General features: G+C 43.3%; 1 protein-coding gene across 1 annotated transcript; it reads left to right on the forward strand.

Annotated features, from left to right (window-relative positions):
- Positions 1-54,460: 54,460 nt before the first annotated feature.
- On the forward strand, positions 54,461-108,354 carry SF3A3 (splicing factor 3a subunit 3). Its single transcript, XM_082245360.1, has 17 exons — positions 54,461-54,616; positions 59,421-59,468; positions 59,563-59,615; positions 59,691-59,796; positions 63,722-63,794; positions 66,012-66,103; positions 74,306-74,388; positions 78,842-78,980; positions 79,706-79,774; positions 80,822-80,889; positions 82,628-82,735; positions 90,670-90,739; positions 99,447-99,608; positions 101,787-101,897; positions 102,028-102,118; positions 103,638-103,693; positions 108,116-108,354. Exons 1-17 carry the CDS (start codon positions 54,521-54,523, stop codon positions 108,191-108,193), a joined length of 1,503 nt encoding a protein of 500 aa, XP_082101486.1. The 5' UTR covers positions 54,461-54,520; the 3' UTR covers positions 108,194-108,354.
- Positions 108,355-144,179: the final 35,825 nt, after the last annotated feature.

Raw genomic sequence — 144,179 nt, forward strand, 5'->3', positions numbered from 1 at the left:
TAATAAATTGCACTTTCACAACTGATTTATTGCAAGCGTTATATTACCGCATTTTATTAGCTGTTAATTTACTTTTAATAAATTGACCCCTTTGTTCCTTTTGTTCACCTTGTGATCCAGCCTGTAAGTCTATTAACCTATGCTGCAGAGTTGAGACAAACCATTTTACACTGTGAGGAGTGCCTAAAATGGGTCAGCTTTTTATCCTTTACCTATATTCCAAAGTGAGAAGTTGTTGCTGTAAGTGTTGACATGAGGTCTGACTTTAATTGCTTAGTCAAACTAACAATGCTGTTGAGTGGAGACACCCCAAATATGTTACTGACCAGATGACAGGGTGCTTGGTGCATACTTTCTGGTGTTCAAAGTGATATGCAATTTCCCTTCTGAAAGGTTGTGTGTGTGTGGGGGGGGGGGGGGGGTTGCATGTATCTGCAATGGTTTTTCTCAGAGCAGCCCCAATCCTCTTCTTGTGGCTCCTTGCCCCATAGCAATTGGGGGGGGGGGGGGGGTGCTTGAGCATGCTCGCGACCAACCTTTGGTGTGTTGTTTCAGTCTACCTTGCCCCGCCCCTCGCTCCCTTGTCACTGGCTCTGACAGCATCAGGAGCCAATGGTTCCTACTGCTGTATCTGAATCAATAAGAAGTGAGAGAGCGTGGGATCTTGTGCACATCACTGGATCAAGATCGGGCTTGGGTATGTATTGAGTGGGGGGGGGGGGGGGGTGCAGTGGAAGCTGTATGCAGGAGGTGTTTTTTTGGTTTTTTTAACCTTGCTGCGTAGAATGCTGTAGCGTAAAAAAAATCTGCCTTTGCAACCACTTAAGTAAACATTCAATGTTTACAAAAAAGTGTAGCGCTACCCCTGCAAAAGCTGCTGATACTTTGGGTCTCCTGATCTTTGTTTAGCCCTATGTGAGGCCTCACCCTCACTGATAAAACCAGTATGCCTTTTTGTTACTTCAGCAGGCACACAAGAATTTGACTCACAACTTTTTTATAAAAGATAAACAGGCTCTATTGGCAGGTTATAGTCATAGAAATATAGCAGGATGTATTTGCACTTGGAAGTCAAAACCAAGGTTAGGGTTATAACTGATCCTTAAAATCCATTAGTAAAAGATCTGGGCTCCTGTCTTTAGGATAAAATGGTTGGAATATGTCTTTCTTTTTGTACATCACAGGACAGAGCCATAAATCATAATGTATGGGTTATATAGCCACCTTTGTAGGTGAAGGACACCCAATCAGAATTGATGCCCCCCCCCCATATAACTCCTCCCACACAGGCAATACCTCGGTAGTTTTTTTTTTTTTTTTTCTATTGTCTAAAGATGATAACTGGAGAGTTTCTCCACTTTTTTTTTTTTTTCTTTTCATCCTAAAGCCCCGTACACACGTATCGATTGTCGGCCACTTGTAGGCTTGTTAGTATGATGCTTCCGACAGCGCATTTTCGGCCGAACAGAATCTGTCGTGCAGGCATTAAAATTTTTGTTGGCCAACACCAAAACGGCCGATTGTTCGCCAGTCAGTACAGATTTCGGCCGACAGACAGCCGATTAGCAAGACTGGGCATGCTCAGAAAAGAAAAGACAAGGAAAGTTAACCATCACTTCTGCAGTCGGCTGTTGTTGGCCGACAAAATTCGTGTGCAGTCTTTTGCAGTTTTCAACAGACACGACAGCCCTGGACAGAAGATGGCCGATCGGTATGTGTGTACGGGGCTTAACATTCAATGAACTAAAAAATGGTACCTGAGCCTCGGGAAGCAGATACAAGGTTTTGCCTACAATGCTGTCCTTTTTTTTGCTGGACCCTTGAAATGCCAAACCCCGAAGGTGCTCCGTGCAGGGTGCTCTACAGGTCCAAGGTCGTGCCCCCTCTTATATAGGGGACCCAGTCCTTGAAGCTCGCCTTGATGGGTAAAGATTGGAATCCTGCGGCAGGACTAGTAAGTCCATTTTAAAATATTTATTTATTCAGCAAACTTTAAAGGTAAAAATTGCTTGCCTAATTGCAAATTGTAAATATCTTTTAAAAGTAACTGTGCATAAAATAACAGACCACAGAGACCATGTGCCATATGTATTCCTCCGAGACTATGGATGTTATGCTTACAGGTTACATCTTGTTGAGGCTGTCATGGGATTGTTGCAAAGCTTGATTTAAATCATTGTTTCTTTGCCTAATTGTTTCACATTGTGTTTTTACCCTGAGCTGATCACCTCAAAAGTATCAGCTGTGGCAAACAAGATTCAGCCAAAGCTGCTCTCACCCCATATGTTTGTTGTGTTCACCTTGGCGCACAAGCGTCCACATATTCGTCTCTGCCTTGATTGCGTGTCTGTGGCGTAGGCCTATTTGCGCGTGGGAAACTTCACCTTTTAGTACAGGCATACGCCGCGTGGAGAGCGTGTTCTAACGCAATTGGTGTGCATGTGGATGCCACGTACCACGCCGCACATGCATAAATGGGCGCGTCTGTCATAGGCTAAAAGGGACACAGAGCAGCAGCTGGGTTGCGTGAGTCACTGTGGGTTTATATTACTGGCCCAAACAGGTTCTGTGTGCATTAGGCTGTATAAGCTTGGCACTAGCCTTGAGTACACTTCAAGATGGTACCTCCTAGTTTGTCTTACTTTAAATCGATGTCTGCCTGAAAAGGCGGTGGGGGGGGGGCACAGTTGGAAAAGACACTATGCCATCGTCAGGCCTTGATGGTCCTTGCTGTGTTTCCACTGTATCTACTCCTCCTGAAGAGCCAGAGGCATCTTGCCAATGTGAGCCATTACGGCTGTCAGGCATAGTAGCTTCTCCAAGTACTTCTGCCACAACCTACGTCGCTAAGGACGACTTGGCTGTGGCATTGGCCAGCCTTGAGGGTAGGATTGCTGGTATCATTGCAGTATCTCAAGAGAAGAAACGTGATCTATCTTCCTCACCCGAGCCACCCCCTGAGTCAGTTCAGGATTGGGCAGAGGAGGTGGAAGAAGTAGCTGATGGTGACCCTATGGAAGGTGAAGTTGAGGTTTCCACTTCTGGGAAGTCGGGGTCAGAGGAGTCTCTATCTACCCCTCAGACCCAGAGATTGTTTGTTTGTTTATTCAGTCTATTACTGAAATGGTCCGGTCTGGATACAAACTTCCTCCCTTGGAGACAGCTGAAGTCTTTTCCTCTCTAGGCTCATTGCGCCATACTCATAGTCTGCAGACAGTTTCCAATATATCTGCTCTTGGAGCAAGAAATGACTAAAGATTGGGACCATCCTGGTAGGATTTTTGTTCCTCCCAAAAGGTTTTCATTATTGTATCCTATGGAAGAAAAGTTTACTAAGAAATGGAATACACCCTCTGTGGATGCTTCCATTTCTGCGGTTAACAAGAGTTTAATCTGTTCTGTGGATAATGCCCAGGTTTTTAAAGATCCAGCAGATAAGAAGTTGGAATCTATATTGAAAGCCTCCTTTGCAGTTGCAGGTTCTGCGATATAACCAGCAATAGCAGCCATAGGAGTTTGTCAGTCTTTGAAAGACCGTAATGAAGTGAGTGGCCAAGACAGTTCAGACTCCTCTGATCTCGAGTCTGTGGAAGATCTGTCAGATCTACCTCACACTTTGTTTTGCAGTGGATGCTCTTACGGACTCCATAAGGCAAATGTCATGATTTGCTCTGATATCAGTGCATATGCGCAGAATCCTTTGGTTAAAAAAATTGATCTGCCGGATTACCATGCAAAAAAATTACTGCCTGGCTTCCCTTTTCAGGGAGAATGCCTTTTTTGGTGATGATCTGGATAAGTAAATCCAAAAGATCATTTTTTTTTTTTTTTTTTTTTTGCTACCCATAAAAGAAGAGCAAGCGTCCTTCTTTCAAAATCCCCAGCACTCAAAATACCAGTGCTTCTACTTCCAAACAGTGGTGATGGCCTCAACCATCTGGAACCAAGCTTTTTAGGGCAGGGTCAGAAAAAGCCCTAAACCCAGAAATCAGCCAAGTCTTCTGCTAAGCCCTCTATGTGAAGAGGCACCCCCACTCATGTGGGTGGGGGGAAGCCTGTGGCATTTCTGAAGGTTTGGGTGGAATCGATCCAAGACAACTGGGTATCTCCACCACTTCACAGGGGTATGAACTGGAATTTTGGGTGTTCCCGTATCCCCGGTTTATAAGGTCAAGTTTACCAACTAAAAAGGTCTTTCTTTCTGGCATTGGACCAGGTGAAGGCTCAAAAAGTGATAATGGAGGTTCTGAAAGATATAAGGTTCAAGGGCTTTACTCAAACCAAATGGGAATGTGAGACCTATTCTGGATCTCAAAGCTTTAAACCAGTTTATGAACAGTCGTTTTTTTCCTGATGGAGTCCATTCATTTAGTCGTAGACTTCCTGCAGCGGGAGGAATTTCTAGCATCCATAGACCTCAAGGATGCATATCTTCACGTGCCTATATTCAGGCTCATCATACTCTTTGCAATAGAGAACCATCCCTTTTTAGTTTGTGGCCCTGCCCTTTGGGTTGGCCAGAGCTCCAAGAGTTTTCACAGAGATCCTAGCTCCAGTATTGGCTGTTCTAAGGTCCAGAGGGATATCTATAATAGGATATCTGGATGATCTATTACTAATTGATCGATTGGCTTTGGCTCTAAGCCAAAATGTCCATCAGACAGTACAGTTCTTAGAATGTCTGGGTTGGATACTAAACTTAGTAAAGTCAGCATTACAGCTGGTCCAGCATCTGGAATATCTAGGTCTTCTTGTGAACACAGCACAGGCAAAGATATTCTGGTCAGCAAGAAAGGTCGCAGACCTGAAGGATCAGGTTCGGTCCGTAGTAAGGCTGAGAATATCCTTCTATACGCCTTTGCATGAGGTTACTAGGGAAGATGGTGTCCGCATTCAAGGCAATTCGCTATGCTCAATTCCATGCCAGGCCGTTACAGAGCAACACTCTGTCTGAACCAGAAAGGTTCAGTCTCTGGACCGATTCATGTCTCTGGTACCAAGAGTACGTCAGTCTAAATTGGTGGTTGTTGATCAGAAATCTAGAGAATGGGAAATCCTTCCTTCCAGTGACTTGGAATTTGGTCACTACAGATGCCAGTCTCTAAATCTATGATTTATTTTTTGGATTCGCCAGGTTATTACCCAGGCATATGATTTAGTAGGGAAAGTTCCACCTTTTCCTGTAAATGCACATTCTACCAGAGGAGTAGGTGACTCTTGGACACATCGCCATCAAGCCTCTATGGCTCAGATTTGCAAGGCCGTGACTTGGTCGTCATTGCATACGTTTACTCGCTTCCATCGAGCAGATGTTGGGACCCAGGATGAATCTGCATTTGTCCGCAGTGTTCTGCAGGCAGCGGTGTAATCCTTTATTTTTCTAGTGCCCCCCTCAGATGCATTGCTTTGGGACATTCTATCCGTTTATGATTTATGGCTCTGTGTCCCGTGATGTACGAAAAGAAAAATGGATTTTTAATACAGACTTACCTGTAAAATCCATTTCTTGAAGTACATCATGGGACAAAGAGGTCCCTCTCCTCTTTTACGGGGTCTTTATTGCATGCTACAAAACTGAGTTACTTCCTGTGTGAGAGGGGTTATATAGGGGGTTATCAATTCTGATTGGTTGCCAGTGTCCTTCACCAAAAGGTGGCTATATAGCCCATACGTTATGATTTATGGCTCTGTGTCCCGTGATGTACTCCAAGAAATGGATTTTACCGGTAAGTCTGTATTAAAAAAATCAATTTTTATGGTAAATCTTCTGTCAGCTATGTTAGTTTTACGTAGCTGGTAAGACACTGAATTCATAAGGTTGGCCTCTCTTGTATGTCCAGCCCTGGTCCCACTGCGGGTGTAACAGATGGTGCCATGGGACAGGAGGAACACAAGCGCTGTCAGCTGGTGCTAGCAGAACTTGCACCATCAGGCCTGGAACAGAAGTGATGCATGGTGGACCAGACAAAGTTTAAAGTGGCATATTGCAGGTATTGGATGTGTGGCTTGTTGAAGTTCTTAGCAGGCTTTTGGCAGGAACATGCTCCAATGACTGGAGCTGATATGATGGACATCTGAAGTAAGCACTCGGAAGTAATATGAAACCATGTCAGGGGCAGTAGAAAGGCCACAGAAGAAGCCAAGGTCAGGAACGGGGGCAAAAAGGTAAAGAAGCGAAGACAGGAGCAGGTCGCAGAAGAACAAACCGAATCCAGGATCAGGTTCGTAACAAGCCAGGTCATCTATGGTAATCAGATACAGGATAAACTCAGGATTCAGGAAAACTAAAGACCAGCCAGCACTGATAATATGCAAGAGCATCCCTTAAATGGCCCGTCTGGTGCCAACAGGATCTGTGGACACACGCCCATGTGCCCCTTTGCCCAGTTCTGTGAGCAATGTCATGTGCATTTCTATGCTCCAGCCACCTTACTGGAATTTCCTTACAGTTGGTGTGCAGTATATTGGGAAAATGTAAATTAACCACTTCAGCTCTGGCAGGTTTTAAACACCCCCCCCCCCATGACCAGGCCGTTTTTTGCAATTCGGCACTGCGTTACTTTAACGAAAAGTTGCGTGGTCGTGCAATGCTGTACCCAAATACAATTGATGTCCTTTTTCTTACCACAAATAGAGCCTTCTTTTGGTGGTATTTGATTACCTCTGCGGCTTTTAGATTTTGTGCTATAAACAAAGAGCGACCATTTTGAATAAAACACCATATTTTTTACTTTCTGCTATAAAACATTCCCAATAAAAATGATTAGTTTAGGCCAGTTTGTATTCTGCTACATTATTTTTTGGTACAAAAAAATCCAAAAAAGCGTGTTTTAATTGGTTTGTGCAAAAGTCATAGTGTTTACAAACTACAGCATAGATTTGTGGACTTTAATTATTTTTTTTATTAGTAATGGCAGTGATCAGCCTTTTTTTTTTGCGGGACTGTGACATTGCGGCGGCCAGATCGGACCCCTAACTGACATTTTTGAAACCTTTTGGGGACCAGTGACATTAATACAGTAATCAGTGCTAAATAATATGCACTGTTACTGTATAAATGACACTAGCAGGGAAGGGGTTAACACTGGTGGTGATCAGAGGTGTTAATGTATGCCTAACAATGCTTACTGACTGTGTGGGGGACGGGCTCTGTGACAGGCACAGAGAGATCGGGGTTTCAGCTTAGCTGAAACTCCTGGTCTCTCTCTGCCTGTGTGACAGGAGAGCCACCTGCTTTGTTTACATAAGCAGACAAGGTCTTCTGTCAGTTTCTCTGAGAATTGTGGGAGGCCGGCGGCAAGCGCCGCTGCTCCTCCCGCTGTGTTTAAACACAGCGGGAGCGCGGCATCGAGATTGCGTGCACAAAATCTCATAGATATACGTGATTTTGCACAGCTGAGCCACCCTGCTGCAGTATATTTGCGGTGGGTGGTCGGCAACTGGTTAACTAAGTATTGCAGCAATATGTCTATGAGATGGAATTCAAGGAAAGAGTTGTGGAAATGTGCAAAGTTGCAATAGTGGACACAGTTACACCGGTTTAACGTAATAGCCAAGACACCTCTGGCATGCAGGGGCTGCTCAGAACAGTTGGGATACGTTTAGAACCCCATCAGCGATTCCTAGGGTGACATGTATGAGTTCTGTATCTGTAATTTGTTTGCGAATAGATGCAGCTCAAGGGTGGGTCTGTGACCCTCTCGCCAGTTCTTTCCTCAGTAAAGCTTCATTGTTTGGTGGTGGGTTGGATGAATGGTTATTGACCGACTGTAGAAGCAGGTGCGTCCTCCTCAGCAACTCTTGGTGGTGACGGCCTGGATTGCAGCAGGTGTCCTGTGTGAGTATCTGAACAGGTAGCCTCCTGGCTCTTGTAAACAGCATAAACAGCAGCATCTAGCAGACTTTGCTCAAGAACAGTTAGGCAAGCTCAACACTTTATTTTCCGGTTGGCGCAGTCTGCAACAGCTTTGCTCTTTTCCTTATGTATGACCCATCTTGCTCCCAAGTATATGTGGGTATTGGAGTTGCTCACCTGTAATGGTTATGGCTTGGATCCTTCTTTTAACTAAAGACTCGTACCCACTATAAGAAAATTGGGTGAACTTTTTTGTCCAAGGAAGGATTGTATGATTTTCTAAAATTGTGTGTACACCACTTTCAACAGCCGATTCTGAACGAAAATTTCCAAAGGGACAAACTCCACAATTTTTCTCATATAAGAACAGAACAAACAACTTTTGTTTAATGTTTACCGTTTTTGTACGATTTTTTTTATATGAGAAAAATCAGAAATGAAAGACTGTGCATGATCAGAAACGACAAATGAAAAAAACTTTTGTTGTACGAGAATTTTCATACATTATTTCTTTCCTCGGTTCTGACTTGCTGTGAAACAATGAGTAAAATCAGACGATAGTTTGCCCAATTTTCTTATAGTGTGTACCCCACTTAAATCTATCGAAGCGTTCCTGCATAAAGTCAGGCGCTAGCTAAATAAAGTCCTGTGGTACTGCCATCTTGTGGAAGGAAAAGAGTTCTGCAATTATTAACATTAGTAAACAGTTTCTATTATTCCATGACCACTTTGTTGCTGAGCATTGACCTAGACAATCAACTTCTGCCTTGACACATATCGAAGTGATTGGATTAAAGTGCCTGAGTTACCTTTTGTGATTTTAAAATGTTATTGCACGCTCTGACATTCGTTTGAACTGAAGTTTTTTAAGTGGTGAAACATCTTCAACATAACAGAATGAGTCCAGCTGAGAGTGATTAAATACCACTAGCTTTAACCAAACCTGTTATGATGAAATAGACTGCTTGCCTTATTTCCATCACCATAAAGGTCCAGTGGACAAAGACCTGAAAATCCCTCTTCCCCTTTTTTTTTTTTTTTAATCCTAGGCAAGCTCTGCATACTGATTGGCATGCCCAGAAGCTGTTTAGAAGGGGATGACGCGCGCGACCCGGAACTGACGTCGGGGCCGGTGCAGGCGCAATGATTCCTGGGAGCTATGACGTTCAGCTCCCAGGAATCATTGCAGAGCCAGGAAGTGACGACGGGCCGCGGCCGAGGAAGGAGGAAGAAGGAAGTAAGGTAAGTATTTTTTCTTCGCTACGAGGTAAGTAAAAGGAAAAAAAAAATGCGATTATCCATTTCTTTTTCAGGTGACCAGGAGCGAGAAGATGGAGGTAAGTATAAAAATAGGGTGGAACTCCACTTTAAATACATTTCTCATGATCCCTTTAAACCTAATATAGCAGGTTTTTTTTCCAAAGTATTGCTAGATGAAATTGCAGCTTTTTGGGTTCATTGTTGCACAATATCTTTCTTTATAAAATCATTACCTGTAGTCTGCACTGGGGTGAGAGCTGGGTCACTATAATAAGACTGTGGAGAGAATGGTCAGAATTGGGAATTTTTGGCCTGCCTTTCTAGGGTAATCTATAGATGATCATAGAAAACCATGTCATTGGCAATATTTTACACAGCAGGTTGATCTAGTTTTCTCAAGCAAAGCAGATATTTTTTGTATGGTTATTACCAAGCTGATTCCCAGGTTAAACGTATAGCTATCAAATGCCAAAGGTGACATAGTCAACGAAATCTTTCAATTACAGGCTCAGCCCTTTGTTAACCATATGATGAGATCATGCTACCCTAATGAATGCCCTAATGTAGATAACAGAATTTAGCAAGAAAAAACTTTGTGAGAATAGATGCAAAAGCTACTGCAGAGAAGTGTATAGCTGAAGTTATTATTTTTTGCCTCCCCTGATCTTCCCCCACACTTTTCATTGCATGCCTTATTTTTAGACTCAATGACATAATCAGAGTCTCTTTGCTTCTCTATGCAACAGTCACCATAGTTTCCCAAAAAAAATATCACATCGCCCTGCATCAGTACTACTTTTTAGGAACCCTTAGCCCTAATGCAACTGGCCCTTGGGAGAAGCTATGCAAATATCATTAAAATGCCTTGATAAGTGAATGCCTGTAACACCCACACTGGGTGTTACAATGTAGCATGCAGGGGGGGGGGCAGTCGCTGAAGTTGCCCGAGGTGCACATGTAACTCTCCTGTCCCTGGTGCTGTAGGACCGGTGAGATATGGAAGGATTGTGTGTGTGATGGGTGTATCTGTGTGATCACAATGGAGGGATAGCAAGGGGCATATGTGGGTGTGATTAGAGTGGAGGAATCTGGTGTGTTGGTGGGGGTATCTAAAAGTCCACAGGTTGGGGACACAAATAATCCATGCTATGCCACTGCACCCACATGTGATGTTGAGCCTCCATAATTGAAAGAACTAAAATCCAATGAATGGAAGTGTTCAGGTACTATCTGCCTGGGGATAAAAGGGCTAGATAATACTGAATGTCCTCCAGCCTGGAAAGAAGGGGGGCTCTATCTGAAATGTTGCAGCTTCTAATGCACTATGTAAGAAACTTTGAGATCAGTGAAATATGAAGAATTTTAAGTACAGAAGAGGAGCCTGTAGAACTGTGTGAGACTGCAGATAAGACTAGAAGTTACCCTTAGGCCCCTTTCACACAGGCGGACCGTTCAGATCAGCCTGTCAGGTTTTTGGCGGATCTGAACGGTCATCCCATGCATCTCTATGGGGCATCGGATGTCAGCGGAGACCAGTGGCGGTTCTACATTAAATTGCTCCCCGGGCGAGACTCCCTCCCGGCGCCCCCCCCCCCCCCTCCCCCAAAAAAAAAATAACATGACAAAGCTTCACATTTTGTACACACCACACTTTTTATTGTAGTAATATTATGTCATTCCGTAACAGACCAATTTTTGCAAAAAAAATAAATAAATAAACTGCTCATAACTTAAATATACTCTGTACAAACCAATATTATTTAAGAAAAAATATTTTAAATTATTAAGAATAATATACAAATAAAATATAGAATAAATCACACTAAAGATACTTAAATTATTTCACTGCAGAACAGAAAACACAAACTGAAACTAAAATCTGACATTTCTGGCCTTTCTAGATGCAAAGTCATCAATAATGGCATCATATGAGATATGCTCCCCTACTGAATGATTAATGCTTATGACAGCAAGGCCAGTGAGCCGTTCCTGAGACATGGTTGACCTCAGGTATGTTTTGATTAACTTCAGTTTGGAAAAGCTCCTCTCTGCTTGAGCCACAGTCACTGGCAGGGTAAGTGCAATCCTGAGAGCAGTCCAAAAGTTGGGGTAGATCTCAGATAGATCCTTATCGTGCATGAAAGTGATAAGCTCAAGGAGGCTCATGGTTTTTGATGGCAGGTGAGGGAAGTTCTTGATTTCCTGCAAAAGCTCTCTACTGTCCAAATCAGAATGCCCTTCGAAGTGCAGTGTGGTACCTAGTGCATTGCACTGCTCTGCCAGCTCCTCATCTGCAAGACTAGGGAAATTTGTCAAAACCCCAAATTTGTTTTCCACATTTTCCAATGTGGTAAATCTCTCCGCGATGCCTGACAGGGCTGCATCAAGAACAACATTGAAGAATCCAATCTCCAACTTCCTAAGGGCATCACTGAAAGGCTCATCATGTGATTCATATGAGAAGTGGCGCTTTGTGGACCTCAGCCTTTTTTGTTTAAAAACAGCTTCCACATTCATTTCTTCACAAATGTCTTTGGCCACCATCTGTGCAGTCACAAAGCCACTTGCCCTGTAGCTCTGGAGACCTTGCTCAGTCTTCTTCAAAAGATTCACAGCTAGGTCGACATGCATATTTGGAGACTGAATGAGTTTGCTGACATGCTGTATTGCAGATAGCATGTTCAGGGGCGGCGCCACCTGTAAGGCGACTCAGGCTGTCGCCTAGGGCGCAACTCAGCAGGGGGTGGCAGCATCCTGCTTGCTGCACTGTACTCAATGAGTATGCCGGCTGGGTGGCGCCCCTCTTGCTATGCTAACCTGTATGTGACTGTTGGCTTGGCAGCGCCCTTGGCTCGGCTGTGTCATCATCATGTCTGTCACAGTCTGTGTCTGTGTGTGACAGACAGTGTGAGTCTCTCTCCTGCCTTCTCTCATTCTCTCTGCCGGCGCATGCGCACTAGGTTTCCCCTGCCGATGACGTCGTCACCCGGTGGAGGAGATGGAGTGGGCAGGCGCATCGCATCCAGCAGGACAGCGGGAAGGAACATTTTGAATCAGCACAAGAAGGACCCCAGTACCCAGGTCCAGGAAGAAGGAAGATCCAGCTGTGCAGGTGACAAGTGCTGAGGTATCTCTATACTCTAAATGGCAGATTGCCTGTGTCCTCTCCTCTCCTGTGTGACTCCTCCTTCCCCCGCCGCCAATTTCATCCTTACACAGCATGTAGAAGACAGAATGTCCGAGCAGAAGGCGGGAGCTGTCCAACTTTTTAAGTTAAAAAGCTTGTGATTTGTTAATATGGGCGGTCCTAGCAACCAATCATCTGCCTGTTAAATGGAAAGTTGGACAGCTTCTGCCATCTGCTCGGACATGCTGCATCCTCTGTCTTCTACCTGCAATGTAAGGTAAGGGACTCAGAAAACCCATTCACCTGCTCCTCTCCTCCCCCCCTCCCTCCTTCCATGGCCTCTCCATTCTCTGCTCTGTGTCACTGTGCTCAGGTGACAGCTCGGGAAGTGAAACTGTCCTAGGTGGAGAGGATCCATTCCCCACTGTTCTGTCCTCTCCACCTTCAGCATGCCTGCAGCTTCAATAACATCTCTTCTCCACCCCTTCTCATGTTCTCTCTCATTGTCTCTGTCCTCACCTGGCTGCATCCCCCCCACCTTCTGTAGCTGCAACCTTCCCCTTTCCTGTCCACCTGGCTCTGTTCCCCCCCCACCTTCTGTAGCTGCAACCTCCCCCTCTCCTGTCCACCTGGCTCTGTCCCCCCCCCACCACCTTCTGTAGCTGCAACCTCCCCCTCTCCTGTCCACCTGGCTCTTTCCTTCCCCCCCCCATCTGGGTGTACCCTCCCCCTCTCCTGTCCACCTGGCTGCATCTCCCCCTCCACCTGGCTGCACCCCCCTCTCTTTTCCACCTGGCTGCATCCCCCCTCCACCTGGCTGCCCCCCCCCCCACCTCTCCTGTCCATCTGGCTCTGACCCCCCCCCCCCCACCAGGCTACATCCCCTCCCTCTCCTGCCCACCTGGTGGCACCCCCTCTCCTGTCCATCTGGCTCTGTCCTCCCCCGACCTGGCTGCACCCTCCTCTCCTGTCCACCTGGCTGCATCCCCAACCCCCCACCTGGCTGCAACCCCTCTCTCCAGTCCACCGGACTCTGTCCTCCCCCCCAACCTGGCTGCACCCCCTCTCTCCTGTCCACCGGACTCTGTCCTCCCCCCCCAACCTGGCTGCACCCCCTCTCTCCTGTCCACTGGACTCTGTCCTCCCCCCCAACCTGGCTGCACCCCCTCTCTCCTGTCCACCGGACTCTGTCCCCCCCCCAACCTGGCTGCACCGCTCTCTCCTGTCCACCGGACTCTGTCCTCCCCCCAACCTGGCTGCACCCCTCTCTCCTGTCCACCGGACTCTGTCCTCCCCCCAACCTGGCCTGTCTGTTACTAGACCAGCCCTTTCATTCTACAGGAGCTGTGCTCAGGAAGCAGCTGATGGAACACCGTCTGTATTCCATCAGCTGTAGAGGAGTACAGAAGAGACATCCAGAGACTAATAGACCCCGAATGTCTAATCAAGAGTACCTGTCACCTATATGCTACCACATAGGGGGTATTGGTCCTCTCTCTAATGGCAATAAAAATTATGTAAAAAAAAAAAACTTTTTAAAGAGCCACATAAAAAAGCAAAACATTTTAGAGCCCCCCCCAGACCCCCCCCCCCCAAGACACACACAAAAAAAATGCATGCGATCGCCCTGCACATGTTATGCATCACCGCGCACGCCAGAGTGAAAGCAATATTTCTAGCATCAGAACTACTGCATAACACCTGATGTCCTGTAGGATTAGGGTACTGAAGTTTTTTGCTGTTTCATGGGTGCACACATGAAAAGACCCTATAGGTCATCAGTTTAATGTTATGCAGGAGTTCTGGTGCTAGAATTAGTGAATTTATTTTGATAATTTCTTTTTTCTTTTTTTTTCTTTTTTTTTTGGGGGGGGGGGGGCGCCAGTAGCTGGTCTTGCCTAGGGCACAAAATAGTCTTGCACCGGCCCTGAGCATGTCATACCAAACAACCGTGCAGATGCTGAAGCGGTACGACCCCACCTCCTCAGACAAAGACTGGGCCTTAGCCTTTATAGCAGGGTCTTTGGTGTTGTCTCTCACCTCAATTAAAGCCTCTCTCACGGCAGCTCTGTGGTACCTCACGGGCTCAACGCTCTTGACCTTGCTCTCCCACGGTAGACCACTAATTAACACAATGACATGAATACCTTAATCATACAGAGAGAATATTGTTGCATACCTTTATCTTTTGCCCGTTTCTCCTCATCTTCTTTTCTTTTTTTCCTAAATTGGGCACCTGACAGCTTTGGCCTTTTTCTCTCCATCGCTGTGTTTACTAAGTAATCGGCAATCAACAGATTTCCCAACGCTGTCACTCACGACCAGAAGTCAAGACTAAACCAATTCACCTCCACATCATAATCGTTTTTTAATACCTATTTTTATTAGCCATTTCACACAATTAAATAAATAAAAAAAATGTGCAAATTATTGGTCTGTGTTTAAAATATTTTGAATGAAATGTGCGTTATTTGTAAGAAAGTCAGGTGTGTCACTGACATAGTTTAGCCTCCCTCCTTGTCCGCTTCATTTGGAAGAGGTGAACTGTACTCTGCGCCTCCCCCCCCCCGCCCCTCATCCCCTCCCTCCCCTCTCCGTTCACTCAGCTTCTGTGCGGTTCCTTCAGCAGCAGGGGCGGCGCAGGTATCATAGATAATAGAAAACCGCTTAGCGGCACAGATGATTTTTTTTCCCTCCAAGTTCGTGTGCCGCCCCCCACGTGTCATGAAAAAATGCCGCCCCGGGCGGCTTCCCCCGTTCGCCTATGCCTAAAACCACCACTGGCGGAGACATGTCCACTGACATCCGATCCGATCCATCAAATCTTTACGGATGGAAAGTTGGAAACCCTATTTTCCATCCGTCCAGCGGATCAGATAGGATCGGATGAGAACGGACAGACGGTCCGTTCCCATCCAATTCCCCCATAGAGATGCATGGGGACCTGACAGCTGTGTCTCCACACACAGCGCGGAGACACAGCTGTCATCCTCCTGCTCAGCGGGGGATCGGCGGATCAATCCCCACTGAGAAAAATGGAGTCCGCCTGATGGACTCCAAGTGTGAAAGGGCCCTTAGACTCCATGCACACTAGTTAAAAAAACGCCAGTGCTCTTGGCAAAAAAACACAATTTTTTTGTACTAGGATTTAAGAGCATTTATCGTTTTTTCTGCCAGAAAAATGCAAAACAGAAGAAGAGTAATTTTTTTTCTGCCTCTAACCTCTGAGCTTAAAAAACACCTCTAGACTAACTAATGTGCATGGACACATATAATAACATTAGCTACTTCTACATGCAAAACGCTAAACTCCTCTAGGAGCAGTGTTTTTTTTTAAACTAGTGTGCATGGAGTCTCAATTATTGGAGCCAACAAATAGGTGACAGGTGATTCAACCCCCAAGTGTTTACACAAAAGATTAACATCTGTCTTAGATTACATTTATATATTATCATAAATAATAAAATGCAATCAAATCAAAACTGAAAGAAGGTGAACTTGGTGTTCTAAGATGGTTAAGAGTGCTTTAAAGTCCATACCTGGGATCAACCCCCACAGGTCACAAAACATATAATATTTCCATTGCACACATTCCTGGAATTGGGAGAAGATTAGGCGGGTGCTGTAGCAACTACCAACTGGAGATGGGTAATGATGACATGAGTATACAGGTGCATCTAAAAAAAATTGAATATTTTTAAAAAGTTAATGTTTTTCAGTAATTCAATTAAAAAAGTGAAACTCGTATATATATATATTTTATATAGATGCGTTACACACACAGTGATATATTTCAAGCATTTCTTTCTTTTAATTTTAATGATTATGGCTTACAGCTAGTGAAATTTAGTATAAAAAAAAATTCATATATTGTGAAAAAGTTCAAAATTGTAGACTTATTCTGTCCACCATGTTCCACCAAATGGCAATAACTCAACTGTCAGTGAGGAGCGGAACCAGGAGTGCATACCCCCCTCAACACAGTGCCCCGGGCAGGCACTTGCTTGGCCCCGCCCTCGTAACGGACCTGCATGCTACACCTGTATTTAGGGTGTAACATGTAACATGTTGCTAAGCACCGCAACCCTCATCCCCAATCAGTGCACTCCTAGTGCAATAACACTTCTCCAGCTTTCTACCTGAGAGCCCTATGGAAGTAAAGGCTTAAAGCTGTAGAAAGTGTCTGCAGGACAGGCTAGAGTAGTATATGAACAAGCAAAAAGTTGGGGGAGCAAACCCTGAACATGTATTTCTAAAGCTGGTGCAGCTATGAACCAAGCGACATGCATATTAAAAAAGAATAGCGCACACATGCAAAAGAAATGACTATCAAATATGAAGACAATCCATAAATAAAAATGGGGATTTGGTCCCACCATATGGCCATACCGTGCTCAAGCCCACCACTACATCAAAATACCCCATTGTCAGTGGGTCCTCTACTCTATCAGTGTCCACTATCAAGTATATATAGGAAGAGTCCCTTGTAGTGCATTAGCACATCTCTCCCAGCAAGGAGTGTTGTCTCCAAGGGTTAGAGAGGCTGGATTCATCCTTTTTTATGGATAGTGTAGGACCCACTGACAATGGGGTACTTTGACGTAGTGGTGGGCTTGAGCACGATATGGCCATATGGTGGGACTAAATCCCCATTTTTATTTATGGATTGTCTTCATAATTGATAGTCATTTCTTTTGCATGTGTGCGCTATTCTTTTTTAATAGGGTAGTATATGGACAGGCTAGGGTGGTATATGGACACACTAGGGTGGTATATGGACAGGCTAGAGTGGTATATGGACAGACTAGGGTGGTATATGGACAGGCTAGGGTAATATATGGACAGGCTAGGGTAGTATATGGACAAGCTAGGGTAGTAAATGGGTAGGCTATGACGCAGGGTACAACTCCAGTGGGCAGGCAGCAATGAGGGATAGGCTTCTAACAAGTAGACTGAACAGTGTAACCAAAAAAAAATTGTAAAATACTTCCTAAAAAGAGTTACATGTAAAAATTGCATATTATTAAAAGTATTTAAAATGTACACAATATATATATATATATATATATATATATATATATATATATATATAATTACATATCAAATTATTACATATAACAGTAAGACTAAAAACAATGCACAAGAACAAAGTTAAAAAGTATTTTTTATAATTAATTTTTTAAGTTATAATCATAAAAAGCAAAACTAACACAATAAAGTACACTAAGTTTTTATATAGCAGTGACAGCTAATAAAAAAAAATCTAAATAGTAAATAAATTGTGGGGTAGGTGAGGCTCTAACATTGCTAGTTTTTATCATAAACTTGAAAAACCCCAAATGCCAGTCCATTCCAAAGACATTCCCATGTTGGACAATACAATATCGCCATTATATGTTAACTAATAACTACATAAAATCTAGAAATAATAATTATAATATATATTTTTAAAATAAACAGAATAAGTAAAAAAAATCACAAATAAAATGTGCAAATATTAAAATAAATAAAAAAAATAAAAGACACTGCTCAAAAAAATGAAAGGAACACTTTTTAATCAGAGTATAGCATCAAGGCAATGAAACTCCTGGGATATTGATCTGGTCGGTTAAGAAGCATAGGGGGTTGTTAATCAGTTTCAGCTGCTTTGGTGTTAATTAAATTAACAACAGGTGAACTAGATGGGCAACAATGAGACAACCTCCAAAATAGGAATGGGTTTACAGGTGGAGGCCACTGAAATTCTTTTTCTCTACTCCTCTTTTCTGACTGTTTTGTACTAGTTTTGTATTTGCCTAGGGTCAGTGTAACTACTGGTAGCATGAGGCGATATCTGGACCCTATAGAGGTTGCACAGGCAGTCCAACTCCTCCAGGATGGCACATCAATGTGTACCAATGCCAGAAGGTGTGCTGTGTCCCCCAGCATAGTCTCAAGAGCATAAAGGAGGTTCCAGGAGACAGGCAGTTACTCCAGGAGAGCTGGACAGAGCAGTAGAAGGTCCCTAATCTATCAGCAGGACCAGTATCTGCTCCATCGTCCGATCAGGGCAGAGAGTAAAAAAAGCTCCAAATAGTGCAATACTGTTAGAATATTATTTAATAAAGTTTGCGGGTTCACAGTACATAAAAATCATAAAAAATCAGGAGAAACGTCAGCCAAAATGGTGCCTACGAGTGGGGAGCGGTGAGTACCGGCTTGCGTTCCACCCAGGCTCCCGTGACGTGTGCAGCGTGCGTTCCACCTTACGCACGTTTCGTCAGTGCGTATGACGTCTTCAGACGTCAAATCTGGCCTTTATGGAAGAGTGGCAAGAAGAAAGCCATTTCTTAAAGATATCCATAAAAAGTGTCGTTTAAAGTTTGCCACAAGCCACCTGGGAGACACACCAAACATGTGGAAGAAGGTGCTCTGGTCAGATGAAACCAAAATTGAACTTTTTGGCAACAATGCAAAACGTTATGTTTGGCGTAAAAGCAACACAGCTCATCACCCTGAACACACCATCCCCACTGTCAAACATGGTGGTGGCAGCATCATGGTTTGGGCCTGCTTTTCTTCAGCAGGGAAAGGGAGGATGGTTAAAATTGATGGGAAGATGGATGGAGCCAAATACAGGACTATTCTGGAAGAAAACCTGATGGAGTCTGCAAAAGACCTGAGACTGGGACACAGATTTGTCTTCCAACAAGACAATGATCCAAAACATAAAGCAAAATCTACAATGGAATGGTTCACAAATAAACATATCCAGGTGTTAGAATGGCCAAGTCAAAGTCCAGACCTGAATCCAATCGAGAATCTGTGCAAAGAACTGAAAACTGCTGTTCACAAACGCTCTCCATCCAACCTCACTGAGCTTGAGCTGTTTTGCAAGGAGGAATGGGCAAAAATGTCAGTCTCTCGATGTGCAAAACTGATAGAGACATACCCCAAGCGACTTACAGCTGTAATCGCAGCAAAAGGTGGCGCTACAAAGTATTAACTTAAGGGGGCTGAATAATTTTGCACACCCAATTTTTCAGTTTTCCATTTGTTAAAAAAGTTTGAAATATCCAATAAATTTCATTCCACTTCATGATTGTGTCCCACTTGTTGTTGATTCTTCACAAAAAATACAGTTTTATATCTTTATGTTTGAAGCCTGAAATGTGACAAAAGGTCGCAAAGTTCAAGGGGGCCGAATACTTTCGCAAAGCACTGTGTATATATATATATATATATAGGTTAGTGTAAGATTGTGTATGTCTGTAGATGCAGGAATTTTAGTTTTAGGGTGGACTTACACTTTAAGGAATGCTTCATCAGGAAGGGGATTTGTGGGAAAGTTCTATGTGAAGGCTTGTTGTGGCCTCACCAGCTTTATCGGTGCACCTGGCAAAGAAAGATACATGAAGTCTTGACCATGGGAAGCATACATTTCTGTTACAGATAATTTTATTGTGTTGTGACAGTTGGAGCAGGACTAGTAGTGCAATGTTGTAGTATAAAGAAACTTTGGCAGCAGCTTGTGTCCAGATTTTACTAAGCTGGTATAGCAGTAATATTGTTGAATAGGAATTGGCATCACTGTCCATCAAACAGTGTATGGACTGCAATGAGCAAGGAGTCCATATTTGTTTACAGACTGTTTAAAAGACCAGCCCTTTGAAAGGTGCCAGATGATGACTGAACACACACATGATAAAGATTCAACTAGCTGGATCCTTCATAGTTTTGGACAGCCTCTACATATATATATACATATATATATATGAAACTATCAAACTAGGCAGCTAGTTTTTTGCAAACTTCTTCTAATGGGAACATATTTCTGTTTAATATAAGAATTTGCTGCGCTATAAAACATATATAAAACACCAATAAAACATAAAATTGATTACATAAGCTGCTACACAAACGATTCTGAAAAGATATTTCTGGTGGCGGATCTATTGCACCTCTTTTTGCATCATTAATCCTGTTGGTGTGGTCTGTCATTGTCACGCGTTTATTTATTATCTCATATGGACTTTCTAATCCTTTGATCAGCGCTACACCCCCAACTACATTGATATTTCTGTTTAAGACCACCGTAGAGCAATCAGTTCAATAGACTCTAAAATGCTCTAGAGAGAGTAGCCTAACCCCATAAGGCAGTGGCGATGTGACTAGAAATAATATTTCACATACTTTCAGCTTGATTATACAAGAATTGTAGGAAACACAGCAATCTGTCAGTGAAGAGGGGGCTGCCAGTGATCACGCATACATCTCAGGAATGCATTGGCATTTCTCCCTGCTAGCATTGACAGATTAGTTTTCTAGTCCTCTATTCATATTCCCAAGAAGATTCTGCAGCAATGAATAACTTGCCAGATTGTATCCAGCAGTCAAGCGGTGATTTTTAATCACAGGTCTTCTTGCCAAGCAACCACCTCAGGATTGTGCTGAGGCAGTCACTGTAGAAGCCTGTACCTCTAACTAGTGAAATAAACTATTCCAGGAGATATGTGGGAGGACAAAACTTCTCAAAATCAAACAGAAATATTGCCTTTAACTTGTAGCAATAAAAGGAACATTTGAACAATAAAATGGGGCCCACATATACAAGTAATGTTCATTGCAGGCAAGTAAGGGTTTATACAGAGTGGCATTTATTTCGCAGTTATCGGAAGCATTTGAATAAGCGCCACAAACAAAACTACAATGCGTTATTTAAAGTGTTACTAAACCCAGGACCCTGCATTCACTATATCTTGTCTCCTCCATTACACTGAACATGGATATGCAATTATTTTAGTAAATATAAACTGCTAAATACCTTTTCTCATCAGTAGTATATAGCAGTCTTGTGACTTTTATCAAACAACAAAAGATTCCTATTGATCCAGCACTGGTGGGTGATAGATACAAACCACTTGAGGCATGTGTCAGAAAAGTCATCAAAGTGTCTTGCCACAGTTTGTAAGTAAGATTTATTGTATTAAGTTAAAGTAAAAAAAAAATTCCAAGGATAGAAAGGATTAAAATATAGCTGACAGACACCATCGCATAGTTGTTAATTTCCATCTAACCTATACATCAGCAGGCTCACTCCTGCATGTCGGGGTTGGTGCTGGGGGCGGCCAAAAGGTGTAAAGAAGCCCAGTGTCACACAGGCATCATAGGGAGATGGGCAAAGCTTTTTCGCCCCATAACACAAAAGGCCCAAACAAGTATCACCAGTACAAAAGTATTTTCATGAAAGCTAGTGTTAAAGGCCCCTTTCACACTTGTGCGACTTGTCCTGTACCATTCATATCTGAGCAACTTCAAAGAAGTCCCTGCACTACTTTGATCCTACTTGATGCGTTTTAAAGTTCCATGGCCCGCAAGATAACACGGTCATTGCTTCAAGTCTAGTCTAAATCGCATCAAAATTGCGTGACTTATAGGTTGCACAAGTGTGAAAGAGATTTAAAGAAAACGAAATTTTCCTGGGGAAAAAAAATAGCAAATAATATAGCATATACAAATGTGACACAAGTCATATTGTAATTGAATGTTACTAAATAATACCTTTCCTTTTCAATCTGCAGCTCTGTAATTTTCTGCAAAGTGCAATCAATATGGTTACCTGGAGGCGTTCTGTACACAGAATGTGTACAGAACGCCTCCAGAAGCATCATTTCCTGCTTGTGTGATTGTCTTACTGATTTTCCCAGAAGTCTACACTAAGATAAAAGTCAGATTTTTGGCATCCCCCTGCATTTTTGCTAAGAAACTCCCAATAGGAAATAACATCTAAAAGGATGCAGACCTTGCAACTTTCCTCATTAGAACTCTGATTCTGCAGCAGCTGGTTGATAAATATGAAACCACTCCCATAAGTCTCACTTAGCACAGGGACATAGCAGAACTTTCTTCAAAATAACAGAAGGTAGGGATCTGAAATAAAGTTTGCTAAAATCCTTGCATTGTACATAGATCTTTCAGAGGGGACGCTTTAAATTAAAAATAAGCTTTCCAAATAATTTTATTATGTTAAAGTTTATATGAGATTTTCATGTTTGAGTTTACAATTACCTAAACAAACTATGCTTGGGTTCTTTATTTTAAAGTGCTGAGGTAATGTTTTGTAAGTGCACACAAGCAAGGTACAGATCTCAACACCCCAAAATCCCTTTTAAGAGGAGCTCCAGGCTCCCCCCAAAAAATTAAAAGTCAGCAGCTACAAAAACAGTAGCTGCTGACTTTGACTATTAGGGGACTTACTTATCCAAGCATCCAGCGCTGTCCTCACCCGAGCTGTTTCTTCAATCGGCTATTGGGTGCTGGCGCCACTATCCTGACTAAGGGAAACCGTGCGTGAAGCGCGCTGTACTTTGTGAATAGGTCGCAGTTTTCTGGGACCTGTGAAGTGTCGGGGAAAGGAGGGGACGGCTGAACTGACGGAGGAGGGGGGTGGCCTGACAAAACCAGATACCCACTTCCCCCCAAAAGCTACCAACTTTTAGCTTGAAATGATGAGAGCTTCAGGCAGTTGTTGCTGACAGTAAGTTCAAGAGCCACTTATTGTATCCTTTTGAAAAAAAGAAAATACAGTGCACACAAAACAGTGCTTACTCCATGTGCATCGCAGACTGCCATATCATCATTTACCTCAAATGTTTGGTCTTTTCTTAAGCTCCATGTACACGGGACGTTGTAAATGGCCGTTTAGGAGCAGTTGGGTGTTTTTTTCAGAAGCCCCTGAACCCACCTACATGTTATCTTATCCGTCCATGTACACTGGGTTGTTTACAGTCATTTGCAGTTGAGTTCAGGGACGTTTTTTGGAAAGCGGCGTTTCAAACGCAAAAACGCGACCGAACGTGGCCGAACATGACCGAACGCGATGACCCGCGTTTAGTGCTCGCGTTTTTCCATTTTAAAGGGGAATCATTTTTTTGACCTCTAGGAACGGTTCTAAATGCAAACGCCCGCAAACGCCCGCAAACGCCCGCTAAACGCGGGTGCAAGTGCGACCTAACGGACGTTTCAAACGTCCTAAAAATTCCAGCATTCAAAGGGACTTTTAACAACGTCCCGTGTACATGGAGCCTTAGTTAAACGTATATAAAATAAATGTATTAATTTTATCAGTAACATCTGCATTAGGTGTTTAGTAGTTCTCCTAGTTATCCAGGTCTATTTGTTTTATTAAAATTCAGCTTCTCTGTCACAAATTCCCCCACTGTGCTGAAGGTCCTTTCTGGCATGACACATGCAGTAGGCCAAGCTAGTACCTCAAGCACATATTGGGCCACGTCTAGCCAGTGGTTTATCCTTGGCACCCAATAGCTCATATGTAAACAGTTGAAGTGTTAAGCTGGAATAAAGTGACTGGGCGTGTGGGGATGTAGGGACCTTTTTTTTTTCACTCCAGCAAGAATCTGCCATGGGAAGGTTGTTACTGGAAACAGTGGACTAAGTGTTGGCAAGTGCTGCTTTGAGTTTCAGGGAAACTTTCTGGGGAAAGACAGACAGCCTTTGGCCATAAAATTGTACACCAAAAGTGGCTGTAAAGCCTTCAAAGGATAGGTTTACCTTTCATAACATGTTACATGGCACACCCATATTTGGGGTGTAGCATGTTATGAATGCACTGGCTCCCACACCTTCCGCTCCCCTGCTGTGCCACCTAGCGAGGATCTTCTCTACCCGCTAGCTGTAAAAATTTGAAAAGAAAAAAAAAGTGGCCATGCGGGGCTCCGCTCACCCATCTACGTCACTCATTCACAGCACTCTGTGAATAGAAAACTACAAGGTCCTGCAGCCTTTGCAGTTGACGGCTTGTAGTTTTCAATGAACTACCATGGAGCTGTAAGTTCATTCATTCTTCCTGTCGGCATGTATCAGCTTCCTCATATGGGCTACAAGCAAGCCTATATACTGACAGGTCTGCAGGAGACCTACATGGCATTTGCTGATCACTGGTGCATTCCTTTGCAAGCTCCTGCAACAAAAAATAATAAATGCCCATTTTTTTTACCTGCAAAAAAATGTGCATTTATTATTTTTCTGAAAAGATGAACTTATCCTTTAAGGTTTTTCACTGTAATGCATTCTATGCATTAAGGTGAAAAACCTTCTGTGCTGCACCTTTCCCCAAGACCCCACCCCCCCCCCCCTCCCTTTTTCATACTTGAGCCCAGAGCAGGTAAGTATAGGCATGTTTGGTATTTTTATTTTAAAAAAATCAAAGGTTTACAATCACTTTAACTTTTGCTGCTACCTGCCCTTCTCCATTTGTTCATGGAAAAAGACTCACAGCAAAAGGACAACATGGACCAAGGGGGATTAAAATGATTTTCCCACAAAATGGGGTGGTCCCACACATTTCAAATTGATCCCCCTTCCCAGCTGCTTTTATTTTTACGCCATTTTCATTGCTATCCCTGCCCATGTTTTTTTGACCAGGTCAAGAACCCCCATACGGTGGGAAAATGTAAAATAATACAAGTTAAAAAAAAAAAATTAACATGCATGAAAAAAGTTTTGATAACAGGTAGAAATCTGTTTTTGAGGGACCCAGGATATTAACTGGAATAATGGGGCTGTTTTCAACAGTTCTTCACCAAATATTATTATGCTGGCAATGATCCATATATAACCCTAGCTTTCCAGAATCTCGCCTCATGCCCTAATGAAGTTGGAAGAGGAGGAGGAATGGGGGGCGGGGGGGGGGGGGGTAGGGAGACATGAGTGTACATCTTACCCGATCTTGGCAAAAAGTGTTATTACGTTTTGAATAGAGTTTGGAAGTATTAGAACCTTTCAGGTTTTTACGCCTATATCATCCTTTGAAAGATTTGCTTCTAATAAACTCCATGATACTATGGTTCTTACCAGAAAAGGAAGTGAGGGGAAATCTTCTTGGGGTGGGGGGGCACTTGTTCTGGTGACAACTTTCTCATTTTAGAGAGATTTCCTCTCATCTTCTGTTTTCTATTTAAGGAGTAGTAAGTAAAGGGGAATCACTTGCTAGAAATCACTTAAGGACAACCAGAAAAAAAAAAAAAAAAATCATTACTAATCTGTCCAAAACCAAAGTTTTGGCTATAGATATAGTTTTACTAATTCTCCTTGCATAATTTTTCAGTACTTAGTAATAGTACTTTATTCCACTTGTAGTACCCTCCTAGGTAGGTGCTAGAGAGAGAGAATAGTTTTGGATCTTTTCTGCTTACAAGAGAGTTTAAAATCAAATAAAAAGAAATATTCAGCGCTGGACTCTTGTACACACCACTAATAAATGGACCAGCAGCTAAGCACTCAAGGGCAATATCTCCAAAACACCTTCTGAATACATAATAATCCGTGAAAATAAGCGGGACTTCTTCAGCAAGGGTGTCCCGCTTATTTTCACAGACGTAACGCGTACGAGGGATGTCACGTGACCCGCGGCCGCCTCTCACTCTTCCGGGTTGGTGGACCTGATGCACGCCTGCTTGCAAACTCTGCAGATATGCGCTGTTATTTTTTACAAAAATGTGAGTTGTTTTCTTATATGGATTAAAGAGTGCTTGATTGCATACAGAGAGCATTAGATCGTTTTTTCTTGTCTCCTACACATATTGGTAACATTGTTTGAGGAGCTGACAGTGCATCGGAGGTGTAATCATTTACTACGCTTAAGGAAGAAAGTGTGAGGATGCTTTGATTTTGAGATGAAATGCTGGTTGACCCTGTAGGGTCTCTTTGTTAAGGTGAGCGGCAGTGTGAACAGGTGGTGGGATTGCATGAGCACTCGTGGAGACAAGCACCTTATGGAATTGCCCTAGGACCACTTTACACCGGAGACTTTTATCTGTTTATATGGACACCTATTAACACTGGGACTCTGCATGATTTTATAATTTTACCACTAGGATTGCGCTGCACTATTTTTCTATTACAAGAGAGTTTGCCAGGTAAATCTATATTGTTCTCCTCCTACCAGAGAGCAGGATCTGCTCATGGTGGTCAGGTGCAGCTTAGTTTGTCTGAAGTGTTTCACACTGGTCCAATTGGAAGGCATATTTGACAGTGGGAGGAGACCTGACAAATGAGTTCACAGGCATGTAGTACAGCCAGGGTGATTGGTAGAGGAAAGTGCCTCAGTGCATGCTGGGATACTGTATAAATGCAGGAAGCCCATGGGCTCGAGGTCTTTAAGCTAGAGGGTCCCAGAGGGAGGTGCCGGCTGCCCCTCCATAGAAGTTGCCCTGTGGCCTCAGGTGGTCGACTTGAGGGACTGAGAGTCAGAGAGGAGCTGAACCCGGATGTCCTGCAGAGCTGACTAGAGGGGAGACACTGTAAAGGATTCGAGTCTGCATACAGTGAGTACAGATCTGTGTCATGGGGCCTGTTCTGAGAGAGCCATCCCTTCTGCTAGTAGAGTCAGTGGACGGGTGTCAGTCAAGGGGATGCCAGAGAGTGTCCTGAAGATAATGTAGATGCATCAAGTCTGCTTAACCCTTCCATACAAGTGGCAGTATGGTTAAAGCAGTGTGACTGCTTCCACAAGTAATCTGGTGAGGCCAAGTAAGAGTTGTCCTTATCTACTGTAAATAGTTCAAGTTGGAGTATCCCACTATTCCCTTCTCCCATCCAAGTTCCACAATAAATACCAAAAACCAACACCCCTGGACTGTTTATTGAGTAACGAGCAACTGGGAGTAAGGATGGATGAGTGAACTGCCCCTAAGTGACTGTCTGCAGGTAATCAGAGGAGGCCCAACAACTCATCACACAGCAAGAGCTACACACAACACAAGCTTTCTTTGGGCATATCGCATAATTTAAGTATAGCTTTTTAACATGTCCCTTCAAACTTTTCCACCATTAGGGACCAGTCACACCATATGCATTGGGCTGAGCTGCCCAACACATTCCCAATGCATAGACAAGGAAGTTTGGTATGTGCTGAAAAAGTGTAACAGGATGCATTTTGTCACAGAGCAGTGTGTTGCGGCACACTACACTGCAAATCGGTGTGCTGTGGTGCATAAAGGTCATTGAAACGGTGACATTTGAATAAAGTTTTTAAAAAATGAAAGAAAGAAAAAAGGTGGACAGTGGGATGTGTTGTAACGATGCATCACATCACCCCTTCACAGCCCATACCAGTTACAAATTGTTGCACGTTCCTCCTGAGAAAACAGTAAAGACCCATTTACAGTAGTGGGAGCAGAATGTGCAGCAATTTTATACTGTAACCAACTCTTAAGTCTTTTGTTTAGCATATGCAATGTATGTGACGGTGACTACATCAAACTCTATATAACAGCCAACATTTCACCATCACAAGGCTGTACCTAGGGTGGGTTGTGCTTCCTATATGATCTTTTAAACATCCCATCTAATGGTATACTAGGTACATAATGAAACACACTCCAGCAACATTAAAATATTTGAAGGACACATATTTTTCACAAGAGCCTGCAAAATCAAGGTGTATCACAGGTATATACAAGTTGGCATATTGAGTGCACATGCTTATGCTAAGCAACTGACTTTGGATTTGATTACAGTATAAAATGATTACACATTTCTCCCATTAACCTTACACATGAATCATCAGCGCAGGAAGGTGTGCGGTATGTGTATAGCATTTGTTACAGCATTAGAAAAGTGGACTGGATGACTGCCATCCTGCACAAAGGCGTTCAGCTAATAGTAAACCATCATCTATGGTGGTGATTAGTCACACTACTATAAGAGGTGTGACACAGCATTCTCCAGTGTGACTATATAGGCAGATTATATGGTGACATAGAACTGTGGAATGTGCTGTACCACTACCCCCGCAAGGACTGCTGATGACGTGTTTCCCCACTCTTGCGCAGCCAGGCAACACACATTTTTCACTTTCATCCAGACACAAGAAAAAGTATTTGAGCTTGGTTTTTTTTTGTTGTTTTATTATGGGTAATAACCTGGATGGGAAATAGGAATTGTGGGATGCCCAGCTTGATTTCAACAATAAACAGGGACAACTTCCTCCCAATGTACAGGATCTTGAGCTGTTCTCTTTCCTGGACACTGGCAACTTCCTCTCTAAGTACAGGATCCTGAACTGTTCACTTTCCTGGACAATGACAACTTCCTCTCTATGTATAGGATTTTGAACTGTCCTCTTTCCTGGACACTGACAGTATCTAAGAATCAAAATGCAAAAGCCCCTTAAGGACTGGGAACTCTCAGTCACTCTAGAAAGTAGCACAATGTGTTGTACGCTGCTAACAGGAGTATCTCCAACTCCACTGTAGAACTGCTCCGAGCTCTACTTCCTGCAGGAACTACCAGCTCAGCTGGCTGCTCCGAAGATATCCCAGGGCAAGAGATAGGAAGGGTTAAGCACAACGCTGTACTCCTGAAAAGCTTGTTTCTCTCGTACTCACTCTGTCCTATTTGCTCCCTGCTGCTCCTCAGGCAAGATTCCTTTCAAACCATGATGCTGTCAGGATCTTCCCAAGCCAGCCCAAGTCCAGCCTGGAGACAAATCCCCCCAGACTGAGGGGTCCCTCCTAGGCTACTGACAGACTCCTCAGCACTCCATCTTTTACCCGACTCCCCTTCTTGCATGGCTCCTCCATATGTAAGGGCTGACCTAACCACTCTTTCCCTCAAGTTCCCTCAAGTATGCAGATCAGTCCTCCTCGCCTCCGCCCACTAACTTCTAGAAGTTTATCCAAACTTCCAGATCTGTAAGTCATCCAGCCTGACCTGCAGTAAACCCTGACCAAATTTCAGACTCCCATTCTAACCATGAGTCATACATAAATTTGCCCGTACTAATCTAGTAGCATACTAGAGGGTGCTACGGTGCACAAAGAAATTATATGGAGAAGTTCAAATAAACTAAAAACTCTGAGGAAAGCAAAGATTTTTCATTGACGTGGGGCTGCCATTGCATAGTTGCCAACATTTAAAAAAAGTTTTTAGGGACACCTTTTTTTTATGTGTGTCCAAAAAGCCCCTGTAGGCAAAGCATGTAATATAAGGGTTAACCATGTCACTAGCCACCAGGGATCTTACCAGCCAAAAGGCTTGCACACACTATAAGAAAATCAGGTGAGAACTTTTGTACGATTTTCGTAGAGTGTGTACACAACTTTCGACAGCCGTTTCCGACTTTTCGCACGAAAATTACTGAAGGGACAAACTCCAAAATTTTTCTTGTATGTGAACAGAACAAACGATTGATTTTCATTTAATGTGTAGCGTTTCCGTACAATTTTTGAAAAGAAAGACTGTGCATGATCAGAAACAATAATAAACAAAAAAAAGCCTTTGACGGACGAGAATTTTCGTACAAATTTTTGTTTCGATTTGCTGTGAAATAAGGAAAATCATACGATCGTTTGCCCAATTTTCTTATAGTGTGTATGACGGCGCAGTGAAGCGGCTCTCATTCTGGGATGATGTCATATGATGGCGCCCCAGAACGGCCACTCTCGCATGCCCGCGGGGGCTTGCAGCACGGCGATCGCGGCTGCGCCGTGTTCCTAGGACACGGCGCGACCCCGATCTTGATAAAGAGCCAATGATTTGGCTCTTTACCCATGTGATCGGCTGTGTCCAATCACAGCCGTCAGCCGATCACATGTAAATGAGGAAGTGCGGTTAGTCGCCTCAGAGTGTCAGAGTGTGTGGTGAGGAGAGCCGATCAGCAGCTCCTCCTCGAAGGAGAGTACAAGACAAGTAATCAGGGCACTGATGATCAGCTAACATTGTGACTAGGCAGTGGGAACAGCAAATAGAATTCTAGGATACACCACTAGAGGGATCACCAGCAGCAGGAAGGAGGTTCTGATTCTTCTGTATAGATCTTTATATCACTAGAGGGATCACCAGCAGGAGGAAGGAGGTTCTGATTCCCGTATATAGATCTTTATATCACTAGAGGGATCAACAGCAGAGAAAGGAGGTTCTGATTCCTCTATATAGATCTTTATATCACTAGAGGGATCACCAGCAGGAGGTTCTGATTGCCCTGTATAGATCTTTAGATCACTAGAGGGTTCACCAGCAGGAGGAAGAAGGTCCTGATTCCCCTTTATAGATTTTTATATCATTGAGGGATCACCAGCGGAGGAAGGAGCTTCTGATTTCTCTATATAGATCTTTATATCACTAGGGGGATCACCAGTGGAGGAAGGAGCTTCTGATTTCTCTATATAGATCTTTATATCACTAGGGGGATCACCAGTGGAGGAAGGAGGTCCTGATTCCCCTCTATAGATGTTTATAACAGTAGAGGAATCACCAACGTAGGAAGGAGGTTCTGAATCTCGTATATAGTTCTTTAGTTAGACCTTATTTATACTGTGTCCAGTTCTGGCGACCTCACTTAAAGAAAGTAATTAATAAGATAGAACGAGTCCAGAAACGGGGAACAAAAATGGTGAAAGATCTGACAACATCAAGAGAGACTTCAGCAATCTAATATGTACAGTCTGGAGGAAAGAAAGAAAGGGGAGACATGATTGAATAATAATAAGGTTCAGGAGAGCATTTTTTTAATATGAAACCAAAATCAAGAACACAGGGATATGACCTCAAACTAACTGGAGGAAAGTTAAAAACTAATCTTAGAAGGTATTATTTTACTAAAAGGGTAGTTGATGCTTGGAATAAACTTCTAGCAGAGGCAGTGAGACAGTCAACAGTAAATAGCTTTAAACATGCTTGGGACAAATATAGGTCAATACTAAGACAAAAAAAGTTAACGAAAAAAAAAGCAAAAACATGTATATAAACGGGCAGACTCGATGGACTACTCTTTTTTCTGCCTTCACCTTTCTATGTATTTAAGGGAGGATTTTTCCTTTTCCCAAAGATAGGCTTTTTATCACCCACAATGCCAGCAGAAATGTTTCAGTTATTTTGGATAGCACAAAGAGAAGCATAGCATCCAGGAATGCAGGAACTAACCTGGTGATGGAGGCAAAGTACCCAAAGAGAAGGTAAGGGTAGAGAAAAACAAAGAGGGGAGAGCAGCTAGTCACACACTATACAGGCTGATTTACCCCAGTTATCTATGTACACCCCAAAAAATCCACAGAACATGCCCCCACGCTTATCAGCATTGTTATTAGTCCAAGGACTGGGAATGCAACCAGGCAAGGCTGAACCTGGTCCGATGCCTCTGAACAACAGTGGGTTAGCAAGAGCTTAGTTCCTCATGTTCCATATAAAATCACTTACCTTAAATGGCACAGGAGTGAATTCTCACAAGATCTGGGATCCTTAGATTTCCTAGGAGGCCACAATGAGGCTAAGTGACATCACTGGCGCCTAGGAGGCAAGCCCAGAATCTGGGGTCTAAGGTAAGTAAATCATGCTTGTTTCTGCTAATGATAGGGGTTGGATGGGCATTAGGGGATGGTCATCACACCCTATCCTTTGAATATATGGTATATGCATTTTTTCATTAAATTTTTACCTTCAACTTTTCAGAGGTGCAAAATATCAAGGGCTCAGGCCCATTGACAGGAACAATTTTCCATTCTTAATACTAAGCAGAAAGGATTTTTTATTTTTTTTATTATTTACTCGTCGCAACTTATGACTAAGTAAAGAGAGGATTTTTTTTTTTTTTTTTTAGGGATGGGGAGTTGGAGTTTGTCAAAGAAACACATTGATAAATTTGCTGTAAACCCAACAATGAAGCATTGGTTTATTTTTCTGCATAGAGTCTAGTTGAGTGCAGACCTCCTAAATATGCCAAACTTTGTTCTGTTCATTTAAAAAAAAAAAAAAAAGCACAGTAGGAAAGAACGTGTGACAGTCATGTTACTGATGCAGCTCTAGAAAGTTTATATAGCGCAGCACATTGTGTATCTCCTCCCTTGATTTATTCACTTATGTTTAGAGCAGAAGTTAAAAATATTTTTTTCTAGTCAGAAAGAAACATTTCTGCAGCCTGTGCAATCATTCAACTTAGTTACTGTGGGAATAAAAATAAACACTGAGCCGGAAGGATAAGTTAATATGTAAACTAGAAATGTTTAAAGTGTAACTAAAGGCAAAACTTTCTTTTAGTTTTATATGGAGTGAGGAGGAATTAGAACCCCTGACAGGTTTTTACTGCTTATGAAAATTTAATTATACACACTACCGTGGGGTGGTACCATGAGTGTATATATCATAGAGCTACGTGCCACAAGAAATGAAAAAACTAGGACAAAATGGACTTTATAGGCACTGGTAAAATAATTACATAAACTTTATTATTAACATATACCAAAATTTACAATAAATACACAAATGTATATAATCAATGTTAAAATCATAACCAGGATAAGGAAATTACCCTAACCATACCTAATTGTGTCCAACCCTCTAAAAAAAGGGCGTGCAAGCCAACCCCAAAAGTGTGTGAAAAGGTAACGTGTCGCACAGGACACACCATATAGATACTGTATATATATATATATATATATATATATATATATATATATATATATATATAATAAAAATAAAGATGAGAATAACAAATACTGTATATATAATGAAAAATAGGTAAAAATATAAAAGCAAAAACTAGGAGACATGGATAAACACGTATCCCCCAAAAAAATTGTCCATGCTGGAATGATGGGAAAGGTGGGAAGCACAATTCCCTGGTTGGTTTCTTGAGTGTGTGAACACCAATATATAAGAGATGGACCAGTACTGGTTCCAAGAACTACTCTATATATAAAATAACAACCATTTAGGCTACGTTCACATGTTGGCGTAGCGGATCCGGAAATCATTGCAAATCGCGGGACGCCTGTGCGTTGCCGTTGATTTGCAATGGCACCCCAAACGCTGTGCGATGTTGCCGCGATTTCCGCCTGCTGAATCGCGGTAACATCACGCAAACAAAATCGCGGGTCACATGACGCCCAAAAAAGGTAAAAGAGCTTCTTTGGGGCATCATGCGACCCGCGATTTTGTTTGCGCGATGTTACCGTGATTCGGCAGGCGGAAATCGTGGCAACATCGCACAGCGTTTGGGGTGCCATTGCAAATCAACGGCAACGCACAGGCGTCCCGCGATTTGCAATAATTTCCGGATCGCGGGCAGAATCGCGGTGATTCTGCCCGCGATCCACTACGCCAACATGTGAACGTAGCCTTAAGGAAGCCAATAATAAAAAAATAGCCTGTAAAAACAGGTCAATTATATACTAGGAATTTGAATGCATTTGGGATATAAAAAGGGGAACAAAAAATAGGAAAAAATAGGTTTTTACTGCTGTCTGCACCCTTGTTAGGCTGGCCATACATTATACAATTTTCTTGTGCAATTTTGCTTTAGGCCCCTTTTACACAGACGGACTGTTCAGATCCGCCTGTCCATTTTTCAGGCGGATCTGAACGGATGCCCCATGCATCTCTATGGGGCATTGGATGTCAGTGGAGATATGATCCGTCAAACCTGGATGGAAGGAAACCCTATTTTCCATCCGTCCAGGGGATCGGATGGGATCGGATGAGAATGGACAGACGGTCTGTTCTCGTCCGATTCCCCCATAGAGAACAGCGGGGACCTGACGGCTGTGTCTCCCCACACAGAGTGGAGACAGAGCTGCCATCCGCCTGGTCAGCGGGGGATCGGCGGATCGATCCCCCGCTGAGAAAAACGGAGTCCGCCGACGGACTCCTATGTGTGAAAGGGGCCTTAGATTTACCAAAACCTTATAATTTGAGGTCAAACCTTTGCACTTTTATTTTGTATGCAATCAGGCAGACCCTTGCACTACATAGTTGAAAGTAAATCTAAAGGAAATTGAATGAAAAAATTATATAATGTATGATCAGATTAAGGGAGATTCATTCTCCCTATCTGTACTGTTTACTGTTATCACCAAAAGTGGAAGAAAATTTCAAATTTTCAAAATGCACTCACACCTGCCTGCTGCCATTCCTGAAAAAACTCTGCACTGGTGGTGCCCCTATCCCGCAGCTGAATCAACTGTAGGAGACGGTCCTGGCACTTGCTGGACTTTCTTAGGCGCCCTGAAGACTTCTTCACAAATGCTGTGGAATTGTTTTTTTTTTATGGGATTAAGTTAATTTTCATGGCAAAGGGGGGACAATGCAATTGATTGCAATTCATTTGATCACTCTTCATAACATTCTAGAGTATTTGTGAATTGCCATAACAAAATCTGAGGCAGCAGACCTTGTGAAAATGTATATTTATATATGTCATTCTCAAAACTTTTGGCCACAGCTGTAGTTGTGATGATATGTACAGTTTTACTAACATATGTTAAATGTGCAAAATTGTGCTTAGGCATTAATATTCATTTCACCCTTAGGTGTGAAGGGGTTAAAGGAGCAGTACACATGGCAGTTCAGAAGTTTTACATTGTAGCTGCCTTGTATTTCTTTAGATACAGCATGTTCTACTGAGGTGAGCTTAAACCAACCTTTTTCAACCAGGGTGCCCGGGCACCCTGGGATGCCTTGAGGTTTCTTCAGGAGTGCCTTGGTAAAATGTCTAAAAATTGAACTCCAAAATTGTATACAAGGCGGCTTGTGGATAAAGCTGCCTTTTAGTTACACAAAGCCACAGGTTTTCATTGTACACCATTACAAACGTCTTGATGGCACCTTAGATGAGTGATGGAGAACAAGTCAGGGAGAGGAGAAACATTGGAATACTAGTCAGAACCAGTTTTTACAAGTGTATTTGCTATGGAAGAATAAACACTGGGTGTCCTACTTTTCTGTGTTATACAAAAGTAATCTAATAGTTTTTACATTTTAGAGTAGGGTGCCTCAAGTCTGTCCATAATTTTTAAAGGGTGCCTCGAGACTGTCCATAATTTTTAAAGGGTGCCTCAAGACTGTCCATAATTTTTTAAGGGTGCCTCAAGACTGTCCATAATTTTTATAGGGTGCCTCAAGACTGTCCATAATGTTTATAGGGTGCCTCAAGACTGTCCATAGTTTTTAAAGGGTGCCTCAAGACTGTCCATAATTTTTAAAGGGTGTCTCAAGACTGTCCATAATTTTTATAGGGTGCCTCAAGATTCTCCATAATTTTTATAGGGTATCTCAAGACTGTCCATAGTTTTTAAAGGGTGCCTCAAGACTGTCCATAATTTTAATAGGGTGCCTCAAGACTGTCCATAATTTTTATAGGGTGCCTCAAGATTCTCCATAATTTTTATAGGGTGCCTCAAGACTGTCCATAATTTTTAAAGGGTGCCTTGACTGAAAAAAGGTTGAGAAACACTGGCTTAAACCACAGGCAAAGAAGGTCAATAGCAACCTTTTCTTGTCAAACTCTGTGATTTTCTCTTGGAATGCATCTGCAAGTGTCCAAATGGAAAAAGGAAGTGCTTAACAATAAGACTCACTAACATAAATCTTTAGGGGTAGGTAGCACCTATTTTTCTTTTTGAAGAGCAACCCGTGTTTGGGTTGCACTTAAGAAAGCATTTACCAAGTAGTGAGGAACTGTTGTGTCATCTCTTCAACACCTGTTTTAACCCCCTAAATACCAGACATTAGACTTAGGCTCCCTTCACGCGGTCCGCTCCGTCGGCGGACTCCGTGCTGCTCAGCGGATGATCGATACACTGATCCCCGCTGAGCAGGCAGGTGACAGCTCCCTCTCCCCTCTGTGTGCAGAGAGGGAGGTGTCAGAGCCCCGCTGCTCTCTACGGGGAATCGGATGAGAGCGGACCGCCTGTCCGCTCTCATCCGATCCCATCCGATCCGATCCCCTGGACGGATGGAAAATAGGGTTTCCATCCTCCCGAACAGGATCGGATGCGGATGGCAGTGGGTGTCAGCGGACATGTCTCCGCTGACATCCGCTGCCCCATAGGGATGCATGGTGCATCTGATCAGATCCACCTAAAAAAAAAACTGACAGGCGGATCTGATCGGATCGTTCGTGTGAAAGGACCCTTAGTGAATTGACCCATTTCTCGCCACAACCACACGTGTTGGGCATGGTTACAGGGCGGTTGTAGCATGCCTCTATTCACTTGAATAGGTCACACCCCAAGTGTGACAGGGGGTATGATTCTTGCAGTCACCATGAAGCAAAGCATTGCAGCCATGGCATGTGTACATTCCTGGACATTACCTTTGCAGCAAAAGCAATAAAAAACGCAGCTCAATTATGGGGTCCCCCCCCCCCCCTTCAATAGTAAGTGCTAATGAGCCTTAAAGTGTTTGTAAAGTCACTAAAGTGACTTTACATGTATGTAATGCAGATATCCAGCCATTACCAAAACTGTATGTGTTTGTTAGATATGAAAAGGATAAATACAGTTTCTGACACCTCAGCTGTGCAGTCACATGATCCGCTGTGCTGTCGGGCCTCGATCAGGGAGGGTAAAAATGCTGATCAACTACCTGTTTTTACCACACCTTGGCTGTTAAGTGAAAAGAGCCAGCCATATGATATGTTTAATTAGATTGTGCCAAGCTGGACCAATGTAAGCTGGGAACAGAAATAATGCCTGGCATTCTGCTGAAAAGAAGGAGTGAATGCCGAAAATAAAGCTTACTAGGCCCATTCCTCTGGTTACCAAAGGTCCATCTTTAAATGTACAATAAATCTTCTTAATCAATAATATTTATTGAATGCATTTTCCAGAGATTGATAGTAGAAATGCAATAATACCACAGCAGTTCAATAAATATTCTTCTCTGTGGCTCTGTTTGTGTGCAGATTTGTAGAAGACTCTATAAAGTAGGGTCATGGAACTCTGCTTTGGCTATGCAGGTAGCACATTTAGATTAAGTCTATTAAAGGCATTATCTGTGTTGTAGTTGTTAATGGGAATTGCCCATTCACTCTCAATGAAGCTGACTCTGCTCTACTGAAAAAAAAAAAACATTTTTACAATCTATAAAAAGTATAAAATTATTTTACAGAACATAAATAAATAACATATAAAAACATATAAAAAACATATAAATAACAAAAACATAAATAAACAACATATACAAATATTAATATTATAAAATAATCTGATATATGCATTAAAATTATAAAAGTTACTAGTTAGATTCACATAATTTTAGAGATTTTATAGCCCATCTACTTGACAAATATTGACTGATTAATTGAATGTGTGAATTGCCCCACTTAGTGGTTAAAAGTGATAACTGCAGGAATGCATGAATGGTGAGTTTCAGAAGAAAAGAAACTTCAAGAATCCAAAGGTACCTAAAGCCCAAACCTTTTTTTTTTTTTTTTTTAGTCTTGGATAGTGGGATTTTAAAACTCCTTTTAGGTTTTTATTGCTGTCCATGTCCACACTTGTGAGATTCGAGTTTTGAGTAATAGTAATGGAAAATCCAAACTTTTGAGCTGTCACCAAAACAAGAACAGAGTGGAAACCGTCCAAAGGGGACACTTGTTCCGATTAAAAAATTCTAGATGGGATTTACCTCACTGCTTTATGTACAGAACAGGAAGTAAATGCAAATCCCTTAAATAGAACATAGATGGCATTCCCTACTTAATCTCAAACTAGAGAAAAAAAAATGTTGGCTTTATACACACTTTAAAGTGTGACGTCTACATTACTGCTGTGTACTCCAGTGATGTGAAGGTCGGCAGGAGGAACCACAGAGTACAGACTTTTGGAAATAAATTCTCAGCAATGGAGAAGCTTATTCAGCAGAAAGTATTCGGTTTGACGTCATCACGTTTCACGTTGGATGGGACTTGACTGCTGACCTTTGAATGTGGGCCAACCGACACAGCCGAGTCCCATTAATATCTTAGATACATTGATTTTATCTTATAAGTGTGGTTCTTTTTTTTTTTTTTAATAAAAAGTTTTTGGTTTACACTATGAACACTCTCTCTTTTATGGAGTTAAACCCTTCTTGAGGAATTGGAGCTGCTGTGGAAGGTTCCTGGAGCCCTGCTATGTTGTTAAAGAGGAGCTTCAGTCTCCTGTGTAAAAAGTAAAAGTCAGCAGCTACAAAAACTGTAATTGCTGACTTTTAATAACAAGCCACTCACCTGTCCCAGAATCCAGCGGTGTGCTCACCCCAGCCGTTTTCATCTCCTGTCATCTGTCCTCGGTGCTGGTATGTTAAATGTGGGCTCACGGCTGTGACAGCTTGCGACTTAACAGCCAGGTGGGAAGCAGGACAAAAAGGAATGTTCTCACAAACAAATGAGAGCTTGGGACTTTTAAGGTGCCAGTAACTGTAGTCAACAGATTGAGTAAAATTCAAACATTTTAATTATATTTACTAAATAAACATATAATGACCACATGTTAAAAGAACAAAAGGACCAATCTATAATCACTGTCCATCAAAGTGATTTAGTGTGATAAGGAGTCGCAGTGTAGCAATCCCGACATGTTTCACCATTGGTTTGGTTTCTTCAGGGGATATATTTAGCTACACCAGAGCAGGAGCACAATGTTTAACATATGGGTATAAAGTCAAGTTTATATATCGCAGCAACAAGCAAAACGGCGTAGCACAAAAGTATCCAAAATGCAGGGCCCACAGGTAGTGGCTAGTATAGTATATCAACCGCAGAAGGGATAAATACCCTTACTTTTAATTAAAAAATACTGCAACATCAAAGTTTCCAGCATCGTGGTGTGACCCACTATGCACTAGAAATCCTCCCAGGGCGATGTGCATCAGCCATTTGCTGACCGCAATTATTTGGTGGGCGTCTAGGTCTTATTGATAGCACCGCCGCGATCAGCGTCCCACGGCTCCCCGTTGACACTCTTAACAGCCAGGTGCCCACTGCGCATGCTCAAGCCACTCTGCACATTGTGAATGGTCCTGTAGTCTTCTGAGACCTGTCACATGTCCCAGAAGACTGTGGGGAGGGAGGAGGAAGGAGAGCTTCCGCTTTGCCTAGGCCATTGGCGCAAGAGTGGGAACGGGTACCTGTCAAAACAAGGTACCCGCTCCCCAAAAATGCATTTTCTTTACCAGGAGCAGGAGAGGAGTACTTAAAGGTGAGGCAGAATTAGAACCTTCAGGGCCCCGGTGCATGAAACTGTTAAGGGCCCCCCTGACCCCCCCCCCCCCTTTTTCAAAAACGCATGATTTTTACACCCATTGTGGGGCCTTTTATTATGGCCCTGCTGGTTCACATGCATAGTTACCAACATTTCGAAAAAGTTTCATTGCTAGATCCCTGGTGACTGGGCACCACCTCTTTAACCCTTAGCACTAACCCTTTAAACCTTTCAGATCTGTGTTGGAAGTGCATGATTAATCGTCTCATTGATAGCAGATCCCTAGTGGAAATGCATGATATTTCCACCAGGTATCTACTAGCAAATAAATAGATAATCATATACTTCTAAGACAGATCTATCTGACACCCTGCTGAGCCCCCATAACTTCTTTCCCATCAATTTTTTTCTTTGCTGCAGATGGTCCTGACTCCTCTTCTCATTTTCTGTACTTTACAGCTTCAAGTTCTGTATGTTGGGCCCCTGATGTATTTCCACCATTGCTCATGAGTTGTCACCATTGCCTGTGTGTTGGTATTCTTGGCCATGTATCCTCATTATTGTCCCAGTGTTGTCATCAGTGATGGTAGTAACTGCGTTAAAGTAAACGGAGTTACTTAACGCAGTTACTTTAGAGGGTAACAAGTAATCTAACTGATTACTCTTCCCCTCATGGTAACGCCATTTCCATTATTTTGGTGGCGTTACCGCAATTACATCTACCGCCACTAGATGGCAGTAGTGTTATTCCGCCTCTCCTCTATGACCCTGCTGGGTGGCATCGCTGTCCGTGGTACTGGCCGAGAGGAGAGAGAGAGAGACAGTCACAGAGTGGCAGCAGAGTGCGGACTGGAGTACAGCGTGCCAGACCAGGCCATGAGGGAGGGAGGACTCAGGAGCCATATAATTTAATATAACATTAAATATATTAGTCCAGTCCACCACCGCCACAGTCGTCCGTCAGGCACAGCCAGCCAGAAGAGAAGCAGCAAAGGGCAGACAGATAGGCCTGGCAGGAGGACGTAGCCAGAGGGACCCCAGTGTGCCTGCCTGGGCAGGCCACACCACCACCAGCCAGCCACCACCACCAGCCAGCCAGGCAGCACTGCAGTCTGCAGCACACAGGAACCAAAAAAACAAAAAAAGAAATACGGTTACTCACACAGAATCAGTCACAGTCAGGACAGGAGGACTCAGGACTCAGACCCCTACCAGTGTGCCACACCACCACCAGCCAGCAGCAGGTACCAAAAAAAAAAAAAAACATAAATTACCACAGTCGGGACTCAGGAGTCAGGACTGGAGTGGACTCAGGAGTCAGACTCAGGTCAGGTACCACCATACCACACTGCCAGTACCCCCACCAGTGCAACACCACCAGCCACCACTGCCCACTACCACAACCACCAGCAGCAGCAGCAGGTACCACTCGAGTAAAAAAAAAAAACACCACTCAGTCAGCAGTCACTCAGGAGGACTCAGGTCAGGTACCACTGCCAGTACCAGTGTACCACCACCACCACGCAGCCAGTTGGTACCACTCAGTAAATACCACTCGGTACCACTCAGCAAATACCACTCAGGTACCCACTGCCAGTGTACCATGCAGCCAGCCAGCACCACTCAGCAAATACCACTCAGGTGCCACCAGTGCCTCTTAGCAAATACCACTCAGGTACCGTACCAGTGTACCACGCAGTTGGTACCGCTCAGCAAATACCACGCAGGTACCACTCAGCAAATACCACGCAGGTACCACTCAGGAATCAGGATTTACCTCACCACACCACCATTGCCCATGTTTTGTCCACAATTGCCTTTGAATCACTGTTGTCTGTGTGTTCTCACCCTTGGCTGTGTGCTGTCATTGTTCTACCTGTGTTATCACTGTTTCCCACATGATGTCACCCCTGCCCATGAGTTGTTACTCCTACCAGTTTTATCACCATTGCCCATATGCTGTCACCTCTGTCTTTGTATTTTCTCCTTTGACCATGTGTTGTTTCTATTGCCTGAATGTTGTCCCCCTGTCAACGTTGCCCCCCTACCCTATCTCTGGCTCTCTGGTTATACAGACCCCCAACTATACCATCCTCCCTCACCTTGCCGCCTCCTGTCCTCTGGCTCCTCCAGCGGTAAAACTCCAATCAGGCTCCCCCAGGACCTGCCCTCATCTCTGTTACATTATTCTGTTCCCCCCTGTATATGTACATCCATATACAGACCTCAGTTTATCAGCATGGCTCTTTCAGTATGATGTCCTTCCTTCACAGCTCCTCCTCCTCCTGTATGTGTGTGCAAGGGTTTATCGGAGCCGAGGAGTAGGAGTCAGATTCAGTGAGGTCTGTGTGCTAGCAGTCGACGATGAGACATACCGGCTGCCACGGAGGGGCTGATTTCCAGTGTGGGAGCCCGGGCACCCTGCACAAGATGAGGGGAAGGTGAACCTGGTGCCCACACTAGCGCACCCTGTTAGGCAAGTAACTGGAGCCCAGTGCAGGAAATTGTTCTGGAACTGGGCTCCAGGATTCAGCACAGTGCCTTATGCTGGCAGTCTGGCGCCGGCTCTGGGTCCCCCCACAGTGGCTGAATGCCAGGGCCCGGCCACAAATGGACCTTTGGGACCCTGGTAATTCCACCACTACCTTAAAGCATAAATTCACTTTTGGTCGGAGCTCTTTTTTTAATTGTTTATGACTTCTTTTTTCTCTGTGAGGTCCATCGAAAAAGGTGAGGGCAAATCTATAACTCAAGGTGGTGGAGGAATTACAGTGGCAATGTGGATCACACTTTAATCACTAATTAAAGAAGGTCTATATTAGCGATTGACCGATATCGGTTTTTCATTGCCGATACCAATATTTTGGCCAAAGCATATCGGTATCGGCCGATATTTTCATACATTTAAATTTTTTTTTTTATTTGACAGCTACTTTTGTGGAGGGATCTGGGGGTCTAAAAGACCCCAAGGCCCTTCTCTGCACTCAAAAGCATTCAAAACGCCAAGTTTGGCTGTTTTGAATGCTGTCATTTTTTTTTAATCTGGTGCCAGAACCCGGAACATCCGGAAGTGATGCCATGACATCACTTCCAGGTTTTTGCATGGAGACCTGATCAGAGCCGAATGCGGCTTTGATCGGGTCTTCGGCGGCCATGCAGGCTGGTTGCCCGGGTCTCCCGGTGGGACGGGAGACCCGGGCAAGCCGCGGATGGCGGCGGGAGGGGGGAGACGTCCCCTCCCACTCCTTGTAATGACAGCCGAACGGCTTTTCAGCTGCATCGATTGTCATTACAAGACAGCCGACCGTCGGCTATGGACGCTGGTACCGGGGTGATGCCTCTAGTTGCAGGCATTACTCCTGTATAAACACTTTCCCGAAATATCGGCAATATCGGTCACCTTGGTGGCCGATTGCGATATATCGGGGAAAGTGCATATCGGCCCTCGATATATCGGCTTTGCTGATAATCGGTTTATCCCTAGTCTATATGCGCTTTGCAGTGTTATAAGTGGCACTGCTCGCGCTGGCTGTACACTCCAAATCCGTGGCTCTCAGCAACTCTCAGCATAGTGTCAATCATATAGAAGGAAAGAACCTAAACGTTTGAAAAAGCCCATTGGGCGTTACGCGTGAGATGGGCGGTGATGTTATAACGCTAGTACTAGGTGGAGCTGTGTATGCCGAGGACTGTATGCCCGTTTTTTACTTCTGAAATGTGAGTGTATTTTTATATGGAAATAAATACTTTTTTTAAGCGAGTTGCACTATGGTTCTTTTCTCCTGCTTCCTATATGATTGACACCACGCTGAGAGCCACAGATTCAGAGTGTACAGCCAGTGGGAGCAGTGCCACCTATAACACTGCAAAGCGCATATATAAACCTCTTTTAATTAGTGAGGTCCATTCAAGCAGGTAAGAAGACACCCTTAGGGGCCTTTCACACGGGCGTTCCACCCAGTGGACTGCACTTTGCTCAACGGGGGATCGACTCACTGATCCCCGCTGAGCAGGCAGATGACAGATCTGTCTCCGCTCTCTGTGCTGAGACAGACCTGTCAGGACCACCGCTCTCCTCTATGGGGAGATCAGATGAAAACGGACCGCCTGTCCGTTTCATCCGATCCACCAGACGGATAGAAAATAGTGTTACCATCCATCTGAATTTTACAGACAGGATCCATTTGGATAGCAGCAGGTGTCAGCGGACATGTCACCACTGACATCCGCTGCCCCATAGAGGTGAATGTAGCATTCGATCAGGTCCACCTAAAAAATCTGACAGGCGGACCTGATCGAAAAGCCTGTGTGAGAAGGGGCCATAAGTGGGGTGAAGGGCACTGTGGTGATCAGAGGCAATTACTGAAGAGTTTCTGGTGTACAGTATGTGACTGCACTTTTTTTTACGGACATTGAATCATTTATTGGTGGACTGTATATATATTTAGAAGAAAAGATAGACTCACGTAAATGTTTTATATATAGATGATTCTTAGACTGTTTTCAGATATGTATTTATGCACTATAATTTTAATGCACTTTATTGAAGGAAAGCACGTGCACCGTTTTGTGACTAAATACATTTTTATGCAGGACAATTTAAGCTAGAAAAGTGCTGCACCAGTTAGAAATAGATGAAGCTCTTTACGGTATCAAAAACAACCATAAACCCTCCAATGATTTTTTTAATGGCACACATAACAGTGATACCCAAACCAGATAAGGATACTAGTGCTTGTTCCAGTTATAGGCCAATTTCGCTGCGCAATACAGACTTAAAAATTTGGCAAAAATCCTAGCGGACAGAGTAAGACCCTCCTAGAGAAAATAATTGGACCAGACTACGTTGGGGTTATGCCCGGTAGAGAAGCCAGGGACAACGTAATCAAATCTCTAAACATAATACATGGAGCCAGGTCGGTTGGTTTTGAGGGCCTTCTGTTGTCTACGGACGCAGAAAAGGCTTTAGACTGCATTGCCTGGGATTTCCTATTTGCAATTTGCGAGCACATTGGCTTTGGCCAAAACATTATGTCCTGGATTCGGGCTTTGTACTCTAACCCCCAGGCTAAGGTGAGGGTCAATGGGGTCTTTTCTGATCCACTGGAGTTACATAACGGAACAAGACAAGGATGCCCCCTTTCCCCCCTTTTATTTATTCTTACTTTAGAGTCACTTATCAGATCCATTAACCTAGATCCCTCTATACAGGGTATTAAAATCCAACGCAAGGAATTCAAATTCTCAGCTTATGCTGACGATTTACTTTTCTACATTGCACAACCCCACATTTCAATCCCCAACTTAAATGAGCAATTTAATTATTTTAAATACCTCTCTAACTTTAAAATAAATAACTCGAAATTGGAAGCCATAAATTTGACCCTCCCTCCCCATATGATAGAGCTCACCAAATCCAACTGCCCTTACCGATGGGAAAAAACCTCCTTAAAACTGGGTATCAGACTTACCTCGAACCTTGACACACTGTTCGAAACCAATTTTCTTCCTCTATTGAAAACAATAGCCAGCGATCTAAAAAGATGGGATAGAGGAAAATTTTCATGGTTTGGGAGGGCAGCTATAGTTAAGATGGCGGTTTTACCCAGACTTCTGTATCTCTTCCATGCCCTCCCAATTCACATTCCTGCCTCCTTCTTCCACAAACTTACTACCTTGCAAAGAACATTTATTTGGGCAAATAAACACCCCAGAATTAATTTTCAGTATCTCCAACGAAGCATGGAAAATGGAGGCATTAGGATTCCAAATTTCCTCAAATATTATTTCGCCACGCACCTTACAAGGATAATCGACTGGCATTGCCACAGTACCTCCAAAGACTGGGTCAATATTGAAAGACATTGGTCTAGATATGACTCACACTTTCTCCTTTGGTCCGACCATTCTTTGTTCCCAACTGAAATCAAAACTCACCCCTTGATAAATACAACTCTCACTATCTTCCGCAAAGTAATGATAAAATATAATCTCTCTTCCTGCCCGGGACCTCTCACATCGCTCTATAACAACCCAGATTTCCCACCAGGACTACAGAACAAGACATTCATTAGATCAGTGAAAGGAACGCCTACACCTACATTAGCGTCAAACTGTTTCCATAAATCTAAACTCTTGCGTTTTAACGAGTTGAAAGATAGATGCTCCACTAGTCACCCTCTGACACTTTGGAACTACATGCAACTACATGACTTCCTCCAAAACTGCAAAAATAAGTCCCCCCTTTTCAGAGAACCCACAAACTTTGAAAAATGCTGCATTCTCGGGGCTCCAATGAGGAAAGTTACCTCTTTAGCCTATAAGTGGCTCTGCGTACCCTCTACGGATTCTCCAGACCCGTTTAAAACTATTTGGGAGAAGGGCTTAGGCATAAAATTCTCTGCTGCGCAGTGGAGGAGGTCCTGTATTTGCATAAATGTTCACTTAGCACCAAACTACAAGAAACCGCATTTAAGATCAGAACACAGTGGTATAGAACCCCAGTTAAACTTAAACACTGGTACCCTAGCCTTTCTGACTCTTGTTGGAGATGCGGATCTGCTCAGGGTTCATTCCTTTATATTTGGTGGTCTTGTCCTAAACTTAAGCCCTTCTGGTCATCTGTCTCACACTGGATTAAACACGTGACAGAGGTTGATCTCGAGTTTGACGCTCCTACTTTCCTGTTGCACATAAATCCTTTTTCATATAAACGATACAAGTTCTCTCTCACACGTCATATGCTAAATACGGCTAAAAGTCTAATCCCACTACAGTGGAACCCCACCAATACACCGCTTATTAAGGATTGGATTACAAAGATGGACCAAGTTTGTGAAATAGAAAGAGCAGCTGCTCTAAAATTGGAAAGGAATGAGCCATTCCATAGACTTCGGGCCAGTTGGTTACTCTTTTCGGTCTCTCAGGAAAACCATTTCTTGAAATTTAACGACTAAATTTGAACGAATTCTGATATATCAAACATCTTATACATCCATGTTGTAAGTTATCAGCAAATAGACCTCTGTACTGGGGCTCCACACCGGGAACTGAAGCCCCATATCCCACCCCCCACTCCGTTCCCCTGCCCACCCTTCGCCTTCCCCCCCCCCTTCAACTTTTTCTTAATATCTTTCTTTCTTTCTGCTCGCTTCTTTCTCTCTCTTAAGTTTGTCACCACTTATACTGTATATCTCTTAAGTTGGTGATTTACCGTAGTTCATCTTACTCTCGACGATAGCATATGAATAGTTACGCTGTCAGACGACTCATAACACATTTCTTAATACTTAATACTATTAATACCATCCAACGTTAATACAACACAAAATGCTCAATTTACGTGATTTTTGACACTAGATGCTATTTTGTTTCTTACTATGTAATATGATACTGTATCTCTTGTCCAACCTGCAATTTCTCTGTTATTGCTATATATATCTTTACAGATTATTTGTTCAATTGTTACCTGTTTTTATTACCTCAATAAAGCACTTTTTTGTGAAAAAAAAAAAAAAAGAAATAGATACGCATTATATGTGTAGCATTACCCCTGAAGGAGCCGCTGCCTTTTCTCAATAGCCCAGCTGCGCCAAAGACCGAACTTCCAGCTGCGTTCGCTGCAGTTTTGACAGGTACTCCCTCCCCCCACAAGGTGTCATATATGGCATTGCAGGGAGGGGGGAGGAGGCAGACAAGCGGAGCTTCCCCTTTTGGGTGGATCTCCACTTTAAGACTGTCAGCAGCCAGAGCCATCTTGGGTGAGAACATCCTTCCCTCAGCCAGAGCATTGAAAATGGGTCGTGGATGGGTATTCCAGCATGACAATGACCCAAAACACAGGGCCAAGGCAACAAAAGAGTGGCTCAAAAGAAGCACATTAAGGTCCTGGAGTGGCCTAGCCAGTCTCCAGACCTTCATCCTATAGAAAATATGTGAAGGGAGCAGAAGGTTCAAGTTACCAAACATCAGCCTAGAAACCCTAATGACGTGGAGAGGATCTGCAAAGAGGAGTGGGACAAAATCCCTCCTGAGATGTGTGCAAACCTGGTGGGCAACTACAAGAAACGTCTGACCTCTGTGATTGCCAACAAGGGTTTCTCCACCAAGTGCTTTTTTTTTTTTTTGAAGGGGTCAAATAATTATTTCACTCATGTGCTGGTTATAGTGCATGCTGTAGTTTGCTGGGTATAGTGCATGCATACTGCTATGTATTGTGTCCAGTGCATGGAGTATAGAGCATACTGCTATGTACTGTGCTCAGGTTGCTGAGTATAGTGCATACTGCTATGTATTGTGTCCAGTGCACTGGGTACAGAGCATACTGCTATGTACTGTGTCCAGGGTGCTGAGTATAGTGCATACTGCTATGTATTGTGTCCAGTGCACTGGGTATAGAGCATACTGCTATGTATTGTGCCCAGTGCGCTGGGTGTAGTGCATACTGCTATGTACTATGTCCAATGAGCTGGGTATAGTGCATACTGCTATGTACTGTGTCCAGATCGTTGGGTATAATTCATACTGCTATGTATTGTGTCCAGTACGCTGGGTATAGTGCATAATGCTATGTACTGTGTCCAGTGCGCTGGGTATAGTGCATACTGCTATGTACTGTGTCCAGTATGCTGGGTATAGTGCATACTGCTATGCACGGTGTCCAGTGCGCTGGGTATAGTTCCTACTGCTATGTACTGTGTCCAGTGCACTGGGAATAGTGCCTACTGCTATGTATTGTGCCCAGTGTGCTGGGTATAGTGCATACTGCTATGTACTGTGTCCAGTGCGCTGGTTATAGTGCATACTGCGATGTACTGTGTCCAATGCGCTGGGTATAGTGCATACTGCTATGTACTGTGTCCAGTGCACCGGGTATAGTGCATACTGCTATGTACTGTGTCCAGTGCGCTGGGTATAGTGCATACTGCTGTGTACTGTGCCCAATGCGCTGGGTATAGTGCATACTGCTATGAACTGTGTCCAGTACGCTGGGTATAGTGCATATTGCCATGTACTGTGTCCAGTGCGCTGGGTATAGTGCATACTGCTGTGTACTGTGTCCAATGCACTGGGTGTAGTGCATATTGCTATGTACTGTGTATAGTACATACTGCTATGTATTGTGTCCAGTACGCTGGGTATAGTGCATACTGCTATGTACTGTGTCCAGTGCGCTGGGTATAGTGCATACTGCTGTGTACTGTGTCCAATGTGCTGGGTATAGTGCATACTGCTATGTACTGTGTCCAGTATGCTGGGTATAGTGCATACTGCTATATACTGTGTCCAATGCGCTGGTTATAGTGCATACTGCTATGTACTGTGTCCAGTGCGCTGGGTATAGTGCATACTGCTGTGTACTGTGTCCAATGTGCTGGGTGTAGTGCATACTGCTATGTACTGTGTCCAGTGCGCTGCGTATGATGCATGCTGCAGTGTGCTCTGTCCAGTGTGCTGTGTCTAGTGTACAGGGCTGGACCGGGAATAAAAACCAGCCCTGGGAATAATTTTATACCAGCCCCATAGCATTATTATACCAGCCCAACAGCACAACATCATTGTTTTCTTGTTCATTGAAGTGAAAACCATTTCATTTTTGAATTTTATTTTTTCAGCGATTTTTAGCAGGACTGCGACATTGCGGCAGCCAAATCTGACACTAACTGACACTTTTTGGAGATCAGTGACACCAATACAGTGATCAGTGCTAAAGAAATGCACTGTCACTGTACAACTGACACTGGCAGGGAATGGGTTAACATCAGGGGCGATCAAAGAATTAAGTGTGCTCCTAGGAAGTGCTTTCTAACTGCGGGGGAATGGAATGCACTAAAGGAAAACAGAGATCTGTATTTCTGCTTATCAGAAACACAAGCTCTCTATTTTCCTCTGTGGCAGAACAGCGGTCTGCCTTGTTTATATAGGCAGTTTGCTATTCTGCCTCGCCTCAGAACAATCAGCAGGTCCCAGTGGTGATCGCGGCCGTCATAACCGCTGATCGGCCACCAGAACCGATCATCTCCGGGTATACTGCATACTGCTATGTACTGTGTCCAGTGTGCTGAGTATAGTGCATATTGCTATGTACTGTGTCCAGGGCACTGGGTATAATGAATGCTGCAGTTTGCCGTGTCCAGTGTGCTGAGTATAGAGCATACTGCTGTGTACTGTGTCCAGTGCGCTGGGTATAATGCATACACTATGTACTGTGTCCAGTTCACTGGGTATAGTGCATACTGTTGTGTACCCTGTCCAGTGCGCTGGGTATAATGCATGCTGCGGTTTACTGTGTCCAGTACACTGGGTATAGTGCATACTGCTGTGTACTGTGTCTAGTGCGCTGGGTATTGTGCATGTTGCTATGTCCAGTGCGCTGGGTATAATGCATACACTATGTACTGCTTCCAGTGCACTGGGTATAGTGCATACTGCTGTGTACCCTGTCCAGTGCGCTGGGTATAATGCATGCTGCGGTTTACTGTGTCCAGTACACTGGGTATAGTGCATACTGCTATTTACTGTGTCCAGTGCGCTGGGTATCATGCTTGCTGGAATGTGCTGTGTCCAGTGTGCTGGGTATAGTGCATACTGCTGTGTACTGTGTCCAGTGTGCTGGGTATAATGCATAAAATATGTACTGGGTCCAGTGCCCTTGGTAAAGTGGATACTGCTGTGTACTGTGTCTAGCGCGCTGGGTATTGTGCATATTGCTGTGTCCAGTGTGCTGGGTATAGTGCATACTGCTGTGTACTGTGTCTAGTGCGCTGGGTATTGTGCATGTTGCTATGTCCTGTGCGCTGGGTATAATGCATGCTGCTGTGTGCTGTGTCCAGTGTGTTGTATTTAGTGCACGGGGCCAGACTGGAAAATAAAAACAGTCCTGGAAATAATTTCATACCAGCCCCAAAGCATAATTATACCAGTCCAACAGCATAACATCATTATTTCTCTTTCGTTCATTGACGGATACAGCTCTTTATCTTCTTGAGAGTTGGGTTATGCTGTCCCCTATAGGAGTAGGACCCTAGGCAGGAAAAAGCATGACTATGCCTATGGGACAGTCCCAGGGGGTATACTCCCACTCTCAGCTTCAGGCATTCAGATGGGTCTGACTCTGGACTCGGCCTCAGCCAGAGTGTTTCTTCCTCTGGAAAAACTCCAGAAATTGCAGGAGGCAATCAAGCTTCTGTTGTCCAGCAGATGGTCATCCCTGTGAGCATGTGGGTTTTGGGCCTGATGGTGTCTACCTTCGAGGTGGGCCCGTTTGCACAGTTCTGCACGAGATCTCTGCGAAGAGAGATCCTGCTGAAATAAGACAAGAATCCTCAGTCTCTAGACAATCTGATCCTTTTGAGCCGGGGTACGAGAGGGTCCCTGATCTGGTGGCTTTGTTCTCTGGTATTCCGACAGGGAAAATCCTTTCTCCCCCTGTACTAGACGGTTGTCACCCCAAATGCCAGCTTGTCTGGGTGGGGAGGTGTCTTCAGCACAGCTTAAGTCCAGACTGCCAATCAATGTACTGGAACTCCGAGCGATCAGATTTTATCTGGATCATAGGACAGTTCACCTTCAGGGGTGTCCAGTACGCATTTAATCGGACAATGCCATGGCCGTGGCCTATGTCAATCACCAAGGGGGCACAAGAAGTGCCCTGGTGGCTTGGGAGGTAGCCGGCATTCTCAGGTGGGCAGAACGATTCGTTCCAGCCCTCTCTGCTGTACACATTCCAGGGGTGGAAAATTGGCAAGTGGATTATCTCAGTCGCCAGGCATTGGACCAGGGAGACTGATCACTTCATCCAGAGGTGTTTCATCAGCTGTGTCTCTGGTGGGGTACTCCTGAGGTAGACCTGTTGGCCTCTCGCCTCAACAGGAAGGTACAGAGGTTTGTGGAACGGTCTCAGGATCTTCTAGCCGACGCCACAGAAGCCAGTATCGTCTGATCCATGCATCCCCCTGCGCAGGATCGAGGCAGAAGGGATTCCGATCATTCTAGTGGCTCCAGACAGGCCTCGCCGTTCTTGGTACGCCGATCTGGTACGGCTGGTCACTGATGCTCCTTGGAGATTTCCTCTCAGGGAAGATCTGCTGTCCCGAGGGCCAATCTTCCATTCTGCTTTACAGTCACTGTCATTGACGGCTTGGCTGTTGAAAGCCAGGTGCTGAAGGATAGAGGTTTGTCTGAATCAGTGATTCCTACGCTGCTAAAGGCTGGAAAATCTACCTCTAGGAAGATCTACCATCGTACTTGGAAGACATACATTGCGTGGTGTGAGTCTCTTGGGGTTCATCCTTGCTTCTTTTCATTGGCTCGGATATTGGCTTTCCTCCAATGGGGTGGGGAATTGAGCAGCGCCTGGCCTTGAGTACCATCAAGGGATAGGTTTCGGCCTTGGCGGTTGTCTTTAAGCGTCTATTGGGTGCACATTTCCTGGTGCGCACCTTTATCTATGGTGTTCAACACTTGGCTCCTCCAGTGCGGTCGCCATTCCCGCCGTGGGACCTCAAATTGGTGCTGTCTGTTCTTCAGAAGCCTCCTTTTGAGAGTCTTTGGGAAGTTCCCATGCTTATGTTGTCCCAGAAGGTGGCCTTTTTGGTGGCTATTACTTATGCGCACAGGGTGTCGGCGTTGTCTTTTTGTTCACCTTATCTGGTGGTTCACAGAGATAAGGTGGTTCTTCGCCGCTGTCCATCTTTTCTTCCGAAGGTTGTCTCTGATTTTCATCTGAATGAAGACATTGTGTTGCCATCTCTATGTCCCAGGCCTAAACATCCTAAGGAAATTGCCTTGCATTCCTTGGATGAGGTTAGGACAATCAGGGTGTACCTGGCAGCTACAGAGTTTTTTTCTGAAGTCAGACTCACTATTTGTACTCACGGATGGACCGCGGAAAGGGTTGGCCGCTTCTGCTGTGACCATTTCCAGATGGATCCGATAGACGGTGAATCAGGCCTATTCCATTAGGGGTCGGTTTTCGCCTTTCCCTGTTAAGGTGCACTCTACTCGGACGCTTAGTGCCTCCTGGGCCTTCCGTCATTAGGCGTCAGTGATGCAGGTTTGCAAGGCGGCCACCTGGTCATCTGTGCACTCTTTCACAAAGTTTTATAAGGTGGATGTGTTGGCATCTGCGGATGCTTCCTTTGGCCACAAGGTTTTGCATGCTGCTGTTTAGAGGATCCAAACAAAATAAGGTGAAAGACACACCTTTCTCCTGCGCTCAGAAAACTAGGCTCCCTGACCCAACAGGACTTTGCAGAAGGCGTCTCAGATGGCTATGGTCTTGCTGCCCTAAAGGACTGGGGCAGTCCAACAGTACTGCAAACAAAAAACATAAAAATGGCTACTCACAAATGAAGATGAAATCAATCATATCGGACTTAGAAACTTGAGTGTCAGTAGTAGTCCATACGAAAGTCCATTGTCCTATTAGGATGATGGCTGATGTGTTTCGAGGCCTACGCCTCTTCCTCAGAGCCACTCTGATTTCATCTGCGTTTGTGAGTAGCCATTTTTATGTTACACAGTAAAACCATTATTGAGGATAATGCGCTAGGTCGGTGCACACTTTTTGTGTTTTTTGTTTGCTGTTTAGAGGACCTTGTCCTCTTTGAGGGTGCATTGTTTTTTTCAGGTGAGCTCCAGTTTGTTTATGGTTGAGCTCCATGTTACCTGGTTGGCTACGGTTTAGCCTTGGGAATTTTTTCTTGCTGTTCCCACCCCTCATGTTTGACACTGCTTTTGGACGTCCCAACCGTCAAGAAGATAAGGAGCTGTGTCCATCAATGAACATCAGAGAAATGAATTTTACGGTAAGTCAAAAATCCAATTTTTCTTGTTCATAAAAGGGGAAACACTTTTTTTTTTACTATTAATGGCAGCAATTAGTGAAATTTAGCAGGACTGCGATATTGCAGCAGACAAATCTGACAATAACTGACACTTTTGACACTGTTCTGGGTATTTTATAGATAGGCAACTCCCGTCTTTTTATTGAGAACTTGGATAGGAGAAGGGATGAGTGGGATACTCCAACTATTAACTATTCACAGTCTTCAGGACAACTAACTGTAGAATGTGGCAAGGCCACTGCTTCGCCTTGCCACTAAAGTGAAGTTGCTTTAAATGTTCCTGCTTGAATATTCTCTTCAGGGTTCTAAACTTGGCACCCCTTTACTCTCATTGCCTGTGTGCTGACACCCGTCCGCTGACTCTAGCCTCTGGAGTGGTCCCCTTCCTGGTAGACCCCTGGGCAAGTTCCTCTGTACTCATGGACACTGTTTTTCCAGAGTCACCATTACCTCCAAACTCCACCAGTCAGCCTCCACTGGACCTCTGGGTTCAGCCACACTTTCTGGTACACCAGGCCGACTACCTGTGACCACCTTCGACAGCTTCAGAAGAGGAGACAGCAGTCACCCTCCTTCTGGGACTTGGCTTCCCGCCCAAAGACCAACTGCCTCATGTGCCCTTGGCTTTTATACCCTATGCCATGATGCACCTCTCACTGTGTCAACCCACTGGGACAGTTACAAAAGCCTGTGCGTAGGGTTGCCACCTCATCCCTTTAAAACTGAACACATATTAATTAGACAGGTGCTGTGGCTGAAATAAGGTGGTAATTAAACTCACTTAGTGCCTTGTCTGCATTAAATTAGTCCCAGAACCTGTGTAATTAATATGTGTTCAGTTTTAAAGGGATGAGGTGGCAACCCTACCTGTGCGTCATTGGCCAGGTTTCCTCCACTGCCCGAAGAAACCTCCTCATTGGATACAGTGGGGACACTCCCTCAGCCCACATGAATTGCATATTGAGCACATGGAGCAGGCCTAACTATTAATCAGGCTACCCTGATAAGCAGAGAGAGCAACTAGGTTTTACCTGCTGCTCCCCTGATAGGCAGACAGAGCAAACTATTCTCCCTACCTAGCTCCTATCTAGGAGGGTGCTACACATGAGACCTTATATTCACTTTAAATAAATTGGGGGCATTGCCAGGTATGAGTTCCCTCTGATTTACTCCCCTGGGTGCAGGCAAACAATGCCAGTCACCAGCAGAGTGCGGTTGTGTGCTCCCACCTATCTTTGTTCACTGCGTGCATGTCAGACAGTCACCAGCAGAGGGCGCTGCTGCACCATACTCTTTCCTTTCTTCACTCAATGTAGACACTCACGATATCAATCACCAGCAGGTGGCGCTGCGGCATCGTACCCTTCTATACTTGCAGGAACTCAAAGCGCGGAACTAAAGTTTTTGGTTCTCTGAATCGAGGGGAATCTCTTTACAGAACACTGCACTTCCGGATCGGGCCTCTTCCAACATGGAGACTATGTTAGAGCAGCAGCGGCGCTACCATGAAGAAAAAGAGCGACTCATGGACGTTATGACCAAGGAGATGATGGCGAAAAAAGCCACGGTGAGGTTTGGTGTGTGTGCAGAGGTAGTGGGGGGTTCAGGCTGTGTACTGAGCCCTGGAAATGAGCTTGATGTTTGCTATGTACGGTGTATTATCTGCTGTTATCAGTCATTGGAGAGTGTATTTATAAGACAGAAAGTAAAGTGGTTGTTGGGAGCATTTAGCTGTATAGGGAATGGAGGACAACAGGCAGAACTGTGTTGTTGGGCCCCATAAGAACCCCCTATTTGAGTAAATAACATCTATTTGGGGGGGGTATTCTTATGTGGCCCAATCATATGTGTATGTTGAGGTGCATTGTGGTTGTCTGCACAATGCATTTTCCATACACATGTAACCTTTAAACTCTAACCTAAGTGACCATCGCTGCATATTACGACCTGACTTCACAACTCCCTTTAGATCTGCCAACAAGTGATAGTCTGATTGGATAGTTTAATTTAAAGTAGAACTATAGGCACAACTTTTTCTTGCATTTTGGATAGAGTAAGGGAGGATCATATAACCCCTGTCAGGTTTTTTTTAGCCATCTGTATCCCATTGGGGAGATTTCCCTTAAAGCGGAGTTCCACCCAAAAAATGGAGTTGTCCCCGTGCCACATTTGGCACCTTTCAGGGGGGAGTGGCAGGTACCCTTCCCCACTTCCTGGAGATGGCGCCGCGGCGCTGTCCCTCAGAGGTTTGGCCCCCTCCTCCTTCCCCCGCTGCTGAACCAATCTGAATGCACAACGCACTTCGCGCATTCGCATTAGGAAGCTACCCACAAGGCTTCACTGCCTGGTTTACTCACCGGCAATGGTGGCTGCAGCATCTGACAGCCGATGGAAACTTCAGCTGCGGTGCCGACATCGCTGGATTCCAGGACAGGTAAATGTCCATATATTAAGTCAGCAGCTACAGTGTGTGTAGCTGCTGACTTTAAATTTTTGGAGGGGGAGAGGGGAGGCTGGAACACCGCTTTAACTTCCTGTCCGATAGCCAGAATAGGAAGTGGGGTTAAATCCCTCCAAAGTGAGGGAATCTCTGGATGTCACCAGAACTAGTGCCCCTGTTAGAAGATTTCCTCTCTATTAGGCTGGGTTCACACATATGCAAATTAAAAGCGGGTTTCTCTGCATCCAATTCGCATGACGAGCAAGTGTGACCGGCTCTCAAAGGAGTCCGAGCACACATGTCTGGGGCGGCTGTGGTCCGCATTGAAAAAATGGTCCAGTGTGTCTTCTGGTCGAGTTAGGTGCAAATTTAGGCTAAAATTCCGACCTGATTCACACCTGAACCAGTGAACAGGAATGCACTGGTACAAACATGCGGCCAGACATGTGTGAGCCTAGCCTTAATGTTCTACAGACAACCCAAAATTTGGGATTTTCCTTTATTCTCACTGTCAGTGATAACGGTAAAGAGGGTGAATCTCTTTGCCGGGGACGCAGACAGCAATAAGAACCTGACAGGTGTTCTAATCCCTCTCCATTCTATCCAGAACTTAAAAAAAAAAAAAGTTAGGTGTTTTAGGTTAAATCGGCTAAATACATTCCAGGTACATGTAAGCAAAATGTGTGCAAAGTCTTAGAGTTTCTTTCTTAGAGGCCACAGCCTCAGTAGAAAAGCCGGTCCCCTGCTAGCAGCCGCAGAGTGGGGCCCTTTCTGTTTTCAGGTGAAGCAGAGGTTGGATGCACCCCTTACCGAGTCAGAGCAATAGCACTGTAATCAGTAAAGTTCATTCTGATTGGAGAGCTCTCAGCAAGGGTTGTGTCAGACCTCTGTAGTGGGACCACTTCCTTCCCCACAAACAGCAAGGGCCCCCATTGTTAAGCATGTTGGCAGGACATAGACTTTTCTACTCTGGTTGTGGCTAATATTAAAGTGTTTGTAAAGGCAAGTTATCGTGTTTTCATATATAGTTAAAGCGTTTGTTACTCCAACACTTCATATTCCTGATATGTGCCTGCTGTACCATGTACTTGTATGAAAAAGTGACCTGTTCTCTTGTAGTGCTTCCTTTGTGTCAAATCTCTGGTGTTCCTACTAGTCCCTCTGCTTTCCTGGTAAAAACTGACCACACTAAGCAGGAGAGTACATTGTGGTCAGTTCTCTAGCTCTGCTGGGAACTCGGTGTGCTCTTCAATGATCAGACTTGACCTGACGTGCTCCCACTGCATAGGCATTCACTGGTAAACTCAGCCTGCTGCTTCGTCTCCTTCCCTCCAGCTCTTATGCAGCTGAGAAAGAGGAAATGTGATCACTTATAAAAAAAAATAAGGAAAAAAGGTATTTATCTATACAAAAATGTTTTGCCTTTCATTTCTATTTTAAACATAATGGTTTGTTTTACACAGTGATCGTTTGCATTCACTTTAAATGTGTTTGGCATACACAATCCATTAATGTAAATGTGAAAAAAATGCCATTTTACCTTAATCAGCGATTTAATGTGCAGGTCACATGATCACTTCCCCTTGATTAGCAGATCATAGACCTGCAGATGAGCATTTCCAAATAGAGGCATGTACAAAATTACTGGAAGTGACGTACAGTATCTCCCCTCACATTTTTGTGCTGACCCCCCACCCATTCAACCTCTGCAGCAACGCTGGCAGCACTCATTCGTGTGTTTCCCAAAGACAACATCTGGATATGACACTGAGCATGTGCACTCAACCTCTTTGGTCGACCATGGCGCATTGGCGAGGCCTGTTCTGAGTGGAACCTGTCCACCTGTAGGAGAGAGTGAGAGCGATAATACCAAATTTAACCAGCTCCCCATTCATACCTGAGACCTTGTAACACTAACGATTCACATGACACCGGGGAGGGAAAATGGCCAATTGGGCCCAATTTGGGCATTTTCACTTATGGGTGTACTCACTGTTACCAGCGGTTTAGACGGTAATGGCGTTGTTTTGAATAATTGAGGGGACAACAAAATGACACTGTTATACAAGCTGTACACTCACTACTTTACATTGTAGCAAAGTGCCATTTCTTCAGTGTTGTCACATGAAAAGATAAAATATTTACAAAAATGTGAGGGGTGTACTCATTTTTGTGAGATACTGTACGCTGCTGAGTATCAGCATTTCCAAGGAGCTGGAATGCAAACACATACAGAGCAGAAATGACGCCACTTCCCCCAGAGAAGGAATTGGCGGGAGGTGTGACCACACACAGACCATGGAAGATACAGGCAGGTTTTGCACTTGCACAGCCTGCCTGTGTCTGAGTATGGCATGACGGAGGACACAAACTGACCACCCTATTACAGGTTGGCTAACATGGTCAGATTTCAACCTGGAGATGGGGAACTGCCAGGATCAACCAGGTCATCCAGAGGAATATATGGATGCTAGACCTGCACAATTAATCATTAAAAAGATTGCGATCTCGATTCATTTCCCCCCCCCCTCCTCGATCTTAAAATGGCATGTCCTTGATACTGGCAGAGCTGTTCTCTGATCACTCACTGCTGTCAAAGAAAAAAAAAAAGCCTCCAGCAAATGTTTACCAACATTGTTAAGGCTGCTAGATAAGTCCCCGTTCACACTGGGGCGACCTGTGAGGTGACCTGGTCGCCTCACAGGTCGCCGTAGGTCGCCTTCCATAGAGAAGCTGCGGACCCGTTCTAATAGGAGCGACACAAGTCGTTCCGACTTAGAAAAAGGGTCCGGAGCTTCTTTGGGGCGACCATCATAGACTTCAATGTTATGAAGTCCGTGCCAGCCGCTCCAAGGTCGCAGCGCGCTGCTCGCACCGCGACCTCGGAGGTCGCCCCTGGAAGTCGGATCGCCCCTGTGTGAACGGGGCCTAACTGTGAACACAATGTTTTACAATGTATCATTTCATTCTTTTAAATCAAAGGAATGACCTTCTGTACCTAAGGCTCCATTCACACCTGAGCGTATTGTTTTCAGGCATTTTTGCAGGTGTTTGGAAGCCAGCATTGACATCTAACAAAAACACTTGTATTCTACCAAAAAAGAAGCTCATGTACTTTTTTGAGCTTCAGGCATTTTGCTTCAGGCGATAAAACGCTCATATGTGAACAGGGGCCATTGAAATGAATAGGATTTTGCTTGTTGGGCATTTTACGAGCTGAAATATGCTCAGGTGTGAACACGGCCTAAGTGAGGGCAGTTTAACCTCTTAAAGGCTAAACCTTTTTCTGACACTTATTGCTTACCAGTAAAAATCAGTATTTTTTGCTAGAAAATTACTTAGAACCCCCAAACTTATATATATATATTAGTTTTGGTTTTTGTGCAGTGCATTTAGACACATTTAATATGTGCATCCAGTTAGCCTTGCGGGGAGGTGCATTTTGTTGCAAACCACTTGTAGACAGCAGAAATGTTACTGTACTGCTTTAAAATGCAGAGGTAGATGGGCAGTCTTGGAGTGGCGCTGTGTGAGCGAATGCAAGCTCTCCTCATGTTGCAGCCCCCCCCACTGCTAAAACATAGTGACTGAGAGCAACAAAAAATACCAAAATTAGATAATTGTAAAAAGTACTATACAGCTGATTTCTGTGGGTGACATTGATGATACGGAGTCCTTACTGTGGGTTATTGGGAAAACCCTGGATCCCAAATCTTGAAGATGCATCAGCACTGCAGCACATTACTGGTGAGAAGGCCCAGTAGAATCCCATTCTTTCTAGGCGAGTACTAAAAAACATTGTAAAGTGCTTGTATTTGATAAAAACCCTGGTGTACTTTTCTGTTGTAGATTATTTGCAATGAGCAGCAGTGATTGCTATACACTTTCTCTTGTATCGGTCATGCAATAATGATTGTTTTTTTCACTATAGTTCCGTGAACAGATTAACTCCGATCACAGAGCACGAACAATGCTGGATGTAAGTACTGTTCAGTATTATAACTTTTTTTTTTTTATATAGATTACAGATGAAGACCCACTAATGTATTGTGTGTTTTTGTTTTTATATTAAGAGGTTCATGGATGTCAGCTCAAATTTAAGGGATTTGTATGAAGATAAAGATGGGTGAGCATAGTTTCTAAATATATGCTAGTTGGTTTGTTGTCAAAGTGGTTTTGATACAGACTTTTTGTTTTATAGATTAAGAAAAGAAGAACTGAATGCAATATCTGGCCCTAATGAGTTTGGTGAATTCTACAATAGACTCAAATTGATTAAAGAGTATCATCGGAAGCATCCCAATGAGGTAAATTGATTATTGGTTTAACTTATAGTTTTTATACGTTTTACTCGTTTCATCAGGAGAGCGTTTGTTTAGCAAGTGTGAGGTTATTTATCTCTTATTTTTAAAACCATGCATACTGTGTCTGCATCTATGCAGTACCCAAACTTGACAGATATTTTAATTAAAATGTGCTTAGCCTAAAGGGCATTTCACTCTATGCCCCGTAGCAACAACATTGATGTTGGTAAATGGTTAAAGGGCACCTTATATAATAAAAGGTTATGCCATTTAATTTAAAAAAAAAATATTCTGTAGCAAAGGTCCACCTTACTAAATTGTTTAAAGAATTAGTTCACCTATTGGGGAAAATTATAAACGCACATATGAGACTTTATTCACTTAGCTGTTATGATTTGCCACAGCTTGTGAGTTCCAGTGAGTGTATTTTCACTTTTGCAGCCAATTCTAAGAGACCCCCCCCCCCACCCTCATTGCTTGTGTTCACATTCACACACTTACCTTTTTGTAGTTGTTTCTCTGGAGCAGGATTATACATATGATCTTACATGCAGCTTCTGTTTAGAATAGCTTGTGTCCAATAAGGGGGACAAACTAAAGAACAATTTTTGCATTAATTTGGATGTAAACATTCACATATACCAAGTGAATTGAACAGCCTCAGATGATACACAGAGGTGAGACAAATCTCACTACATAAGATTTACATGTATATCTGCTGTCTTTAAATATTTCTATATTCTTTAGAAAGGTCACATTGTGTTAAAAATGTTTCTTCCTGTGTCTGGGCATACACTGTGTGTGAGCTGATTGGTGGAAACGCACATCCCCACCACATAGGCTGAGGAAAGAAGAAAGAGCTGTGCTATGAATAGACAAGCCCTCTGCTTATCTGTCTCGAAGTTCCATCCCCGACACAAATTTCCAGCTGCTTTTATCTCCTGAGTCTGATAACTTGTCAGAAATTATCATGCTGAAAACAGAGGAACGGAGCCGCAGAAAGACACGAGACTAAAGCCCCGTACACACGTATCGATTGTCGGCCGTAAATATTCGGCCGACAACCGATCGGCCGATTGTAGGCTTGTTAGTATGATGCTTCCGACATCGCATTTTCGGCCGAACAGAATCTGTCGTGCAGGCATTAAAATTTTTGTTGGCCAACACCAGAACGGCCGATTTTTCGCCAGTCAGTACAGATTTCGGCCGACAGACAGCCGATTAGCAAGACTGGGCATGCTCAGAAAAGAAAAAAGACAAGGAAAGTTAACCATCACATGACATCACTTCTGCAGTCGGCTGTTGTTGGCCGACAAAATTCGTGTGCAGTCTTTTGCAGTTTTCAACAGACATGACAGCCCTGGACAAAAGACGGCCGATCGTTGGGCCGACGATCGGTAGGTGTGTACGAGGCTTTAGGGCTTTGAAGAAAGATAAGTAAACACTACGGATATACAGTTGGGTCCATATATATTTGGACACTGGCATAATTTTCATGCTTTTGGCTCTGTATGCCACCAGAATAAAATTTAAATGAAACGATCCAAATTAATTTAAAGTGCAGACTTTGAGCTTTATTTCAAGGTGTTGAACATAAATATCAAGTGCAAATTTTAGGAACTGCAACCATTTTTATACACGGTTCCCCCCCCCCCCTTTTTTTAGGGGCTCAAATGTAATTGGACAAATTAATATAATCATAAACAAAATGTTAATTTTTAATATTTTTGTTGAATCCTTTACTGGCAGTGACTGTCTGAAGTCTGGAACCTGTGGACATTTTCCAAAGCCTGGGTTTCCTCCTTTCTGATGCTTTGCCAAGCTCTAACTGCAGCTGTCTTCAGTTGTTCTTTGTGGGTTATTCTGCCTTTGGTTTTGCCTTCAGCAAGTGAAATGCGTGCTCAATTGGGTTGAGATCATGTGATTGACTCGCCCATTACAGAATATGTCACTTCTTTTCCTTCAAAAGCTTCTGGGTTGCTTTTGTAGTGTGTTTTAGATCATTGTCCATCTGTACTGTTAAGTGCCGTCCAATCAATTTTGCTGCATTTGGCTAACTCTGGGCTGACAGTATATCTCTTAACACTGCAGAATTCATCCGGGTGCTTCTATCACATCATCAATAAACACCAATTACTCAGTGCCACTGGAAGCCATGCATGCCCATGCCATCATACTGCCTCCACCGTGTTTTACAGATGACGTTGTGTGCTTTGGATCATGAGCTGTTCCAAGCCTTTTTCTTCTCGTCATTCTGGTACAGAATAATCTTAGTTTTATCTGTCCAAAGAATGCTTTTCCAGAACTGGGCTGGCTTTTTTTTAGATGTTTTTTTGGCAAAGTCAAATCTGGCTTTTCTTTTCTTTAGGCTTATGAATGGTTTGCACCTTGATATGAACCCTCTTTATTTTCTCTCGTAAAGTCTTCTCTTGATTGTGGAGTTTAACAATGATATGCCCACCTCCTAGAGAGTGTCCTTCTTGTCTGGATGTTGTGAATGGGTTTTTTTTCTTTACCATAGAGAGGATCCTGCGATCATCCACCACTGTTGTCTTCCGTGAACATTCAGGCCTGTTGCTGAGCTAACCAGTGCATTCTTCTTTCCTCAGAATGCACCAAACTGTTGATTTGGCCACTCCTAATGTTGCTACTATCTCTATGATGGATTTTGAAGCCCTACAATGGCCTGTTTCACTTGCATGGACAGCTCAGTTGAGCGCATGATGTAGGTTCACAGCAATAGATTCAAAATGCAAAAACCACACTTATGCTGGCCATACACTATACGAAAAAATTTAGTCATTTGAATAGTTTTAGTGTTTTTCGGCCAGTTAATGGGCACAAATTGCTAATCAGTTGTGACGTTTTTGAGCCGAAAAAACAAAGGACAAGTTTGGAAATTTTCTGCCAAACGAACGATAAATTGAAAGGGTAATGTGTTTCTCATCAAAACTGTTTGCACTAGGTAAATGTGATAAAAGGAACAAAAAAAATGATTAGTTTATGTCCATTTAAAGTTTTATCGGTCATTACTTAATGGCACTATCGTTTTTTGCTCTGGCGGCCGAGTGTTCGTTTTTAGAAAATGAGTTTAAATTATTTTCCATATAGTGTATGGCCAGCATAAGAATCAACTCCAGACCTTTTACCTACTTATAATTGATGAAGAAATAACACAGGTGTAGCCTACACCTGGCCATGAAACCGCTTTTGATTCAATTGTCCAATTACTTTTGGTCCCTTGAAAGGGGGGGGGGTATTCTGAGCTGTACTTCCTCTAATTTGGATGTACATACCCTCACATTTAACCTCAGAGTGTGCACTTTCAGCCCATGTCCATTATAAAACTATAGCTTGTGCCTTTGTCCAAATATATATGGACCTAACTATGTGCCCAGGTCAGATTTCATGAATGGGGTTTATATCCACTTAATGTAACCACTCAAGCCTTGAGACCTTTAACCCTTAGTTTAACGCAGACCGTGCAAATCTAGTTTAGTTGATAATGAGATCTGCCAGCACAGAACATACAGGAATAATTATAGTAAACCCAGCCCCCTAGCTCCCTCTATAGGATTACATGAAACAGGAAAGCTAGGTAGGATTTTTAAGCAAATAAAACAGGGAAGCAGCATTTTTTTTTTTTTTTTTTTTAAGATTTTGCTATGTGAATGGCAACATGTAACAAATATAAAGTTCCACTGCAGTGGTGGAAATACAATATAAAATATTCATATGGCTAAAAAAAAAAAAAAAACAATTGAGGAAAACTGTATATGCAGTATAGCTTAGTGAATTGAGCCTATAATGCCGTTGCACTGTAATCTACAGCTCATTTTTATTAAAATATTTTTCAGCATTCTCTTTCATACATGAAATTTCAGTAGCAGTGTATTTTAATTTGTTTATAATTCAATATCTTTGACAGATCTGTGCCCCAATGTCAGTGGAATTTGATGAACTGCTGAAATCCAGAGAGAACCCAAGTGAAGAAGCGCAAAGTAAGTGCTTGTAGGAAAATTCTGTAAATGGTTCCTGGCCTGTATGATTGCATTAAATTACCTTGATTTTTGGGAAAAGTATCACATTATTTGGAGCTTCTATTGAAACCCTAAAACAATTGAAACTCTTGATGGTAGGTTACCTTCTTCCATTCCATTATATGTGATTTGAAATTGACTGAAAATTGCCATATTAATTCCAAACAAACTTTGAAAGGTTTCACCACCCTGCAGATTTCTTGTAGTTTGACAAAAACAAGTTGTTCCATGGCAGTCGGTTTTTTGTTTTTTCACCGCCTAGAGGTCGTCCTTTTTATTGCAAGGGTGGGCAAATCTTAAAAGCGCAGGTAGAGCAGTAGCACATAGGGCAGCGCATGGAGGTCAGTAGCATGTAGGGCAGAGTACAGGAGTCAATAGTTTGTAGGGTGGATTTTAGGGGTCAATCAGGCAGAGTACACGGTTCTGCAGGCAATTTTGCGATTCAGCACTACGTGATTTTAACGGACAATTGCGCGGTCGTGCGACGCTGTACCTAAATGAATTTGACGTCCTTTTTTTTCCCACAAACAGAGCTTTCTTTTGGTGGTATTTGATCACCTGTGCGTTTTTTTTTTTTTTTTTTTTTTTTATCGTGCGCTATAAACAAAAAAAGAGCGTAAATTTTGCAAAAATAACAATATTTTTCTCATTTTTTATATGAAATTCCCCAAAAAAATGTAAAAATCTAAATTTTTTTAACATTTTAGGCCAATTTGTTTTATGCTACATATGTTTGGTAAAATCGCAAAAAGCGTATTTTGATTGATTTGCGCTAAAGTTATTGCGTTTACTAACTAAGGGAAAGATTTTTATCATTTTTGTTGTTTTATTTTTTAACGAGTAAGGGCGGCGATCTGCGTGTTTTTTTTTTTTTTTTTTTTTGCGGGACTGCGACATTGCGGCGGACAGATCGGACCCTTGACTGACATTTTTTACACTTTTGGGGTAACCAGTGACATTACTACAGTAATTAGTGCTATACATATGCACTGTTACGGTAAAAATGACACTGGCAGTGAAGGGGTTAACTTTTTTTTGAGAGGGAGGGGTTAAGTGTGTCCCTAGGGGCATGATTCTAACTGTGATTGGATGTGGCTACTGGTGTAAGAACAAAGATCAACGGTCCTGCATAGCAGAACTGTATGATCTCCATTCTTACACGGGAAAATGACAGGCGGCTTTGTTTACATTAGCCGCCTGCCTTTCTCCCGGTGTAATGGACGATCGCGAGTGTCCATCGGGCACACGCGTGGGGGGGTCCGTGGCCGAGCGGGAGCGTGCCCGCTCCCTAGAGCCTCACAGGCTAGCGACGTCGCTTTGCCTGTGAGGGGCTGACCGCCGCCGTAAATAGTCGTGCGGCGGTCGGTAAGTGGTTAAGTAATGCAGAGTTTGGTATTGTACACACATCTACATTGTCATTTATAACACTGCCAGCTCAGCACTGAGGACCTGTCATTACTGCCTGCTGCCTCCTATTACATATTGTAGATCACCACTCTGATCTGAGAGGTGCCAGATGCCATTAGGAGCTGGCGGTAGTTGTGATCTGTCAGGGTTGTGATCTACCAGCCAGATGGCTGGGATAGATGGGTTGTGAATGTGTGCGTCTTGGAAAAGTGCGGTTATGGATCTTTTACACGTCATAGAACAAAAAAGAGCAGCATATCTAGCTATCCACTCCCTTTTAGGTTCCTTCAAACTACAACCTTCTTTTTTTTTTTTTCCCAGTCATTATTGCAAAATACATAAGTGGTCCATACAGTGAACTTGGTGTTGAATTTAAGGTCATCGTAGAGGACAAGGGGACACTCTTTAGATCTGGAAGAAAAGAGATTTAATTTTCGAGTACGGAAAGGTCTCTCCATCGTAAGAGCTGTGGAATAGACTCCCTCAAGGGCTGCTTCCGGCCAGCTTAGTAGCTTGCTTTAAAAAGGCCTGGATTATTTCCTAAATGTATATAATTTAACTGGATACTAATATTTATAGGTAAAGTTGATCCAGGGAATATCCGATTGCCTCTCGAGGGATCAGGAAGGAACTTTTCCCCTGCTGGAGCAAATTGAAACATGCTTTTCTGGGGTTTTTTGCCTTCCTCTGGTTCAACTGTGGATATAGAATTGTGTATATGAATAAAAATATAACTTTTCTTTGGCCTATTTAAATGTGTTCCTGCTTTAGATTTGGTGGAGTTCACAGATGAAGAGAGCTATGGTCGATACTTGGACCTTCATGACTGTTACTTAAAGTACACGAACCTTAAATCATCAGAGGTAAGAAATCTATTGTTTTAATAAAGGTCCGTTTTTAAAATAAAGAAACTTAAAGTGGTTGTAAAGGCTTAGGCCCCCTTCACACCTGAGCGATTTTCTGCTTGAAGCTCTAAAATGCTCAATAAGCAAAATCCCATTCATTTCAATGGCCCCTGTTCACATCTGAGTGTTCTGTCGCCTGAGCCAAATGCCTGAAGCTCAAAAAAAGTACATTAGCTTCTTTTTGGCAGATTACAAGCGTTTTTGGCTCCATAGACTTCAATGGAAATGCCTGAATTGATGTTTTTACTAGCGTTTTATCGGTCGTTTTCTGCTTAAACAGCAGTTCTCCACCCCTAATATTCCTCTCCCTCTATTGCTTTCTATTGGCTAAACAAAATGCCTGAAGTTGTAAAACGCTTCTAAAACACTTTAGAAAGGTTGTAAAAAGCTGCAAAAAACACCTGAAAAACTCCAGTAAACCGATACTCTGGTGTGAATGGAGCCTTTAAGGTTTTTTACCTTCTCTGCATTCATTACATTCTATGCAATAAACTGGTTGTAAACCTGAAAAACACAAATAATCTAATCATTACATTTGAATAGATATTACCGATATTAAACATTTGAACTTAGTTTGGTATCTGGAGAAGCAATCCCCCTTCTCCAGAAATCCTCCCTGCTCTTCTGAACAGCATAAACCTGACACAAGCAGAACATTTATGTCGCCAGTCCCCCTCTCCTGTGAGTGACAGGCTGTGCTAAAGACAGGACAAGCACAAGCCTCTGTGTAATACACTGCTAAAGGGAGGTGGGAGGGGGGGTTTCCTCTCCCTGCTGATCTCTGCCTTCACAAGATGGAGCTCCTGACAGGCTCCCTCAGAGAACTCAGCATGCAGCTCCAATGATTCAGCTCCAATGATTCATGACCTAACCCACAGCACCTAGCTTGTGAATTGCTGTTTGGAGCTTTACATGAGAACGTTTCCCAGTCCACATTGTCTCTTTAGGCTGCAGGATTCCTTGGATGTTTTGCTATTAGCCCCTCCCTACTAGCTTTCCTCCTGATTAACAAGGATCTGGTGCTGTGCGCAGGGCAAGCAGAGCTGATATAGTCACTGGCCCCTGTGTATTCCCCTGGATGTACTTAGGAGACATACCCTCAGGTATACAGATAGCTGAGCTGTGCTCGTTCTTGAGTCGAGGCTGGAGGATGTGTATAATGGGGATTGTGTGACATCACACCTCCACCTACTATTCTCCAGTCCTAAACCACTCCCACAGACCAGCAGTTTTAGGAGGGCTGAGACAAGCTTAGGGAGCATTTTTATGAGGTAAATTTACAGCCATTTGTATGTTTACATTAAAATGCATTAATTTATAGTAAAACGTAACTTTTTATATATATATATATATATATATATATATATATATATATATATATATATATATATATATATATAATATAAAATTTGCGTTTAAAACCACTTTAAGCTAAAATACCATCTATGTTCTGCTCCCCCTTTCTCTCTTCTCACTGGACGAGCAAGCTGATACACACTGACAGGAAGAATCTGTGAACTACCACAGTGCTCACAGTGCCTTGGTAGTTTGAGAACTACAGCGAAAGACAGCCGCAAAGGTTGCCCGCTCAGTTGTGGTTTTTAAAAAATGTTATTTCTCTTACGTCCTCCGACAGTCGCCGCCCACTCACAAGTCTTCACCAATGGGTATTGACCTTTGCTCCGCAGGAGTAGCTAGACACAAGATTTGTTAATAACAAAAGCTTTTAGCATAGACACACCCCTAGGGGCTGTCCCCTTAGTCAATACCTCCCTGCACCAGCATTCCCAACTCAGTTTGATCTTGCCTAGCTTAGGAGTAGCAGGCTTTCCTGTGCTGGGGCTTCAGTCTCAGCCTTCTACCCTTTTTTTGATTTTATTTCAAGTATTTCTCTTTTCTTTACTAGCTGTTATTTTGTCAGCTTTAGTTAGGGATCTTCGGATGAAGATGTGTCATGCGGAGCTGTGTCTCGGACTGGCCGCCCTGGATCCCAGGGCTGAGGGCCTGATGGATCCCCAGCCTGCCATCGAGCGTTCAGCTACGGTTCGCCCTGGCGCCATGAACGACCCATCCCTGCTCGCTGCGGGGATGCTGCCTGTGAGGTGGCTACCTTACTGGACGCCATTCTGCGGTCTCGTGCTGCGGTCCACTGCGTTCTGGCTGCGGCACTCCGTCATCATGATAGCGGTTTGTCGCCTGGAGACGGCTCCCCACGCCATCCGGTACGGTAAGCACCTTCTGTGTGGGGACCATCTGTGTGGGTGTCAGTCTGTGGCTGTGTGTCACCCCATGTCTGTGTACAGTGCGGGCTCCCTGACAGATCCCTGTATGGGTAGCATGCCTTAATGGGCTGCGGGGGGGGGGCTGCGGGGGGGGGGGGGGGCTGCGGGGGGAGGGGCCCTCCCGCTCTGCTGTGAGTTCTCTCTGGGGCAGGTTGGATACAGACATGATGCAGCGGCGGCCGCTATTGCGGCCCGCCATTTTTTTGCGAACTGCTGTGGGCGGCTCTGTCCCTGTACAGCGCTGGATTTTGGCGCCGATCGGCTCCATTTTGGCGAGGCACGCTCGTTCTCGAGCACATGTCGGCGCCATTTTCTTGTAATACTTATATAAGTCAGCCGGTTATTGCATCACTTCCTCTCTCTCTGGAACAGCCTGTTTGTGCTCTCTCCAGGTTTTTCCTTCATTGTCCTGTCATTCCTTGCTCAGTGTTCTCTGTCCCTGCGGGGTCGGTGCATACAGTAGTGTACGGTGGGCTGCGCTCGCAGTAGTGTTAAAGGGCCAGTACCTTTTTTCCTCTCATTGCTGTTGGGCATGGATTCTCAGGATAGCAAGTTTCCCCCCGCCCTGGTGGGTGACCAGGGGGCTGCTGCACCCCCCGATGGGGCTGATCTGGCCACTGTAGTGGCATCCTTCGTTTCTCAGATGCAAGTGCTGATGGCTGAACGATCCGCAAAGAGGGCCAGGTTATCCATTTCCTCTGATTCAGAGGGCGATGTGGCTGCTGTGGCTGGCGTGCCCTTTTCAGAGTCTCGCTCTCTGGACCTTATGGGGTCTGAAGGGGAGGTGGAGGGGGTTAATACTTCTCCCCCTGGCTCGCCTGAAGAGCTTGCACTCATGGATGAGCTGATTGCCTCCATTAAGGATACGCTGCACCTGGAGGATGAGCCCACTCCTCCTGCTAGGGTGTCCTCTTTTGGGACGCAAAGAACTCGCAAATCGGCGCAGGTTTTTCCCTGTCCTGCGGAATTTCATCATACGGTTAATGAGCAGTGGCGCAATTTAAAGAAGCCCTTTACAGTGCCAAATAAGTTTAAACTTTAAACTGCTTTATCCATTTGCGCCTTCCACCGACGAGCGTTGGTGTGTGGCGCCTCAGGTGGATCACGCTGTAGCCGTTTTAAACAAAGCTACTCTGGTTCCCTCTGAGGATACCCCGGTTTTCCGGGATCCTACGGACAGGAGGTTGGAGTCTCTTGCCCGTCATGCCTATATGGTTGCTGGCTCTATGCTAAAACCTATTTTTGCTTCGGTTATGGCAGCCCAGGCGGTGGCCGATTGGACGAAGGTGCTCAGGCGCACCCTAGTAGCTGATTTGGCTCCGCTGACCACGCTGGCTATGGTGGAACAGATCCTTTAGGGAGTCATGTACCTGTGTGATGCGGACTTGAATTTAGCTCCTTTGGCTGCATGCCTGTCCAGTGTGGCAGTGCTAAACCGTCGTCTGATATGGCTGAAAAGTTGGTCGGCCGACCAATCTTCTCGCAAGACGTTGGCAGATTTTCCCTACGCGGGATCTCGCCTTTTCGGCGAGGCTTTGGATACTCTGGTAAAAGGAGTTACGGGGGGCAAGAGAATCCCAAGCACAAATCCTTCCGTGGAAAACGGAACTCCTCGTTTAGGCCCTCTCAGGGGTCCTTTCGTGCCTTTCGGTCGCAATCCGAGGGCAAGCCCTTCAAAGGTCAAGGCTCCCAGAAGAAGCCGTGGGCGGGTAAGCAAAAATCCGGCCAAGCCGGTTCGGCAACCCATGCCAATTCTGCCTGAAGGGACGCCCTCGCCCTTTTCTGGGGTGGGGGGACGTTTGCGCGGTTTCCTCCAACCTTGGCTGCTCCGCATTCAGGACAGATGGGTTCAGGAAATCGTTCGATCAGGTTACAAGATCGAATTTCTTTCTCGGCCGGCGGGCAGATTTTTTTCCCTCAAATCTTCAGCTGTCTCCGGAGCACTTGCAGGACCTGCGCCTAGCGGTGCGGGACCTGCGGGCCCAAGGGGTGGTATTTCCGGTGCCTCATCGGGACAGATTTCGGGGGTTTTACTCCAATCTGTTCACTGTGCCCAGAAAGGAGGGCAAGGTGCGTCCGATTCTGGACTTGAAAGCTCTGAACCGCTTTGTGCGGGTTCGCAAGTTCCGCATGGAATCCCTGCGCTCAGTGGTGGCTGCCCTGAGTCCGGGGGAGTTCATGGCCTCCATCGATTTGAAGGATGCGTACCTACACATCCCCATTTTCGAGGGTCACCAACGGTACCTTCGATTCGCCATTGCGGAGGACCACTACCAGTTCGTGGCGTTACCTTTCGGTCTCGCTTCGGCTCCGCGGGTTTTTACCAAGGTATTGGCGCCGGTTCTGGCCCTGTTACAAGCACAGGGCATTGCTGTCTTGGGGTATCTGGACGATCTCCTGATAAGGTCAAATGCCAGCCAGAGCCTGGTGACCGACCTGTCCGCCACGGTGCGGACACTGCAAGAGTTCGGTTGGACCATAAACATCCCGAAGTCGACTCTGTATCCTTCGGTTCGCCTTCCCTATCTGGGGATGATTCTGGACTCTGTTCAAGCGAAGGTCTTCCTACCGGAGGACAAGCTCCAGACACTTCAGGACGAGGTCAGATCCCTCAGGGACAACCAACACTCGTCTCTCCGGACATGCATGAGATGTCTAGGATTAATGGTCTCGGCCTTCGAGGCGATCCCCTTTGCCCAGTTTCACACGCGGGATCTCCAGGCGGAGATTCTTGCCAAGTGGGACGGGCGACCACAGTCCCTGGATCTGCGGATTTCATTGAGTCAACCCACCAGAAGGAGTCTGCTGTGGTGGCTCCAGTCCCCGGCGGTGTCGGGGGGGCAAGTCTTTTCGTCCATTGTTATGGACGGTGGTCACCACGGATGCCAGCCTGTCGGGCTGGGGTGGTGTCCTGGGTGTTCTGTCCGCTCAGGGAACTTGGTCGGAGGAGGAATCCTCCCTTCCGATCAACATTCTGGAATTGAGGGCAATACGGCTTTGCCTTCTGCGATGGACGGAACGGCTTTGGGGCCGCCCAGTTCGGGTCCAGACGGACAATGCCACCGCGGTGGCTTACATCAACCATCAAGGGGGCACCAGGAGTGCCCGGGCGGCTCGGGAAGTGACCGACATTCTGTTTTGGGCCGAGACGCACGTCCCGGCAATAACGGCAGTTCACATACCGAAGGGTGGAGAACTGGCAGGCGGACTATTTGAGTCGCCAGACCCTGGACCAGGGGGAATCTCGTCTGAACAACAAGGTGGAGAGGTTCATGGCGAGAACGTGCGATCCTCGGGCGGACGCCTCGGACGCGTTGGTGGCGCCCTGGCATCAGTATCTTCTGATGTATGCCTTTCCCCCGATTCAGCTGCTGTCCAGGCTCCTTCGCAGGTTGGCCTCGGAACCGCATACGGTGATTCTGGTGGCACCAGACTGGCCTCGCCGGTCTTGGTACGCAGACCTCGTCAATCTGGCGGTCGGCGCTCCGTGGAGCTTGCCGCTTCGGGAGGACCTTCTGTCTCAAGGACCGATATTCCATCCTGCTTTACAGTCGCTGGCTTTAACGGCCTGGCTGTTGAAAGCCAGGTCCTGAAGGACAGGGGTCTCTCCCCTGAGGTCATTCCCACTTTGATCAAGGCTAGAAAAGCCTCTTCGGGGAAGATTTACTACCGTACTTGGAAAGCGTACTTTGCCTGGTGTGAGTCCAGGGGGTATTCCCCTCGCTCGTACTCGGTGTCGAGAGTGTTGGCTTTCCTCCAAACTAGAGTGGACCAGCGTTTGGCGCTGGCCACGATTAAGGGCCAGATTTCTGCGCTGGCCGTTCTTTTTCAGCGCCCTGTGGCTTCAAACTCGTTGATCCGCACCTTTGTTCAAGGGGTGCGCCATTTTGCCCCTCCACGGAGGGAGCCTTTGCCTCCGTGGGACTTGAACCTGGTTCTGTCCGCGTTGCAACATGCTCCCTTTGAAAAGATCAGGGAGATCTCGTTGCCTCTGTTGTCCAAAAAGGTGGCTTTTTTGGTGGCGATCACTTCGGCTCGCAGGGTGTCGGAGCTGGCGGCTTTGTCCAGCAGCTCTCCCTACTTGGTGATTCACAAGGATAAGGTGGTCTTGCGACCTAACCCGTCCTTTCTGCCGAAAGTGATCTCGGATTTTCACCTTAATGAAGAAATTGTCTTGCCTTCGCTCTGCGCGAAGCCGAAGCATCCTAAGGAGGTTGCCTTACATTCCTTGGATGTTGTCCGGGCGGTCAGGGTTTACCTGTCCTCCACTAAGCCTTTTCGCAAGTCGGATTCCCTCTTTGTCCTTCCTGAGGGACCTCGGAAGGGCATGGCAACGTCGGCTGCCACTATCGCCAAATGGATTAGACAAACCATTGTGCAGGCCTATGCCTTGAAGGAGAGGGTTCCTCCCTTCCCTGTGAAAGCGCACTCTACCAGGTCTTTGAGTACGTCTTGGGCTTTCCGGCATCAGGCTTCTGTGGCCCAGGTGTGTAAGGCGGCGACTTGGTCGTCCGTTCACACCTTCTCAAAGTTTTATAATGTGGATGTTCAGGCATCGGCCGATGCCTCCTTTGGCCGTAAAGTTCTCAGTGCGGCAGTGCCTTAGGGACCCTTGTTTTTGGGTCCTTGGCTGTTGGGGTGTTTTACCCCTGGGTTACTTGTTTTTCTGGGTTGTTGCTCCTGTTGAGCACGTTTTCCTGTTGCCCAGTTGGTTCTCTTACTGTGGTAAGGTTCCTTTCTCTGATGTGGGTACTGCGTTGCTTTTTCTGCGGCTGCGTCTCCCACCCCTCAGGTCTACACTGCTTTGGGACATCCCATTGGTGAAGACTTGTGAGTGGGCGGCGACTGTCGGAGGACGTAAGAGAAAACTGAATTTTTGTAAAATCTTACCGTAAAATTCCTTTCTCTGAGTCCTCCGACAGTCGCCGCCCCTCTTTTGGGGTTTTTGTGTACTCTTACTGCTATGCTACCAAACTGAGTTGGGAATGCTGGTGCAGGGAGGTATTGACTAAGGGGACAGCTCCTAGGGGTGTGTCTATGCTAAAAGCTTTTGTTATTAACAAATCTTGTGCCTAGCTACTCCTGCGGAGCAAAGGTCAATACCCATTGGTGAAGACTTGTGAGTGGGCGGCGACTGTCGGAGGACTCGGAGAAAGGAATTTTACAGTAAGATTTTACAAAAATTCAGTTTTTTACAGCCAGCAGAGGGAGATGATCCCCTACTAGCTGTCACAGCAGGGGACCAGTCTCTGGTTCTTTGATAACAGGTTACGTGTTGCACGCTTAATATGGGTGTAGCATGTTATAAAAGGTGATCTTATCCTTTAAAGTGAAACTTTACCCAGAACAACTTGATAAAAAAACGTTCTTTAGCAACAAATTTACATTCCACATTAATTATGCTACCAAAATTAGCTTGCTCTATAAATTGCCTCCATTTTGCTGAAGCCCAGAGCTCCTGAGCAATAAATCTTTAGGCTGCCAGCAGATTGGCCTTTACAAATTGGGCACAGTGCCGAAATAATAGAGATCTACTGAGCATGTGCAGAGCAAGGTGAGACCATCTATTACTGGATTTTAAACAGTATAGGCACTTATTTTTAATGTTTCATAACAATGCCTGCAAAAGAGCCAGCCTGAAGTGATAAATCAGGACTTTATTTTCTGACTAAAGTTCCACTTTAATTTCTCCTTTTTATATCTGTTTGTTCCAGGATATGCGTTCAGGTGGTTAAATTTCATTATTGAAACACTGATTATTCCAAATGTGGATATGCAAGGTTCCTTGTTGCAAAACTGTTAGTGGGACTTTAGGGCAGGTTTGAGTAATACTGCTTTAAATGTGTATTAACAATAATTCCTTTTTGTTTTTTTTCAGAAACTGGATTACATCACATACCTAACGACATTTGACCAACTTTTTGACATTCCGAAAGAACGTAAAAATGCAGAATACAAACGGTTGGTGGTTTTAGTAGTTGTATGGTGTCTCAAATAGTGCTTTTATCCGTGGTTGTACTGTTTATTTTAATGTGTATGTATATATTTGTGTATAAAACTTAACAGCGGTAACATTATGATAACTGACAGGTAAAGTGAATAACCTTGATTATCTTGTTACAATGACATCTGAAAGTGATATATTAGGTGAAAAATTATATATTAAGTGAAAATGAGTAGGTGTAAGGATTTGAGTGGCTTTGACAATGATCAGACCCATGCTGACCCTTGTCAATAGCCAAAAGCTGGACTGCGGAGCCATAGAAGAAATTGGCCTGGTATGATAGTGTTTTCTTTTACATCATGTGTATGTCGGGGTGCGTGTTCAATACTGGGGGAAGAGACGGCACCAGGATGCAGTATGGAAAGAAGGCAAGCTGAGGGTGGCAGTGTGATGCTATGGGCAATGTTCTGCGAGAAAACCTTGGGTCCTGACATTCATGTTTGTTACTTGAGACGTACCATCTACCTAAACATTGCTGACCAAGTACATTCCTTCATGGAAACAGTGTTATGTGATAGGAGTATCCCCTTCAAACAGGATAATGCACCCTGCCATACAGCAATAATGGTTTGAGGAACACAACAACAAGTTTGAGGTGTTGACTTGGTTCTAAATACTCCAGATCACAATCCAAATTCTCCAGATCACAATCCAATCGCGCATCTGTGGAATGTGCTGGAAAAACAAGTCTGATCCATGGTGGCCCCTCCTCAGAACCTAAAAGGTCTGCTACTGATGGCTTGGTTCCAGATATTATAGCATACCTTCGTCTAGTGAAGTCAATGCCTTGACCGATCAGGGCTGTTTTGCAACAAAAGGGGGACATACTCAATATCTAGTGGGTGGCCATAATGCTATGGCTGATGTGTGTGTTGGTTGGGCCCCTTTTGAATGATTTACTGCATCAATGCGGTGTGGCATTTAGGCCATCAGCCTGTGGCACTGCTGAGGTGTTATGGAAGCCCAGGTTTCTTTGATAGTGGCTTTCAGCTTGTCTGCATTGTTGGGTCTGGTTTTTCCCATCTTCCTCTTGACAAAACCCCACAGATTTTCTATGGGGTTTAGGTCAGGCGTGTTTGCTGGCCAGTCAGGCACAGTGATGCCATGATCAATAAACCAGGTATTGGTACTTTTGCCAGTGTGGGTAGGTGCAAAGTCCTGCTGGAAAATGTAAATCTGCATCTCCATTAAGCTGGTCAGCAGAGGGAAGCATGAAGTGCACTAGAATTTCCCGGTAGAGGGCTTCGCTGACTTTGGACTTGATAAAACACAATGGACCAACACCAGCAGATGACATTCTGAGATACTGAAATTTTGGGTTTTCCTTAGCTGCAAGTCATAATTCCCCAAAATTAAAAGAAAAATGTTTGAAATATTTCACTCTGAGTGTAATACATCTATATAAAATGAGTTTCACTTTTTAAATTGAATTACTGATGTAAATTAGCTTTTTGATGATATTCTAATTTTATGAGACGCACCTGTACATTTGCAGTACAGTGTAAGTTTTTTTTAGGCATGAGTGAAGAAATGCTGTAAAGTAAGAATGCTTTCAAAAATCTGTTAAATTATTACATTTTTATAGATTTGCAAAATGCAAAGTGCATCAATTCTTACACTTGGAATTACATGATGAGACAGAAGGATTTAGGGCAGCCTACATGCACAGAAGATCTGTGATTAGTTCTCCAAGATGTTTGGAACAACCTGTAATGATATCCCGTACTGGACACTCGAAAAGCTGTAGCAAGTGGTGTGCTGCCACGCAGCTTTAACTGTCTAGCAGTTGTTATTACATGTTATGTTATGCTATGTTATTGGTATCTTCCTTTCACCCCTGCTGTTTCTGGCTAGATGGTTTCTCCCATCCTCCATTTTCCTGCTGTAACTACCATTTTGTTTAGTTGTTATGAGGAGACTGCAGAGTGTGGAAGCTGTGTAACTTCATTGGAAATTTATCTATGGAAAAGCCTCTATGTTTATGCCTTTGCTAACTTGAAGCATTGGAGAACACCTCTGGAGTCTTTATTCATTGAGTAAACTATCTGTTAAAGCCATCATTCAACCTGCTGCACACACTTTCAGACTGGGGGGTCTACAAGGAGGTCACAGGTACAATCGATGCTGAGACAGAACAAGTGGCCATGTTGTTCAGTCTTTATAGGTCAGTCATGACAGTCTTGCAGAACAGTTATACACGCAGCGATTTTATCCCCTCCCTCCCTCCTTTAATTCATGGCATGCATAGGTTTTACACTTCAAAAGAGCCGTTATCTCAACTCGGAGACATAAAAAAACAGCACTCCTGTGCAGAGCTGTAAACCACTAATTGAGTCCTGGCAGGATGTCTGTTTCTTCTGTCCAGGCCTATCGTAAAACTTTTACCAAATCTATTAAGGATAACAAGAACTAATGGGGATTGTAAAAGGCAAACCTAGAGCTCTGCCCAATTCAAAACTTAACAAATACACATACAATTCATAAACTCAAACAGGAACACGACACATTAACACTAAGTATATATTTGAATGAGAAATGTCATACTGAACGAATTATGGTCATACATGACCACACTAGCACATATATAGAAGGGAAGATAGCTGTCAGATATTCCCTGGGTGAATATCTGACAGCTATCAGATTTATCTGAGCTATCCTGTGTATAGTGTCTCTGGATTCAAGATTCAATGCTGAACCATGATCTATCAGTTTCAAGAATGCAACCGACACATATTTCAAGATATGAATAGTGGTATAAAACTCTTTTTAGAGGAGGGACCTGATATTGTCATAAACTCAGGACAGCCGTTTAATTGGTCAGGGGCATATGTAAACAACCCTTTTGATCCCAGAGAAAAAGAGGGAGCCCTTACCAGTTGAGAGTTCTCCTTTTACCATCAAAGCAGGGACATCTGTCAAGTTTGAGAACCGAGCACACCTGGCTCATCGACTGAACCCTGATAACACCCAGGACATGGACTGCAAATATTTTTCCTCCTCATTGCTACCTTATTTTTCTAATGCTGATCGATCTATGTCTCTATTTCTTTGAAAAACCTTTTTTTCTGTAAATATTTTATTGGCACCAACTTTGACCTTTTCATTATTAAAACCTTATTTTGAAAAGAGTTAGCTTTGTCCCTAAGCTCTTAATGCAAGCTAACCAAGAACCTGTCGCTTGAAGAGTGCTACTGTATAGAACAAATCCTGTGAACATACCTGTCTGTGGTGACAGTGTGTGTTAGATGATTATTCTAAAATCATAATTGATATTGCTAGAATTACATGCTTCCTCCCACTCAGACAAAACAGAAGTGGTGGCATTGAAAGGGTTAACTGCTTAATTAGCCCAGTGACAATCGCTCTCAGCCTGTTGGCACATTGTGGTCCAGCGAGCTGGAAAATCTTTGTGCAGGGTGCAGCTGAGAGTTTCATTGTTAAGGAAGTGACAGCGGGGTGTGAGATTGGCTGGTCCTTTGTCACAAGTTGGTGAGAAGGACAGGGATTGGATACCTGCGTCCGTCACACAACCTACCTGCAAAGTTCCTTCAAAAACTGTGTGCAAGGGTACCTGAAAGAATTGATGCTGTTCTGAAGGCAAAGGGTGGTCGCACCAAATATTGATTTGATTTGGATTTCTCCTTTGTTCATTTATTTTCCATTTTGTAAATTCATAAAAATACACTATTAACACTTACATTTCTGAAGGCATTCCTACTTTACAGTATTTTTTCACACCCGCCTAAAACTTTTACACAGTACTACTTTTTTAGGCCTACACAGCTGTTAGTTTCAGTTAATGACTGTTTCCACTTACATATGAAATTGATGATCATTAGCACCTGCTTAGTATATTTAGTTAATCATACACCTAATGCCAATCCTACAAAATCCCTGATTTAGTGTAATAATTGATGTTGGTTAGAAGCCAAAGGGTAGTCACACCAAATATTGATTTGATTTTGATTTTTCTTCTGTTTGCTCACTTTGCATTTTGTAAATGTATAAGAAATAAACAAGTAAAATATATATTTTGAAAGCATTCATACTTTACAGCATTTCTTGAAACTGGTCAAAAACTTTTGCACAGTATTGTATATACAATATAGATAGAGAGAGAGGGTGTGCTTTCTTTTAGAGTGCCCATTGAGTAAAAAAAGATGCATGGGCATTTTAGCGATCCATATTGCAAGAATATGGTGTGAACAGGCTCCAGCTCTTCCTTGAGTATTTACTTTGTAAATATTACTTTGGTACTGTATTAGGAAGAAGATTTGTCTAATTTGTCTGGTTTTGACTAATGTGGATTTGATTTTGTAAGTCTTCAACATCTGTTAATGTTCCTCATTAGTTGTCTTTAATGATGTATGTGTATATATAGTAATAACCTATGTTACCCACTTTTCGCAGGTATTTGGAAGGGCTCTTGGAATACTTACAAGATTATACAGATAGGGTAAAACCTCTGCTAGATCAGAATGAGCTCTTTGGAAAAATACAGAATGAATTTGAGAAGAAATGGGAGACTGGGACCTTTCCAGGGTGGCCAGTAAGCAAATAATTTTACTAATAGAATGTTACGGAAATGAAAGTAAAGATGTATCTGGAAAGTAAAAGAGGGCCCATAAGCAAGCTTTTATTGATAGAATAGGTCTAAATCATCTTTTCTTTTCCAGTTAGATTGCATATTTCATTAAAAACCTGTCTGTCAGTCAAGGTTAGCACAAGAACCATTTCAGCTATTCTATGATCAAACAGTTCCTTACATCTTTCTGTAATAAGCCCCACAGTTTTCTGCTTTTACTTTTATTTGGTAGGGTCTCAGCAAGCAGTACAGCAGCTTGCAACCTAAGTGGATGGGGGTGCTTCAAATCATTTAGATGGTGCTGAAGATTGAGAACACTCAGGCACGTTTAAACGAATAGCAAATGGACTTTTCCTATAACAAATTTTGACTGGAATGTACATTTTTAAGAGCTTTTATATACTATAGAAAATGGACCTATAACTTATTAATATTTTGCCTTTTCTGTATAGCCACTTGATGGTAATGTTCTCTTAGGTTTACTGGGTAATTAAATGTATGAAAAATTAAATACTGTAGTATCTAAAAAGGAAAGAAAAAAAATTGCAGTTTAATATTAGCGGTTACTGTCAATGAGTATAGAGATCCTGTTCATAAGGAAATATAAAGATGGATAATTCTGTGTAATGTTGCATTTTAGATTGTAAATATTTCTAATATTACTAATGTGTTGCTTGTTTCATGTTTAGAAAGAGACTAGCAGTGCGCTGACACATGCTGGAGCTCATTTGGATCTCTCTGCTTTTTCATCGTGGGAAGTAAGACTTCATTTCTTTGCCATTTTTTTGAAAGTGTGTATAGCAATATATTTGTCTAATACCACCTATCCAAAGTCTGCTTTGGAATAAAAGCGTAAAACTATACTCCAAGTAATCAGAAATTTGAGGGTATTTGTAGTATACAATGCGATATTTAAAACTTTATTTCAGAATTTTAAGACTCCATTAAAAGCCACTAGGTGGCCCGAGGCAATATGTAATCTCTTCACTGCTTGTATAATCCATTGAAATTCTGCTGCACAATGCCGCAACCATGTGCATTGCATGTGGTTGCAACATAACCCCGTTCAATTGAATAGGTCACACTTGGCAGCAGTACAGCCTATTGAACTCCACCTGTGGTAGTGTGTGCAAACAGCAGCTAAGCAGTCGGAGCAGTAAACTATGGCTCAACTACCCTTTTTTTATATATATATTTTTATTTTAAGGTTATTACTTAATGTTATTTTTTTAAATGTATTTATTGCCATCACAAGTGCATACAGTTTGAGAGTACATATGGAGGCATTAGAAATTTCTATTCCCCCCCCCCCCCCTCTTATTTATGTCGTGTCTGCATTAAGCTCAGACAGACTGGGGACAAATCATCCTCAATCTGCTATTTACCCTGATACAGCCAGAATTCAACAGCTTTGAATGCAGATTTGCTTAGAACTAGGTGCTACCCAGTTTACACTATGCAGAGGTGGTTGGGCAATAGGGGTTCCCTCATCTTTCACCATTCAGCATCCTGAAGTTTCTTCGTGGGTCAAGAATCGGAGCATACTGTTTTTCATCCACTCGATCGCTTCTATTGCAGTACAGTGTTTAAAGTCAGCTGTCACATTTGTAAACCAGCTCACTCCTGCTATTGCAGCGGTGAGCTGGTTGGAATTTTATAATGCATAAGCAGTATGATTTGGCCTTGTGAACAAGTTAGAAGCAGAGAAGTCTCATGGGTAGTTGCAAAGCTAAACTAGGAGATGTATGTGTCAACCATGTGTACATATCTACATTCCAATAATTGTTTTTCTTGCTTACTGCCAGGAATTGGCTTCACTTGGATTAGACAGATTGAAATCTGCTTTGCTTGCTCTGGGTCTAAAATGTGGAGGGTAAGTTACGATGTGATCCAATGATGTGTTAATAGTTTCAGCAACAGTTATTCTAGAGTACACTTGTCTTGAGAGAAATGAGAGGGCTATTGCAAGACTTTTGGGAGGAGCTAACAATGACTGCTGATCATAGCAGGAGTCGCCATAATGCTCTGTATGCATTCTTCTAAAATATTAACCACTTCTGGACCACCCACCGCGCATATACTGCGTTAGGGTGGCCCGGCTGCGCAAAATCACGTATAGGTACGTGAGAACCACCCGGCCACCTGCGATTGTGCAGGAGAATGACAGAACGGCCGTTCTGTCACAGAGGCAGAGAGAGATCCTGAGAAACAGATCTCTTTTTTTCCTCCAGCACACCCATCCCACACACAGAAAGCACCCCATAGAAGCACACAACCCATTGATCAACCATGTTGTTAATCCCTTTCCTGCCAGTGTCATTTATACAATAACTGCATTTTTTATTTTATTTTTTAGCACTGATCACTGTATTGGTGTCACTGATCCCCAAAAAGTGTCACTTAGTGTCAAATTTGTCCACCGCAATGTTGCAGTCCCACTAAAAATTGCTGATCGCCACCATTGCTAGTAAAAAAAATAAAAAGTCCATAAATCTATCCCATAGTTTGTAGACGCTATAACTTTTGAGCAAACCAACTGTTGTTGTTCTTTTTTTTTTTTTTTTTTTTTTTTTTTTTTTTTTATAGCACAATAAAAACCAGAGGTGATCAAATACCACCAAAAGAAAGGTCTGTTTGTGGGAAAAAAGAAATCAATTTTATTTGAATACAGCGTCGCACGACCACGCAATTGTTATCTAACAGGAGAAACAAAGTCCAAAGTGGTGGTTAAAAATCTTAAATTGATAAATATACCCTCAAAATTGAGCCAAAGTAGAGTATAGCGACAAGATGTTTGTGTTATCCTTTTTGGCCATTTTTATGACTGCATAGGTTGGTTGAATCTATATGAGTACTGGGCTGGGTCAGCTCATGTTTTATGGTGGTAGAACTGCATTTTTCCTTTTTAGGGGGAATTTTATCATTTTGATCCTCTAATTCAAACTTCTAAGTGTCAATTTAAACTACTAAACTTTATACCAATGTTTCTCAACCAGGGTGCTTGATGTGTCAGAGTTGCTACCTCCTGTATTTGCACAGTGTCATGCATTATCATGGTGCAGGTGGGCCTGCCATCAGAAACATGAAAATGTAAATGCTAATCCAGGGATGCTGGCTTTCTGGCTAGCTCCAGCATTCAGAAGGGGGCGGAAGCCCAACTCTCTCTAGACCTTCTGTGGCTTCTGTGCACTGCAATTCTACCACAGAACTCTGTTGTTAAAGCGTTATGCCCCTTTTACATGGGTCAGACTCCGCTGATCCTTGCCAAGCAGTTACGTGGCTGATCCGTGTCTGCCTTCCTTATGCAGAGCAGACAGTCACAACCCGCTTTCCTATATGGGCAGTTGGATGTAAACGGACCACCTGTCTTTTTACACCTGACTGCCATCCAATCTGCTGGACAGATGGGTCTGTTTTTAGCAGATCAGATTGGATGTGAATTTGGCTCGGTCAGGGGGTGGCTTTATAAGAGAATTTGCCCTCAATGGAAAAAGCAACAGTGTTTGCAATCTCTGTATATAATAGTATTTATTTTATAGCTCAGAATTGTGTAAAATTAAAGTCAGACAGATAAATGTAAAAACTACACTTTTTATTTTTTTATTTTATAGAACTCTTGAAGAAAGAGCTCAGAGACTGTTTGGCACAAAAGGAAAATCTCTGGATTCACTGGATCCCTCTTTGTTCACAAAAAACCCTAAGGCAAGGGGGATAAGACGGTACATGTCATTTTATTTTCTGAATTTGTTTGTTTTTATTGCCTTGTCTAATACAATTTCTTTGAGTGCCGGTTCACACTTCTGCAATGCGGGAACGCTGCGAATATGCAGCGTGTTCCCGCATCGCATCCGCAAATCTGGCAGTTCACACTGCCATACGCGATACACAGGGGGTGTCAATTAAAAGTTAACGACACCCCCAGTTGCGATCGCATATCGCAGTGCGATCTGCAAGTACGCACAGAATCCGATCTCACAAGTGTGAACCACTGTGCGATCCGATTCTACTGCGGCTCAAAAAAAGCCTCATGTGCGTGTTTGGTGCGAATTCAGCCATACAGTGTATGGCTGAACTCGCATCCGAACATCAGATCGCATGTAATTAGGAGCAGTGCGCTCCGAATTACACGCGATCTCTGCAAACGCAGAAGTGTGAACCGGCACTTAACTATTTGAATTGATTTACAGGTTTATTTACAAAGGCAGTACAAACTAAAACTATAGCTATATCTAAAGTGACCCTGTCATCACGGAGTTGCTTGTACGCACTACCAGTCTTGTAAGAGAACACCCTTAATTTGCTGCTCCCCAACCACTGTTCAGTTGGGACAAATACTTTTAACTCTTGTTACACAAAGTAGTTTCTTGCCAGCTTGTACTTTTGTGGTGACATACATTTCAACATCAGTAACCACAGCATGTTGCATGGGAGCAGGTTGGAAGTGTTGAGTACATGCAACAAAACAGTGCCATTTTTTTAACACTGTTTATTAGGAAAAAAGCAGCGCTCCATTCAGGTTCCGATAAGACCAAATCAAGAGTCTGCAATGTTGGTGCTTAGGCTCCAAGTGTTCTCTTGGTCACTCACATGGAGTACAAGTAAATATAGGGAGCCGGCAACTCAAAGCATCTATTAAAGTCATTAAAGTCTAAATTTGCTACAGAGTGGTAACAGGTATACACAGCTTACATGTTTCTGTGAGTAGCCTTAATCATAGCTATGATTAAGGCTTTTTGCCGAAACATGTAGACATGTTTTTACCCCTTACCACTCTGTAGCAAATAAAGACTTTTACCGATGCTTCGAGTTGCCGGCTCCCTAAATTCATTTAAACACTGTTTATTGCAGCAGATTGTCAGATAATAAGATATATAGCATACAAAGCTCATGGTGAGGAACTATAAATTAACGATCGTTTCTCATCACAAGAACAGTCCCAACAATCCCTCAATAAACAGATATAAACTGCAACAAGCATTTTCTTCTTTATACAGTATCTCACAAGTGAGTACACCCCTCACATTTTTGTAAATATTTTATTATATCTTTTCATGTGACAACACTGAAGAAATGACACTTCGCTACAATGTAAAGTACAGCTTGTATAACAGGGTAAATTTTCAGTCCCCTCAAAGTAACTCAACACACAGTCATCATTGTCTAAACTGCTGGCAACAAAAGTGACTACACACCTAAGTGGAAATGTCCAAATTGGGCCAAAAGTGTCAATATTTTGTGTGGCCACCATTTATTTCCCAGCACTGCCTTAACCCTCTTGGGCATGGAGTTCATCAGAGCTTCACAGGTTGCCACTGGAGTCCTCTTCCACTCCTCCATGACGAAATCACAGAGCTGGTGGATGTTAGAGACCTTGCACTCCTCCACCTTCCGTTTGAGAATGCCCTTAATGGATGAAATTCACTGTGCATAAAAGTCCTTAAATAAAACAGTTCTTTGTGCTAAATAGTGCTTCAGTGCTGTTGTGCATAAAGTGCTCTGATGCAGCTGTATCAAAGGTGCCTGAGCTCCCCTTAGGTGACCCCACTCACCAGATTAATGAATGTAATCAGCCTGGAATAATCTCCTTGGGATTGGTAATAAACCGGATAGCAACAGGGATGCTGGATGCCTCACTCTCTTAAAATCCTCATAAAAAATAAGAATGCAGGAGGCCCGCCATAGTGAAGTATGTCAAACAGTTTTAATAAAAGCAGAACAGATTACACTTACAAAAAGTACAGGAAGTGGATCGCAGTTTTCTCTAGTGAGTGCTGCGGTTGCAGCGTGCGTACCACCGACCGGAAGTACCCGGAACTGACGTCACACCTCGGATGCTATAGCCAGGCTGACTACATTCATTAATCTGGTGAGTGGGGTCACCTAAGGGGCGCACAGGCACCCTCGATACAGCTGCATCGGAGCACTTTATGCACAACAGCACTGAAGCACTATTTTGCACAAAGAACTGTTTTATTTAAGGACTTTTATGCACAGTGAATTTCATCCATTAAGGAATATATTATTTTTTTTTTTTATTATTGATTAGATATTAATCAGATCACATAACAGCACTAGCACTTGATGAGATTTACCATATGTTGATACTTATTATTGATTATTTTGCACAACTATTTAATAGCACTTAGCACTTTCATATGATTCAGTCTCCGAAGGGCTCATACTCTGCTTTAGTATGTCACAGTACATGTTCACATTCATGGTTCCCTCAATGAAATGTAGCTCCCCAGTGCCTGCAGCCCTCATGCAGCCCCAGACCATGACACTCCCAGGACCATGCTTGACTGTAGGCAAGATACACTTGTCTTTGTAGTCCTCACCATGTTGCTACCACACACACTTGACACCATCTGAACGAAATAAGTTTATCTTGGTCTCATCAGACCACAAGACATTTCAGTAATCCATGTCCTTAGTCTGCTTGCTTTAGTAAGCTGTTTTCAGGCTTTCTTGTGCATCATCTTTAGAAGAGGCTTCCTTCTGGGATGACAGAAATGCAGACCAATTTGATGCAGTGTGTGACTTATGGTCTGAGCACTGACAGGCTGATCACCCACCCATTCAACCTCTGTAGCAATGCTGGCAGCACTCATATGTCTATTTCCCAAAAACAACCTCTGGATATGACGCTGAGCACATGCACTCAACTTTGGTCGACCATGGTAAGGTCTGTTCTGAGGGGAACCTGCCCTGTTAAACCACTGTATGGTCTTGGCCACCATGCTGCAGCTCAGTTTCAGGGTCATGGCAATCTTCCTATAGCCTAAGCCATCTTTATGTAGAGAAACAATTCTTTTTTTCAGATCCTCAGAAAGTTCTTTGCCATGAGGTGCCATGTTGAACTTCCAGTGACCAGTAAGAGTGAGAGCTATAACAGCAGATTTAATACACCTGAGACCTTGCATTACTAACAAGTCACATGACACCGGGGAGGAAAAATGGCTAATTGGGCCCAATTTGGACATTTTAACTTAGGGGTGTACTCACTTTTGTTGCCAGCGGTTAGGACAATAATGGCTGTGTGTTATTTTTAGGGGACAGCAAATGTACACTGTTATACAAGCTATAAGCTCACTATACATTGTAGCAAAGTGTAATTTCTTCAGTGTTGTCACATGAAAAGATATATATTTACAAAAATGTGAGGGGTGTACTCACTTTTGTGAGATACTGTATTGTTATAAGTAAGTTAATTGTGAACTGACATCCTACAAACAGACCTTAGTGTGAAAAACAGTGCCATTTTAACACACGGACTGGCAGAAAGGTAGTATACTGCTTCTTCTCTTACATGCTTGGTGTTTTTTTACTAACCGATTCTGTGTTGACAGGGTCACCTTGACAATATCGTTAAAAATTCAGGTTTATGATGTTCAGTTAAAGAGGAGCTCCAGTCTCCCCCAAAAAAAATTAAGTCAGCAGCTACAAATACTGTAGCTGCTGACTTTTTATATAATACTTATCTGTCCAAGGATCCAGCATTGTCGGCACCCAAATTTATTCTTCAGTCAGCTTCGGGCTCAGGTGCTGGCATTTTCACAAAGGGAAAACTGGCAGTGAAGCTGAAGCCTTCGGGCTTCACAGCTGGTTTCCTACTGCGTATGCACAAACCGCTCTTCACTCTGTAAATGGTCACACCGTGTTCTGGGACCTGTGTGTGTGTGTGTGTCAGCAGGGGAGGAGGAGGGGCTGTACATACTTGTAATCACTGCGGATATCCTAAAGGGAATTGGGTGCTCCCCCCTCCTTCCCAAAAAGTGTCAAATGGTGGCAGTGGAGGGAGGGTGTGAACAACCGGAGCTTCTCCTTTTGTGTTGAGCTCCGCTTTAAGTTGGAACTCTAGCCAAAAGTTAGTTTTGTATAAAGTTAGAGCCAGTACCTGTTGTAAGGTGTTTGTTTCTGCTTGTCCTCCTGTTGAGGAGCTTTCACGTCACTTTGTGGTCTCTTGTTCAGGAAGTAGTTTGAAGTGTTCCCAATGGGAATATATTTAGATCAAGTGCTAGTTCCTGCAAACTGCGCTTAACCATCTCCTGAACCTTCTAAGTACAGCTATAAAAAAAAAACTTACCCCAGATGTACACATAACTCTCCATGGATATCTACAAGGCCGTGGGTTTGTCTGCATTGTTCCTCTGAATGTCTCTTAACTGCTAGCTGCAAGTAGTGTTGAATCTAGTGTTGAATGGAGCAATCTCATGTAAATAAAGCTTCTTGGGAGATTGTCTCTTTAAATCTGACTTTTTTCACTAATCGTGTCGTGTTGGATGTAGTGCAGGTATGTAAACACAGCCACAGCTCTCGGCAGGCAGGCTCTATCAGAGAGTTTCATGTGCAGCTAGGGTATGTGGTTTTTATTCTGTAATTTGTAGTTCTAGGAGTGGTTTATTGCACTTAAAATGTGTACGTGCATATACTTCTAAAATGGGAAATGGTGGTTAAAGGATAAGTTCACCTTTTGAACATGTTATAGCCGTATTCCCCAGTTATGCCAGCAAGACGGGGATCTTCTCCCTGCATCTGCTGTCACAAGTTAAAAGAAATGTGGCCATTCAGGGCTCTGCCCACCCGATTGCTTCATTCATTTACAGAGTTCTACAGAACCCTAGGGGCTGTCGGCTTATAGTTCTGAATAAACTACCATGTTGCTGTTGAGCACTCTAGGTAGTTCATCTAATCTTAATCAAGCACAGATTGAATATGCACAGAAGAAACAAAAGGAAGGAAAAAATGTTGTATTATAGTTACAAAGATCAAAAAAAGGAACAGCTGCAACCATTTACTAGTGAACTCACACTAAATATAAATAGTAACGTGAAAAAAAAAACGGTGTGCTTATTCTAAATGAAACATTATACATAGCAATCTTAACAATAATTGTCCAATTATGAATGTGTAAACCACCAACAAGTTGTGTTCAAAAAGCCCAAACGTGAATCCAGTAAAAGAAAATACGGTTGTGCTCATAAGTTTACATACCCAGGCAGAATTTAGGATTTCTTGGCCATTTTTCCGAGAATATGAATAACAAAAATACTTTTTTCACTCCTGGTTAGTGTTTGTCTGAAGCCTTGTATTATCAATCAACTGTGTTTACTCTTTTTAAATCCTAATGACAACAGAAACTACCCAAATGACCCTGATCAAAAGTTTACATACCCTGTTGATTTTGGCCTGATAACATGCACACAAGTTGACCCAAATGGGTTTGAATGGCTATTAAAAGGTAACCATCATCACCTGTGATCTGTTTGCTTGTAATTCATGTGTGTGTATAAAAGGTCAACACGTTTCTGATCCTTGCATCTTTCATCCAGTGCTGCCCTGGAGTTTCTGCAGACCCTTGCATCTTTCATCCAGTGCTGCACTGATGTTTCTGGATTCTGAGTCATGGGGAAAGCAAAAGAATTGTCAAAGGATCTGTGGGAAAAGGTAGTTGAACTGTATAAAACAGGAAAGGGATATAAAAAAGATATCCAAGGAAATGAGAATGCCAATCAGCAGTGTTCAAACTCTAATCAAGAATTTGAAAATGAGGGGTTCTGTTGAAAGCAAACCACGGTCAGGTAGACCAACTAAAATTTCAGCCACAACTACCAGGAAAATTGTTTGGGATGCAAATAAAACCCCACAAATAACTTCAGGTGAAATACAGGACTCTCTGAAAACATGTGGTGTGGCTGTTTCAAGATGCACAATAAGGAGGCACTTGAAGAAAGATGGGCTGCATAGTCGAGTCGCCAGAAGAAAGTAATTTAGTACGCAAATGCCACAAAGCATCCCGCTTACAATACACCAAACAGCACAGAGAAAGCCTCAAACCTTCTGTCACAAAGTCATTTGGAGTGATGAGACCAAAATTGAGCCTTTTGGCCACCACCATAAACGCTACATTTGGAGAGGAGTCAACAAGGCCTGTGATGAAAGGTACACCATTCCTACTGTGAAACTCGGAGGTGGATCGCTGATGTCTTGGGGATGAGTGAGCTACAAAGGCACAGAAAATTTTGTGAGAATTGATGGCAAGGTGAATACTGTATGTTATCAAAAATACTGCAGGAAAATTTGCACTCATTAGCCCGGAAGCTGCGCATGGGATGTACTTGGACATTCCAGCATGACAAAGATCCTAAACACAAGGCCAAGTCGAACTGTCATTGGCTACAGTAGAATAAAGTGAAGGTTTGGAGTGGCCATCTGTCTCCTGACCTCAATATCACTCCGGGGAGATCTTAAACGTGCAGTTCATGCAAGACAGCCCAAGAATTTACAGGAACCGGAGGCTTTTTACCAGGAAGAATGGGCAGCTTTACCATCTGAGAAGATAAAGAGCCTCATCCACAAATACCACAAAAGACTTCAAAGCTGTCATTGATGTTAAAGGGGGCAATACACGGTATTAAGAACTGGGGTATGTAAACTTTTTAATCAGGGTCATTTGGGTAGTTTCTGTTGTCATTATGATTTGAAAAGAGTAAACAAAGTTGATTAATAATAAATGGCTTCAGCCAAACTCTAACCATGAGTGTGAGAAAAGTTTTTGTGTTTTATCATTCATATTCTCTGAAAAATGGCCAAGAAATCATAAATTCTGCCAGGGTATGTAAACTTATGAGCACAACTGTAAGTGCTTAGTCCACCACTGTTGCTGAGAAAAAAATCAAAGAAAAGTTCATAAAGTGATAAATCTGTGAACTGAAACTGCCACCTTCTGGTAAAATAGCTGCCTACCTTGGGAACTGATCAAAAGGTCAAAATACACTTTGAAATAAACAATGGGGTCTCTAAATCCTGATTGCTTTCACCATGGGCGCTCTGCCCCTCTAGATCCACACATTACTCCACCGATCTCTCTGCAGGGTTTAAGCTGAATCCTTGCCTCCCATCTCTGGTATTAAAATTTTGAATAAAATCGTGCCTAGTAACAGAGTAGGATTATTAGCATTATCGCCTCCTCACTGCACTTCCGTATACCGGAGTCATCAGAAATTGCGTCCCTGGCTCCACCTGATGCATTGCATCACTGGTCACGTGACTTCTTCCCTGACTCCAATATACGGAAGTGCGGTGATGAGGTGATATTGCTAATAATCCTACACTGTTGCAAGATTTATTCAATTTTAACGAATACCTGAGACTGGAGGCAAGGATTCAGCTTAAACCCTGCAGAGAGATCGGTGGAGTGAAGTGTGGATCTAGAGACTCAGAGCCCCCTTGTTGGAAGCAATCAGGCTTTAAAGACCCAATTTGTTTATTTCAAACATTATTTTGACCTTTTGGTTAGTTCCTAAGGTGAACGGCTATTTCACCAGAAGATGGTGGTTTCAGTTCCCTGATTTATCCCTTTATGAACTTTTCTTTGATTTATTTCTCAGCAACAGTGGTGGACTAAACACTTCTATTATATTCTATTACTGGATTCACGTTTGGGCTTTTTGAACACAATTTTGTTGGTGGTTTACACATTTATAATTGGACATTGATTGTTAAGATTGGTATGTATAATTGTTGAATTTAGAATAAGCGCACCATTTTTTTTTTTTCACATTACTATCCTTTAAGTACCTTGTATTTATTTGACTAGTATGATGTTTCCGTTATAAAGAAACTTGATTTTGCAATATGTACTTTTTAACAGAGACACCGAGAAGAATAAGGACATTGCCTTCCTTGAAGCTCAGGTTTATGAATATGTTGAAATCCTATCTGTAAGTCTTCTTTCTTGCTTCCTTTTTTTTATTTACGGTTTGTATTATGCTAAACCAGGCAAATTTAGTGATTTGTCTAATGTCTGATAACAATAAATCTATGGTCTCTTACAATTCAGTAAAATTAAGACCAGCGATGCACACATTTTTATTATTGCTTGATAAGGTTAGTATTGGTTATATGCCGAAATAAGGTCTTTCCGTCAGTGTACTTTTTATTGCTACATCTAAAAATACATTATGGTTTTGAATAGATTGAGTCACCTGGTCCATTCTTTGTCTTAAAGTGGTTGTAAACCCTTCCATATACCCAGTGATGTGACTGTCCTCAGGTGATACATAAGTTGTGCCTGTTTTATCTGCAATATTCTCCTTTACATCTCTTCAAAGAGCTGAATTCTAAAGCTTGTCTGAGAGTTCGGGGAAAAAGGGGGCAGAGATCTGAAGTTACGTTCTGCAGAGCTCAGTGAGGAGAGCTGATTAAAGGAAAGGGACACCCCCCTTCACACAGCTCACAGGAACAGAGCTGTGGCTGTCAATCAGCTGTAGTCCCCTCCCCTGTCACCATTTTTCTCTTACTGTCAGGAAAACTTGTCAGAAGTACACACTATATAGGGATATGCTTTGCTCATATTTCATGTCTGAGGTTTACAGTTTACTTCTATTAACCACTTACGGTCCGCCCGCCGCAGTTTTACGTCGGTACTTTGACGTTAAATGCTGGGTTTATGGCAGCAGATAGCTGCCATAGCCCCGGTATTTTTTTAAACGGCAGGCGGTCCGCTTTGACATAAAAGTGGTCCCAGAGAGGGGCATGGCCTGACGCGCAGAGCGGATGGAAGCACTTTAGAAGAGCTCCGGGTTCCACACGGCTCCACGACTAGCCTGCAGATTGGCCATGGTTAGACTCACAAGGTCTACCCCCTCAATCAAGGCCCAAATGTCTCCGGGAGTGACTTCCACCCGGCAAATACCAGATATTTTCAAGACCAAAGTGGCCCTTAGAAGCAGTGCAGCGACCAGCAAGATGGCGTCTTCATACCACAGGAAAGACGGTAATGATGAATCGACTGTGGCCACAGAGGACATGGTAAGAGATCCATCGTACGCTGACATGCCCCTGACCTTGACTGCAGATAATGACTGAAATTGCTGCAGATTTTAAAAAATCAGTCACAGCAGTGATCACTGACCTGAAGTCTGACTTAAAAATAATGTCCGAAGAAACTTCAACCCATGAATAAGCGGGCAGAAAGAGAGATAAAGCCATCACCAGATTGGAATCCATAACTGAAACCTACTCCAAGCACCTCATTAACATGAATAAACGCTTGGAAGACTTAGAAAACAGGGGAAGAAGGAATAATGTAAGGGTTAGAGGTGTCCCTGAGTCTGTTGCTCAAGATCAAATTAAACCAGCACTACAAAAGATCTTCAACAATGTGCTTGAAAGAGACACTGAAACCCAGATTGTCTTTGAACGAGCTCATAGAGCTCTTCGACCCGGAGAATCATACCGAATAAAGCCAGACAAAATGAGCTTACTTCTCCACTTTATATCCACTTTTTATTACTGTTTTTATAATGTCCAGTGTGTGTTTCTGTAATCTAATTGTTTGAAATACCTTCGGTACGGCGCTCAGCTGATCTCCTGCCCTGCTCTCCTTCTCTTCTCATAGCTGTCAGTGAGGGATCTCAGCCCCTCCCCTCTGCAGTGTTCAGAGCAGGTCACGGCACAGAGTATTGTATTATACCGTAATTGTATGAAATTCCTTTGGTACAGTGTCAGTCAGCGCTTCCGTGACCCGCTCTAAGCACTGCAGAGGGGAGGGGCTGAGATCCCCCACTGACAGCTATGAGAAGAGAAGGAGAACAGAGGGACATCAGCTGAGCTCCAAACGGCGCTGTACCAAAGGTATTTCACACTATTAGATTACAGAAACACACACTGGACATTATATAAAACAGTAATAGAGTAAATTTTAGGATTTTATAAAGACTTTTAGTAGGTTCACACAGAGGATTCGTGACAGGCAGGGAGGGAGATAAGTCCTACCCTGAAAAAAAGCCCTACTGTGTCTTTTGGTGTCAAAAATTAATATAAGACTCTGGCTTATTTTCGGGGAAAAACAGTAGATAGAAATTCCCATTTACCTTGCAAGTCACATTTAATGGCAAACCCTAGCTTTGGATGCCCCATGAACTTCACGACTTCTGCGACAATCTAAACATCCCACAGGTAGAACTCCCCAAATGGCACCAAGATTTCAAATTTCCAACTACTCCACCTAACTGACATTTTTTACACTTTTAGGGGGTCCAGTGACATTACTACAGTAATCAGTGCTAAGAATATGCACTGTTACTGTAATGATGACACTGGCAGGCAAGGGGTTAACCAACACCAGGGGCGATCAAAGGGTTAAATGTATGCTTAGGGGGTGTTTTCTAACTGGGGGGGGGGGGGGGGGAAATGGGCTTACGGAATCAACACAGGGACATGTGTTCCTAAATAGGAGGAACACAGGAGCCCTGTGTTGATTGCTGAGAGAACGGTCAGTCGTGTTTATAGCGGAAGACTGCCATTCTGTCTCCATGGGCAGTGATCGCGGGTGCCCGGCGGCAACCGCCGCCACTGGCCCCACAGATCAGCTTCCCCGCTGGCGAATGAGCGCCCACGATCGCTCTTACGAAGCGTCGTACAGGTACAGCAATTCACGGGAACCTGCAGACGTAAAGCAGAGACCCTAGAGCAGAAAATGGCGGTCGTTGCAATATTTTATGTCACACTATTTGCAAAGCTGTCTTTCAAACTACATTTTTTTGGGAAAAAATGCATTTTATTGAATTAAAAAAAATAAATAAAACCGTAAAGTTAGCCCATTTTTTTGTATAATGTGAAAGATGTTACGCTGAGTAAAAAAATACCGAACAGGATGCTTTAAAATTGCGCACGCTTGTGGAATGGTGATAAACTAGAGTACTTAAAAATCCCCATACACGACGCTTCAAAACCTTTTACAGTTGCAGGTTACCTGTTTCGAGTTACAGAGGAGGTTTTGCGCTAGAATTATTGCTCTTGCTCCAACGATTGTGGCAATAGCTCACGTGTGGTTTTAAACACTTGTTTACATATGCGGGCGCGACTTACGCATGCGTTTGCTTCTGCGTTCTGTCTCGGAGAAATTGGGAGCTTTTAAAATGTTTTTTTTCTTTTTATTTTTTTTGGACCCCTTTTTTTCCTATTAGAAGGTATGTAAACATCCCTTGTAATAGAAATAAACATGAAAGGTCTTTTTTCTTATTTAACTTTTAAGTGCCGGTTCACACTAGGGCGACCTGGTCGCCTCACAGGTCGCCTCCCATAGGGAAGCTGCGGACCCGTTCTAATAGGAGCGACACAAGTCGCTCCGACCTAGAAAAAGGGTCCGGAGCTTCTTTGGGGCGACCCGGAGGCGACCGCCATAGACTTCAATGTTATGAAGTCCGTGGCGGCCGCTCCGAGGTAGCGGCGCGCTGCTCGCACCGCGACCTCGGAGGTTGCGGTGCGAAGTAGCGTCGCCCCTATGTGAACGGGGGCTTAAACAAAAAAAAAAATGTAATTTTGACTTTAAGAAGAAAATAAAAAAAAAAAAACATTTAAGCCCGAGAGGCAAAAGTGATGTCAGACATCGCTCAGGTTCTCCAAGGGTATAGAGCCGAGTGTGGGCTATCTTGTCCTAACTCGGGTTCCTTCCCAGGCATCCAACTGATCAGCTCCGTGCTTACTGACGGCTGCAGTAAGCTCGGAGACGACTGGGGAGACATCTCCCGCCGCATATAAAAGTGATCTCGTGGCAATCCACCACTGGGTCCACTTTTATATGAATATTATATTTTTCATTAAGAGTAACAAGACACTGTCAACTGGTAAAACTGAACTCCGTGTGTTTTGACCTTTTTAAACAGTTAGTTCGGACCAAGCTGGTCCAAGCATACTATTTCCTTTACTGATACAAGTGCATGTGCCTATTGGGAGCACTGTATAATCTGTATGTAGCATTCACTTCCTCTGAGTGGCTGAGGTGGAGAGGCAGGTGGATCATGAAACAATCTCCACCTTAACCAGTCAGAGGAAGGCTAGTATTTGTTAAAAAAAAAATACAAGGCTTCCTGTGAATTGCTGAGCAGCAATGCACTAGACACTGTTTTGTTCCAGGAACAGGGCAGGAAGTCCCCTGTACCGCTGCTGGAACACCACTGAAGCTACATACAGCATATACATCTCTCCTAGTCCTCATATGTGTTAATGAAGGATACAGTTTTAGGGCCAGCTTGGTTCCGATTAACTATTTAGAGCTAAATCCAACCTGTAGTTAGGCTTTAAAGTACCTTTTTAAAAGTTCAGGGTTAAGAAAAAAACAAAACATGTTGTAATTACCTACTCCTATGGTTTTGCACAGAGCAGCCCCTATCCTGCTCTTCTCAGGTCCCCCCCTGGGGATCTTGGCTCCCCCCCCCCCTCCCTCCCTCTTTGATTACCCCCCCTAGCAAGCCGCTTCCTGGGCCCTGCTGGCTACATCCATAGACACAGACCTCGCTCCCTTATCATAGGATTTGACTTACAGCAGCAAGACCCATTGTCTCCCGCTCCTGTCAATCTGCCCCGTGAGAAGGTAGAGAGATGCTGCTCACATGCACATTGGTATATAGGATATACTGCGCTAACCAGAAATAGCTATGAGGACCTTTTTGCGTGCTACAATGATTTTGAATGCTGTGATTACTCACATGCCTTAAACCAAAAAATTGTGCATAATACAGTACTTGTTATGCAAATGTAATAAGTGTGCAATATTAAATGTTAAACCTATTAAAGTGCTCTAGTGATTATAAATGCTGCGATTGCTCACATACATCATACCTTGATAAAATACATTGTACATTACAATATATCAATGTGCAATATTACAAAAAACAAATACCAATAAAACGTGCTGTATGACATGTGCAGTAATTAAAATAGTGAAAAAGCTGTAATAAAAATATGCAATAAAGTCTGTAATGGTGCTGAAAAAAGTGCAAATAGTGCTAAAGTCTTATAAGTGCAAGTATTGTTGGTAGGTGATGTCTGCGCCCCTCCACTCCACCGCAAAGCGATATTGGTAAGGTAGCTCACTTACCAGATGGCGTGGATTCCTTTGGCGTACGCCAACAGGAATCAAGCTGTGCTTGTACCCCGCTCCAAATGGTGGGTATGTGGGATCCTTGGAGGACTGGTGAAGGCTCAAGATGAAAGATAAAAGAAGAAGCTGCTCATCGTATAGAAGGTTTAACAACCTTTATTTAAAACACTTCACACGATCATCCAAAAAATTTTTTTTCATAAAAACTTCCATAAAACACTGCAGTGATAAAAGACTGTTCACTCCAAAAAAAATTATCAAAGGTGTCACGGCAAACTGAAAATTGCAACGTCAGATAATAAGTTATTTTCGGAAGACGTCACATCTCTGACGAAACGCGTCAAGTTGGTACGCACGTTGCCTCGTTCTGAGTAGTCTGCTGGACCGCACGCCGAGGAGTCGCTTCCGGGAACGGCACACCTTGCGGTAGTCTATACAGCAGCGTCCTGAATTACCCAGCCGCGAGGCTACACAGGCACTCAGAAGTGGCTAGAGCAAGGACTCGGCCAAAATAACTTATCTGACGGTTTGCAATTTTCAGTTTGCCGTGACACCTTTGATAATTTTTTTTGGAGTGAACAGTCTTTTATCACTGCAGTGTTTTATGGAAGTTTTTATGAAAAAAAAAATTTTGGATGATCGTGTGAAGTGTTTTAAATAAAGGTTGTTAAACCTTCTATACGATGAGGAGCTTCTTTTTTTATCTTTCATCTTGAGCCTTCACCAGTCCTCCAAGGATCCCACATACCCACCATTTGGAGCAGGGTACAAGCACAGCTTGATTCCTGTTGGCGTACGCCAAAGGAATCCACGCCATCTGGTAAGTGAGCTACCTTACCAATATCGCTTTGCGGTGGAGTGGAGGGGCGCAGACATCGCCTACCAACAATACTTGCACTTATAAGACTTTAGCACTATTTGCACTTTTTTCAGCACCATTACGGACTTTTTTATTGCATATTTTTATTACAGCTTTTTCACTATTTTAATTACTGCACATGTCATACAGCACGTTTTATTGCTGTTTGTTTTTTGTAATATTGCACATTGATATATTGTAATGTACAATGTATTTTATCAAGGTATGATGTATGTGAGCAATCGCAGCATTTATAATCACTAGAGCACTTTAATAGGTTTAACATTTAATATTGCACATTTATTACATTTGCATAACAAGCACTGTATTATGCACAATTTTTTGGTTTAAGGCATGTGAGTAATCACAGCATTCAAAATCATTGTAGCACGCAAAAAGGTCCTCATAGCTATTTCTGGTTAGCGCAGTATATCCTATATACCAATTGCTTAGTCAACTATACCAGTGGTCCTCAACCCTGGCCTACAGGGCCCACTAACAGGCCAGATTTTAGGTATTACCTTGGGGAGATGCAGACTAGAGTACTGCAATCACTGAGCAGCAAATTATATCACCTGGGATGTATTTCAATTATCTTGAAAATCTGGCCTGTTAGTGGGCCCTGTAGGCCAGGGTTGAGGACCACTGAACTATACCATATATAGTAGACTTGAATAACTGCTGCTCTCCTCATCCCACACAATTTTTTTACCTAGGCGCCAGTAGAATATTGACCCATACAGTCACATGCACATTGCTGGATCTAGTTTTTAGGTTCAGGTAAGTAAAAGGGGGGGGGGGGGTGCTAGACACAGATTTTTTTCTTTTCCTTTTTTTTTTTTTTTTTTTTTTTTTTATACCTTAAAGCCTAACTCCAACTTTTTCACTAGAACTAAATGGAATGAACAGTCCCAGCATGGATCATACCCGTTTACCATGTTGCTTTGTTTGCAGATCTGATATTCTGGGTTTAGTTGTGACTTTGTTCCATGAGTTACCCTGTATAGTCTGATGTAGACTGAGACCCTTTCATAGCCACTTTCTGCTACATCTCTAGCCTAAAACACACCTCTCTGTAGTCTTTTAGACTCTGCAAATGCTGTAACTTCCTTCACAGCTCTGATGGTGGGTGGAATGGAATATATCCTAATTGGCATTCAATCCCGCACAGTCCAAACCTCCCATGTCCATCTCACAGATTACAGCATTATTCAAAATCAATTTGGAAACCCATTCATACACAGCCTGTTCTGAAAGCTAGCTGTGCTACTGCTGGGCAGGATGAAATGTATCACAATTAGAATTCAGTCCTGCCCAGTTAAATATGCCGACCAGTTGTAAACAGGGAGAGTCCCACCCTCCCAGAGCCCTGCTCTCTGTGAAATGATTAATTTACATATGAATGAAACTCCTTCATAAAAACCTCCCATAGCCGTCCTCTGTAGTCTTGCAGTAAGCTATTATTCTTTGGCATGCTGCAAGAAAGGAATGACGCATTTACACCTGCTTTGCTGACTGAAGAGTGATCTGCGTTTGGATCACTCTTCAGAGAGCATTTGACAGGCGGTGAGGAGGAGTTGTATTGCCTCATCATTGGTGCACAATTGCAGTGTGGCTCCATTCAGTAGAATTGGTTGTGTCTGGCAGGCAGTAGTGCCCATCAAGCACAACAGGAAGTATAGTTCCTATCACAGTCGTAGCATGTTCAGCCACTGCCCCTTCAGCTAAAGGACAAGCAGTTGGGGGCGGTAAAACCTTGTGGTTCTGCTTCATTTTTACACCATTTATTTAAACAAGCCCCTTGCATCTAAGGCCCCATTCACACTTTGTGTAGAAGAAGCTTTCTGGTCAAAATAATTTTAGTGTGTTTGATGACTACACATACAAATAAAGGTTGTTGTAAAGTGTATGTGACTAAATTGTGTGTTGTGTGTAAACACTATATACACCTTACAAATCATGCCTTCATCAAGGACAATTTGCTGTTTCTCTGTTAAAAAGAATGAGATCAGAGCAGAAAAAAACACGTATATTTGTGTGCCCTTTTCAGCTAGAATAGCACGTGTTGTCCAAGAGATGCTTTGTAAGTTTATACTTCCTGCTGTATAGCCCTCTGTTCACTGCAGAGAGGAATGGATTGTGATTGGTGAGAGCAGAATTCCAATACTCTTTTCACCACCCACATGAAGGTCCAGAAACACCCACAGTAACCCTAGGACCCACCCACATCAACTCCCAGAACTGCTACAGGTTACTCCCATAGCCTGCCCTGAAACTACACAGGCTCAAAGGATCATGGGACATGTAGTATCAGGACTGGTAAAGGAAGAAAACAGGAAGTCAGAGAACTTTGAAATTCTGCCAGGAGAAGCAGTGACCTCACAGACACATAAACCTGTTTGTATATTGCTAATGTAGGTAAGTTACACACAATCTGACACTGGGTTTGGGATTCATTTACATGCACAATGCATCTGTTGTTTTGGGGAGGAAAAAATGGAGTAGTTCTTTAATGCAGAGAATGCATTAAGGTAAAAAAAAAAAAAAACTTGAAGTTTTAAAACCCCTTCAGCTGTCCAGCATCTCTTTAATTGTTAAAATATTGGTTTAGGATGAACTGACCCTCTAACACAATCTTGCCAGTATTCTCTTATTTCATCTTGTCTGTTCATATTTATTGCAGGAGCAGAGACACCTGACTCATGAGAATGTGCAGCGGAAGCAGGCTCGAACAGGTGATGAGAGGGAAGAGGAGGAGGAGCAGATTAGTGAGAGCGAAAGTGAAGATGAGGAAAACGAAATAATTTATAACCCCAAAAACCTTCCACTTGGCTGGGATGGAAAGGTCAGCATCTTTCTTTTTTTTTTTTTTTTTTTTTCATTTAATCTGCTTTATCACATATACCATGTTTATGTATACTATATATGTGTGTTAGTTTATGTGTGTGTATGTATATATAATATATATGTTATAGCAACAATATTCTCATTATAATTTCATTAGTAATAGTAAAATAATTATAACATTGTTATTTTATATAATTTATAAATATTTTCATTTTCTGCCAGCAGGTGGAGCTGTATTCTCCTTTTTCATTTTTTCCTTTTCACTTGTTGAAAAACAAAATCCAGTTTACAAAGTTCACTAGTTTAAGTTACACAAGAGAATTTGTGTGTCTTTGACCCAAAATCATTTTACTTAACCTTTTAAGTTTGAAGTGTTCTCCCTTTTCAGCCACAATTTTGTTCAGTGTTTTACCTAGGCAGCAGCTTCTCTTCACTTATTCCTCAACTCTTTCGCTGCCAGAGCCGCTTTTGTTTTTTTGTTTTTTTTGTTTTGTTTTTTTTTACGCATGTTTAAAAAATACATTTAGGCCTGAAGTTTACTTAAAACGTGTATACTTTCTGAAACCTGACAAACTACAGAATAAAATCATGATTTCAGTAAAAAAAAAAATGCATTCACGGTACAAACACACAATAAACTACCCAATTTTTGAAAAAAGATGAGGCTGCATTGCATAAATCGATACCCAGCATGTCAAGCTTTAAGGCTCCGTTCACATATTGGACGCCCATGCCATTCGGTTTGCGCGATTTTATCGCAATTCGTCGAGCGACAATCGCAGCAAAATCGCACCGCGTTTGGGGTGCCATCGCAAGTCACGGGATTTGTACGGGCGCCCTGCGATTTGCAATGATTCGGGATCGCAGTCAAAATCGATGCAATTCTGCCCACAATCTGGGACTCCAATATGTAAACGGAGCCCTAAATTGTCTGCTCCCGTGAAACGGCAACAAACTTTAATACTGTGTATTTTCCATAGGTGGCGCCTTCAGTGCCCCCTACAGGTCATCAGTTTACAGTTGCTAAGGAGCTCCTGGTTCTAGAATTGTTGCTCTCACTCCGGCATGCCTAGCAGTATTTAATCTGTGTAGCACAATCAATGTTTTTGTGCATAGGCACCCCTGATGTGTATGTATGTGGGGGGGGGCAGGGATTTTAAGTGCTTGGGTATTACTTTAATTTTTTACAGTTTAACAGTTTTTACTAAAAAAACATTTTTTATTAAATCATAGACATGTTTCCTCTGTAAATATTTTTTTTGGGGACAGGTTCTCCTCGAGACATCCAGTGTCTAAAAGACCCCTGATGTCTCACCTGTCCCCAAGTGAATCGAATGCAGTGCAAATTGTACAAACAGTATGGTACTTCTAGGTCCGCAAGAAGAAAGGGAGGAGAGCAGATGTATTTTCACTAGACTTCCTCTCCTCTACCCAGTGGCAGGCACCTGCCATGCTAATTAGCGCACGGAGCCCATGATGCATATCAAAAATGCTTGCGGGCATGGGGGTCTGACGTTACCAGGGTTATTTGCAAGCGATTTGAGTGGCTACACAGCCACCAAAGTGCTTCCATTTGTCAGCTGGCTTGTCAGATATACACACTCCCAGCAGCTGCAGCCACCAGAGGTGTGTGTAAAAAAAAAAAAAAAAAAACTGTCAGGTCTGCACGATGTACAGACCTGGCAGTTAAAGTGATTCTAAAGTCAAAAGGTTTTATCCCTAATGCATTACCTGTGTGTTTCTGTGGACGCGCACAGTCCAGCTCGGAAGTGCGCCTGCATGTGTCCCCATAGCAGATGGTTGCAATGGAGGCACACTCAGGAGAAGATCAAGGAACCCAGAAGAGGAGGTTAGGGGGAGCTCTGTGTAATGTCCTTTCACAGAACAGGCAACTATAAATCCTTTTCATAAATAAAAAAATCTTTAAAGAGAATGTCCAATGGTTTTTGTGTAAATGTGTGTGTGTGTGTGTGTGTGTGTGTGTGTGTGTGTGTGTGTGTCTATATATATATATATATATATATATATATATATATATATATATATATATATATATATATATATATAATCTTTTTTTTTTTTTTTTTTTTTTTTATTTCAAGTGGTCAGGAATCAAGTATTAAAACGATATACAATACACTGTGATCTCATTTTCTATCCGTTTTTTTTTTTGTAGCCTATACCGTACTGGCTCTACAAATTGCACGGACTTAATATAAACTACAACTGTGAGATTTGTGGAAATTACACCTACAGAGGGCCCAAGGCTTTCCAGCGCCACTTTGCAGTAAGCCTCTCTCTAATATGTTCTACAATTAAAGCTATATTATTATTGTTAATATTTATTATTTTTTTTTTTTTAATAAGCCTTACAAGTAACTACCGCTAATTTCTTTCTGCTCTGATCTCATTACCAGGAATGGAGGCATGCACATGGTATGCGCTGTCTGGGCATTCCAAACACAGCTCACTTTGCTAATGTCACACAGATAGAAGATGCAGTTTCCTGTAAGTAAATATGTCACATTCCTTGTTTTATGTTATCTGATTATTTTTGAACCAATAAGCATGACTGGTGCTTTCACACTTTTTTTGTATGTACTGTGCAGTACAGCTGTCGAATGTTGCAGCTCTAAGTTGGAGTCAAGGGGCTTTTTTTTTTTTTATAAAAAGTAAAAATCTTTTCAATGGAATGTTTTCTAAATAAACTGTATCTAGGACCGCCAGAGCAATTTGTAAAAGCTTTCAGTGCCGGTGTTCCGTGAAAAAACCATACCCGTGAGAAAACCATACCCTCTTCACTTCCGGTTCCGCTACGGAGGGTATGGATTTCTCACGGTAGTTAAACTTGCGGCGCTTACATTAAAACAGCTGATCTGAAACGTAAATCATCTCCGCTCTTCGCCCTGTCACTTCCCTCATCTCCGGTAATAAATATAAAAGCGGATCACGGAGCCGCGATCGCCGTCACATTTACATCTCATACACCCACCGCCGCTTTTATATTTATTACCGGAGAGGAGGGCAGTGACAGGGCGAAGAGCGGAGATGATTTACGTTTCAGATGAGCTGTTTTAATGTAAGCGCCGCAAGTATTACATTAGACACAGTGCCGTGAGAATTTCATGCCCACCGAGCATGCGCACTTGTCTAATTCTTTAATGTTCAATCACGTATCCGGGGCTCTGAGCATGCGCACTGCTGCGCTGCTCAGCTGTTTCAGCCCGGAAGTGACGACGGTATGGTTTCTCCACGGGGTATGGTTTTTTAACGTTACACCGGTTTACACTTATGCGATGCGGGAAGGCTGCGAATTCGCAGCCTGTTCCCGCATCGCAAACGCACCCCTGGCAGTTCACACTGCCATATGCGATACGCTGGGGGTGTCAATGAAATCTTAACGACACCCCCAGTTTGATTGCATATCGCAGTGCGATCTTACAGTTTGCACAGGATCGGATCGCACAAGTGTGAACCACTGTGCGATCCGATCCTGATGCGGCTGCAAAAAAGGGTCATGTGCGACTTTGCTGCGGGTGCGGTGCGAATTTAGCCATACAAAGTGTATGGCTAAACTCGCACAGCTGATCGCATGTAATGAAGGAGCAGTGCGCTCCGACATTACTTGCGATCGCCGCAGCCGCACTAGTGTGAACCGGCACTCAGCAGAAAGAAATATTGCAAACCCCAGAAATCCTTTGATTGCCGTTGCTGTTTCTAGACAGCTAATCATTGAAGACTGGTGGTCTGCTTTGCTGCTGAAAGGGATTTTTATGCTGAAAATAGCTTCCCTCTTTAACTTTATCTATTTATTACTTTTGCAAATATTGTAAGGTTAACTAAAATGAAGGTTCAAAGTGGTAATACATTTTGTGTGATATTTCAGCCTGTGTATGCTGTGTAAGACAATTTGATCATTTGTTATGTGCGCGTTTTTAAAAGTTTTGAGGTTGCCTTTGGTCCTGTCTGTAAGCTCTACCCTGCCATTGCTGTTAACTATGTGATGATTTTTTTTTTTTTTTTTTAGTGTGGTCAAAACTCAAGTCGCAGAAAGCTTTAGAGAGGTGGCAGCCTGATACAGAGGTAAGCCAGTGATATCCTTTTTCATTCTCATTGGAAACAAACAGGCCTTCCAACTCAACAAATATTGAAGGCTTATTATGTTGCACAAAACAGTTATTCTTATCCAGTTACTTTCACTTCAGTGCTTTAACAATCGTTTATAGGAAACAAAGCCCCCAGGGACTTTGTAGATCCCTCAAAGGTATATATTCTGCTTGCCAGTAACACAGTCACTGTTACACAGGTGCCTCCAATGTTCACCTCTAACGTGGTAACCCAACAACTGGTGTCACAACAGTGCGTTACCCAGAAACAAAATATTTCTTCCCTATTAAATGCATTGTGTGTTTTTTTTTTTTTTTTTTTTTTTTTTGGTAATTTCTGATTATGTAAATACTGCTTTGTTTTTCTGTTATGTCGATGTTTGATGGTTTATACATTTCAGTAACCAGAAGTGAGTTTGGGACTTATGCCCGCATGCTGTTACTGAATGCCAAGTAAATGGAAAATCCATAGTAGTATATCCATCCACAAACCTATACAAGATATACTGTATATATTATAAATTTGAATGCTTCAGTGAAAACAAAGAAACCTGCTCATTATTGGACATGTATGTTTGTATTCGTTGAATTAGAATATATTTTTGAACAAGTCATATTCAGGTTTTTATTTTCTTGTTTAATTCATCTACAGCACACCGGAGACTTTGCCACTTCATTTATTCATACAGATTTTGTATCTATTGATTTTGGGGTACCTTGAGGTTTTTAAATCAGTATTTCTCTTTCGTTCATTGACAGACACAGCTCTCCATTATTCAGAACCACAGGGTTATATTGCCCCCTACAGGAGTTGAACACTAGGCAGAAATAAGACTTGGCTACGCCTATGGGCAGTTCTAGGTGGTATACATCCCCCTCTCTGCTATAGGCCTTCGGTTATTTTCTGCTAGTCAGGGGCAAGGACCTAGTTCCCTGCCAGGGAGCTGGCCTGCGAGTTAAGCACCTCACGAGGTCGTATACGACTGGGTCGTGGCCCTAGTCGCAGCGTTCCTTCTGGCTGACAGCCTCCCCATTTCGATGGTGAGGAGGTTCTGTCTGGAGTGGTGCCAGCCTGGTTCCTGGTATACTGAGTAGCTATACCTGTTGCTTTCAGTGCTATAGTGCAAGACCTGTTGCTTCAGGGTGTGATTGCCCTGGTTCCGGTATTGGAATGGTTTCAAGGTTTTTTTTTTTGTTTTTTTTTTTCTAACCTGTTCAGGGTCCCAAAGAAGGAGGGCAAAGTACCTCACGGCCCTGAACTGATATGTGTGGGTACAGAAGTTCAGAATAGTCCATTCGCATGGTGGTGGCATCCCTACATCAGGGGGACTTTCTTGAGTCTATCAAACATCAAGGATGCTTACCCTCCAATATGTGCCTGACACTAGTGCTTCCTCCCATTTTTGTTGGCTGCAAAGTTTTGCAGGCTGTTGTTTAGAGAGTCTGTTCCCTCTTTGGGCTCCAGTTGTTTTTGGTTGAGCTCCTGTTTACCTAGATCGTACTCAGTAGTTTTTATGGCCCCCACGTGCTTGTATGCATGCCTTACAATGTCGGGGCATGCTCCTTTTGAGACAACGGATTGTGTCCTGGAGTGTTTCCTCCCAGATCTAAACCAGGGCATCACTGAGCTCCTGAACAGACTGAGGTGCAACCTGGTGGCGTCAGACTAAAATAGAATGTCCAGAGGTTTTCTATTGGATTTGGGTCAGGCGAGCGTGGGAGCCATTCAATTGTATCAATTCCTTCATCCTCCATTTCCAGGAACTGGCTTCATACTATCTACACATAAGGCCGGGCATTGTGGTGCATCAGGAGGAACCCAGGACCCACTGCACCCCAGCATAGGGTCTGACAATGGGTCCAAGAATTTTTATTCCGATACTTAATGGCAGTCAGGGTGCCATTGTCTAGCCTGTAGAGGTCTGCGTGTCCCTCCATGGATATGCCTCCCCGAGACCATCACTGAACCCACCACCAAACTAGTCATGCTTAATGATGTTACAGGCAGCATAACATTCTCCATGGCTTCTCCAGACCCTTTCACATCACAGGGTGAACCTGCTCTCATCTGTAAAAAGCACATGGCACCAGTGGTGGACCTGCCAATTCCGGTGTTCAATGGAAAAAGCCAATCAAGCTCCATGGTGCTGGGCAGTGAGCACAAGGCCCAGTAGAGGATGTTGGGCCCTCAGGCCACCCTCCATGAAGTCTGTTTCTGATTGTGTGGTCAGAGACATTCACACGAGTGTCCTGCTGGAGGTCCTTTTGTAGGGCTCTGGCAGTGCTCATCCTGTTCCTCTTTGCACAAAGGAGCAGATTCTGGTCCTGCTGATGGGTTGGGGACCTTCTTTGGCCCTGTCCCACTCTCCTAGAGTAACTGCCTGTCTCCTGGAATCTCCTCCATGCTCTTGAGACTGTGGTGGGAGACACAGAAAACCTTCTGGCAATGGTACGTTTTGATGTTCCATCCTGGAGAAGTTGGAATGCCTGTGCAACCTCTATAGGGTCCAGGTATTGCCTCACGCTACCAGTAGTGACACTGACCCTAGCCAAATGCAAAACTAGTGAAAAACAGTCAGAAAAGATGAGTAGGGGAAAACATTTCTGTGGCCTCCACCTGTAAAACCATTCTGTTTTGGAGGTCGTCTCATTGTTGCCCATCTAGTGCACCTGTTTAACACCAAAGCAGCTGAAACTGATTAACAACCACATCAATATTCCAGCATTTTTTTTATATATATTTTTTTTTAAATTCATTCTCCAATTTAAGAGTTGGCAATGGACCAGTCACTTATGAAAGTTTGTTTGCTCTGTTTCTCTCTGACATCCGTATATGTGCCTAACATAGAGAAAGGTCAGTACTCCCAACAATATTCTAGAATGACTGTTTATCATAACAGCAAAAAAAACAAACCCTAACATTTCAAGGGTATGCAGACCCTCTTTCTCAAAGTGACAGACTTTGCCTGTCTGTCTAGGTCGGGCAAGGGCTTTCTTTAGCAGCATTTGTTCTATAGCACTGACTGACTGCAGAGAGCCTGAATTGTGCATTATGTTTTCCTAGTTCTTGGACCCCCTATCCAAACAGGCAAATTAGACAGCAGTACTGTCTAATTAACTAGTGCATTTTTCAAACTTGGTCTGTGTGGAAATGAGCATAAAAAAACTCCGGTCTCCTCCGTGTGACGAAGTCTTAAACCTTCATATTTTACAGCTGTCTAGAATAATATTGGATGCCAACAAACCAAATAGGCCAGTCCAGGGTACCTCCTTCCACTACCAGCATGTCTGTTTTTTGCTATTGTCCTAGGAGGATGGATGTCTTTCCTACATCTCAGTGGATTAAGAATAACTAAATTATTTTCTAGCTCATTTTCTCTTTGCCTTTGTCTTCAATCTGGAGTTTGCAGTTACTATGGTCACCTCCAGCTATCTGGGTTTTGCAAGTACCTGAGGCCTTGCCTCTTACACTGAGCTTATGCATTGCCCTACTGCTATGCATTTGCAAAATTTCTGATTCTAGACATGGGGAGAGTCAGTCCCACTGGTATCGTATGTCCACAGCTCACATTCATTTAATTGTTCTGTGGCCCCTTGAAATACACCTTATGACCGTGCCTGGAATCAAGTACACAAATCCCACATTAAATCTGCCAATTTTTTTTTTTTTTACCTATACATATTATTGAAATCAAGGAAGGATTGACCAATAACGTACAGATGAAACATTTTTTATAATTGTGTATCAGGGCATTCATTACAATTATTGTGGAAAAGAAAGTACAAACATGAGGCATATCAGAAATAAAGGGATTTTTTTTAAATGAAGTTTGTAATAAATGAATAACAAGTTAAAAAAAAAAAAAAAAAGACAATTTAGAGGTATTATTGAAAGTATGTAAATAATCAAAAACTATACATTATGAATGAGGGGTTGTGTTTAGTACCTATAGAGAAGGAGAGAGTTGAACTAAGGACGGAAAAGGTGATGGAAGGAGTAAAGAGGTCAGGGTAGTAGTAGGGGAAGGAGAGAAAAGGGTGTTTGTTGGAGTATTGGTTTATTTTACAAAGATAGTATGGTATATAACTAAAGTGTTTCCAAATGGATACTAAATGAGAAAGGATTACGTGTGTGTGTACCAAAGAGTCATTTCAGTGTGTGATATTGCTTCAGGAAACCATTTACTGGTGGCTATTCTCTATTAGTATATATCCTCTAAATAACCAATATTTTCAGGTAGTACTGCTGTTGCTTTCGTTGAAGCTTCCTTATTTTCTGTCATAAAATTAAACAATTGTATAGGGAATACAACCTGACTTGGCTGTAACTGTGTGTTTGTGTGTGTTTGTCTGAGTTTGTCTAATGGCTTGATTCTAATGAAGAATTTTTTATTTACAGGAGGAATATGAAGATTCCAGTGGGAATGTTGTCAACAAAAAGACATATGAAGATCTGAAACGTCAAGGCCTTTTGTAATGCAGATCATTTCTCTAGCTGTTCCATTTTCCTTTACCTCTATCAGATTCCCCAGTAAACTGTCCAAACACATTCTGTTTGCTAGAGCCCACTGATTGGGGTTATGTTTGCTTGTAAGATTGTCCTTTTTTAATTAAAGTATCAGCAACTTTTTCAGTAAATGAAGGCCATTCTTATGATTTCCATTTATACTTTTTGAAGAATGAAGTGTGAGATGTCTGATGACAGATCAGGGATATGTATGCATGTATGAGCCAGTCTTTCTTAGTGTCATGTTACCAACTTTAATGAACCCTTCCACTTTTTTTTAACCTAAACAGAGCTATTCTTATCCTGTGTTAAGGTGAGAACCTTGAGGTCTTCTGGGATTGAAATGAGACTTGCCCCACTTCCTGTCCCTCAAATTCCTTATGCTTTTATAAATTGAGTATTGTAGCGGGTTTATATGTGGTCAGAGTGGGGCTACAACTGAGAGCAAGGGCTTAATAGAGAAATGTGATGAAAAGAATCTGCCTTAGATGATGTAAATGGACCAGACACTTCCCCTCTTCTTGTCCAGGCCATTTTTCTGATTTCAGCACTGTCACATTTTGAATTGGTGATCGACCGATATCGGTTTTTCGTTGCCGATACCGATATTTTGGCCAATGCATATCGGTATCGGCCGATATTTTTGTACATTTAAATTTTGCAAAATAAACACAAATTTCGACATAAATCTCTTACTGATCATGTAAAACTTTATTTATTATAATTTTTAACATTAAGGGCTCGTTCTTCACACCTTAACTACATGAGAACTGATAGGAAAACTTCAATTGCAGGGACATTTCGTTTCCTATCATTCTGATTGTGCATTAATGCATAATAAACTGCTGCAGTAGTGCACTCACTGCAATAATTTTAAATCGCTACTGCAGTGCAGTCAGTGCAAAACTGCTAGAAAAAAAGCTAGACATTGGATTGGAGTCAGTGGACTACCTCCTGCAGTAGGGCACTCACTGCAACTACTGCAGTCAGTGCAAAACTGCTAGAAAAAAAGCTAGACAACAGCAAGACAGTGGATTGGATTGGAGTCAGTGGACTACCTCTGCAGTAGGGCACTCACTGCAACTACTGCAGTCAGTGCAAAACTGCTATAAAAAAGCTAGACAACAGCAAGACAGTGGATTGGAGTTGGACTGGAGTCAGAGGAGTACTGCTGCAGTAGTGCACTCACTGCAATGATTCACTGCAGTCAGTGCAAAACTGCTAGAAAAAAAAGCTAGGCAACAGCTGCACGGTGGATTTGAGTGGACACTACTCTTTTCAATACTCCCAGTTAAGTAGAACAATATTATAGTGCAGAAAGCAGAATATTTCAGCATGTCCATGGTCACCTGTTAAAGGTGTTTTTGTTCATACAATGCTACCACTTCATAAACATGCTCAGGAGGAGTGGAGGACAGAGGAGCAGAGAGAGAGGTATCTTCTAGCATGGGAAGCAAGTCTTTTGTAGCGTGCCTCATTTTCTCTCCACCACTGAAGAGGATGACTTCTGTCAATTTCTGCTTCTTTCAAATAGAGGTGAAGTTCATCATCCAGGCTCATAGTTGCAGATTCAGAAGAAATTGAATCCTCTGCATGAGGTCCCAATAAAACACTGAAAATGTCCTGATCAATTTGACCACGATGAAGAAGATTCTCTTCTGTTCGTTGACGTATTTTTGGACATTTTTTTGTTTTTGCAGCATATTATAAAAATAGTGATCTGGACTTGTCTTTTTTGCAGGAACCTCCTGTTGAATATCTTCTGTCATCCATTGTTTTGCCTTTGCCAATACATCATCAGTAGAGAAACATGGTTATTGTATTGAGGATTCAAAAGACTTGCAAGCACAACATTTTTAATCTGGTCATGCTTCTCAAAACGTATATCAATCAAAGCTCTTTGGCTTGACAGACCATCATTTGAAAGTTGGAGGGTGTTGTGTGCCATGACACTGAGGTATGACATATCAGCAAACCTCATTCCTTTCCGCAGGTTTGCTCCACTGTCTCGAAGTAGCACAAGTATCACTCTCTTTGTTGATTCCCCAGTCTTCAAGCATGCCTAGAAACATTTCTCTACTGTACTCCGGGTGGGATCCTTGCATCACTTTTTTATTCAACACCAATTGCCTTTTTGTCCATTCGCTGTCAATAAAGTGGCATGTAAGAATCATTAGTGACTCTGACTCTGTCCTGACCATCAGTCAGTCGTGAATGAGAGTGAATTGCCAGCATTCTTTGGTTGCAGCATAGCCTTTACTTTGTCAACTACCTTTTGGTGAATCTTTCCCAGCATTTTTGTTCGATAATACTTCTCACGCTTCAGTGTGTAGCTTGGCTCGTATGGACATCAACCGCTTGAATCCTGAGTCAGACACTATTGTAAATGGCTAGTTATCAGTTACAATCATCTCTGTGTTTACTCTGTCCAGCAGTTGGGATCTTCCATCTGAATCTAGGCAGCGACACCTGTTATTTTTCTGAAACATATCTGTTATGGTTGCCTGGGATAGTGGAGGAGGTATTTCAAAATCCCATTGATATTCATTTTTTTTTTTTTTTTTGTGCTGCATGATATAATTCAATATGATGAACTCTTAAATTGGCCCGAAGAGTTAACGTTTTTTTTGTTTTTTTGCAGTTACTGATCCCATGCTTATATTGTTTGTGTTGCACACTGCTGCTTTTGCTGGAGAAGGTTGAGACGAGAAATAGTCCCAGACCACACTTTTACTTTTTCTGTCCTCATCCATCTCCATTGCAATTTGAAAGACACAAAAAAGTTTTAAAAAAATGGCTTGCTGCCACCCTGTTGAGGGTCGGTCGGTGGCTGACGCCTGGCAGTGTTGGTGGCTTGCTGACACTCTTGTGGGTTGGTGGCTGACGCCTGGCAGTGTGGGTGGCTTGCTTGCTGGCACCCTGTTGTGGGGTGGCTGGCTGCTGTGTCACCCTGTTGTGTGGGTGGCTGGCTTGGGGTCACCCTGTTGTGGGTGGCTGGCTTGCTTGAACACTGTGGTGAGTGGCTGGCTTTGTGTCACCCTGTTGTGGGTGGCTGGCTTTCTGGAACACTGTGTTGGGTGGCTGGCTTGGGGTCCCCCTGTTGTGTGGGTGGCTGGATTGCTGGAACACTGTGGTGGCTGGCTGGCTGGCTTGGTTTTAACCTGTGGTGGGTGGCTGGCTTGGTGTCACCCTGTTGTGGGTGGCTTGCTTGCTGGAATGCTGTGGTGGGTGACTGGCTTGCTGGAACACTGTGGTGGGTGGGTGGCTGGCTTGGGGTCACCCTGTTGTGTTGGTGGATGGCTTGGGGTCACTCACCCTGGCCTGTTGTGGGTGGGTGGCTATGATATAATGTATCTTTAAAAATATAGTTTAAATTAGTCTGATGAATACACTGAACTATTGTTCATTGTAAAATACAGATAAGATTACAAGCTAGACTGGCCATCAGTGAATAGTATGGTGTCTAACTGATGAGATGTAAAAATGCCTCTTATTTATGACCAAGGAAGACAGAAATATCTGCTAAAAATATAAGACCCTTTTGTAAGAGACATTTTGTTCAAAAGAACATCTATGAACTTTCAATCACCTCTATACAAGATGGAAGCTGTGCTGTTCAAAATCTCTATATAGGACTGAATATACATGGCCTTTAAATATAATACCCTTTTTTCTTTTATTTAATCTCCCCAATAATCCTGACAACACATATAATTTCCTAACAACCTATCACACTTTTGAAGGCCCTGGAGCACCAGGACAATGGAATTACCCACAAAATGACCCCATTTTGGAAAGCAAACACCCCAACGTATATTCTATGAGGCATAATGAGTCTTTTGAACATGTCATCTTTTTCCACAAGTTTTTGGAAAATGTGGAAAGAAAATGAAAATGCATTAATTTTTTTTTTTTTTTTACAGTTGTCAATTTATAAGATATATCTAACACATAGCATATACATAGCAAAAATGACACCAAAATACATTCTGCTGCTCCTCCTGAGTATAGAAATACCACATATGTGAGACTTTGTCACAGCATAGTCACATACAGAGGCCCAACATGCAAGGAGCACCGTCAGGTGTTCTAGGAGCATATAATTTCATTACAACCTATCACACTTTCGAAGGCCCTGGAACACCAGGACAATGCAAACCCCCCCCCACAAAAGGACCCCATTTTGTAAAGCAAACACCCCAACACATAATCTAGGAGGTATGGGCTGCAGACAGGTACTCAGGTACACTGATCAGCTTCAGAAAGGTACTTGGGTACTCTGATGAGCTTCAGAGAGGTACTTGAGTATTCTGATGGGCTAGAGACAGGTACTTGGGTAATCTGTTCGGGTGCAGATAGGTACTCGGGCACTCTGGGCTGGAGACAGGTACTCAAAGTACCCGAGTACCTGTCATCAGAGTACCTGTCATCGGAGATTGCCTGATGAGCTGGTGACAGGTACTCTGGTACTTTTATGGGCTAGTGACCGGTCCTCTTTATTGGGGGGGCAATCAGTGTGTTTTGCGGTGCACTGTTATCGGTAACTAGCTGTTACCACAATCTCCTCCTCACACAGGATCAGTGTGTGAGGAGGAGAACACGGTGACAGCTAGTTACCGTGTTCTCTGTTGACATTCTGTGACCGGCTGTGATTGACAGCCGGTCACGTGGTAAAAAGCCAATTTCATTGGCTATTTACCTAGATCGGGGATGGGTTCTGTCCGAGGGACAAGGCTTGTCCCCGATTGCTGCGCGCCTCCTGGGGGTGTGTATTGAGGAGAGAATGAGCGGCTCATGCTGGAACTGCTCATGTGATCGGCTGTGATTGACACAGCCGATCACGTGGTAAACAGACAATTTCTGTTTGACCTAGATCAGGGATGGGCTATGTCCGAGGGACGAGCCCTATCCCTGATCGCTGCGCTGTGCGCCCGAGAGCGGGCGTACGTCATATGATCGACAAACACTTCCTGCCGCCGTCATTTTATTATGGCGCGGTATGGAAGTGGTTAAAGCAGGGTTAGGTTATAAAAAAAAATTATCCCAAGCTTTGAACATCTCACGAAGCACTGTAAAATATATAATCCGAAAATGGAAAGTGTATGGCACAACTGCAAACCTACCAAGACATGGCTGTCCACCTAAACTGACAGGCCGGGTAAGGGTAGCATTAATCAGAGAAAAAACATGGTAACTGGAGGAGCTGCAGAGATCCACAGCTCAGGTGGGAGAATCTGTCCACAGGACTACTATTAGTCGTGCAATCCACAAATCTGGCCTTTATGGAAGAGTGGCAAGAAGAAAGTCATCATTGAAAGAAAGCTAAAAGAAGTCCCATTTGCAGTTGCTGTGTCCTCTACATGCAAGAAGCCACGTAGGGGACACAGCAAACGTGGAAGAAGGTGCTTTGGTCAGATGAGACCAAAATTGAACTTTTTGGCCTGAGAACACTGTCACAAAAGATTGACACTGCACATCACCCTGAACAACCCATCCCCACCGTGAAACATGGTGGCAGCATCATGTTATGGGGATCCTTTTCTTCAGCTGGGGGACAGTTAAGCTGGTCAGAGTTGATGGAAAGATGGATGGAGCCAAATACAGGGTCATCTTAGAAGAAAACCTGATAGTCATCCAAAAGATTTGAGACTGGGGCGGATGTTCACCTTCCAGGAGGACAACGACTCTAAACATACAGCCAGAGCTACAATTGAATGGTTTAGATCAAAGCATATTCATGTGTTAGAATGGCTCAGTTAAAGTCCAAACCTAAATCAAATTGCGAATCTGTAACAAGACTTGAAAATTGCATTTTTCAGACACTCTCCTTCCACTCTGACAGAGCTTGATGTATTTTGCAAAGAAGAATGTGTGACCCCTGATATCGGTTCCTTGGTCTGAGGCCAAGGAGATTTCTGCTCCAGGGATCACTATTGACAACGTGAAAAGAGGTGACTCAATAAAGAATGGGCAAAAATTTCACTCTCTAGATGTGCAAAGCTGGTAGAGACTGGTAAAGGCTTGCAGCTGTAATTGCAGGGGAAGGTGGTTCTACAAAGTCTTGACTCAGAGATGCTGAATACAAACGCACGCCACACTTTTCAGATATTTATTTGTAAAACATTTTGAAAACCATTTATAATTTTCCTTCCAATTCACAACTACACTGAACAAAATTATAAATGTAATACTATTGTTTTTGCCCCCATTTTTTTATGAGTTGAACTCAAAGATCTAAGACTTTTTCTATGTACACAAAAGGCCTATTTCTCTCAAATACTGTTCACAAATCTGTCTAAATCTGTGTTAGTGAGCACTTCTCTGCCAAGATAATCCATCCATCTTGCAGGTGTGGCATATCAAGATGCTGATTAGACAGCATGGCCACAATAAAGGCCACTCTAAAATGTGCAGTTTTACTGTATATGGGGGGGGGGGGGGTCCAAAAACCAGTCAGTATCTGGTGTGACCACCATTTGCCTCACGCTGTGCAACACATAACCTTCGCATGTAGTTGATCAGGTTGTTTATTGTGGCCTGTGGAATGTTGGTCCACTCCTCTTCAATGGTTGTGCGAAGTTGCTGGATATTGGCAGGACCTGGAACACGTTGACGTATACACCGATCCAGAGCATCCCAAACATGCTCAATGGGTGACATGTATGCTGGCCATGCAAGAATTTTGAATGTTTTCAGCTTCCAGGAATTGTGTACAGATCCTTGCAAAATGTGGCCGTCCATTATTATGCTGCAACATGAGGTGATGGTCGTGGATGAATGGCACAACAATGGGCCTCAAGATCTCATCACGGTATCTCTGTGCATTCAAAATGTCATCCATAAAATGCACCTGTGTTCGTTATCCATAACATACGCCTTCCCATACCATAACCCCCTGCCCCCTTTGGCCACTCTATCCACAACGTTGACATCAGAAACCTGCTCACTTACATGATGCCACACACGCTGCCATCTGCCCTGTACAGTGAAAACTGGGATTCATCCATAAAGAATGTGAGCATTTGCCCACTCAAGTCGATTACGATGACAAACTGCATTCAGTCGAGACCCCGATGAGGACGACGAGCATGCAGATGAGCTTCCCTGAGATGGTTTCTGACAGTTTGTGCAGAAATTCTTTGGTTATGCAAACTAATCATTGCAGGAGCTGTCCGGGTGGCTGGTCTCAGATGATCTTGAAGGTGAAGATGCCGGATGTAGAGGTCCTGGGCTGGTGCGGTTACATGGTCTGGTGTTGTGAGGCCGGTTGGATGTACTGCCAAATTCTCTGAAACTCCTTTGGAGACGGCTTATTGTAGAGAAATGAACATTCAATTCATGGGCAACAGCTATGGTGGACATTCCTGCTGTCAGCATGCCAATTGCATGCTCCCTCAAAACTTGCAACATCTGTGGCATTGTGCTGTGTGATGAAACTGCACATTTTAGAGCGGCCTTTATTGTGGCAAGCCTAAGGCACACCTGTGCAATAATCATGCTGTCTATAATCAGCATCTTGATATGCCACACCTGTGAGATGGATGGATTATCTCAGCAAAGGAGAAGTGCTCACTAACACAGATTTATACAGATTTGAGAGAAATAGACCTTTTGTGTACATAGAAAAAGTCTTGGATCTTTGAGTTCAGCTCATGAAAAATGGGGGCTAAAACAAAAGTGTTGTGTTTATAATTTTGTTCCGTGTATGTGCCACTTTCTGTTGATCTATCACATATAAAATTCCAATACAATTTACGTTTTTGGTTGTAACATGACAAAATGTGGAAAATTTCAAGGGGTATGAATACTTTTTTCAAGGCACTGTATGTTTACCCTTGTATGATATCAGTGGCGTTGCTAGAGGGGTGCGTACTGCACCCGGGTGACACCCAGGGCTGTCTTACACTTGGAGGAAAAGCCCGAACCAGTGGCAGAACTCCCAGCACGCCTGGATTAACTAGCCCGTTGTACATTACAGGTTTACCAAGTCCCACCTGACAAAATGATTGGTTGCTGGGCCATCCTAGCATCCAGTCGGAGGCATGGAGGCCCCCGCATTCAGACTAGGAAGATATAACTTCCTCTTCAAGAGTTGCTCCGCCTCCACCTCTGTCATACTTGCTGCTGACAGCAGAAGGTTCTGGAGCCTGAGGAGACTTGCCATCTAGACCGGGACACTGCTGCTGAGCTAAATGCCTGGGAATCTGATGAGACCTAAGTGCAATTTGGACTGGGACACTGCTAATGTGAGTAAGTGTCCTGGTGGAAATGTGAGCAGAGCTGCAGCAATAGCTGCACACACAGGAGGAGAAAGGGATCACACAGGTGTAATCTAGAGGGAGCAGGGACAGGCTTCCCCAGAGCTGTGTACACTGACTGCAACATCCCCACACCCTCCACAGTACTTGTACTATGCCTGCAGTCTCTGACCATCTCCTGTAGCATTTCTCCAGGGGGGCCCCAAGAAAATGTTTTCCCAGGGTCCAATCAATATTAAGCGCTTGCCATATAACTTCCATATATGGCGGCAAGGTGGCTCTCCTGCGCATAATCACGTAGCTAGTACGTAATCCTGCACTTCCAGGTATGAGGGGTGCCGCTGATTATACACAGTGGGAGCTGATCTAGAGGTATCGTGGACTCAATGTCTGCCGGCACCCACCAATCATTAGGCAGAGAGCCAGAACGGCAATCTGCCTATGTAAACAAGTACACAAGCACTGGCTAGGCGCATGGTTAACCCTTTGTTCACCCCTGATGTTAACCCCTTCCCAGCCAGTGTCAGTACAGTGACAGTGCATATTTTTTAGTACTGATCACTATATTAGTTTCCCAAAATGTGTCAGTGTCCAAATGTCCATTGCAATATTGCAGTCTAGCTATAAGTCGCTGATTGCCGCCATTACTAGCAAAAAACAAAAAAAAAAAATTCATAAAAATATTCCATAGTTTGTAGATGCTATAACTTTAGTTTGTGCAAATCAATATACGCTTATTTAATTTTTTTTTTTTTTTTTTACCAAAAATATGCAGCAGAGTACATATTAGCTTAAACTAATGAAGAAATTAGATTTGTTTTACATATTTTTATTGGATATGTTTTATAGCAGAAAGTAATTAAAAATTGTCAGTCTTTTTCTGTTTTGTAGTGCAAAAAAAAAACACGCAGAGGATGATAAAATACCACCAAAAGAAAGCTCTATTTGTGGGAAGAAAGGACACATTTATTGGGGGTACAGCATCGCACAACCACACAATTGTCAGTTAAAGTAATGTAGTGCCGTATTGCAAAAAATGGCCTGGTCATGAAGGGAGTAAGTTTTCCGGAGATCAAGTGGTTATAGATGGCCCTAGTGACATCATCAAGTATGAAGTCATATCTGACTGTATCGTTTACCGGGGCCGATTTGGGTTTGCACCGTGAATATGCACTACCAGTCCGAAACTAGCCTGTCGCAGTGCCCTGAAAAGAGCCCAGAGGAGAAGGGTTGACACAGACACCATGGCGTACCACACCAGGTCACACCAACCATATAGACACCACTTTACAATATGCGAAGTGCAATGCACTGGTCAGAAGACTCTGTAGTAGCTTACCGACAATTTATATGCCATTAAAAAAACAGTAAAAAAAAAACAAATTTGCTGACTTTTTACAGCATTACATAAATCATGTCTTCTTTTAAAATGCAATTAAATAAAGCAGAACTGCACTGGATCTGAGCACCACACCAAAATGTAATTCATTTTTATTATTCAAAGCAAACTCACCCATCAATCCCTATTTCCATGCTTTCAATCACTTTGAAGCACACCGTAACATTTTTGGCTATGGCTATCTTGAGTCTAGGACACATGTGTCAAACACAAGGCCCCAGGGCCGAATGCGGCCCTCCAGGCCATTTCATGTGGCTCTCGCATCTCTCCTACAGCTTTGCCCTTAGCTTCTTCCCACCAGCACCACTAGGTAAGGTGGTGCACTGTGATGTAAGGGAGGGTGGAGGACTCTTGACCTCTGATGGTGGGGGGGGGGGGGCTCTTGACATTTGATATAAGGGGGTGGGGTGCTCTAGACATCTGCAGAAGTATTATGAGAATACTACGATTCTATGCCAGTTGAAAAAGGAGGGTCGCATAGTGCTGGTATCATCCACAAGAAACTTTATTGGGAGACTTCAGACAGAACACCATGGCAGAACCATGTTCTCTCTAAGCAGTCTCCAGTACAGGTTCTTGTGGATACCAGCAGTGTGTGTCAGAATTGCAGTAGATACATTCATATAGTCTTACAAATACAACCGGCCCTTTGAGGGCAGCCATAATGATGATGCGGCCCGCAAAGAAATTGAGTTTGACACCCCTGGTCTAGGAAGATAAATCATGTAGCATTTACATCCTGGAATCCATGTGCCCTCAGCTCAGGCATGCAGGCATGAGGGTGTGCTTAGCTGCGGAATCCCCTTTCTGAAGACTGGAATTCATGACATCATTTGCCTAGGCCTGGAAATCAAGGAGGAACTGAAAAAAATGTAAAACAAAAAAAAGTTTAAAATAAGTAAATATGATCTACATTCCTATCTATTAACGAGTGTTAGCAGCCTAAAAAATAAAAATAGCTAATGCTGAATGGGAGAGTGAAGTTTTGTTTAATAATTAATGAATGAGTAGAAAGGAGAGGGTTAGATATATTTAATATGTAAAAGAGGTGTTTTGGATTTTTACTAAAGGAATAGTAGTGGTAAAAAAAAAAAAAAAAAAAAAGCACTTGTGGGTATAATTAATCTGTTTTTTTCTTTTTTTTGTATAAATCTTCTTAAGGGATGGGGCAGGGGGTGTCCTATACCTACCTACATACTTTTGCTAATAGGTGTCCCTCATTCCCATCTCAAAAAGTTGGGAGCTATGGGTAAGAGCACTGGACACCCTAGGACAAGTAGACAAGCAGAATCTTCAAAGAAAAAATATATATAAATACGGAGAGCAGTACAGAAAAGAGCCTTTATAAGGTTATTCCTTTGTGGAGAAAAGAAATAGCAAATAATGAAAAAAATTATATAGCGTATACAATAATTGCGACACAAATCATATTGTAATCGAATTTTATTAAAAAATGACCTTTGTCTATCAATCTGCAGCGGCTGGAATTTTCTGAAAATGCAATACAATATGGCTACCTGGAGGTGTTCTGTACAGAATGTATACAGAATGTCCCCTAGAAACATAATTTCCTGCTTGTGGGATTGGCTCACTGATTTTCCCAGAAGTCTGCTCTAAGATACAAGTCAGATTTCAGGCATCCCCTGCAACAAAATTGTAATTTTTGATTAGATACTTCCAATAGGAAATTATGTCTAAAGGGATGTGGGCCCAGCAGCTTTCCTCATTAGTGTTTTTCAGGTGCACAGCTGATTGATAATTATGAAATCACTTCCATTAGACTTGCTTCCCCACATGGACACAGACAAACCCACAGCGATTTCTTCAAAATAACAAAAGGTAGGAATCTGCAATCAAGTTTTATTCCCTTGTAATGTACATAGATCACCCAGGGGGGAATGTTTTTTTTTTCTCAACGAAAGTGGAGTTACGCTTTACCCAGTGTTCTGTACTTTCCTTGCAACAGCTGTCTCCAATAGCGACCACAACTCACAGTAAAGTGCAGGACTTGGTTGGATGAGTCCGTCTTTGATGCTTTCCCAGTCTTCCACAGTGCCCTGTTTTTGGCAGAGTTGCTTCTGGTACTCCATCTCCGGTTCCCATCAGTTCCTGCATGCACATAGACAAGCCCTCAATAGCAGAGCTTGGAACACATGGCTAGGCTTTAGGCCTACCCAGCACAGCAGTACCTCCGCTCCCACAGGAGGACCCGGACCACCCCTAATACTTAGGCTCCTACCCAGCCTGCATCAGTGGCCAGGAAACTCTTACTGGTTGGCTAGGAGAAGTATGCATATTCATAACCCAAAAGGGAGAAATTACAGCTACACTGCTTTTAAGGGAAACCCAAATGACCACACAGACTACAAATTAACCAAGTTACCTACAACCCAGCAACAGTACATTTAACTGGTAGCCCCTGTTTAGAACAAGGTGCTACACTATAATGAGCTTTAGCTTTGGGTATGGAGGATTCATTTAGAGAAATAAAGCATTTGAGGAATTCTGAAATGAAGTTGAGATGGTCAATGACTAATATAAAAACTTACACCAGCCAGATAGCACACGAGTTTGATGTTTTACTCATACATATGTATGCATTTAAGGTCCTCAGTCTCCTACTCACTCTATAACCAAGCCCAATAGGGGATTAAATGTGTCTAAGAAAAGTAGCTGGTGTGACTTCTTGCAAATAAGCTTTTGGTTGGTGAGGATGGACCTTTATGGAGTTGGCATCTGGAGGGTGGGACAATGCTGCAGGCACCTAGAGATCATGTTTGGCTTAACCAGGATGGCTCTTGTAGCCCAGATTCTAAGAGCCTTAGTAATCTCTTAGCCACTTCAGCTCCAGAAGATTTACCCCCCCCCCCCACACCATGACCAGGCCATTTTTACGTTACAGCACTGTGTTACTTTAACCACTTAAGCCCTGGAAGATTTTACCCCCTTCCTGACCAGGGCCTATTTCTCTGTCGCTCATTGACAGACATAGTCCTCTTTGATTCTCATCAATAGGGTTATGCTGCCTCCACAGGAGTATCACTAGGCAGAAAGAAAAACGTTCTGGCTCCACCCTAGGGGCAGTCCCAGAGGGTATATCCTCCCTCTCTCTGCTACAGGATGTCAGTTTTTTTCTGTCTAGTCAGGAGTAAGGACCTAAGTTCCTTGCTGGGATCTTTTTGGTCCTGGCAAGATTTTTTTAGAAAAAATATTTTTTAGGTAGTTTCTTCCAGTTTTTTTCCTGTGAGATCTTCAAGCAAATTACGCCGGATCTGGGCGACGGGCTGGATGTTGAGATCCGGTGGTCACCCCAGCCGGCCTACGAGCGCGCGCAGACCAGAGCATCACGCTTGGTCGGCCGCGACACATTAAAATAAGTATGCGGGACCGGGCGACGGGCTGGATGTTGAGATCCAGTGGTCACCCCGGTTCAGCCTACGAGCGCGTGCAGACCATAGCTCCGCGCTGGGTCGGCCGCGACAGAGTCCCATTGGAGGGACTGACCTTGCGAGTTAAACGTCTCGCTTGGACGCCAGGAACCAGAGAGTCAAGGCGTCCGGATTGGTCGACAGCCCCCCACTTCGGTGGAGAGGGTACTGTGAAGAGAGGGTGCCTGTCAGTTCGGTATGGTGAGTATATGTTTCCCTTTCCTCTCTGTGAGGCGTTTTGGGATACGGGCCCCTCTATACATGGTCGGATTCTTTCTGACACTAAAGTCCCCCTTGTAACCTATGTTAAGTTCACATATCCTCAGTGATAATGTGCTCGGTGGGCAGCGGACTTGGTTTGGGAGCTAACATTCTAAACCAGCAGGCTTGGTTTGTAACTGACTGCAGTACTATAGCATACATAGGAGGTATAGCCTACCTTGACTGTAGTGGACCGTCAGACTCCCGCAGGCCGACAAGCCGCCATTAGCTTGGAGCATGCAGGCTGCTGTGCTGAGAACGCTACATCGGCAGTCCGCCGCCATTTTGCTGTAGACCAGGTACACAAGCGTCCGCAGGTCACGCTGGCCGCCATTTTTTTGGAGTCTATTGTCTCCTGCATGGGGGCGGCCATGTTTGAGGTGCCCAGCTAACCTCGAGGAGCAGCTGGGAACGCCGGAAGGCGTACACAGGGGGCGGAGCCACTTCCTTCTACCCGGGAAACCTAGCACAGTACTTCCCAGTCTGCACAAGACAAACGCTGACTGCAGTTGATAGGAAACTTCTCTGCATCGGGTGGTGAGCCTTTGGGGTCCCTCTCTCTCTCTGTGGGGGTCAAGAAGCAGGTACACTGGGGGGCGCTATTGCGCTAGTGGGATACAGATAAAAAAAAAAAAAAAAAAAAGTTTTATTTAAAAAAAGTTTTTTCTGGCAAGTGTCCTGGATTAACATGGACCCTGCCACACATGTATCTCCACCTGATCCCCTCGAGGTGTCTGCAGGATCCTCCAGCACCCCGCTTACTATTGAGTCATTGTCAGCAGTTATGGAGACCTTTGTATCCCGGGTGGAAGTGGCTTGTCAGGGACAGGGCGCAAGAAAGCGACCCCCGCCTACCCCCATTTTATCTGAAACTTCGGATTCAGAATATGAGCCTATTCCTGCAGTTGCAGGTACCTCATCTGGGATTTGTGTCTCGGGTACTGTCTCTTCAGACAGTGAGGAGGATGTTTCGGCATCAGCCATAGCCCGAGAGGAAGCGTTGGTAAACGCACTAATTGTATCTGTCCGAGAAACCTTAAGATTACAGGTTACACCGTCGGAAGTAGCTGAGACTGAAATTCCCTTTGGTACTAAAAAACGCATCAAAGTGGCGAAAGTATTTCCATTGCCCAAATGTTTCGGTAATCCGATCAAGGAAGAATGGAGTCAGCCAAAACGCACTTCTGCTATTTCCAAACGCATTAGTAGGCGTTATCCGTTTGAGGAAGCCCTCATTAAGAAATGGACAGAACCACCGGTGGTGGATTCACCAATTTCTAGATTAAATAAAGCCACGGTCATTCCATTGGAAGACGCTCCGTCTTTTAAGGATCCGGTGGATCGCAAGATAGAAGCTATGTCTCGCGCCATGTTTTCCTTGATTGGATCAGCTTTCAGACCAATAATTGCTATTGGGCTGGTTTCGCAGACTGTAACTGAATGGACCAAGTGGTTACGCCGGGACTTAGAAGATGTCCCTCAGGCGGTATCAGATTTGTTGGAACAGATGATACAGGGGTTACAGTTTGTTTGTGACGCGGCGTTAGACGCCACTCCATTATTGGCGCGAGCATCAGTTTCAGCAGTGGTTCTCAGGCGTACACTGTGGCTAAAATGTTGGTCAGCTGACCAAGGTTCCAAAAAAGCATTGGCTAATCTCCCTTTTCTAGGAGAGCGTTTATTCGGAGCCAACTTAGATGAGATTATCAAGGATCTCACTGGAGGAAAGAGCACTTTTTTACCACAAAGTGCTAAGGGTAAAGGACCTCGTCAAAGACGGGGGCCTTCTTTCTCCGCTCATAAGAAATTTTTTCGTCCCACGGTTGAGAAAACAAAGTCCTCCAAAGCTCCTTCGGGAGGTTTCAGGGGACGCTATTTACAGGTTTCAGGGGACGCTGGTCGGGCAAGCAAAAGTCCGATTCTTCCAGACCTGAAGATAAGACTACTAAAGCCTGAAGGTGCGCCCCCACCCATAACTGGGGTGGGGGGACGTCTTCACCGGTTCTCGGATCCATGGCTTTCCAGAATCCCGGACAAATGGGTTTGCGAAGTCATAAGGTCAGGGTACAAGATCGAGTTTCGATCCCTTCCACCGGCGCGATTCTTCCCTTCCAATATCCGACTATCCCCGGATCGTTTAGAAGATCTGCGGGGAGCAGTCACGGATTTACTACAACAAGGAGTGGTGGTCCACGTTCCTTGGGCAGAACGTTTTCAAGGGTTTTATTCAAACCTATTTACAATACCCAGGAAAGAGGGCAAGGTGCGTCCAATTCTGGACTTAAGGGCACTCAATTCCTTTGTCAACATAAGAAAATTCAGGATGGAGTCCATCCGCACAGTAGCGGCCTCCCTGCATTAGGGGGATTTCCTAGCGTCCATAGACATCAAAGATGCCTATCTTCACATTCCCATTTACGCAGGACATTCTACGTTTCTCCGTAGAAGAAAACCATTATCAGTTTGCGGCGTTACCTTTCGGTCTCGCCACGGCTCCTCGGGTCTTCACGAAGATGTTGGCCCCAATGTTGGCACTGTTGCGTCAACGAAGCATATCGATTTTAGGTTACCTAGACGATCTTCTGCTTCATGCAGAGTCTCCACAGACCCTGTTACAAAACCTAGAGATTACTATGATCTCTTTACAGGAATTCGGGTGGCTGGTGAACCGGCAAAAGTCATTTCTGGTCCCCACCAGGAGGCTCGAATATCTGGGTCTAATTCTAGACACATCCAGGGCAAGAGTATTTCTTCCGGCAGGGAAACTCCGGAAGATTCAATCAGCAATTCAGTTGTTACTATCCAACAGCTGGCCTTCTCTTCGGACTTGCATGAGGGTTCTGGGGTTGATGGTGGCTTCCTTCGAAGCAGTACCATTTGCCCAGTTCCATACCCGAATCCTTCAGGAAGAGATTCTTCTCAAATGGAATCGGGATCCGGAATCCCTGGACAATCGGATTCGATTGAGCGAACAGACCAGGCAGTTTCTGGTCTGGTGGCTTCGATCTCAGATGCTCAGCCAGGGGAAGTCATTTCTGCCAATATATTGGACGATTGTGACCACGGATGCCAGTCTATTCGGATGGGGAGGAATTCTTGGTCGATTATCCGTCCAGGGACTTTGGTCCCCGGAAGAATCCAGGTTACCGATAAATGTATTGGAACTGAGAGCGATCAGATTTTGTTTGATTCACTGGACCGAGCAACTCCAGGGCAACCCGGTTCGAATCCAGTCGGACAACGCCATGGCCGTGGCTTATGTCAATCACCAAGGGGGCACCAAGAGTGTCCGGGCGGCCAGGGAAGTGGCTTGCATTCTTCGCTGGGTGGAACGGTTTGTTCCAGCTATCTCTGCGGTGTTCATTCCGGGGGTGGAGAATTGGCAGGCAGATTATCTCAGCCGTCAGACTCTGGATCAGGGGGAATGGTCCCTCCATCCAGAAGTTTTCCACCAGTTGTGCCTACATTGGGGCACCCCGGATGTGGATCTGTTGGCATCTCAATTCAACAGGAAAGTGCGGAGATTTGTGGCTCGCTCCCGCGATCCTCTAGCAGAGACCGCAGACGCACTGGTCGCCCCGTGGGGACAATACCAGCTAATGTATGCCTTCCCTCCTCTCAGGTTACTGCCAAGACTTCTTCGCAGAATAGAGGGGGAAGGAATTCCAGTAATCCTGGTAGCTCCGGACTGGCCTCGTCGAGCCTGGTACGCCGACTTGGTCAGACTGGTGGCGGACGTCCCGTGGCGACTTCCTCTCAGGGAAGACCTACTGTCTCAGGGACCGATCTTCCATCCTGCTTTACGATCGCTGGCTTTAACGGCCTGGCTATTGAGACCCAGGTGCTGAAGGACAAGGGATTGTCAGCTTCAGTTATTCCTACTCTAGTTAAAGCAAGGAAAGCGACTTCCAGAAAGATTTATCATCGCACATGGAAGTCCTACATTGCATGGTGTGAACCCCTGGGGTTCCACCCACGTTCCTATTTGGTTAATCGAATATTAGCTTTTCTGCAACAAGGGGATGAGCAGAAACTGGCCTTGAGCACTATCAAGGGTCAGGTTTCAGCATTAGCTATCTTCTTTCAGAAACCTTTGGCTACTCATTCCTTGGTGCGGAATTTCATCCAGGGGGTGCGACATCTGGCTCCGCCAGTGCGCGCGCCGTTACCACCCTGGGATCTTAATCTAGTATTGTCGGTTCTTCAGAAGCCTCCCTTTGAAGATATTAGGGAGATTCCTTTACCTACGTTGTCCCAGAAGGTGGCCTTCTTGGTGGCTATCACTTCTGCACGCAGGGTGTCAGAACTGGCTGCATTATCTTGTCGTTCCCCATATCTGGTGGTTCATAGAGATAAGGTGGTTCTACGCCCGAATCCATCTTTCCTACCTAAAGTGATTTCAGAATTTCATCTGAATGAGGAAATTGTATTACCTTCTCTGTGTCCTAAGCCCAGCCATCATCGGGAGTTTGCTTTACACTCCTTGGATGTGGTTCGGGCGATCAGGGTATACTTGAAAACGACAGACTAGTTTCGCAAGACGGATTCACTTTTTGTGGTCCCGGATGGGCCCAAAAAGGGGTTGCCTGCATCTGCCGCAACTATTTCCAAATGGATCAGACAGACGGTGGTACAGGCTCATTCTATTAAGGGTCGGGAGCCCCCGTTCCCTGTTAAGGCGCATTCCACTCGGGCGCTTATTGCGTCATGGGCCTTTCGCCATCAGGCGTCAGTGGTCCAGGTGTGCAAGGCGGCTACCTGGTCGTCGGTGCATACCTTTACAAAACATTATAAAGTTGATGTAATGGCATTGTCTGATGCCTCGTTTGGCCGCAAGGTTTTGCAGGCCGCAATTTGAGGAGACCAGTGGTCTACCTCGAGGGTTTTTTTCCGTTGGAATTTTATTTGAGTCTCATTCTTTTTTTATGATGAGCCTTTAAACTTCTAGTTGGCACCGGTTGGGCCTTCTAGATTGGATTTTGATTTCTGTCAATCCCACCCCTCATTTGTGGCACTGCTTTGGGACGTCCCTATTGATGAGAATCAAAGAGGACTACGTCTGTCAATGAGCGACAGAGAAAATTGGATTTTTGTAAGATCTTACCGTAAAATCCTTTTCTCTTAGCTCATTGACAGACGTAGTACCCGCCCCTCTATCATTGAGTTGGGTTGGGTTAAATTCTCTGACACTGCTTTGTGACATAACTGACATCCTGTAGCAGAGAGAGGGAGGATATACCCTCTGGGACTGCCCCTAGGGTGGAGCCAGAACGTTTTTCTTTCTGCCTAGTCCTACTCCTGTGGAGGCAGCATAACCCTATTGATGAGAATCAAAGAGGACTACGTCTGTCAATGAGCTAAGAGAAAAGGATTTTACGGTAAGATCTTACAAAAATCAAATTTTTGCGATTCGGCACTGCGTGACTTTAACGGACAATTGCGCGGTCATGTGACGCTGTACCCAAATGAAATTGATGTCCTTTTTTTCCCACAAACAGAACTTTCTTTTGGTGGTATTTGATCACCTGTGCGATTTTTTGATCATGCGCTATAAACAAAAAAAGAGCGACAATTTTGCAAAAATAACAATATTTTTCAAATTTTTTTATATGAAATTCCCCCCCAAAAAAATGTAAAAATCAAAATTTTTTAACATTTTAGGCCAATTTTTTTTTTACCATATGTTTGTTAAAAAAAAATTGCTAAAAGCGTATTTTGATTGGTTTGCGCAAAAGTTGTTGCGTTTACTAACTAAGGGAAAGATTTTTGTCATTTTTATTGTTTTTTTTTTTATGAGTAATGGCGGCGATCTGCGATTTTTTTTTTTTTTGCGGGACTGCGACATTGCGACGAACAGATCGGACCCTTGACTGACATCTTTGACACTTTTGGGGGTACCAGTGACATTACTACAGTAATCAGTGCTATACATATGCACTGTTACTGTAAAAATTACACTGGCAGTGAAGGGGTTAACTTTATTTGAGAGGGAGGGGTTAAGTGTGTCCCTAGGGGCGTGATTCTAACTGTGATCGGATGTGGCTGTGTGTGTAACAGCAGAGATCTAAGGTCCTACATAGTAGGACCGTATGATCTGTGCTATTACACAGGGGAGAATGACAGGCAGCTTTGTTTACACTAGCCGCCTGCATTTCTCCCTCTGTACCGGAGGATCGCGAGTGAGCGGCGGACATCGGGTCTGCTGCTCACTCGCGCGGGGGGGTCCGAGAGCAAACGGGAGTGGGTGCACGCCTCCGGCGGTGCGCGCTCGCTCCCTAGAGCCTCACAGGCTAGTGACGTACCCACACGTCACTTTGCCTGTGAGGGGCTGACTGCCGCCGTATATAGTCGGGCGACAGTCGGCAAGTGGTTAACTGACAATTGGGGCGGTCTTGCGACTGAACCCAAATAACATCTTTTTCCCACAAATAGAGCTTTCCACTTCTTGGTTCTCCCGCCGAAGCTCCTGGCTCCTCCCCTCTGCCAAGTCCCACCATAGTAAGCCACTGTCTATGGGGGCACTCGTGCGTACACACTCGCAAGCCTCATTGTCTGCATCTATTGACACATACAGTGGGATTCTGCCCTGCCCCCTGCTCCCTCCTCACTGGCTTTGATTGACAGGAGTGGGAGCCAATGCCTAAACAAAGCCCGAGAGACCAGTAATTGAGGGGAAAGAAGAGCTGCAGACGTGCACAGCACTGGATCAAGTGAGAACTCAGGTAAGTAAAAAGGGGGGGGACTGAAGCCTACAAATTTTTTACCTTAATAGTGCAAGAAGGTAAAAGATAATTGGGCTTTAGAACTACTTTGAAGTGGCTGTAAATATTTACATATACCCACTAAGGTGATTAGCCTCAGGTGATACACAGAGATTAAACAAATCATCCTACTTAAGATGTACCTTTTCATCTGCAATCCTCTCTTCTCTACAGCCTTTCAAAGTTCACACATCAAAGGCTATTTCTGAGCTTCCAGAGGGCCAGGGATCTGATGTCACACACTGCACAGAGTAGAAGGCTGAGTGTAGAAGAAATGGACAAAACTCGTCTACACAGTCTCATGGGGAAACATGCCCAGCTAAAACTGTTAATCATCTGCTATGTTTTGGTTGGGGAGATGGCTCATGCAGATAGCAGAGGAAGGAGAAAGTAAACAAGATTCACACTAGGTGCTTTGGATTGAGGTAGATACACACTAAGAGGAAATGCTTTGTTCATTTTTTATTTCAGAGATTAAGAACCACTTTATGACTTTCTGTGTCCCTCAATGAACTCCAAGAAAAGGATTTTTATAGTGAGTACAAAAATGTTATTTTACACTTTATGTCCAGCATTTTATATGTAAATGCCTTACCAGTATTTCCTTAATAGCTTGTTAGGAGTTACTATGTGTATTAACTAACTATTTAAGGACCAAATCTTTTTTGACCCATCCTGCCAGGTGTTATGTCTTGCTTAGTTGAAGCCAGTTTTACCAGTTTCAGGTCCCTCACTAACACCATTCCCACCTGCAGGGACCGCTAATCCAGCGTCAACTATTAACCTTCACCCGCCTGTCCCCTTCACTCCTCTTGGTCTGACTTCTGCCCTCCTCTGAATCTTTGGAGAACCCTTCCACTGGCCAGCCAATTTGAGTTGTCCACACCTTGAAGAAGAACTCCTCCAGGAAGTAAACAGAGAGGCAAGGACCTGGTGCTGGATGATCACGAGATCATTGCTTAAGATAAGTAAAAATTAGGATTTAGAGAGGTTTTTTTTTTTTTTTCGTTTTTGTTTTTTCGTTTTTTAACCCAGCGATCAGATATAGATAATTCTATCCTAGAGTTGGACTTTGAATCCTCCAGGAGCAAAACCTTGTTTATGTATCAGACAACTAGGCAGCATGATTGTGAATTCTCATACCACCCAGATTGCTATTTTAACATACTTGCAGATTATTTTTAGAGTATCTCTTGAGTATTATGCATGGCTCACTCACTTATAGTATATATATATTAAGCAAGAAGACTATACATAGTGATTTACCATTACCAGTTATGTGACAGCAAAGAAACAGGCAGATCTATTTTAATGGTAAAACGTGAGTGAGCTGCTCCTGAAAGGCTCCTAACTAGTAAGGAAATAGGACTTACATTTAAAAGCGTCTTTGTACTTACTTTCAGTGGACATAATAAGAATTGGTCATTGTTAACCAGATGTATGTTACTATCTTTTAAGTTAAAAAAAAAAAAAAACATTGTGTGTCAGTCAACATCAAAGGCGGCTCTAGGGTACTTCCTTACGTTCCATTATTGTTCCAAATTTGGCACTAAGCATTGACATAAACATCCTCTTCCTTTCTAACAGAGGACGAGTCATTTGTCATTTTAGATCTGTAAAGAAAATCCAAACTGTGTAATCACTTGAACAGGTTCTCTTTAAACAGATTGGGTTTTGGATCACAAAGTAACTAAATAACCCATGTTTACTATATGCGTTCATAGACCGATGACCATTTTCTAATGATTTTCAGGTGACAATCTAATTTCCAATTTCCAGGGCTCAAAGTTGGAAATAAAAAAAAAAAGGGCTCATGGCAAAAAAAAAAAAAGGCAGCTCTAGTTTTACTAACTTTTAGCATATTACAAAAAACAGTATGACATTTTTTTAAATTAAACTTGAGTTTGAAGTGCTTTACCCACTTGGTGTCCATATTTTAACACATGATTCAGCACTGTTATCATACAAAAATATATTTTTTTATAAAATAGGGCAAATTTTTACATTTTGAAGCTGCCTCATTTTTTCATTAAACATTCTAGACAAGCAGCTCCATCTGTTGAGGAGCGTGTGAACTAACGCTCAGAACTGCTTCTGTTTTGGACTAATCAAAAGAGCAGATGTTTCTGACTAAGATAGGATATCCACTTCTGGACCAGCAGCATTCCCGTATGTCGCTAGCCTTCATGTGATTATACGGGGATGATGCCTGCAGCTGCATCTGGGTACCGTTTTTTAGCACTGAAGGTCAGCTTTCTTGTTAAAGCAATCCTAGTGGCTAACTAGCTGCTGGATTGCTTTAACAAGCAGTGGGAGGGGACGACCCCCCTCCCACAGCTTTCTTAGGCTCTCCCCTCCCACGAGACACCCAAGCGACCAGCCAGCGATCAGAGAGTCAAAACAAAGCCCAGATCAGCTTTATTGGCTCTTGGCTATGGTAACCTGGAAGTGATGACCTGACATCATGTCCGGTTTACTCAGCAGGATTTAACAGCAGTGTACAGAGGTCAGCAGGATGTATGGCAGTGTACAGAGGTCAGCAGGATGTATGGCAGTGTACAGAGGTCAGCAGGATGTACGGCAGCGTACAGAGGTCAGCAGGATGTACGGCAGTATACAGAGGTCAGCAGGATGTACGGCAGTATACAGAGGTCAGCAGGATGTACGGCAATATACAGAGGTCAGTGGGATGTCCGGCAGTCTACAGAGGTCAGCAGGATGTACGGCAGTATACAGAGGTCAGCAGGATGTATGGCAGTATACAGAGGTCAGCAGGATGTACGGCAATATACAGAGGTCAGCGGGATGTCCGGCAGTCTACAGAGGTCAGCAGGATGTACGGCAGTCTACAGAGGTCAGCGGGATGTACGGCAGTCTACAGAGGTCAGCAGGATGTACGGCAGTATACAGAGGTCAGCAGGATGTACGGCAATATACAGAGGTCAGTGGGATGTACGGCAGCCTACAGAGGTCAGCAGGATGTACGGCAGTATACAGAGGTCAGCGGGATGTACGGCAGTCTACAGAGGTCAGCGGGATGTACGGCAGTCTACAGAGGTCAGCAGGATGTACGGCAGTATACAGAGGTCAGCGGGATGTACGGCAGTATACAGAGGTCAGCAGGATGTACGGCAATATACAGAGGTCAGCGGGATGTCCGGCAGTCTACAGAGGTCAGCAGGATGTACGGCAGTCTACAGAAGTCAGCAGGATGTACGGCAGTCTACAGAGGTCAGCGGGATGTACGGCAGTCTACAGAGGTCAGCGGGATGTTTGGCAGTCTACAGAGGTCAGCAGGATGTATGGCAGTGTACAGAGGTCAGCAGGATGTACGGCAGTCTACAGAGGTCAGCGGGATGTATGGCAGTGTACTGAGGTCAGCAGGATGTACGGCAGTATACAGAGGTCAGCGGATGTACGGCAGTCTACAGAGGTCAGCAGGATGTATGGCAGTCTACAGAGGTCAGCAGGATGTATGGCAGTGTACAGAGGTCAGTAGGATGTATAGCAGTGTACAGAGGTCAGCAGGATGTACGGCAGTATACAGAGGTCAGCGGGATGTACGGCAGTATACAGAGGTCAGCAGGATGTACGGCAGTCTACAGAGGTTAGCAGGATGTATACCAGTGTACAGAGGTCAGCAGGATGTACGGCAGTCTACAGAGGTCAGTAGAAGGCAGGGACAAGCATAATTTTAAAATGTGACATGTTTTGTATCTATTTACTCAGCATAAAATCAGCTTTTATATTTTAAAAAAATAAAATTGGGTTATGTGTGTTTTTTTGCATTAAAATTCAAAAAAGTATATTTTTTCCCCCAAAAAAATTGCATTTAAAAACCACTGTGCAAATACTGTGTGACATAAACAATTTGCAAAACCCACCAATTTATTCTCCAGGACATCAGCTTTAAAAATAATATATAATGTTTGGGGGTTCTAAGTAATTTTCTAGCAAAAAATACTTTTTGTTACATGTAAATATAAAATGCCATAAAAGGCCTGGTCTGGAAGTGGATTTATACAGTAAATAGAATGTAAAAAAAAATAAAACTGCCTTATTTTTTGTTTCAATAAGATAGATTAGAAAATCTTGTCCGATTTCCATGGTTCCCTCTGGCAATGAAGGTGGCAGAATTTCAACTCATCCACCCCTGTGCCTTGTGTTTGGTGACCTGGCAGAAGATTGTTGGATTTTATTATTTAAGGTACTTATATAGCGCTGTCAATTTACGCAGCGCTTTACATATACATTCACATCAGTCCCTGCCCTCAAGGAGCTTACAATCTAAGGTTGTGGCTGTTTATCAGCCCTCTAATGCCTATGGTTACCATGAAAATTCTCAAGCCTTAGGGGACTAAGGTAGAAAAAGAAAACCTTTTTTGAAAGCCTTGAGTAGTGTGTGTATGGAATTTATATTGACCCTGTCCTAATATAGTGACTGTCCTTTTGTATTCTGCCTTCGTACAAATCTGCTTCAGTTTTAGAATTTAGCTGTCAAGGCAACACCTACTGTACAATGATGGTATGACATGCTGCAATGATGTCACAGCTTTTAGGTTCAGCTCCTAATCTATTGTATTGTGAGAGTTATCACAATACAGGATGATGGCTAGCAAGCCTTGGGGAAATGGTAAAGGGTCTTTTTCCCATAATTCTATAAACAATGGCGTTTCCTGAAATAACGAGTGCTGAAAGCAGACTTACATCTTATTAGTGAAGCTATGGAAAAACAATATATAGATTTGTACCCTAAGTTAAACAACTAGCATATATGCATTTTAGCAGTGTATTTAGCTGGTTGTCTGGAATTTAGCTTTAAAGCAGTATTAAACCCAAATGCAAAGAAATATTATATTGCAGTTTACCAACTCTTAGATGTTATGGCTGCATTAGTTTTGTTTTCTTTTATTTAGGCTTTCTTCTTTGATTTTCACCCAGTGATCTGGCCAGTAAGTGTGTTATTTTTCAACATTACAGGCTGTTCTGCGGACATAGCAGTTAGAGGGTTGGGACAAACCATTTAACACTGACAAGGCTGCTTACAATGGTCAGCTTTTATTAATTTATAAATTTATTTGACGAAACGTGCGTAGGGAAGGCGTGCTGACGTCACCACTGTGTATCCGGAAGTTGGGCGGCGGCGGCTTTGAATGTTGTTTGACAAGCGCTTTTATTCACCAAGAAACTGTGAGTGTATTTCTTTCCGTTATCTTATTAAAATTGCCTACGCCATCTGCACTATTGTGGCCCCTTCTTTTTTGCATATACAGTGGGTACGGAAAGTATTCAGACCCCCTTAAATTTTTCACTCTTTGTTATATTGCAGCCATTTGCTAAAATCATTTAAGTTCATTCTTCTTCCTCATGAATGTACACATAGCACCCCATACTGACAGAAAAACACAGAATTGTTGACATTGTTGCAGATTTATTAAAAAAGAAAAACTGAAATATCACATGGTCCTAAGTATTCAGACCCTTTGCTCAGTATTTAGTAGAAGCCCCCTTTTGATCTAATACAGCCAGGAGTCTTTTTGGGAAAGATGCAACAAGTCTTTCACACCTGGATTTGGGGATCCTCTGCCATTCCTCCTTGCAGATCCTCTCCAGTTCTGTCAGGTTGGATGGTAAACGTTGGTGGACAGCCATTTTTAGGTCTCTCCAGAGATGCTCAATTGGGTTTAAGTCAGGGCTCTGGCTGGGCCATTCAAGAACAGTCACGGAGTTGTTGTGAAGCCACTCCTTCGTTATTTTAGCTGTGTGCTTAGGGTCATTGTCTTGTTGGAAGGTAAACCTTCGGCCCAGTCTGAGGTCCAGAGCACTCTGGAGAAGGTTTTTGTCCAGGATATCCCTGTACTTGGCCGCATTCATCTTTCCCTCGATTGCAACCAGTCGTCCTGTCCCTGCAGCTGAAAAACACCCCCACAGCATGATGCTGCCACCACCATGCTTCACTGTTGGGACTGTATTGGACAGGTGATGAGCAGTGCCTGGTTTTCTCCACACATACCGCTTAGAATTAAGGCCAAAAAGTTCTATTTTGGTCTCATCAGACCAGAGATTCTTATTTCTCACCATCTTGGAGTCCTTCAGGTGTTTTTTAGCAAACTCCATGCGGGCTTTCATGTGTCTTACACTGAGGAGAGGCTTCCGTCGGGCCACTCTGCCATAAAGCCCCGACTGGTGGAGGGCTGCAGTGATGGTTGACTTTCTACAACTTTCTCCCATCTCCTGACTGCATCTCTGGAGCTCAGCCACAGTGATCTTTGGGTTCTTCTTTACCTCTCTCACCAAGGCTCTTCTCCCCCGATAGCTCAGTTTGGCCGGACGGCCAGCTCTAGGAAGGGTTCTGGTCGTCCCAAACGTCTTCCATTTGAGGATTATGGAGGCCACTGTGCTCTTAGGAACCTTAAGTGCAGCAGAAATCTTTTTGTAACCTTGGCCAGATCTGTGCCTTGCCACAATTCTGTCTCTGAGCTCTTCAGGCAGTTCACTTGACCTCATGATTCTCATTTGCTCTGACATGCATTGTGATCTGGAAGGTCTTATATAGACAGGTGTGTGACTTTCCTAATCAAGTCCAATCAGTATAATCAAACACAGCTGGACTCAAATGAAGGTGTAGAACCATCTCAAGGATGATCAGAAGAAATGGAAAGCACCTGAGTTAAATATATGAGTGTCACAGCAAAGGGTCTGAATACTTAGGACCATGTGATATTTCAGTTTTTCTTTTTTAATAAATCTGCAACAATGTCAACATTTCTGTGTTTTTCTGTCAGTATGGGGTGCTATGTGTACATTCATGAGGAAGAAGAATGAACCTAAATGATTTTAGCAAATGGCTGCAATATAACAAAGAGTGAAAAATTTAAGGGGGTCTGAATACTTTCCGTACCCACTGTATTTGCTTAACCATTGGTTTGGAAGAGGTGGCTGGTGTTTTTTGCTTGCTGGACGCTGCGGATCCCTGTATCCAACAGGACCCGCTCAGGAGAGGAGTCTTTCATTGCAACTGGCTTCTAGGCTATCTAGAGTGTGTACAATGCGATTAACCCTTTTCCATCTGGTAAGCGCATATCCCTAGCATGCTTCACTGCGGCTGATAGAAGTGATCTTTGGTGGCGGATTTATCAACTCTGCATCTGCACTTTGGAATCTTCTATTCTTGGACTATCCTACCTGAATTTATAGGCTTAATTTGTGTTATCTGCCTGGACTATTTGTATGACTTTATGAATATCTGAATCATTGTTCATTTATTCTCCAGTGTATCACCTTTTTAGTGCAGCTTTCCATTTGACTTTTATTAATTTATGTGAAATCTTTCCCCCAAAAGGAACGAAACTGTTGCTGTAACTGTTAATATTTAGCTGGAATTTGGCTTCAAATTTTAATGTATCTAAATCTGCTAGTACATCAAACACTTTCCTCCCCCTAGACTGACAATGTTGCTATCCAAATGCAGTGGCGGCCGGTTTATTGGGGGCGCAGGGGCGCCGCCCCCCCCAATCTGTGGCAAAGAAAAAAAAAAGAAATAAAAAAAAAATTAACATTTGCAGCCCACTAGGGGCGCCAGACCTACTACTGGCTATGGGGGGGTGGGGTTTTGCACCCCATGTGCGCCAGGCCGAGGCGCCAATTGGCGGCCTTCTGGGGGTCATCGGGGCGCAGAGCAATGCGCCCCGACACATCCCACTGTAGTGCGGGAACCATCTTATACCAGGCCGCTGTGTGCCATTTACTATTAATAAATATATAGTGCCAGGCCAGCAGCCTGCTTAGCAGTGTACACAATATAAGACAGTGCAGGCCAGGCCAATTACATTGTACACAGGTGCACTTGTGTGACATCAAAGTCACACAATTTTTTTACCGTGTTTTTTGCTGCGAATCAATACCTATTACATTTTTTTTTGCGCCCCCCCCCCCAAAAAAAATTTTGAGCACCAGCCGCCACTGTCCAAATGTGTCTCTGTTACTCCGTCATCCAGAATGTAGGTGCTTTAATACAGGAGGTGGCTGCATTGATTTTCTTTTTTCAGGCCTTTTTCCCCTCTGTTTTCACCTGGTGATCTGGCCAGTAACACATCCCCTGTATAAGGCCCCTTTCACACTTGTGTGACTTGGGACTACAAAGTCACATGACAAGTCATACCACATGATTACCAATGAGTACCATTCATATTTGTGTGAATTCAAGTCGGTCCTTCACTACTTTGGTCCGACCTTGACGCGACTTGAGATCCATAGACCTCAAGAACACAGGCATTGCTTAAAGTCACATCCAAGCCCCGTAAAAGTTGTGCAACCAAGTCGCCTCAAAGTCTTTACTGTTTGAATTTCGGCCTGTTCCTGATGAACCGTTCTGAAATTTGCTTTGTGAATTGTCTTGTCAGCCCTCTCCAATCTGATGTCTTTTGACTAAAAAAATGGAAGGAATTGGGCAGAAAATTGTCAGTTGAATAGCAGCTGCATCCAATTAGATACAGCCTCTATTCCTGTATTCTGCCAGCTGCTGGTGCTGGCTGTCGGAATACAAAACCCCACAATGGGGATTATGCATTGTATAGCATGTATGTAGGAATCTGATTTTTTTTTAACCACTTCTGGACCGGAAGGATTTGCCCCCTTAATGACCAGGCCATATTTTGCTATTCGCCACTGTGTTATTTTAACAGACAACTGCGCGGTCGTGCGACGCTTTACCCAAATAAAATTGATGTCCTTTTTTCCCCACAAATAGAGCTTTCTTTTAGTGGTATTTGATCACCTCTGCAATTTTTATTTTTTGCGCTATAAACAAAAAAAGCGAAAATTCTGAAAAACATTCCCAAAAAAAAATTTAAATTCAAATGCATTGTATAGCGTGGATGGAGGAATCTGATTTTTTTTTTTTAATTAAGCTGCTGGTGCTGGCTATTGGAATGCAATACTCCACAATGGGAATTCTGCATTGTATAGCATGGATAGAGGAATCTGTTTGATTTTTTTTAAATTCAGCCTGCAGGCTGACAAAAACAATCTACAGTAATAGCAAATGGCCAGCTTTACACTACCCTTGGCAGCACAGTGGCTTAGTGGTTAGCACTTCCTAGCAGCACTAGGGTCTGTTTGATTCCCAACCATGACACTACCTGCCTGGAGTTTGCATGTTCTCCCTGTGCCTGCGTGGGTTTTCTCCGGGTCCTCCAGTTTCGTCCCTTACTCCAAAGACATGCTGATAGGTTAAATGGCTCCTGCCTAAATTGGCCCTAATCTATAAATGTATGAATGTGAGTTAGTGACCTTAGATTGTAAGTTCCTTGAGGGCAGGGACCGATGGGAATGTACAATATATATGTGTAAAGTACTGTGTAAATTGAAGGTGCTATATAAGTACCTGTAATAAATTATAAATAAATACAAGAAAGGATCAGTAAAGAATAATCATTGTACAGTGGTACTAGTAATCAGGAAGCAGAGCCTTAAAGGTAATAAGATTATTTAATAACAAATAATGATTTTAATTTCCTTACTGTTTATTAACATTCTTTAATATGATTATTTAAATTATGTTGTTTACATTTGTATTAAAAAAAAAAAAAATTAAAGAAACTATACTTAACAAAACTATGCATTCACATTCTATATTAGATATCTTATCTTATCTTATCTTTAACCAGTCCAGTATACTGACTCAAAGGTGTCAGGAACTCAAACAGGTATTATGGCTACACAGAAATGTCACTTATAATCTTTGAAAGGTTAAAATATATAATCTGCTAGCATCCTGCAGGTAGACTATAATCAGGCACATTGTATGTTGTTAGAAAAGTAGTCTTGTACTGGTACTTACACAAGACCATTGCGACTAGAGCATCCCTAAAGGGTGGAGCTGGGAGGAATTTTCAGAGCAGAGAGGAAAGATTAGATCAGTTGTATTGCTGCCTATTGCCTCGTCTCCTGAATCTGCACGCTTCTCAACTGTTACTCCAGACAGCATCTTATCGGTAAGTTTAGCACTTTACATATACTTCTGTTTCTTCTAGAAGGGGATAGGGCAACATAGTCAAATGGAGCAATATCATATTAATTAGGATATTGTCATTTCCCTAAATGCATTGTAAAATTTGATCTAAAAAAAATAGATATATTTTTTCTGCTCAGCTAATCTTAGTGCACTTCCTTTTTTAGTAAAGCGGACAGGAAAATAATGAAAATGGCAACACAACATGGTTTAAAAGTCTAATCTGCCATTAGAAACCTGTCTCTATGGGCAATACCTTTTTCTTCCCTGGTCTGCAATTGCCATACATTTCTCCTACCTGTTGATGTATGTTTTAATGAAGGAGAGTTTTTCTTTCCAATTACTTGATGGATGTTTTCAGAGGTCTTGGGGAAATTCTAATAAAACTGTTTTTATTCAAATACTGTTTGTTGAATGTGATATCTTCCTCCTATATTGTACTTTGTAATGTGATCTTAAAAAGGCGAAAAAAATGTGCTTTTATTGTGATAATATTTTTATCTTGCTATAGATAATTTTCCTAAACACAGCTTGTAATCTAGGCACCTACCCATTCTTAGTTGCTTAATTATAGGAAATTTAAATTTGTCCTTATTTGATTGGATATTAGAAAAAAACACTATTTACCAAAGTTAAAAGTCAACTGCAAATCTGGTGTGAAATGAATACTATTTTTATTTTATTCACTGGCAAGGCATATAGAGGGCTGCTGTTAGACATTATGGGGCCCCGTACAGCCTACCTGGCAGAGCCCCCCCAATATATCAAAGCAATATTTTCACTTATAATACACTAAAATCATTTTTAGCGGATACAAATATAATAGGAGACCTGTGTGAATTAGCCCTTTTTTAATTGTTTTTTTTTTTTTCATTTTTAAATTATTTTATTTTACAACTTTTAAAATTATTTATTGCAATGTTTAAAAATTATTTGCTTTACAATTTGTTAATTTTTTACAGGACAGGACAGGGGGTGGTGTCAGATTGTCAGGGGGACACACGGGGGATCAGAAACAGGCAGAACAGGGAGGGGGCAGGGGAAGCAATTACAGGAAAAATGCCCTTTGTCTCTCCCTGCAGCAGATAAAAGCCAGGGGGTGGGATAGAAACAGGCTTTCAGCTGCTGCAGAGAGCCACGCAAGGCTCCCTTCTATAATTCCCCCATCTGTTCAGGCCCCCCTGTGTGCCGGAGCCAGCTACAGGAGGACTGGTGGTCCCCCCCTATCGGTGGCCCTGGGAATATATACAATATATATGCATAAAGGCCCTATTCAGAGCTGCCCAACAGCACAGGGAAGCCATTCACTTTAATATGCTACCCTACGCCCAACAAATGCGGCAAAGTTAGCTCAAGTCCTCTTATTTTAGCACGGAGCAAAGTGCATTTTGCGTTCCATGTTTTGCCACGTTTTGTTGCGTGGGACTGATACCCGCACTTGTGGTGCCTTTAGGAAATGATAGCACCGCAAGCTCATTATATGTTTTGCTGCATTTTTAGCACGTTTCCAAAAAATGTGGGCAGAAATGTGTGATTCTGCTCGCGGTTTCAGCCTAGGTCTGAATGCAGCCTAAGGAGATGTCTTAAAAAATGTTTGTATAGTATATAATATGTAATTCATAGTTGCAAAGGGACTCATACAGCATATTAGGGGACCTCTACACATTGTTTTTACCCATGGGAGGAGCTTTGATGACCACCGATCAAAGTAAACCTCACTTATATGCTAAGATTTTATATTATGAATTCTATACTGTCTTTGCAGGCTGGGCGTGGCTATAGTTCTGTAGTCATAGTGGTTCCATAAATGCCACCTTGCCCAGGAAAGTACCTGTGTCCACAAAAAGGCTATTGAAGACAACTTGTATTATGCTAGATTTACATATGTGCATGTGCATTTGCATACCCATGCAAAACACAAGAAAAGTAGTCTCCAAGCGCGCCAAACGAAACCACGAGGTGCTGCGATAAAATGTGGCTTTGCGTGTGAAAATATGCACTGGTGCCAATGTGTGGAGGTCTGATTTAATAATGACACTCCAAGGTCTGCTAAAGAACCTTGTGATTATGCACGCATTCCCAACCGCGTACATAAGAACCCAAGCTTACGGCTCAGTCACACCAGATGCATTGGGCAGCATTGATCAGCAAAATCTGCTTTTTTTTGGGACCCCACGCCATTTTTTTTTTTTCATTTTGGCATGGAGTTTACATTCAAGATACATACCAGACTCAAAAGGGCCCGGTAAGGAACTTGGGGGGGACCCCACGCCGTTTCTTTTTTTTTTTCAATTTTAGTGTAGGGTTTCTCTTCAAGATCCTCAGAGCACAAGTCGCACCACAAGTCAGATCATCATGATCCGACTTGGATGCAACTTCTATTCAAATCAATGGGCTAAAAGATCCAAAAGGATCTAAGACTGCACTCGTAAGGAACCACTGATTTTAAATAAAGGCAGAGAAGCGCTGCTAAAAGCTAACGTGACTAAACGCGCATTAATGCCAGTGCAAAATGCCTAGTCGATCTATACGCAAATGCTAACTTAAAGCTTTGTTAACAGAAAGAATGAATATTCTGAGGATCAAATGCAGTTGAGTATCTGGGTGGACTGATAGCAGATTCCTCCAGAAAGTATAAGTAAAATATCAGTTGCAAAAAAAATAAAAACAAAAATAAGAAAGAGAAAAATGTTTCTTTCTATACTTTGTCTTTATATATCAATATGAGGGCACCCATAGATGTTGCTTACATATGCAGTTCCTTCCTGCTTCCTTTTTTGCAGTGCTTCATAATGGTTGTGATTTGCCCTTTTTTACCACAATGTAAGGCTGATTCATGATTTAATAAAGACAAATAGGCTGTGCATTTTTCAATAGAATTTTCGCTTGGTCGAGTGATTGGGGTGAAGCTTTGCTGACATCCATCATCCAGTCATGTGCTATCAAAAAACTGTTTTATTTTTCCTGCATGTGATTGGGTATACTATGCAAACTGATGTTTTATCATATTTACTAAGCTAAGGGAAAATTCCCTTGCAAAATAAAAAGCCTATTGATAATATTTCTACCATGTAGGGAGTACAATGCTATAAAAGTTGTACTAAAGATGCTATGGTAAAAACTGCCAACAGTTAGGCGGATAGATTGTGTATGATTCTCCCTGCCTCTCAGCACTTTTTTTTTGTAAGTGTACGCTGAACAATTCATGCGCAGCTCAATGTGCAGTCTCAGCAAGGTTCTGTGCCGTGTCAAAGTAATTCCCTTGGGCATGCAGGGGAGTCACTTCATTCGAACCTGGCTAACCAAGAGGCCAAAGATTTAAAAACCCAGAAGTCCAGGAGAGAACAGAAGCACTTTCAACAGTGGGGAGTGGTAACTTTGTAGGGATCGCTTTGCTAGGTAAACCTGCCACACGGTGCCAATTTTCCGTGCATACTTGCACATTATATCTAAAAACTTCAGGGGGGTCCAACATTTCTCAAAAGTAGAGAGAGTAACAAAAAGGTCTAAATATCTAAATACCTTTTCTGGGGAAAATGCTGCACCAGCCTCCCTTCAGTACTGAAAAGGAAGATCAGCCAATCCAAAGCCAGATCTTTTCCTTTAAAGCCAGGAATTAAAAAGGAAAAAAAATCTGCCTTGTAGTCTCCCCCACTGCAAAATTTAGATGCTCATTTTGTCTAGGGGGAACAGTAACAGGCATTATTTTTTACCTTTCACCCCGCTCCAGTGCTCTTCTTTTCTTACTGAAGCTTTAATCTGTGGGCGGCCCATCTGTGCCAACACGTACAATGAAGGGTTTTTCACCCCTATTGGTTATTGTAAGTTGAAGACGCATGAGTGTGACTGAAGCCAAGAATGGTTTGAAGAAGCGGCTGCAGGGAACCAATTGCACAGTTGGAGGGACCTTGTTGGAGTGCAGATAAGCCCCACTGCAAGGGTAGATATTGGCTAGATCCTCAAGTTCAGCTTAAACAGGAATAAAATGACTAAATACCTCATTGTTTAGGGGTATGTTAGCACTAAGGGAAGCTGGTGCAGCATTATGTCCAGGAAAATGGAAGTACTTCAGCCCTACTGTTACCTGTCCATCTCAACAAGCTTGTAAACACGTTATGACACCACTTGAGCTTTCAAAGTTTTAAAATGGATGGGCAATCAGTCATCATTATTATACGAGGAGAGTCCTGGTAGAAGATATACAGCTTTTACCTGCATGATTTATTTTCAGCTTCTGACAAACAATTTTGCTATTGTAAAATGGCTCATATGTAGTGTCTCTCAAATTCATATAAAATTATAGGTGTACATAAATACCCCTTAGCCACCAAAACTGCTGCCTTTATTTATTACTTTCTCATTTTCCAAAAGAAAAGCTTTATGGCATGCTATAATAGTATATAAGATTCCCTGAAGACTTACTGGGAAAACAACCACTGTATAGAACTTCCTAATTATCAGGCTATATTACCTAATGACAAATCCTCTGTGGCTTTGAAATTACATAGTTAACTATGACAAACGTCATTTGTACCCTGCAGCAAGCATTAACCCTCTGTGTTTCCCTGCACTGGTTTGCAAATAACGTATTCTTCAAGTTTTGAAGGCCCCTTTTATTTGTTACTGTCATATAAAAGTATACAGTAATACCTTGGTTTGCGAGCCTAATTCGTTCCAGAACCATGCTTATAATCCAAAGCGCTTGTATATCAAAGCGAATTTCCCCATAAGAAATAATAAAACTCAGATGATTCGTTCCATAACCATTTATTCATATAAAAATGATTACAGCAATACAATATACAGTATAAAGTGTACTGTAAAAATAAAACAAATGAACCTGTAATTCAAAATACAGTACTCTACAGTAAAAAGCGTACTGGAGGCACCCCTCCATATACCATTATGACCAGGCTCCTAATCCACAGTTCCTTTTGTATAAAAAAAAAATAAAAAATTACAGTACACTCACAATGTTAAGGAGTCTGGTGCAATTCCAAAGCTACTGGTGTATATGTACTGTACTGTACAGTAAAGCCGTTGGTGTACAGTGTAGCCAGAGGTACAGTGTAGCCAGAGGTCCAGGGGCACTGGTGGCTCCCAGCACTTCCTGCAGAACTCAGAGACACTCAAACTGTTGACGTCACTTCCGGGTGCTCCGAACGCTCATTACGTCCGCCCACCCAGCTGGGAGTGTCTCTGAGTTCTGCAGGAAGCACTGGGAGCCATCAGCGCTCCCAGGCCTCTGGCCACATACAGAACTGTACACCAGCGGCTTTACTGTACAGTACAGCACATTAACATCAGCGGCTTTGGAACCGCACCAGACTTCTTAACATTGTGAATTTATTTATTTATTTTTTTTACATTAAAACTACTGCTCGTATATCAAGACAACGCTCGCAAATCAAGGCAAAAAAACATTGGTAATCTTTCAAAACGCTCGTAAACCGGGTTACTCATAAACCAAGGTTTTACTGTATTCCTAAATTAGAGTGACACTATAACAAAAAATATGTTAGACATATATGGCATAAAAAATATAGGATTTATGTTTACAGATGCCATAAATCTGATGCTTGATTAAAGATAAACTCCGGGATAAGCTAAATTCATCTAAAAATGCATTTGTCATGTGTATTCTTCCTTGAATCTTGGTGTGCTTTCTGTTTTTCCTTCAGATCTATGCAGTAATGCAGTGAAACTTTGCCTCTGTGCAGCTACTTCTTGTAATAAAGACCAATCACTGTTGCTGTTTTTAATTGTGCAGGGTGACTGGTCTTGGCTCCGCCCCTCCTTAAGTTTTCCGCATGCAGCCTGTTGTGGGTGGAGCTGCT

The sequence above is a fragment of the Pelophylax lessonae genome, assembly GCF_965119305.1.
Source record: "Pelophylax lessonae genome assembly, chromosome: 2".
Classification (NCBI taxonomy): domain Eukaryota; kingdom Metazoa; phylum Chordata; class Amphibia; order Anura; family Ranidae; genus Pelophylax; species Pelophylax lessonae.

Bases quoted from the DNA above. Each gene is read 5' to 3' on its own strand.
- SF3A3 (XM_082245360.1), top strand. From the start codon at position 54,521: ATGGAGACTATGTTAGAGCAGCAGCGGCGCTACCATGAAGAAAAAGAG. The intron at 59,797-63,721 runs GTAAATTGATTA...TATCTTTGACAG, and splicing joins ATCGGAAGCATCCCAATGAG to ATCTGTGCCCCAATGTCAGT. The intron at 99,609-101,786 runs GTCAGCATCTTT...TTTTTTTTGTAG, and splicing joins CACTTGGCTGGGATGGAAAG to CCTATACCGTACTGGCTCTA.